The following is a 144179-nucleotide window of genomic DNA, read 5'->3' as shown; positions in this document are numbered from 1 at the left end:
TACATAGTTCTATTCCTTTCTCATTATGTTCCTTTATATACATATACACATATGTACATGCCTGTATTTGGCTCTCTATAAATGCCCTTGACTTCCTGGTTTTTTCCTCTATTTTCTTTTTACTTCTCCCTCTTGTCTCACCAACATGTTCAGTCTTAATTCGGGTTTAGTAATTCCTCGCTACAACATTGCCCTTGATTAAAACCCACTAGGCATTCTATGACCTTCCTTCCATTGATTTTAGTTCACTTGTTGTTTTCTTGTCCTTGGGTTGTTCCCCCCTCCCTTTCCTTTCTCTCACCTCCCCTTCTCCCACACCCCCATAGAATCTTTGGTCCCTTTCTTTTCATCTCCGAATTATTTATGACGCCTATCTTATCTAGATACACATGCAGATACATTAAAAAGTGCAAAAACTAGGCAATGCCAAATAAACCAACAAAGGAAATCAAAACTAACAAAACAATAGCAACAACAGCAAAATAACAAAAACAAAAAGACAGCCACTGACCGAAATAGAAAAGCCTATAAATTGTTCAAGGTCTGTTTATTGACCTTTATGAGTGTTTTCCAGTCAAGTCTAATGGGGTGCCACACTCTGACTCCAAAGCTTGTTATCGGTATTCCCTGGGGGTTTCATCAGTCTGGTCCATCTGCTGCTCTGCTACATGCCCTCAGTGCCTTACCCAGCATGATGGGACCAGACCGTGAATTATTCCTGCACTGTCTCCACCATAGGGTCAGCACTACGGTCCTTCCCAAGTGCACTGTCTGATCTGAGCAGGAACATCATCCTTGGGACTTGGTGGGCCAGGATGTGCTCTCCTACCTCTCCATCCCTTTCACATGCCTAATCCGAGGTTCTCCTCTCCCCAAGCTGTAGCCCCAGTGCTGTCCTCTGAGCTGCATTTTTCTGAGGGTGAGGGGGTTGTCCAAATAGTTGGGATTGGAACCAGCCCAGCAGACCTCTCTGTTGGTTCCCTGGTATATGCTGGTATGTTATATTCACATCTTGATGCATCAGGTTGAAGCCTGGTCTCTCCCTCTCCTGTGGAGATATAAACATACCCTTCCCTTGGATTAGTGTGCTGTTCCCCAGCTACCTATGGCTTTAAAAAAAAGTATTTCTTTCCCCTTCTTATTTAGTTGGCTGTCATGTGTATCCCTGGATTGGGTTTGGTCCCTGTCATAATAGCTGGACCTCACCCCAGGGATGTAGCTTTCCCCCTATGCCCCGTTTTTGTTTCTGTTTTTAAACTTACCTCAGTGGACTCATGTTGTACTTGTCCTTTTGTGATAGACTTATTTCACTTAGCATGATTTCCTGAAGTTCTTCCCACGTGGCAATATGCTTCATTCATTGCTGAATTTTTGGGACATATAGTACTCCATTTGATATAGCTAAAGTTTTTTGTGCCAACCTGGCAGATAAACACACATGGGGTTATTTGAAGGGCGGAAGGATAAATGGCTTCGTGAACCTCACCTTTCTACTTCTCAGGTCTCTTGCTTTCTGATGGTCAGACCAGGGTGCAGTTGCCTTAGCCAGTTCCTTGCTTCAGCTGGCAAGGTTCACTTACTTGAAGACATCCCTGAGGAGAAGCCACATGGACCTACCCTGATGGCGTCCTGGGTGCTAGAGCAGCCGTGTGGAGACCCCTGCCAGCACTGAGATGTTTACACATTCACTGACTTGGCTTTCCTCCTACAGTTGGCATCATTGTTTCTGCTTTGTGAGATGGAGGAGGACTTTGTGGATTGGTGTCAGACATATGGGTTAATGTTGGACTTGTGGGCTTGAGCAGCACTAGGTTGGAATATTTTATTGAATGCGCACGTAACCTTTATATAAAACTCTCTCTTATATATGAATTTCTGTGGATTTTTTCCTCTAAAGTACCCACACTAACACACCATTGTATGTCTGTACCACAGTTTTTTGATCCATTCGTCTGTTGATGGAAATTGGTTTATTTCCAACTCCTTGCAATTGTGAACTGTGCCGCGATGAACTTTGGAGCACAGATGTCTGGTCGTGGTTTGTTTCTTGCCTCTTCTAGGTATATATATGCCCAGTAGGGGGATTGCTGGGTCGTATGGTAGCTCAATATCCATCTGATTTAGATATTGTCAAATCAATTTCCATAATGACTGTACATATTTATAGGTCCACCAGCACTGGATGAGACTTCCTACTCACCAAAGGCCCTCCAACACTTGCTTTCTGGTTTTTTGAACTGGGCTATCTTTAAGAGTGTTAGGTGGTATCTCATAGTAGTTTTAATTTATATATATCTTATCACTAATGATCAGGAACATTTAAGCTGTAGTGGTGTGTCTCACAATGCTTGAAGTGCCTCAGGTGGTGTGTGGTGTTTCAGTCTGCAACTGGAGTGCCGCTAGGGTGTGTGGATGTACCCTCCTTGGTGTACAACACCATAGATGGCAGGCGGAATTACCCTAGTTGGAGAGATTGCTGTGGAGGTTTGGCAGATGTTTCTGCAGCAGCTTTGAGCACCACAGATGGTGGTCTGGAGTTTTCATAGTCACTTGCAGAGCCTTGGGGTATAGGCTGGACTTCTGCCAGTTGTTTGGGGTATGGTGGAAATGGTAATGATTTTCCCAGATGTGTGTAAAGCCAAAAGGTGTGGGCAGGAGCTCCCCAAACTGGGCCATCAGAGTTTCCCTAGGTGGAGGGGAGTGGCCTGGAGGCCAGTAGTGGCTTGTGAAGGGAAAGAGCGGGGGAAAAGAAGAAATAGAAAGGAGAAAACAAAGCCAAAAGCAAAAATAAAAAGCAAACTAACACATGCACACACACAAAATGCAAAGACAAAACAAAAGTAAAAACCGTCAAAAAAAGAAAACAACAAAAAATGAAAACTGAATCTGCTGAGACTGCAGTGGGAGAGAGGGCAGACATAGAAGAAGGTAAAAAGAGAAGAAAGCAAAAGAAGAAAAGAAGGAAAGAAAAGAGAAGAAAAATAGATAAAAAGATAGCTGAGCCCCGTACCATGCCATGTGTAATACTGCCTCATGAAGTGAGCAGCACTGTCACAGGAAAGGCTGGAGCTCTCCCCACTGGGTGGGCGGAGTTACCCTAGACAGAGGGTAGGGAGCTGGAAACCAGCATTGGCATGTGGAAGGAAAGAGAGGGAGAGGAGAGAAACAGGAAAAAAAAGAAAGAAGAGAAAAATGAGAAGACAGAAAGAGAAAGAAAGGAAAAATCACAACTGTGGTTGCTAAGATTGGCTTTGGTGGGAAAGAGAGAAGAAAGATATAAATAAAAAATAAAGGAATAGCTGATCCCTGATCACCTGAATGTTGGGCTGGAGGGGTTCAAACCCTGCCCCAAGGTGTCAGGTTGGTGTACAGGGTCCCTACGGTGCTGGGCAGAATTGTCCTAGTTGGCAAGATAACCATAGAGGCCAGACTGCAGTTTCTCAGCAGCTTGGAGCTCTGCAGAGGGCTGGCACACTGCCTTGTGTGGTGTGCAGCGCTCCCACAGAGGGCAGGCTCGAATTGCTCCTGCTATTTGGGTTGAGTTGCCCTAGCTGTAGGGTCGTGTCCTGGAAACCAGTGTATGAAAGGAAAGAGAGGGACAGAAGAGGAAAAAGAGAAAAACAAAACAGGGCAAAATGAGACTTCGTGTGGTGGGAAAGATAGAAGGGAGACAGCATAAAGAGAGAAGAAAAAGAGCAATAAGTAAGGAGATAACTGAGACGTGGCTGCCTGACCGCTGGGCTGGAGGAGTTCCAACCCTGCCGCAAGGTAGCAGGGTGGTGTGCCTGCTTGGTTGGGCTCCCTCAGATGCTGGACAGAATTACCCTCGAAGGCAAGATCACAGCAGAGGCCAGGCAACAGATCCTGCAGAGGTGCTGAGCGCTAGAGTTCACTGGTATGACTGCCCTGTGCGTGTGTAGTACTACAGCAGCGGGGAGGGAGGGTGATCTCTCAGCCCTGTGTGGGGTCCCCGGACAGGAAAGACCTCCCCAGATGTGTGTAGGATCACTGAAAGTGCACAATAGCTCCCACCACTGGGCTTGTTGTCCTACCTTGTCCAGGACAGCTGATGCCCTAATAGGTCAAAGGTTTGTTGTTTTTTATTTTATCTCCCCTGGCCTGCTGGAATTGAATTAAGTTATTCTGAACCTGAGGCTTGCTCCAAGGGGTCTTTGCTATGCTGATAACCTCTGGGCTCTGTAGCTAACCTCTGGCATTCCTTCCACAGACTCCCTTATTATGCTAAAGTATGTTAAAGGACTCGGTCTACCTGTTGTCTAGGAGTTAAATAATGAGGCCCGGATTTGCAGTTTTTACTGAGAAAATATTTTTTCTCCCTTTTTTATATTGGGTTTATGGGTGTCCTGATTTGGGGGCTGTCACGCTGACCTCCAGAAGGGAGAGATCCAGCTTATCAGAGAGGTTGGTTTCTTCTTGGCCAACTGGAACTGAATTCACCCCCTGAACTGAGATTCTCTGCTTATTTTTCTGCCACACTGCAACCTGACTCAGGTAAATGACTCAGTGGCTCCAGATCTATGAGTACCCACTGACCTGATCCCTAGGCTATGAGCTTAAGGCAGCTAACAGGACAGGGAGCTCTGGTGTGGGGTTCTGTCACTAGCTTTCAAAGGTTCTCGTGTCTGGGATTATGTCCCCTTTGGAGCATCAGCCTGAGGAAATAGCTACTCACTTCCAAACTATGGCGCTGGTAATTGCTCAGCCGGAGACCATGAACCCAGCACACCAAACTTTGAGTGATTTAGTGTGTTCTTGGTTTGCTTCGTGAGTGGGAATGATAAAAAAGCTGGGTTCAGGACAGACCCTAGTCCCCTGATTCAAATTTCAGGACTCTGCTTCCCGGTGTCCTTCACCTTAACTCCCAATTTTGTGGTCTGGCAGCAGGAGCTCTGCGCAAGTAAATCTAATTAGATGCCATCTTCTTTCGTCTTGAGCCATTTTATTTTTTTAAAATATGTTTGAAAAGCTTTTATTTAAAACAAGAGTAGAGAGAGATAAAGGAAAATTGTTCTGAGCACTTTGCCTAGGGACTATAAACATCATAGTGTCCCTTAGGATATAGATAATGTGTTGAAATATAAAATTGTTTAAAACACATAATATAATACATATTTATTTATATAATAACAAAGAGTATAACATCTTTATTTTAATGTAGCCACTCCTCTCAATAACACCAAACAAGGCAGCCATTAGTTAATAAAGTGTCAACAAATAAAAGAAAGATCTTCAAGAAGATGGATTGGGGCCTGCATCAATAGGCTCAGGTCCATTCTGTTACTTAATGTCATTATGATGGGAGTCAGCGCGGCTGCACCTGAAAACATCAAAAGCAGGTTAGTTAAATAAAAGTACATATTTTAATCATGATCTAAAATGAAAAGCAAATTAATTTAAACAGCTAAGAAACTAAAACACCTCTTAGCAACAATTCACCAAGAATTCTTATTTAGCACTCATAAAAGTCTTCAAATCTCTATATAAAAGACTTACTTTCTTTTAAATACCTTACACTTGTCTGCATTCTAATGCCAATAAAGATTATTTACTTTATGAAAATAAAGATTTGGTGTTTTCATTTTCACACCAATTTTTTTTCACTAGTGGAAAAGAAAGGGTTTGTTTGGAATTATTGAAAATAATTATTGGAAAAATAAGATGATCAGAATCATTTCCTAATAACATTATCTTTGGTTCCTGAAAAACTCACTAATAGAAGTAGTACATCAAAAAGGAAGACAATTCATATTTAAATTATAAAGCCTTCCTGGATTTCTATTAGAAAAATCAATAATTTTAAAGGTGACCTGCTGTAAAATAGACTATAATTTTATGTGTTTTAGTGAGGAGTAATAGAGACAGAATCATTAAAGCGAAACATGAAGCATTTGATCTGACACTGGAGGGAATGGAATTTCCTTTACCTTAATGCATATAAAACTATCTGCATATTTCTTTTCTTAAAATTATTTGTTACTGTATTCAGGAACTTTTGCTTTGGGAATTTATAGGAAAAAAAGTTTTAATTATATGAAGTAGTGGGTCTTTTGATCAATGAATAAATTGAATTAAGGCCTGGGGCATCTAAGTAGAAAAACACATTTCTTAAGTGATTTAACATTTTTATTGTTGTTGTTGTAGTTGCTAACATCTTGTTAAGGAATATTACAAATTCGAGCTCTGTAGATAATTTCTTATTGAGTTTGTCAAATTGAGTTTGTCCTCCAATGGCTTCTCAGTTACTATAATTGGCCTTCTGTGTAGTTCCAGAATACTGACTCATCAGGACTATGCAATACAGACTATGGTGATGAGAAAATTCCCTGACAGTCATAATATAGAATTCATTATCACTCACAAGAGTATATAAAGTCATAACTGTAACACCATGAAATAGTGAACCATTGCAACCAGCAGTATCTCAAATAACAGTCTCTCTGGTCCCCTATATGGAATATGTATCTTGGCTCCAAGTGGTAAAATGCAAAAACAAACAAATAAAAAACTCTAAGCATATTTAATAGATGAATACTTTACTACTAACTTCCATATGTAATATACACATTTGGAGGTATTATAACAAATACTAATTCAGGTGCATCAAATATTAAAAACTGCCAACCATATTTATTTTTCTACAGAAATATAATCTAGTGGAAATTGCTGATTTTTCTTCTTTTAAACTATGGAATGATTTCTTTCCCAATTCCCCAGGGTTAAATACAATCATCAAGTAGGTGAGCATCAATACTCCCCTATGCTCTTGTTCATGGATAATTTAAATAAATCCACATTACATCCTCCTTATTGATCTATGTAATTATTTATTAAATCAGCATAATCATTTTTCAAGAAGAGAGGTAGAGAAAAATGACAACAACATTTCCGATTGTAAACTGAGAAAATGCTATCTTAACTTTCTAGGATTTTAAAGTAGCTTCTTGTCTCTATTTGCTGGGTAATTGCCAGCTTGCTCCTTGACCCCTCCTACCCCCCACCACCACCCTTTGATTTGTATTGGCTTCCCCTATAATTATTGAAGAGAAATGCTCCTAGAACTGATGATTAATGGGGTTATGTATGCAATACTAAGGCATATGCTATTGATGCGAATCTATAGTTGTCACCAGGTTTACAAGTTTAGACAGGACTATTGCTAACCAATCATCCATGTATTCATCCGCACAGAAAATCTTTTTGAAACATTGACTAATATAAATGCATAGAAAAATAAGATCTTTAAGATATATTCTTCTCTCATAGTGCAGAAACTGGGTATGTTATTTTGGTGATGAAGATGGGAAAAGTACTGAACAGAGAGATCTCCATTCAAAAGTCATTGCCAAGGAGTCTATTCTGATGCCGAGAGTCTTTAGGAGAGTCTCATCTTCCTCCTGAAGAGAGACTGGTGATTTCAAACTACTAACCTTATGGTTAGCAGCCCCACTCATAACCCACTACACCAACAGGGCTCCTACTGCTGACATTGCCTTCTCTTCAGGATGTTCCCAGAGTCAAGGATTGTACTTTGGTGAGAACAATAGCTCCCTAATAGGCAGCTGTTTTATTTTATTCTTCTTTAGCCAGTAAAGAGCTTCTAGTTAAAAATCCAGTTCTAAATTTGATTTAGTTAAGCATCAAAGTAATAATTATCTAGGAAGTTAATATTAAAAGTTTTAAAATCATGTAAGTTGAATTGGTTTTGAAAATACTACTTTTTAAAATTAAGGCATAAAAATATTATATTAAAGTTCTATTTTCTCCCTTTCCTAAATCTGTTAAACCACAAAGAACAAAATCCACAGCCATCAAATAGATCTTGATTCATAAAGTTTCTGAGTAATCCTTTATAATGTTTCTGAGACTAAATCTCATGGAGAAACTGGTAGGTTTGACTCACTGATCTTGGGGTTAGTAGTTTAAACACTACTAGTGCTCCTTTCAGTTAGAAAGATTAGAATTTCTACACACACACAATTTATTAAAAGGCCTATCCATGCTGTGAGTTAAGCACTGGGCTGCTAACTGATAGCTGGCAACTTGAAACTACCAGGTCCAACAGGAGAAAGATAAGACAGTTTATAAGGACTTATAAACTTGAAAATTAATAAAGCAGTTCTACCCTGCCCTGTAGTTGGAATAAACTCAATGGCAGTGGGTTGGGTTTGGTTTTAGTTCCAAGCAATAGGAAAGGAAAGTTTTTTCAATTGCACAATGCTATCACCAACTTGCTTAAAATAAAAGCAGTGTGCACAAATGTGCACAAAAGTACAATTTGTTGTTTTTTTCTTTAAATTTAGACCACTTCTTCTTAAGTAATGCATTTCATTAAAGTTTTTACTAAAGACTTTTTAGAAAGATGACCTGTTATATGTCAAATCACTCCAAAAGTAGACCTTAAGCACAGCCATAAATGTTGGAATTCAAAATATATCAAAAAATGAAAGACTTGTTAAAATGACCACATTAACTAATATACTGCACAGAGGCTGCTGATCAATTTATAAATAGTGAATAAAAGTACTTTTTCCCTAATTAAAAATGAAAAATATATATAATTAAATGTAAAGTGTTGAAGGGAAGCTATTACATTTCATTTATAGGAAGGAGCTTAAAACAACTGGTGAAAAATGGAATAAAAATAATTGAATTTATCCACATAATTGTTGAAGTACTCTCATAGTAGAGATCCTCTGGTATGTGTGAAAAACAATGACCTGTGGCTCTGATTTTCATTTCCCTAAAGCTTAGGGATATGGAGTATCTTTCATGTGCTTACTACGAAACAGCCGAGTCCTTTGGTCAGGGCTTCACCCAACAGATATCTTGGTTTCCTTCTGATGCATGAGATCTTCTTCCAAGCTCTTTCCATTGTTGACAGTACCATTTGTTGAATTTAGTATTTAGATCCTCAGCTGATAAACACTACCCTTTGTCATAAATTGTTTACAACATGCTTTATTGTCTTTCTAAAGACCAGCAAAATGATGATTACTCATTTTTATCTCATTAAGAGCTGACCACAGAAGACTAGTCCCACTCACTGAAGGTAATATCTCTTTTCATTAAGTCATAATCAGCTGATAAAAGAACAATATTGCCTCCTCCCTGGGGGACAGAGGACGGAGAAGTGGGTGAAGGGAGATGGTGGACGGTGTAAGATATGACGAAGTAATAATAATTTATAAATTATCAAGAGTTCATGGGGGAGGGGGAGCAGGGAGGGAGGGAGAAAATGAGGAGCGGATACCAGGAGCTCAATTAGAAAACACATGTTTTGAGAATAATGAGAGAAACAAGTGTACAAATGTGATTGGCATATGTGTGGATTGTGATAAGAGGTGTATGAGCCCCCAATAAAATGATTTAATAAAAAAGAACTTTATTGAATATGCGAAGTCATTTTTTATATAAAATAACATGGTCTTGGGGCTCCCAATAGAATGATTTTTTAAAAGAATAATAAAGCAAAACAGAGGAAAAGAACTTCAGTTGAAAAGAAACCAGAAAATATTAGAAGTTAGGACAAAATTAAATGTATCATAAGGGAGACTGAATGATCGAATGCTAAATTTGAACAAAACTGTATCTGCAAAAATCCATTTTCTAATGCATTCTACATGTTAGCAAGGCTGTTTTTATCCCTAATCCACGGTCAGGTGAGATTCCACTAACACCCACAGCCTTCTACCAGTCAGGTGTCCACAGTTTCAGTTCTGATGCCATCACTGCTTTATCCGTGGATCACACAGGCTGGCGTGCTTCTTCCTTGTGGACTTGGTTGACTCCTGACTTAGATTGCTGCTTGTTGGAAAACAAGCCTGTAAGATCCAGATGCTCTGCCTTCTGATAGGCAGGCGCCATCTAGTTTCTTCACCACACTTTGCTGTATACAGCACTCGTAGACTCTTCATGAGGGCTAGCATCAAATAGGGCCATTTCATAAGAACTAATTGTTCTTAGATTGGGCTAGAATTGAGAACAGCTCCAAATCTGTTTATGCCTCTATGGTTTAGATATGTGTCTGGTTCACCTTAGGGACATCAATATCATTTTGTTAGCATTATCAATCACCCCTCTGGGGCGTCACTTCCATTTCCACCAAGTCAATCCTGACTCACAGTGACCCCAGAAGACAGGGTAGAACTGCCCCTGTGAGCCTTCAAGCCTGCAAATCTTCGCACAATATTTGCCTCTTCTACCCCCTGCAGAATTGACCAGTGGTTTCAAACTTCTGACCTTGAGGTAACAGCCCAATTCATAACCACTACAGATTGATAGTGTTATTAATTTAGCCAGTGGTATCAAATTTACAACACTGTTGAGAAAAGGAAATTATACAAGTATAGGCCAACTATGAACTGAAATACATAAATTGTTGACATGTACAGGTTACACTAAATGAGTGGACACTATTTACGCAAACAACAGGGGTTGGTGATAGGACCACTCGTCCAATAATACTCATTCACAGTAGAAGAGCCAGGCCTATCAGATTAACACATATAAATAATGAAGCAAGTGAGGTATTGAATTCAAACCAAAGTCAGAAATCTGCCAGTTTTATGCCCTTGGGCTTGCAGTCATCAGCTTCTTCCACACTAGGAAATTTCAGCCTGAAGTCCGAAGGCTACAGATGAGTTCAAAGTAAAGCTCCGTTCACTTAGTGAACTTTTCACACCAAATCCTTCTGAGGTGTGCCTCCAAATAATAGAGCTGTCTCATCTATGTTAATTTGATGTTATATTTGAATGGCTGATTTTTCTTATTATGTTCTATTTTCTCCCCTCCTTCCACTCTGTTATGTGCCCTTGAGTCAGTTCCAGCTCCTGGGACCATATGTGCAGCAGAACGAAACACTTCCTAGTCCTGCATGCTCCTCACAGTGTTGTTATGTTTGAGCCACTGTGGCAAACCATCCTGGTGGGAATTTCACCGTTTTTCACAGCTCCTCTACTTTATCAAGTGTGATGTCCTTCCACACTAGTAACTATTAGTTGGGCATCTACCATTGTAAACTTTATCTTATTAGTGTCTGAATATATTTGCATCCCTATAAACATTCCTCATCGTTGCTCTTGGACATAGACACAATAATTTTCTATGAGAAAACTGTCATAGCAGCCAGCTGAGTAGTCATAGGATTCACCTCACTTATTTCTTTATCTCTCAGGAATCATTGTCTTGATTGACACAACATCTTAAGGAATTTGATTTCATGCATCTTGTGTGTGATTTTTTTATTTATTTCAGGCAGGACAGTAAATCCAGTTCTAAATCTTTGACCTTTCCAGCATGGAAGTTTTACATTTTCCTTTTTCTTTAACTTCTGAGATAAACTTTCTAAAGTTTTACATTTTAGGTGTAAAATTATTAAGACAAAACGTTATTTTGAAATATATTGAATCATTGCCTTCCCTTTCTCCATTGTATTACTGAAGAGGTAATTAAATTACTGAGTTAATTTTTATTTTTCTACTTGTGAGCATTCAACTGTGACTAAGCTTTCAATGAGTAAAGATATAGGAAGATATATATTTTCCATGGGTATGCTGGGATTATATCATTTTCTTGAATGTAACTTTAATATAGAAAATTACATAGATGTTTTGGTATGTTCTACATAACCATAATGATAGTTTTATATAGTTTATCACTTCTTTAAAGTAATCATATTCTATTAAATGAAGTAATTTTTTATTTGGATTTGTTTGGAAAAATCATGTATGAAGAACGCATTTTGTTAGGTGACCTTTTGTCAATGTACATTAGCATTAGAACAATTGTTAGAATTCAAATGGGAGTAAATATACTTTAATATAACAAAATTAGCCCATATAGTAAAGGTACTAACAATAATGTTATTATAGTATAATACTTTATCAAAATATATTAATTCATTTAGTATAATAAAATAGTATAATAAAATAATACAAGCTTTTATTTCCTTGATACTTTTAAAAATCACACACAAATGAATCACATTGATTATTTTTATAATTTATACTGGTTTAGTAACTGTTGCAACTTACTGAATATATGGTTGTCCTTTTATAGGACATAAAGGTATTTTTTGGAAACGAAAAGAAGAGCAAAGGAATAGTGAAACAACATTTTTCTCCCCTGAGGCTTTGTTGTTTTGTTGCAGCTGTTTTGGTTTTAAGGGTTTCTGAAGGCACTGTCAGGTAAGTGTTAGACTGCTCCACAGATCAATGCTTCAAATCCACCAGCCGCATCCTGGGATAAAGATGAGGCTTTCAGATCCTGCAAGATTTACAACTTTGGAAACTCTACAGAGTTCTTATGAGCTGGAACTGACTCAATGGTAATAGGTCTCTTGCATTTGGTTTTTGCTTTACTAAATGCATCCTTTCATTAATAATAATAAGCACAACATTGGTTCTTATTGGAAGGAGATTAAGTGTGTTTCAGATATCCAAAATCTCCCAGCTGCTCTGCCACTCCATGGTCTCTGACATACATCACTATTCCTCCCTCAGTTCTCGACTTTTGCCTGTTTGAATCCCTAATTTACTGCAATGTCTTATAGAACTGTCCTTACAGTTAATATTATTTATTAGGAAATTGATGAGTTACAAATTAGGATCAAGATCCACTGGAAAGTAGCAGCAACAGGATCAACTTGGAATAGGTTAAAAATTCAGGATTAGTGTTAGGATACACCCAGACAAGGTTTTGATCTTCAAACCAACAATCACGGCCATGGATTCTATTATGACTTACAGTGACCCTATGCAGGGTCTCTGAGACTACAAATCTGTATGGAAGCCAAATGTTTGGTTATCAGACCAACATATAACAGTGTCACTAGGACTCCCCCAAGGTGAAAGCACATCCAATTCTTCCAGGGGTAAAATAACTCTCAGTTTCTCTTGACTTTGGATGCCTCTTAGGCCGTACTTGATACTGTTCTTTTAGACAGGCCATCTCTCAGCAACGTTAGGGCATATATTTCTAGGACGTCCCCCCCCCCCCTTATAAAAGGTCTCTTCTTGACTGTACTCATCCCCTATCAGCGATACACTCCTCTTATTTGTGTGTGTGCTTCCTCTCCAGGATTCTCAGGCCTCCTCTTGGTCAAATACTCCCTCTGCTCTCTCCCTGCCCCCTTTCCTTTCTTCCTCATCCCTTCTCTGTGTCTGACTTCTAACTCTCTTCAATGATACAACTCTTGATCGGCATAATTAGCTCCACTGGCAAGCCTTCTCAAAGTCATTCAGCTTGCTCTCTCTCTTGTTTCTATTTTCTTTTTCCATCATTGCCTCTTCTCCTTACTTCTGACCATCACTATAGAGTTGGCTCTTTAAATACACAAGAGGCTCAATCTAATTGGGCAGATTTTCAAGCCACAATTTGCATGATTGACCAATCACCTTAACTAGACTAAACTGATCAATCTCAATGGACTGAAAATGGCTCCATCCTCTTGCATAATGACCGACATTTTCGACAGGCAGGGCCTGACTTCTAACCTAGATAAAAATAGCCAACCTCTGTAGAGATCTAGGGCAACTCGAACAGTCCCTCAAGGATTCAAGGGAAAATCTCTCAAGCTATTTTTTGTTTCAGAAAACCAAAGCAAAAACTCCCAAAGAAATTTATTTTTACCAGTTTTTTTGTTGTTTTTTTTAAAACATTTTATTAGGGGCTCATACAACTCTTATCACAATCCATACATATACATACATCAATTGTATAAAGCACATCTGCACATTTCCTGCCCCAATCATTCTCAAAGCATTTGCTCTCCACTTAAGCCCTTTGCATCAGGTCCTCTTTTTTTTCCCCCTCCCTCCCCGCTCCCCCCTCCCTCATGAGCCCTTGATAATCCACAGATTGTTATTGTGTCATATCTTGCTCTATCCGGAGTTTCCCTCCCCCCACCCCTTCTCTGCCGTCCATCTCCCAGGGAGGAGGTCACATGTGGATCCTTGTAATCAGCTCCCCCTTTCTAACCCACTGACCCTCCACTCTCCCAGCATCGCCCCTCACCCCCCTGGTCCTGAAGGTATCATCCACCCTGGATTCCCTGTGCCTCCAGCTCCCATATGCACCCGTGTACAACCTCTGCCCTATCCAGCCCTGCAAGGTAGAATTCGGATCATGGTAGTTGGGGGGAGGAAGCACCCAGTTTTTAAACTCTATTGTTTACCAGACGATTCAGTCAAATAGCAGATTCAACTAAAATATAAAGAGTGTGAACATATTCAACTCTACTATGAGAATAAAGATTTCACTGAACATTAAACTTCCATTTCCCTTTTATAAAGATCATTACGTCAAGTGGGTGACTGGTGAAATCAGTCAGATTCAAAGCGCTTTCTTAAGACTAGTAGATTTTATATGCTCAAAGAGTATCATTTTCCAATGCACAGTAACTATATTATAATTGTGTTTTATAACTTAGAACAGCATGGGTCTACTTAGCAAGTTTATTGTAGCTTATGAATTTACTATCTTTCTAAATCTCAGCTGAGCATCAACATAAACAAGTTAACAGAATGTTTTCTCCCTTCCTTTCTTCATTAAATTCCAAATAAAAGAGTAAAATCAAATTTCTGCCAAAAAAAATCACAAAATACCTTTCATAAGCTACTGTGATGGTTAAGGTTTTGTTTCAACTTGATTGAACAAAGATTCTCAGTGGTTTGGTGGGTGAGACATAGTAATTCCCCATGATGAAATCTAATATAATCAACTGCAAGATGATATCCATGCAAACTAAGTTTCCTCAAAGGTATGGTCTGCTTTCCTCAAAGGTATGGTGGGCCTTCTGGAAAAGTGTGCTTGCTTTCTGCTGCATCTGCCTTGTCATCTGACCTCTGGTTTAGTTCTTTCGACTTTAACCAGTGACCTGCCATATTGCCAACTGATCTTAAGATCAACAACCTGGCACCTTATCTGCTGTCTTTTCATTCATTCACCTTTGTAGCAAGAAGGCTGTTATCTGACCTTCTTATATTGGATTCATCAACTCTACAGATGAATGAATAGAAACTTCTAGCCTGAAATCTAAGCCTGCCTCTACAACAGTGAGTAATTCCTGTGATATAAATCTTTCTGTTTAGATACAAATATGAGCTTCACAGGTTTTGCTTTTCTTGAGAACTTAGCCAAAGACTGATAGTAACACAATAAAAGAACTAACTATATTCAAAACAATGCATTAAAAGCCATACAAACTGGAAATGTATGTAGACAAATTTATCTTGGAATGTGGAAGTTAGATTTTATTCCAAATAGAATTTGTATGAAAATATAGAAGTGGAATCCACCTGTCAATCAAGATAGGCTGATGACGATGATGCCTTCTTGGCTATGTGGCCTTTTTATAATAAAGAAACTGGAATCTGCCCCCCCCCTCACCCCTCTCTTTTTCTCCCTCTCTCCCACTTTGCATTTGTCCTCCCTGGGACTTCACTGGGACTCTGTATCTGGTTCCAGGAGCAGACCCATGTGGGCCACCTGATTCTGACAGCTGCCTGTGTATGCCCTGGAAACATTTTTACCAACTTTGGATCCATGTGACTGTGCACCCTCAGGCCTGTGATCTCCCTGCATCCCACTTCACCTTTCTGCATCTTCAGTCTGCAGCTTAATGAGTTTAAAGAACACCCCATCAAACTTACCGACTCCAGTTGAACAGACCTGGGATGCTTCTTCTAGATGAATTTACTTCTTGATATAAAGTTCTTTCTTATACATAGATGAGTATAAGTCATTTTATTTTCTAGACAACCCTTTCTAGCACAGAATATATATCACCTAAATTATGTCCTGGTCAAGCACTTCACTAGTACTTCTTTTGGATACCAAGTCCTCTCGTGTTATAAAAAAAATAACTCAATTGACTACTTTGAAGTTGCAAGAATATTCCTTAGATGTAAGGGTGGCTAGACTTAATTTCATGTACTTTGGATATGTCATCAGGAGAGACCATTCTCTGGAGAAGGTAAAGTACAGGGACAGCAAAATGAGAAAGAACCTTGGCAAGATGGCCTGACACAGTGACTGCAACAGTGGACTCAAAGAAAAATTATGAGGATGGCAAAGAAGCAGGTGGTCTATATGGTTCTGCTGTACATAGCGTCACTATGGATCGGAACCCACTCGGTGGCCTGTAACCACAAGAATGCATGACTATGTATTGGTTAATGATATAGGAATGCTTTCTCTTTCACTTTAAGTCTATTTGTTTTCTCACACAGGGATTATTAACATATCAACTATTATCTTAAATGATGTGATATCACATTTCAATATTCCTTATTGATTTTTATCCAATAGTTTATTTATTGCTATAATTCACATTTTGCTTGTGATAAAACTGAGGCACCAGCAGTTTCAATCACTTACATTAAGTCCTGTGACTCATTATGGTGGAGCAGGTTTCAAATCCAAATATCAAGTACCCACCAATGGCACATTGATCCCCTTTAATGTCATAAATGTGTGTGAACTGTAGTGCCAACTCATGTGACTAAGAAAGTGAGGACTGAGGAGCTAGATGAAGCATTCCCCTGCAAAGACATTATCAACTCACCAATCTTACCTGATTCCTCTTTGTAAAATCACTTCCTTAGCAACTTATACTTACCTCTAGTAGAAATGTTATGTATTTTAACAGCAAGAGTAGTTTAAATCATTGACTATTTTTATTGGAACAGTTTAAACTTTACGTGTCCTGTGTTGTCACAAATGAGAAGGATATTTACCCTAATTTTCAAGTGTGAGAAATGCATCTAAATTGGAAGACAACCCAGCAAGTCATTTCAAAATCAATTGGTCATAAGAGCCCACTTGAGCTGACTCTAAAAAGTCAAGATTACATTATTGGAATAATTTTACCTCTGTTTTCATAGTAATAATTCTGTGCACAGGATAATGCCATAGATAACCACAAGTGTTTATTTTTGTTGCGTAGGGTAGCAGTGCTGTGCTGAGCAAATCATTTGTCTGAAGGAGTCGAGCTGTTGCATAAAGTTCAAAGTACCATCATGTTTCATCACATTCATAATTCTCTTCTATGCAAAATGATAGGCTATTATTTGACATAAATAAAAAACACATCTATGCATAGGAAACTAACATGCAAGGAGAGTGCACAGTTTGAAAACTAATGCATAAAATGTCAAAATATTGTAGTTACTCAATTTTTTCCTTCATATTGCTTTATCTGAGATGTAATAAGCATTGTGAGTGAAGCATCAGTTTATGGAAATGGACATAAAACCTAGGAGAATTATGAAACTATGATACAGATACATGGATAAATTGGAATATCTCAGAAATAATAGCTTGTTGAAAAGAAAGAAAATAAAAGTTTGTTGTAGACAAGTTCAATGTAAAAATAAAACTTATACCTCACCCATTATGTTGCTTTCAACTGAAGTATTCCATCCTAAACAAAGGAAAGGAAATTCCTTTTGGATTTTGTTTTATGGAACATTTGCTTTTGTGCCTAATAAACAAAGAAACATATTCTATTATTTATATTTTGGGTAGAAATTTTTACCCAAAGAGGAAAAATACCGTCACATGCTCTGATTCTTAATTCCCTTTTTATAAACACTTTACTAGAGGCTTTCTATAAAAAAATTATGACTTGGATTATTAAGCAATTTTTATAAATGAGAAAACTGTGCCTCAGATAGACTGGGGGAAATAAATAACTTTCCCAAGGCCCCACAGCATGTAATTTTGGGAACTGAGTCTACTACTTGGGCTATGTTTCATTTTTTACACTGGATTTTCTCTAAAGATTCTGAATAATGTTATATGGTTGATGTAGTCTAGAGGAAAATACCCAAATCTCTTCAAGTCTAGAGGAAAATACGCAAATCTTTAGGATTGCTTTCGTTTTTAAAAAAACTTCCCCTTACTGTTGTATTGTTAGGTGCTGTCAAGTTCCAATTCATAACAATCTTATGAACAACAGAAGAAAACACTTCCTAGTCCTGTGCCATCCTCAAGACCACTGCACAATTACATGTGAGCCAATCATCAATGTGAATGCAGTGTGAAACAGGGTTCTCTAGAGAAACAAAACCATGACACTTGTAATTATATATATATATATATATACATATATATATATATAATTTTATATATAGAGATACAGATATAGAGATAGATATAGATATATTAGCTGCATATGTATATACATATGCAGCTAATTAATCCACGAAGCAGTACCAATGACTCAGTTCAACTCACTTCCATGAGACAGTATTAAACTGGCAGGCCTTCAACTCACAAGGGCTGCTGGGTGCAAGTCAAGGAAGCAGACAGCTGAGTCTTCTGTAGAGCAATATAGGCAGGCCAACCACAGGCAGTAAACAGTAGGGCAGGTCACCAACAGCCAGCCAGATGACAGGGTCCAACAGTGTGCAGCTCAAGTGATGTATACACCAGCTGTGTGCTGAAGGAAGTTGAGAAAGTTAAGGTTTATTGTGCCAACCTGGCCGATAAACACCTGTGGGATTACCTGAAGGGCAGAGAGATAAATGGCTCAGTGAGGCTTGCCTTTTTATTTCTCGGGTCTCTTGCTCTCTGATGGTCAGACCAAGGCTCACTTCCTGCAAGACATCTGGAGGAAAAGTCTCATGGACCTACCCCAATGTAGCCCTGGTTGCTAGAGCAGCCATGTGGAGAGCCCTGCCAGCACTGAGATGCTTACATGTTCACTGATTTGGCTTTTCTCCGGCAGTCAGCATCATTGTGTGTGTTTTTGAGATTGAGGAGAACTTTGTAGATTGGTGTTGGACATATGGGCTAATGTTGGACTTATGATCTTGGACAGCATTGGGTTGGGATGCTTTCCTAATATACACTTACCCTTTATATAAACTCTTTCTTATATACATATGATTTTCTGTGGATTTGTTTTTCTAATGTACCCAGACTAACACACAGGTCTTGAAGGAAACTCAAACAATAGTGACAGAGTCCACGGGTTGGGTGTCCCACAGGTAGTGTAGCTCACAAGTTGAGGCAGAGAACTTGCTAAGGGAGCCACACACTGGCCCAGGTATCGGAGAGCAAGAGACAGAAAGGTAAGGCGCACCGACAGGCATTTATCTCTTTGTCCTTCAATTAAACTGCAACCTTATTAACCCCACATGTGTTTAATGGCTAGGTTGGCACAATAATCCTATCACAAGAACCTCCCGCCTTTTCTGTGATCATCTGCTTTACTAAGCACAATGTCCTACAGGGATTGATTTCTTCCAATACATGTCCAAAGTAAGTGAGAAAGTCTTGTCATCCTTACTTCTAACTGTACTTCTAGCAAAACAGAAGAGATGGTTCTGGAAGTCCATGGTATACTCAATATTCATCACCAAAACCATTAAAAAACTGATGTGTCACATCCCACCCCTTCCAGCTCCCAAGGCTGATTGCTACAGGAAGGACTCAGACATACCTCCACCCTGCTGTGTTGTCTTATTCTAATGGTCCCATAGAACTCACTGATGATACTCATGATTACGGGACTTATTAAGGAAATTAACAGGTTTTAATTCAGGTAAGAAATGCCCAAGATACAGTTGTCTCTTCTGTACTGTGCCCACAAGTAGACCTCTCTCCTCTCAGCCTGCTCTGGCAATGCTGCAAAGCTCGTTGAGTGATGCCACTGCGGTGTAAGCCTCGGTCCATAGGCACCCAGCTCCAGCTCCACGAGTCTGCAGACTCAGCTGCCTTATATAAGTGCCCTGCCTTACATGAGTGTCCAGAAGCATCACAGTCCATAACCAGTCTCCTGCCCTAAAGCGCTCAGTTCTTCTTGCTCTATGGTCTCGCTCTGTGCTCTCTGTCTCATGCTGATTCCTGGCTTTGCTGTTGCTGCTCTTCTGCTGCTTTTCCGGTGTCAAACTATTTGCTGGATCAAGGCAGGTCTATGACCAGGGATCTCAGGGGCCAAACCACATGCTCCACTCCTGGCTTTTCTCTTGTTGATAATAGAATCCACTCTTCCTGCTTTTGAAATGGCTCATTTATACCCAGGAGGATGACAACCACTTTCAACCCTGTTATCACTCAATATATTCCCCACCATCTAACTTAAACTCATCTGCAAAACTTAGGTCATTTGGTGGGAAGAATAAAGATTATAACTAGAAAAGCTATATTGCATATTTAAGTGCATACACTATACTCAACTACATTAATTCTTCAGTCTTCCTTACTCATTATCTAGCTTTAACATGCACATGATTGTAGTTTGAAAATATATGCCAAGGGTAAAATTATTAACCATCTTTTCATTTTTCTATGATGTACCAGTTTTGAATTTTTAGGAATAACTAGGTAAAGAGATCAATGAAGTTAATTTACTACTTTTTGCCTTTATGATACATTCTGTGTTTGATTTTCTCATTCATGTTTAATATTGATTTTACAAACAGTCTCTATCAGGTTATAATTATGTATTGCTAGTAGTTAATAAAATTAATTCATATTTATATTTAATATATTTCTTCTTTAAACAAAAGCCTTCTCCATAAAATACATTACCTTTTCATATCTAGATTATAAAAACCTGCAATTATTCATTTATCTGCTCCAATTTAGGCTTTGCAATTTAAGTGTATGTATTGCTTTCCTTATGTGAGACATTATATAGTCAATAAACTACTAAAACAAGTAAACAAAAATCCCATATTCAATATAACACACAGCCATGTTTATCTTTCAAGGTCCTTAATTAATTGTTACACGCAACATAGTGTATGTGAAATTAAAAGATGATAAAATCAAAACTATTTGTTGAAAAAGAGACGGAACTGGCTTTAGGTCATATTGATTTCCCCCATGGCTCTTGTTGATTAATTAATATGATCAATTTTAATTGGCTGCATCTTTGTAAAAGAGTGGCATGGGATTTAAAAAATTGGATTTTAACCATCGGCCTTTTTGAAAAATTCTGAAGTCTGTGATTTATAGTGATCTCATGTCGATAATCTAACAATTCCTTTTATTCACCATAATAAGACATAGATACATGAATATATTGATAAAGCCATTTACTATAGGAACTCTGGATAGATCTCGTTTAATTGTCTTGAAACAGCTGGACTAAACATAAACTGATAGGACTGCTGGGCTGTGGCAACAGAATATGTATGTATTTTGATTTTGCTTCTGACATGAAAAGCGGCTGGAGAATCGGTAGGCACCCTAACAGCATGCCTGTACTAGTAGTACTCATTCTGAGCACTCGCATGGTCTCCATAAGGGATATTTCAAAGCACCAAGGTACTTCATGTTCCAGAATGTAGTACATATGACTATAAAATAAAGCATGCATGACAGATATCCTACCTGTCATATAAATTAAATCAAGCTGCACTTTATCTTTAAGCAGGTGAATGCATAATATCCATAATTAAAACTGTGAATTCACTAGGCTGTGTTATGTAAATGAAAATTCATATATCACTTTTTAGCTATCACAGGATCCTGCTTAGATCTAATCCTGAGTTGAAAATAAAGCTCCCAATTTTGCTTCAAAAAGAAAAAAAAGACATTAAATTTAAATTTATCTTTTTCACCTCAAAAGGAATATAATAGTCATCAAAGATAGGTTCATTGGAGCCATTATAATGTATATAGTTAGGTTAGTATGTGATTTAATTAATGTGACTCCACAGCTAATGGTGAGACAATATGTTATAATTACCCAAACAAGCTATACTATCAATATATTTTAGGAAAATTATTTCCTGATTGTTTTGTTATGTTCACATGTAAATTATGCCACATGTGTGTGACACATTGAGAACCATAACTACGGGGGCACAATTCTAGGATTGTTCCCATCATCTCTTCGGCTGAGTGAATACTGTCATTGTGCTACATTACATGCAAAGGGGATTTTTCACATCAAATTAAGGTTCTCAATCAGTTGGTCTTAAGAAGATTATCTGGGTATATTTCACCAAATCCTGCGTGCCATTTAAAAACTATCAGAAAGATAGAAATCAGTTTTTTCAGGCTGATCAAAGAACAAAAATTAAAGAAATTCAATACATGATAGGAATTTGAAGTGAGGGAGATTCTTTGTTGTTCAGACAGAGCAGCTGCAGGGAAGTGTTTGAGAGCAGCCTCTAGAAGTTGAGCAGGGGGTTTTAGTTTAAATTATGCAAAAACCAAAATAAAACCTTAAAAATTCACTGCTATGGAGTTGATTCTGACTACAGGACAGAGTAGTACTGTCCCTATCTGTTTCCAAAACTTAACTTTTATTTTTTTATTAAAATATCATTTTATTGGAGTCTCCTACAGCTCTTATAACAATCCATACATCAATTATATCAAGCATATTTGTACATATGTGTGGGAAACAGAAAAATTTCTCCCAAGTTGTCTCCCCCAAATATGCCAAACTTAGCTGCTTGCTACACGTGGCAAATGACTATACACTTGGAAGTCAATAAAAATAGGTCAGGGGTTATTCTCCCTAAGGGTTGCCAGCCATCTAGAGCCATCAAACTGCATAATTTGTCCCACCCTAAGTAAGGCCCACTCCCTTCTGATAAGGATTGTGTAGATTGTTTCCCTGAAGGAGAGCCCAGGGAGGCCAAGCCCACTCAAGTGTGACCAAGGTTAGGCTGCCATCATGAATCTAGGGTCTGCCCATCTTGTCACATGTATACCCCTAGCGCCTCCCCTTCCTATCAGGGTACACCCCTACCTCATCCCCTTCCCGTATGTTACACTTAGAGCCATTGTATATCCTTGTCCTATTGCTTGTATTGCCTATGGTACAACCCCTCCCTGTGACGTATGTCTTTACCTGTAATTAGGAGGTATGCACACCCCAAAGATATATAAGCTTGGTTAGCAATAAATCTCTCTCCTGCTCTCTCTTCCCTGCCCTTTCGGCCTGTGCTGTGCGCAGACCTGGCTGTTGAGATCATGGCCATCCAGGAGGTGAGCATGCTACCATGAAATGTGTCTGACTTCATTATTTCAATCTCTCTTCTATCGCTCTCATTCTCTATGACTTTATTATAACCTTTATATAGCCCAACCATACAATTGTACTTACTGAACCCGTGATTATTACAATCTTTATAAATCTCAACCATACAGTTGTACTTACTGAACCTATATAATTGCACTTACTGAACATATGGGGGGCTAGCATCCCCCCACATATGTTGGCATCATTATTTTCTAAGCATTTACTTCTATTGAGCTCTTGTTATCAGCTTCTCTCTCACCCACCCCCACCTGACCCCTTGATAAATTATAAATTATTATTTTTTTCATATGTAACACCGACCGCTGTCTCCCTTTCCCCATAGTGTCAGTTGGAAGGTGGGTGGGTGGAATGTGTTGATCATTATGATCAATTCCCCCTTCCTTCCCTTCTCTCTCCACCTTCTCCCTACCTTCTTGGTATCACTACTCTCATTCCTGTTCTTGGATTCCAAGTGTCATGAACTCTTACCTCTTAGCTGTCCCTGTGCACATGCTTTGGTCTAGCCCACAGTGAAAGGCAGTGTGAGGGTCATGATGCTGGGGGGGAGGAAGCCTCAAGGAAGGACTGTGACTTTCAAGAGAGTAGAAAGCCTCAGCCTTCTCCCGAAGAGCTGCTGGTGGCTCTTTGAGCTGTAGATCTTGCAGTTAGCAGTCCAGCGCATAGCTGGTGCAAAATAAAATAAATAAAATCATGCAACTTCAGCCTTATGAGGAGCCAAATTTTGTCAACCACCACCTATCTGTAAATTTGTCAGTCTGGTGGTTCTGTGTGGCTGTGATTCTGGAAAGCTAGTGCCCTACAGGTTTCAGAACTGACAAGGAAGAAAGACTGGCTCCCCACTTCGGGAGACACCACTGAAAACCTGATGCTGAGCTTTGAAACCATGTCAGGTACTGAGAGCCTAATGGCTGGAAACGGAACATTGACAGAGACAGTATCAGAGAATAAACTCTCAGATTGAAGGTCACTCCAAATGTGATGGAGGAGGAGCTACTTTCCCCGAGTGGAGTAGACCATGTTGGTGTGAGTGGGGTGAAGTCTGTGGCAGTGATGCCTATGAGATCTTCATTTGCTGATGGGGCACGACTCAAGGTGAGGAAGGAGAGCTGCCATGGGAAGCTGTCAAACATGGAATGGAATGGATAAAGATCACTATCTTAGGATCAGTGAATTGATATGCACTGGTCCTGGAGGGGCAGTGAAAAAGAGGAAGTGGAGGACAGTAAAATAAAGGAAATCTCTCAAGGAGTTTGATTGTTATGGTGACTGAATAATGGGCTCAGGCGTAGGAACAATTGGGAGCATGGCACAGGACCACACAGTGTTTTCTTCTGTTGTGCACAGGGTCACTATGGGTCAGAACTGACTCAATGGCACCTAACAACAACGGCAACATTTTGCCAACAACTTAGATGAAATCAGAAAATAAATCTTCCAGAAATTCCAGATATGAGCCCAGTGAAGTCAACACCTAGATTTTGGCCTTGTAATCGATTTGATTTCACACCAGGCCAATTATTCCATGCCAATTATTTTACCTTCCACGCTATAATAAATAGATATTGCTTTTTTCTACTATCTGCATGATAATTTGTTATTCAGTAACAGAAAATTAAAATAGTTTCAATGTTAGAGTTCCATTCAATTCCAATTTTAAAATATCACAATAAAAATTAGTTAACTATTTGGTTGTCTGGAAAGATTTGGAGAGAATTAGAGAATTTTATTGATTAATATAGATTTCATATATACTTGGTTTACACTATTTTCACATTATTCATATTTATTCGGTTTACAGTATTCACAGAAAATGAAAATGATCTTTCTCTTGTAACTCTAAGATTCTTATACTTTGTTGTAGCCACCAAACATATGAAAATATGCTGAGCGTCATTAATGTTGTTGCCTGCCATCTAGTCAGCTCCGCCCCACAGCAACCACATGCACAACAGAACTCAGCACTGCGCGGTTCTGGGTCATCCTCACGATGTTCCTATGCCTGAGCCCATTGATTCAATCACTGTGTCAATCTGTCTCACTGAGGGCCTTCCCCTTTTCACTGCTCCTTCATGAATTCCTTCTCCAGGGATTAGACTCGTGATAATATGTCAAAGTATGGAAGTCAAAGTCTTGGCGTCCTTGTCTCTAAGAAGCACTCTGAGCTTACTTCACCCGGATCAGTCGTCCTTACTCAATGCCCAACTTTCATATGCAGATAATGGAATGGAGAATAAATACCATTACTTGGATCAGGCACACCTTAGTCCTCAAAGGAACATCTTTGCTTTTTAGTACTCTAAAGAAGTCTTGTGAGGCAGATTCACTTAATGCAATGTGTCTTTTGGTCTTTTAAGTGCTGTTTTCATGTGCATTGATTGTGAATCCAAGCCCAACAAAGTCCTTGACATCTTAAACTTTTTCTCCATTTGTCATGATGTTACCTATAGGTCCTGTTGTCAGGAGTTTGGTCTTCTTAACATTGAGTCATAATCCATATGGAAGGCTGCAATCCTTGATCTTCATCAGCAAGTGCTTCAAACCCTCCTCAATTTCAGCAAGCAAGGTTGTGTTATCTGCATATCTCAAGTTGTTAATAAGCCTTTCTCAGATCCTGATGCCACATTCTTTTTCATATCATCCAGCTTCTTTGATTATTTGCTCAACGTAGAGATTGAACAAGCATGGTGAAAAAATACAACCCTGGCACACACCTTCCTGTCTTGATGTTAAACCATGTAGTATTCCCTTGTTCTGTTTGCACAACTACCTATTAATCCATGTACAAATTCTACACGAGTACAATGAAGTATGCTGGAATTGCATTCTTCTCAAAGTTGAATTAAATGTGATGAGGTGTAGGAGGAAGATCAGTCTAATAATGCTATCTGTTTTGTTTCGGTTTTGTCTGTGCATCAGGATCTTTGATGAACACATCGTGTATACTGTTGTTAATCCTCACTATATAGCTGAGAGATGAGGTTTGAGCATCCGTATTTGAAGGAGCTGGTATCACATGAGTGAAGGACTCAGCTCCTAACCAAAAGGCTGTCTATTTGAACCCAACTGCTGCTCCTGGGTGTCAGTCTGCTTCCACCAAATTTACCATGTCTCAAAAGAAAATAGGACCTTTAATATCATTTTTGATATGCACTCTATTTATTAATAAGATAAGGTAGCTTTCCAAGTTAGATATGGGATTCATTCTATGTGTTTAATCTGTGTCCCATACTTTCCATTCATCTCCTAATTGGACCCTAATTATTTCTTGCCTACTTTTTCCAGTAAAATTTAACTCTATTTTTACAGTCTATTGCTTCTTAATTCCGATTAATTATAGTATTTTATAAGTGTCTCTAATCCCCTTCATGTAACATTTACATGTTAATCATGGTTTTCAGAATAAGATTTACATGTTGCCGTTCACAATTTAATTCTTCAAATATCCGTAGACTCACCTTCAATTCTTTCTTCAAACATATTGCTTTCTCTAGTTGTGTCTTCAAAACTTGTTATTGTATGGGGTTGTAGGTGAGGAATTATGTTGTTTCATGACTGTGTTTCTTGGTTCAGCTGAATTGCTCATTTATAGTGTGTACTATAGCCCTTACTCTTTTAGACTGTAAACATCTGTATTCTAATTTCTCTGTTAAAAGACACTGAGTTCCTTAATAATAATTACCACTTAGGAAGGAAGGAAGACAAGTCAGTATTTATATAGCACAGCATGAAGACAAGTGTGAGAAGAAAATAAAGAAAATATATATAATTGTGCCTGTACTCCTGGAGCCTACACTTAATTTGGGAATACTTTGTGTTTGTCTGAACAGGGCATGTTCCAGTTCCACATTCTTATTTTAGAGGTGAAAACAAAGAATTCCATATGGAAGGGGTGGTAAAATATCTGAGTGAACTAATTGCTAAAGGCTGGAGAGCTAGACACTAAGCAACCAGCACATTGTCACCTCCTGGCAGCCTCACAATTACTGTTAACTCCTGGCAGGTCACTCCATCTGCAATAGATTAACACACACACACACACACACACACTCACAGACACACACACGCTAGCAAATACATACATACACTTTCTATTATCACGCAGTCCATTCTTGAATTATTAAAAAATTGAAATAATTCAAGGAAAACAAAATTGAAGTGTCTTCTGTATCACATAACCTCGTGCTATTGTCTTCCAATAAAACTTATCTGGAGCAGCTGGGTATGATGGCAGATCGTCTTTCAGAGCTAAATTTCACCAGCACCATCTGGGCACTATGAGAAATGGTAGATATTTATGTAGCATTTAGTTAGAATTCAGTAAAAATACATCTTCTTTTTAAAAGTTTCCCTCTCAGGCTTGGAAGCCCAGTAGTGAATGGAGTCTGATTGGATCTGTTTGAGTAGCTGGCTGTTACAAAGATTTGTGAACTAAGTTAACTCATCGTCATCCTCTGGCTCTTCAACTCATTTGCACTCAACAGCTGTGAAGGGGAGGTTTTACAATTAGCAATAAGAAACAGGCATCTGGACACCAGATTTCTTGTAGATTTTACAGGTACCGATTACATCCCTTTAGATAGGGGAATGAATGATAATTTAGTTGTAACATTATTTCAAAATATTTAGTATAAATTATTTCATTTACATGTATGCTTATATATGTGTTTGGCTTAAGATTACTACATAATCTTTCATTGGTCCTGGAGAACAGTCTTAGATTTATTTTTTAAATGAATGGAACAGGGAATGCAGAGATAGGTATATATGAATGGTTATTTGAAAGTTCATTCAATTTACTGTAGATCTCTCATTCTGGAATTAATTCTTAAGCAGTTGTACATTTTCCATATAATTGAAGATGAATCTATAATGTTAACGAAAGTCACTTTAACTTTTTCTTCAATGAAAAATACATTATGTCCTAGTATCATTATACTATTTGTTACCACTGTGGTATATAGTTATCATATATAATTCAATATAATTTACCTTAACACGTTTTTCTAAGCATAACAGTATGACTTAGCACTGATCATTTTCAATTGGCTACTAACAAAAGTGTTAATCACTCTAACTTGTTCAGCAGAACAACAGAAAACTCAATGATCTGTTTCCTAAAAATTATGATAACAAAGGGATAATCATGAGTCAGTATCAACTCAAATCAAATAGGGTTGGTTGGCTGTTGTGTTTCTTTGTTTTTTTCAGTTTAACACCAAGTTGGGGATTTGGCTCAGACTGAACACATTGCTTGATTCTGGCCCTCTTTTACCACACTGACCTTATTTATATTTTGTGTTTCAGACAAATGCCCAAAAATTACTTAATATTGAACTTCAAACTTACTCTTAAATAAGCAATTTACAAATGTTAAATATATATACTTTATATATAAAGAAAAAATTTTTCCTTTAGATTGAGGTTACCAGGAGATAGCCTTGAAATAATTGTATTGTTACTCCAAATATATCGCAGACCTACACTTTTCAAACTGGACTCCATTTGTGGAAACAAGCAACCAAAGAGCGTAGTGTTCTAAATAGGAGGTAAATCGAAAGGATTGCTACAAAATCCTAGACACCTTTATTAAGCAGATACATTAAAATATGAAGTTATTGTTTATCAACATTCTACAACTAGTTTGTACACTTCTAAAGGTTGGTTTCTCCCATCCCTCAACTGCTTCTTGGAAAGATTGTTTGCTCTTCATATTATACGCCATAAAAACAACAGTTTCTGCCTCCTCAAGGGATCCAACTTGTATTCTTCCTGCAGGTTCTTTTTTTTAGTTTGGCAAACACAGTAGTTTTTCTAGGCCATATCAAAGGGCTCTTATTTGGAAATGTTTCTAAGTAATCCAAACCTAGCCTTAAGCATATCTATAGCAGATTAAAAGAACCCATGCAGGTGTAAACCAGAATTCTAGCAGCAATACTTTTTTTATTTCCCCACATATATCTGTAAAGAATACACATACTGAAATCAAATCCACAAAAGGTCATCAAAAGGTGTACCAACTCTAGGGACCCACTGCTGCTGGGTCGGTTCTGACTCACAGCACCCCTCAAGGCAAGGGGACTTCCCAGTGGGGTTTCCAAGTCTGTAATCTACAGAAGCACACTGAGACATTGTTCTCTCCTGCAGCATCTAGTGGGTTTGAACTGCTCGACTTTTAGTTAGTAACAGAGTGTTTTCATCATTGTGCCTCCAGGAGTTCCTAATAGGGGAGTATGTTAGTTAATTTATGGTAAGATCAAACAATATTTTAAAGCAGCCAGAGAAGTAAAAATACTAAATGTGAGGCTTCATCAACCAACAATTACCAAATGTTTTTTTAAGTACAGTAATTAAATATGCTTAATGTAGTTTTTAATACAATGGATTTTAGAGTTAGATAAATGTGAACTTAAAATCTGGTTTCAATATCCACTGGCTGGATAATAATTGATATATTAATTAACCTCTCTAATTCTCAGTTCCCTAATGTACAATGGAGATATATTGTAATTTCAATATAAAGTATTTAGGAGAGAGTCTGATGCATCATCAACAATCATAGCACTTCAATATCTGCTAGCTGGTTTGATTATACAAATTTTGATAATTTCTGTGGAAAATTTTGAAGTGTTGTAGTGATATGCACTGAACTTGAAAATCATACGGACATTTTTTTCAATTTTTAATGAGAGATACAACTTAGCATATGTTTAGAAATAGTATGCAGACAATGAAGAGGGAATTGACAGCCTCCTTTGGAGGAAGTAGCTAATAAAAACCTCATGTATAGCTTCAAAACATCGTTAGATCCTGCAGGCCTGATGAATGGAATCAGAACCTTGCTGGAGACAGGGCCAGATGATGGCCTCTTAGTTGGGAAGGTGCTCAACTGTGACTGAGGAGGAGCTGCTTTCTCAATGGCGAGAGTCAACCCAGGTGACATGAGTGTGGTCAAGGCTGGGAAAGAACTCAAGATACTCATTTGTTAATGAGTCAAACCTCAAGGTAAGAAGAAGCCACTGCAAAGATCTCATAACTGAAACTTAAAATGTGAGCAGAAGAATGTGGCATCAGGATTGGAAGAAGGTTTATTAACAACCTGCAGCATGTACACAATACTTGCTTGCTGAAACTGAGGAGGACTGGAAGCACTTGCTGATGAAAATCAGGGATTACAGCCTTCAGTATAGATTAAAATGCAATGTGAAGAAGGCCAAACCCCTCACCATTGGACCAACAGGTGACATCATGAAAAATGGAGAAAAGGTTGAAGTTGTCAAGGACTTTGTCTTACTTGGATCTACAATGAATGCTCATGGAAACAGCAGTCCAGAGATCAAAAATCTCATTGCATTCGGTAAATCTGCCTCATAAGACCTCTTTAGAGTATGTTGCCTTGAGGATAAACTGTGCGTGGCCCAAACCATGGTATTTTCACTTGCCTCATATGCCTCTGAAAGTTGGACATTGAATGGAGAAAACCAAAGAAGAGCTCATACATTTGAATTATGGTGCTGGAGAGGAATATGGAAAGGACCAGGGACTGCTAAAATGGCAAACCAATGTGTCTTGGAGGAAATAATGGCCAGAGTGCTCCTGAGAGACAAGGATGGTGAGATTTTGTATTACATACTTTGGCCATGTTCTGAAGGGAGACCGGTCCCTAGAGAAGGACATCACTTTTGGTAGAGTAGAGGAGGAGTGAAAAAGAGGAAGGCCCTCCAGCACAGCACTGAGACAGTAGCTGCAACCATGGGCTTAAGCACACGAATAACTGTAAGAACAGGCAGGACTGGGCAGTGTCTTGTTCTCTTGTGCATATGGTCTCTATGGGCAAAGGCTGGGAACTGTCTAGATGGCACCTAACAATAACAACAACAGTGAGTTGGAAACCACATCTGCCTCACATCTCTTCCCAGCTTACTTTTGTGGGTAGCTGGATCCTAGTCCATATACATGCTGAAATCTTCAGCACCCATGCAGCTTATGAACTTTTCACCAAGAGTCAGGCATGACTTTGTTTACCTTAATGCTACCTGCATAACTTCCATCACACAAACAAAGTATCTTATATATGAAGCCTTTATTTTCTTCATATCCACATAAATTGTATTGAAATGTATTACCCAGACCTAAATTGCAATGCTTGACACATATTAAATGGACAAAATATGGCATTTATAATATGTTTTTGTCATTATTATTACACATGAATGAGAAGCCCTTGTGTGTTAAACATTGGGCTGGGAAAAAATGAAGTTTGGTGGTTCAAACCCATCAGCTTCTCCACTGTAGAAAAATCCGACACTCTGCCTCCTTAAAGATTTAGAGCCTCAGAAGCCCACTGCAACATTGTTACTCTGAGTTCTAGTGGTATAGTGATTTCCTATTGGGCTGCTAACTGCAAGGTCAGCAGTTGGAAATCACCAGCCATTTCTTGGCAGAAAGGTAATGCTTTCTACTCCAGGAAAAAATTACAGTCTTCAAAACTCACAGGGGAAGTTCTAGCCTGTTCTTAAGAGTCTGTCTGAGGTGGCATCCACTCGATAGTAGTGAGTTTGTTTTTCGTATGAGGTTACTATTGGTTACAACTGGACTGCAGTGCGTTTGGATTTTTCTGTGTGCATGAATGAGGCAGTAGGTCAGTGGTAGACTATTCACTTTCCAAGCAGGAGACCTGGGTTCAATTTTGAGTCAGTACACCTCAGGTGTATCCGCTAACCCTCAGCCAATGAAGGGGTGCATGTTGAAACGTTACTGAACATGTTTCAGCATAATTTCCAAACAGAACCACACCTGATGATCAATTTCTGAAAACCATCCGATAAGTCACAATTGTCTGACCACAGCTAATCATAGGGCTAATGAGGCTGAGCATCATTTTGTTCTATGGTGCCTGAAGTTACTATGAGCTGAAGATTAACAACGATGACACATGAATGGAGGCTCGCGTAGCCCTATGTCAAGTTCGGGTCCCACATAGCACTTTTGTGTTTGAACCAAATCTGCCATAGAGGAAAATCCCATAATTTCCAGAGGGACAAATTCAGCATTTCATAATATTCCCTATTCCTTTTTCTACTTGCATCTATTTCCTTTATATTCTTACTCATACATATGGAAAATATTGAGAAAATCTAATATTTTAGTTTGTCTTAAGAAAGCAATGCACTTTGAACATTCGGAACTGCTCTAGAATTCTGATGGAACAATAGTAACATATTGCATGGTGTCTCTCCACAGGGAAACTTTCTGAAATTAGTATTCTTTAAAATAACTGTAAAAAAAATAAAAATAAATAAAATAACTGTAAACGGTAACTTAAATCACCTACTGCAAATCAACTTCTTTTTAAGTTTACATTCTATGAAGGACTGGAATATTCCACCCACCCATGCAGTTCTAATATATTCATCTTCATGCATTCTAAAATTTTCTTTTCTTTTGTAGCTTATTGATCTCGGTCCCTATGGTCTTGAGGGAAGATTCATTATGAGAAAATACAGAGAAGCAGCAATAGTCAACTCTATGCACAGTTCTTTGATTGGGCTTATGAAGAAACAACTCATTTTTCCCATGTGCATTGATCAAGTGCGCTGATAATTTGCCGTCAGGTGTTTTCCCTAATGAAGGATACAGTAGCATAGAAGCATGTGGATCAGTTCTGAAAGCAGTTCTTCCATTGCTCTCTGGGGATATGTTTTTAGAGCTACATTTTTGTCTTTCTAATTGTGTTATGAGCTTAGGATTGTGTGTACAAAATGGAATAGAAGTAAAATTTCAGTCCAGATAGGTCTAAAGTAACAACGATTTGATTATTCCATATTTTCAGGTCATCTGTTCAGCGCTACATGCACCAAGACTGCTATGTACCACATGAGTGTGATGTGAAGAAGAAAGTTAATGAATCATATGTCACTCGGTAATGAAGACCATGCGAATGTTAAGGATAACATTTCCCACTATAGAGGCATATAATACTGCGATACACTGGCTTCAAAATTTTGTGATGCGATGATACCACGTCCATTTTTAGTGAGCTATTTTCTCAGCATAGTTGTATTGTATGCTAATTCAAGTACTTTAATTTTATAGAATATGATATTACTATTAATGCAATGTTAACTAAAACAAAAATAGTCATATCTTTTTATCTTAGATTGCCTTTTATGATCTCAAATCATATATTTAGAGAGAACCAGGCTAAGTGAGTTGTAACCTCCATTTATACTGTTGTTACATAGCTTACATAATTCAAATTAGGCTACAAAAGAACCTCTATGCATTATCAAAATAATTCTAAACTATTATCATGGTTTAATTGATATGAAAATTTCAGAATACCTCTTTATGTGAACTATTTCAATCCTATACATTTAGGGAAATTAGGAGATTTATAAAAGTGTAGGAGAAAGCTGTATATCAAGAAGTAATTGTATATCAACAAAACATCCAAACCCAGTCCATATCAAGTCCATAAGTCTGAGACTAGTCCATTCGGCCCTCTTCAGACTCATGCAGCCACACGCAGTGATGCTGAAAGCAGGAAGATCACAGACCGGTGGGTGCAGAACCTTCTGTATGCAATTGTGGTGAAACATCACAAGGCTTATGCAGGTCTCCACATGCCATCAACAGGAAAGTAAAGCAGAGAGAAAGGGGAGGTTCCCAGGACCCCTTTTATGAGGAGGTCACACTCACAAGGAGGCTCCATCATGCTGTGACCTGATTGACAGACTAGACTCCACCCCTACAGTTCAAGTTGACACAAAATTATGCAACTACCACATATATGCCTCTACTTTATCAAACATTATATCCTTTGTTGGTAACTGGTCTCTTTATAATGCACGCGTCCAAATTATGAGACAAAAAGTATCACCATCCTTGGTTCTAAGGAGAAATGCATCAAATTTCCACTGGTCCTTATTCAATATCCAACTTCGTATGCCTATGAGGGAATTAAAAACACTATGGGTTTGGTCAGATGCAGCTTAGTCTTCAAAGTGACATCATTATTCTCCAACATGTTAGAGATCCTGCGCAGCAGATTTTCCCAATGCAATGTGTGGCTTGACCTCTTGACTGATCCTTTGATGAGTGGTGATTGTGAATCCCTGGAAGATGAAATCCATGACAACTTCAGTCTATCCTCCATTCATTAGGATGCTTCCTATTGGTTCAGATGTGAAGACTTTTATCGCCTTGAACTTGAATTGTCATCCTTACCAAAAACTGCAATTTCTGATCTTCATCAGTGTGTAGCAAGTCCTCCGCACTTTCAGCCGACAAGATTGTGTCATCTGCATATTAAAGGTTGTTAATAAACCTCCCTCCATTATAATCCAGATTCTCAGATTATTTCCTCAGTACATGGGTTGAATAAGTATGGCAAAAGGATACAACCCTGACCTACACCGCGTGTGTGGCAGGGTCCACTAGAAAACCAAATCCAGAGACACTCATACATTAGTCCCATGTCTTATTTTTTGATGCTGCCTCCGTTAGTGTTGATTGTGTTTAAAAAAAAAAACACCAAACTTCTGAGATATGCCCTGATATGAACAAATAAGGAATTGATTTTGGAAGCAATGGTAAAATTCTGCTTCACACGATCGAACGCTACAAAGATATGACTTTTGGGTTAATTTCTAAGGAAGAATAAATTGAAAGACCAAAAACAAACAGACCCAGGAATGGTTTGTGGGCTCGCACTAAATACTAACTCCAACTTGAGAACAAATTGTTCATACATCATGGCCCTGCTCAATTCTCGCCTCCAGGAAGGGAACATGGGAGATAAGGATGCTATAGACAAATGTGGTGAAGAAATTAGATAGTGCCCGGCTATCAGATAAAATAGCGTCTTGGGTCTTAAAGGCTTGTCTCCAAACAAGCAGCTATGTAAGCGAGCTTTCAACTAAGTCCGCATGAAAGAAGCACACTCTCATCAGTCACCTAAGAATTGAAAAGCATATAATCTTGAAGGAGGGATTAATGTCACAGCTTAAGGTCTGAGAAATTGGTTGGCAGAAGTCTAAGGATGACACTGGAAGCCAAGATTCATTGGTGGAACTATAAAGGAAATCAACCTCCAGCGAACTATGCACAGTTGAGGGACAGGAGGAAAGTGTTCACTAAATGGGGTGCATCAGTGAGTGGAGTACAGAAGGTCAAAGGCATGAGCCTGACTTGAAGAGTTAGAACTTGTCAGCAGATTCCCCCTATGATGCATGCTGGACCTCAAACCTTATGTATTTGGGAGCTGTATTATTTTTATTGTACATATCAGCGGCTATCCAGGAGCAGTATGTCATTGGGGGTCACCCTCTTTAAGTTGCGGTATATGTTTTCTCATTTTTTTGGTGTATGAAACCAAGACAGCTGAACCTAAAGAGTCAGCAAGTGGAAAAAGGGTTTGTGGGGAAGCGGGCACAGAGTCGGTGGTGGGGTGAAAGGGTGATGATGTCAAGGGGTCCATATAGAAAAAGAATGCTTAGAAACTGATTGTGGTAGCAAATGTACAATTCTGTTGGACATGACTGAACTATGGAATGATTTCATATATGTATTAATTCCAATTAATACAAAATATTTTAAAACCGTACTGCCTTTGAGTCAATGCCAACTCATAGCTATCCTGCAGGACAGAACAGAACTGTCCCCAAAGGTTTTCAAGAATGCATGTGACTCTTGACTGGAATCAAAAACCTCAGTCTTTTGCACGTGGAGCATTTGGTGGTTTCTAACTTAACTGGAGATCTCATTTGCAGCCCGACGTGTAACCACTCTACCAGCTGGCTTCCTTGGGTATCCAAGTAAAATGCATTGCCTGGCAGCTTCTATATTTTCTCCATTTATGATGATGTTACTTATTAGCTTAGTTATGAGACTTTTTGTTTTCTTTATGTTGAGAGTTAACCCATACTGAATGCCTAGTCATTAATCTTGATCAAGTAGCTACTATTACTTAAAATATATATAATTAAACCTGGCCCAAAACTTAGAGTAAGGATAAATTGTTAAGTGCAGTGTATGGCACATACTCAGGAGTTACTTCTAACAAATAAGTCTTCTTGGTATCATTAAAGTTGAGTCCTAGGCAAAGCCTGAACACAATTGGTAGAGAAATAATTTTGTTGTTCTCTAATCCCTGATCTGCCCTGGAGGTGTAGTAGTTACACCTGGGACTGTCATCCTCAAGGTCAAAACCACTAGCCTGCTTCACAGAGGAAAGACAGAGTGTTCTGTTTCCATGAACAGTTACAGTCACCAAGTCTCACACGAGCAGTTCTGTCCTTTAGAGTCAGAATTAACTCATTATCAGTGAGTTTGGTTTGGTGTCACTGGTCCAAATGAGAATCAATGTCATGGTTGAATTTTTTTAAAGTAGCAACTTGTCAGAGGATATGTTAAATAGCGGATCAAGGAGATAGTCTGATGGAGGAATGAAGCAAATAGGTAGCTCTAAGACAGATGGCTATGTAAGATCTCTCTCTCCGGGCTAGAGTTACACCTCAGTCCTTGGCTGCACATGAGATAGAATTCACGCCAAAGCCTGACTCGTGATCCAAGTGAGTTTAATGAGAGTTAAAAGGAGTTTCAGGTTTTACGCGGCACCCATAGGATTCCTCCCGACCATGCAGCCTGGCAGAGACTGCTCGACGTCATGCAAAGATCTCTCTCCCAAGTTCTCCTCCCCCCAAAAGACCTTTCTCAAGTTCTTTCCCCAGTTCCTGCTCTCTTCCCCTGGCTCCTGTCTTTTCAAGGATTCTAGCGGGAGGCGTGGTGGACAACCCCAGATCGACCCCATTGGCTGGAATGAATTGCAATCACCTGGCCCAGGTGGGCTGATCCAGGTCTAACGCCCACCCATGCCCAACGTGGGAAAACCTAGGCCTTTGTTCTCATGCTTAGCTCTCTTGGGCATGTGTCAATAGACATCCCATCCCTGCCTATCTGCCTAACAGCTATTCTTCGAAGAAAATGGCATATTAAATAGAATGTGTTTAATGAAAAAAGTGGAATTATGGAACTATAAATCTTCTAGTAAAGATAATTGTATAAAAGGGAAATAGATATAAGAAGATACAAAGAAATCTGAGTAGAATTTAAAGTGTGTCTCAAGGCGGGTATACATAAATGCTAGATTTTACATAAATAAAATTAATATGGCTATTCTTGATTTCTTAAAGAAAAAAGAGTGTGAGGGAAAGGCCAGCCCCCACAACTAATTGTGGGTTCGATAGGAACAATTGTATGGTTAAAATGTATATAAAGATTATAATAAAGTCATAGAGGGCATGGGAGATAAAAGAGAGATTGAAATAATGGAGTCAGACATGTTTCATAGAAGCATGCTCACCTCAGGCCCACTTGGTGGTCTGCATGGATGAGAGATGGGAGGGCAGGAGAGAGGGGGAGGGAAAGGGAACAGGGGAGAGAACAGAGGAGAGGAGAGGGAGCTGATGAGAGGCCAAGGGGGATCTTCATTGCTAACCCAGGCTTATAGACCTTTGGAGGAGCATGCAAGCCCCCTAATTACAGGGAAAGACATATATTACAGAATGGAGTTGCACTATAGGTTATACAGCAATGAGAGGGGGACAATCTAGGGATATAAATGCAATAGGAAGAGGAGGAATTGGGGGTACACATGTGACAAAATGGGTGGATCCTAGATTCAGGATGGCAGCCTAACTTTGAGTCACTGAGCAGGTTTGACCTGTTCTCTGGAGCTTCATAGAAACCATTATCAGTAGGGTGTAAACCTCATCTACAGGGACCAGACTGATGACCACAAGTATTTAGGGAGAAGTAGTCCATTGTCCTTAACAGCAGGGAGTGGGTCCTACTTGTGGTTTGGACCAGACAGTAGTCTGGCAACTGACTGCCTTCAGGGAGGTAACTTGACAATCATTTACCATTAGCTGCAAGCTATTTCCTAAGTCTAACATAAATTTGGGGGAGACATCTTGGGGGAAACCTTTCTGTTTCCCACAGAAGAGAATGAAATCAAGCTTAAGCAATTATACATGCAGATAAGCTACTAGGAAAAGTGAAAGGAATAGAGAAAATTGTAATTCTGAATAGGAGAATATGGGACAATTAGTTGATTTTGAAAATGAAAATGGAATTGGTTTTATATTGAGTATATTTGGAAATAATTTAATAACCTAAATAACTGTTAGGTAGCTTAGCCTAGGGAATTGAGAAGTCCATTTACGCATGCCCAGGAGAGCCAGCAAAGGACAAAAGCTGGATTTTCCCTCCGGTGGCCCCAGATGGGCGTTACACCTGGAGCAGCCCACCTGGGCCAGGTGACTGCAATTCAGCCAATGGGATCAACCTGGGGGTTGTTCACCACGCCTCCCCCGGGAACCCTTGAAGAGGCAGGGACCCGAAGGGAGAGGGTCTTGGCTTGCTTGGGTGGTCTGGTGGTCTTCGTGGGAGGGGAGAGATCCTTGCGTGTCCCGGAGCAGTCTCTGCCAGGCCGCATGGTCAAAGGAATCCTATGGGTGCCGTGTAAAACCTGATGCTTCTTTGAACTTTCATTAAATTCACTTGGATCACGAGCCCTGCATCGGCGTGAAATCTTTCTTGCGCAGAGCCAAGGACCGAGGCTGAAATCTAGTCCCAGAGAGAGACCTAACATAACTTTACTTTCATTTTAAATAGAAATATGCTGAGAATGTTCAGTTATTTTAATCATGTGTCATGGTTGTTGATGAAACAAACATTATATAATAGTTTACAATAGCAGCTATCCGAGCCAAAAATGTTGGATACATCTCCAGAGTAAACGAATATTAAATTCTTGAGGTATTAAAAAAAGTTCCACTGTAATTATCATCAAATACAAGAGACCTTCTTGCCCTCTCTCATTTATAACACAATTGCAACTTTAATATTTACTCCAACTATTTTATAGTAAAAAATATTGCTAGATGCTAATGTGATCTTGATTGTGTTTGTCTTTCTTCTTTCTGAATGCTGCAAAATTCTGAATAAACTCAAATAACAGAATGGACTTTGTTAAAAATATCATTTAAAAATATAAACACTTATGCCTTACCTCAATATTGTGATATGAACAAAGGGCTTGGATAATCAAATAAATGACTCATAGTGTTTGAATTTAGTAAATTAAATGAAATATAATTGAAGCAAATGGAATCCAGGCAAATGGTATTTCCTCTTCCAAATAATAGAAAATCTGCATATTTATAACAAAGGCACATATTGCAAATCTGAACTCAAAACGACAACAACAAAGAGTTCAAATAACATTAATGACATCAAGGTACAGACACTGTCTGGGTAGTTTATGTCCAAGTCCAATTTTTATTGTTGTTTGGAAACTCCAACTAGTAAACTGCTTGTTTCTTGAGAAATGGTTTTGTTTCCAATACCAGAAATTTAAAAGAAGGATTAATCCTACAAGTTTCCATTAGGTATGGGCCTTGAAATTCTGATAAAACTTATATTTTCCAGTTAGGATATATTCCATTTAATGATATGAATAGTTTCTGTATACATAATTTTATTAAATAATTACCCGATTTTAATTTTCAAAATTACTTGCATTCTTAAATGATGTAATGGTTAATGTAATCACCTGCTAACCAGAAGTTAGTTATTTCAAATCCACTTCAAGTTAAACAAAGCAGACTGTCACAAAATCTATTCTGACTCGTAGTGACCCTATATAACATTTCTGAGGCTTTGAAAATCTTTATGGTTAGAACATAGCTTCCTCTTTATCCCAGGGAGCAGCTGGTGTGCTTGAACCATCAAGCTTGCTGTTGCCAGTCTAATGTTGATAGGCCTGCAACATGAGGTCCATCTACCCAAAACCAAACTCACTGCCACCAAATCGATTCCTACTCATAGTGCCTAAATAGGACCATATAGGCCCCTTTGGGTTTTCTGAAACTTTAATTCATTATGGTAACAGATAGACTCATCTCTTTCCCAAAGAGAAACTGTTGAATTTGAACTGCTATTTTCGTGGCTAGCATCTCAATGAGGAACCCAGTAAACCATCAGGGTTTCTTCCAGGTCCACCTACACACCAAAACCAAACCCACAGCCTATAAATGTATGCACAAAGATCTATTTCCCTATTATCATATATAAATATATTTACATATGTACATGCCTGTATTTAGACATCTATAAATGCCCTTTATCTCCTAGTTCTTTTTTCCCCCTCTATTTCTTTTTACTTTCCTCTTGTCCCTTTATCATGTTTGGCTTTCATTCAGGTTTCAGTAATTCCTCTCAGTTACATTGCCCTTGATCAAGCCCTACCAGGAATCCTACACCCTCCTTGCCATCAATTATAGATCACTTGTTGTTCTCTTGTCCCTGGGTTTGTTAACATCCACTTCCTTTCCCCCGCCCCACCTTCTCCTGTGTGCCCCTGAACTGTTCATCCAGATTGATTATCCTGCCTATCTTATCTAGATAGACATGCAGAGACAATAATAAACACAAAAATAAGACAGAGCAAAACAAAACAACAACAACAAAGCAAATGGGCAGGGGCGCAGGGAGGGGGGAAGTCTATAAATAATTCTAGGTCTGTTTGTTGACCTTTAGGAGGGTTTTCTAGTGGCATGTGATGAGGTGCCTCACCCTGGCCACAAAGTCTTGCCCTGGCCACAAAATCTACTTTTGGTATTCCCAGGGACTCCGTTGCTTTGCTGTTCTGTTGCATGTCCTTAGCTTTCCACCCCGGTGTGGTGGGATCAGATCAGGTACAATTCCCGCATTGTTCCTCCAGTATTGTCCCATGTAGAGCTATGGGTCAGTGAGGGACATTGTGTCTCATGGTGGGGCCGACCCTATGATCCTTTCTGTGCATTGACTGCTCTGAGCAGGAATATTATCCTTGGGGCTTGGTGGGGCAGGATGTGCTCCACTCTCTCTCCTTCCCTCTTCATTTGCTCCTGTGTGCTGTGATCAGATTCATCCTCTCCCTGAGTTGTAGCTTCAGTGCTGTTCTCTGAAGTCAATTCTTCTGGGGGGAGGCGGGTAATGTACACGTGGGTTTTTCCTTTTGGGGGAAACACTTTTCGAAGGACAAGACCCTCCTTATAAGACACCAAGTTATGTAAAATGAGATCTTGTCATCTTCACTTTTAAGGAGCTTTCTGGCTGTATTTCGTCCATGACATGTTTGTTCTCCTGGAAGCTTGTCATAGTTTCGAAATCCCTCTCCAGCACTGGAATTCAAATGTGTCGATTCTCCTCTCTTCTTCCTTATCCATTGTCCAACATATACATGAGATGACTGAAAACATCATGGTTTGGGTCAGGCACACCTCAATCCTCTGAGGGGCATCTTGCAGCAGATTTGCCAGTGCTTGATTTCTTGACTGGGCATCCATGAGCACTGATTTTGAATAGAAGTAAATTAAAACCTTTGACAAATTCAGTCTTCCTTCCATTTCACTTGATGTTCTCTACTGGTCCAGTTGTGAGAATGTTTGTTCTCTTTATGTTGTAATGCTTACTATTTTGATCAGCATCAGCATATGCCTCAGCTCATCTGCTTACCTCAACCCAAAATGGCAGTTTGGGCATCCTCAGGAGACTCAAATTGTGTTACTTTGAGTACTTTGAGTTTACGTTTGCTGGACACCGAGAAGTCGTAAGGGCAAGCTCAGAACTATCAAGTGGGTGGGGTCGGATTTCTCAATGAAATGATCATAAGTCTGTTCTTGCTGCCCTCAACGAGTCAGCAGATGCAGCAGTGTCGGGAGGGAGAGAAATACTTTGGTACAACTTTGCTGGATGGACTGTGTCTCCCAAAGCAGTTTTCAACTTTCCCAACACTTCTTCCAAATAAGCCTCTGTGATGGTCTTGTTTCCCTGAGAAAATCTATCAGTTGTATCCCTTTGGAATCCCATGCCTTGAGCTTAGCCTGTCCAGGGTATCGCCTCAGAAGCTACTGTTTTGATTAGATCTTTATTTGTGAAGGCACCCCAAGGAGACAGGACGGGTGCATTATTGCAAGAACGTGTCTACAGCTACCCACTACCAAACAGACATATTTAAACAGACATATTGAAATAGACCCATGAATGTGTGGACTGGAACTGAAACTCAAGTAGAAATATTTTTTATTTACTCTCATATTTTTATAATGACGCTTCACACCCCATGTCAATTTCTTTCTCCACTCACTGTGATCCAGGCAATTCAGACTCATAGCAACCTTATAGGTCAGAGTAGAACTGCCCCTGTGGGTTTCTGGTATGGTAACTCTTTAAAGGAGAAGAAAGCCTCATGGTTCTCTGCCAGAGAGGCTGGTGGTTTCAGACTGCTGACCTTAAGGTAACCAGTGTAACTCATTAACCACTACGTGACTAGGGTTCTTTTTCCGTTCCACGCTACCTTGCTATCATAGCACTTCCGTCATTATTTTTTCATTTAAAAGCCTGTTTCTATATATTCTCACACTGAAATATTCCAGAAAAATCCTGGTGGAAAAGGAGATATGAAATGTTGAATAGAAAGACCAATTCTGGAATTTGGGTCAATAAAATTGGGGAATAAGTAGATGATATAAGACAAGAAACAGGCTGCAGGACACAGATGAAAACAAAAACAACAGACAAGCCATTGTGGCTTAGTGGTCACTTTTTATAGTTATATATTATATTATAATAAAATAGCTAGTATTAAATGGAACCTAAGCTCTCATGTTGTTGGATACAGCTAAGTTGATTTCAGCTCATAGCAACGCCATGTGACAGTGTAATTGCCCCACTGGGTTTTCTGGGCTGTAATGTTTACAGAAGCAGGTTGTCAGGTCTTTGCTCACCAAATGGATGTGTAGATTTAAACGCACATCTGTTAGCTTAGTGGATAATCACTTAACAGCCAGGGGTCTCTAAAATATAATACTGTGCTACGTTAATGCTTACACTACTGTTTTTCCCCTCCAAAGTTCCGTCTATTTTGTAGTATATCTTTAAGCAAATGGAAGTTGGGAGAATGCTTCCTGGCACAGTAAGAAAAGATAAAAGTGTGTGTGTGGGGGGGTGGGGTGGGGGAGCCATGCCGCCATTAAATATCATCTAGCAACATTACCAACTCTGGAAGTAACATTTCATATGAATTATTTTTATAAATTGCTACTGGGAAAAAGCTATCTGCAAGTGTTCATGTGATTGGCAAGCAAGCACATCCCTAGATACTGTACACATGAGCAGAGTCAAATATCAAACAGTTTGTGCGGCCAAGGTGCCATCAGTTATACTCAACTGAGGAGGCTCTGGCAGCACCAGCTGATCCATCACTTGGCTGGGACGCCTTGCATTCCACCACACCTGGCTTATGATTATGAGAATAAGCCAGCTTCTCCTTAGCAGGGTGATGGTTTGCAAATCAGCTGGAAATGAAATTGTCTAGTAGATGGATTTATCTTTGGGAGATTGACCCGCACAACAGTGCATTGTGCTCCTTCACTCTTCCTTGAAATCACTACCCTCACACCCCCTTCCTGAATGAAGCCCACCTGCGAAGAGGATCATCTTTCTGAAGTATGAGACAGCAAACTCTGCCTACATTGGTGTTTTTCCTTGTAAGTTTTGAAAGAGAAAATATTAAATCCTGCTTCTAAAATGCTAAGTATCAATGTGCAAGTTGTGGAGCACATGGTACCAGAGTGGAAGTAACTTTTTTTCCCTTTAGAGCTAGGCGGGGACACTGCCAGATATCATTGTCTTACACCGGAGGCAGAAAGTCCACACCTCTGGAACAACCACAACCTATGACAGAGAGAAAATTTGCACTATCCATTAGAACCTTCCCTTTCTTGCCACTCAGTTGGAGCAACACTGAAGCATGTTTTGAAATATTACTTAAAGATGACAGTGTTTCTGAGCCTCCAAGGCCCACAGCAGTAGCATGTGCGTCAACACATCACATGTGAATTGGCTTTCTCCTTTTTTCTCACTAACTTCGCCACTCAGATCCAAACCTTCCTGGACTTACTTGGCAAATAAAACACTTGCACTCAGAGATTGACTAGTTTGGCATTTTCCAACTATAAGTTAGGATGTTCCTTTGTTAAATTAAACTAGAAATTTAATAGACAACACACTCAACCTAAAGAATAAATTGCACAGAGAAATATTATGGGTTAGCAATCTGGCAGTAAATGGGCTACTTCGTCTGTTTAAGGAGCTCTGGTAGTGCAGTGGTTATGCATTGGGCTCTGATCCGTGTGGTCAGCAGTTCAAAACCACCAGAGGCTACTCGGGAGAAACACTAGGCTTTCCACCATCGCTAGCAGTTGCAGTCTCAGAAACCCACAGGGGTTACTATGAATCAGCATTGACTAGATCACAGTGAGTTAAGGTTCGCATTTTTTAAATCTATTAGTAGAAAGCTTTTCTATGAGTAGAAAGCTTCTGGTTTTCACCGGAGCAGTGTGAAAATAGATCGTGTAATCCAGACTTCAAAGTCAACATGGACCCCCAAAAAGAAAAACAACGGAGAAGAATTTGAAAGTGTTTCCCTCCAAAGTTTAATGCCAAAGTAGACCAAGGCAAGTCATAAATCTTAAGCTATGCTAAACTGGACCATGTTTCAAAGGATGAAACAAAGCAGAACCACTTTCTTGGAGAGTCTGAAAATGCTGGGAGCCCAGCATGACAGCACTGTGCATTTCCCAGTAGCAGGTGATCATTCCGTGTGTAACAGGGACTTCAGAAAGGCCATGGGAACATTTCGTTATCTTCTCAGCGCATTTCCACCAAGCTTTGGAAGCTTCCCGATGTGAAAAAGTTGAGAGACGAAGCTAAAAATTTAATTTACTTGGACATATTATACCATAGTGTAAATATCTGACTATATTTGTTTAAATTTGTGCTACCCAACTACCTCAAATTATCCAGCCAATCAAACCTTCTGAGTTCTTAAAGCCCAGGATTATTTTCAATATGCAATCAAAATAAACTCAAAACCAAACCCACCGTAATCCAGTCAATTCCAATGCGGTTGTAGTTACATACATAATCTGTTGTCAATTTGAGACTTAAGAGTGAAGGGGTGGAGATCAGCCTGTCAATTAGGCCACAGCTTGATGACCTCATTTGGAGGCACTAAGGAGATAAATAGCTTGCTGGAGGAGGAACACAGACTCACTCCACACAGACTCACTCCCTGGAAGACATTGCAGCTGACAAGACACAGTGAGCTACGCTTGTGCCCTCCAGTGGACGAGCCCACTTGATGACCCCCACAAGCCCTAAGATGCTTATAACGCCACTGGATCCACAAGACTTCCCATCCACTGGCCTGTGATCTTCTTGCATTCAGCGTCATTGCATGTGTTTCATGAATCTGAAGAGGACTTTAGAGATTAGTATCAGACATATGGGATAATATCAGACTTATGGACTTGATAAGGCCTGGGCTGAGATGTTTTCTTAAGGTGCGATTATTCCTTGTATAAAGCACTTTATGAATTTGCTTCTCTAGTCTACCCAGACTAACACAAACTCATATCATCCTTACACAGGGTTTCCAAGGCTGTATATGTTGAATGGGAGTAGACAACCTCACTTTTCTCTCTCAGAGCTGCATGTGGATTTGAACTATGGACCTTGCTTTAGCAGTCTATTGCTTATCAAGAGTGCAACCTAATAGATGCTTGTGAGCCCTGGCGGAACAGTTGGTCAAGTTCGTTCAGTGCTAACTAAAGACTGGCCACTCAAACCCAACAGCTGATGTGGCAGTTGTTACCTTCCACAAAAATGCGCCATCCTGGACTCCCTTTGAGAGAGCTCTACTCTGGTCTTTAAGGTTGTTATAGCCTCATGTAAAGTATTTTATCGAAAGTATCTTTTCACAAGTAAACGAATGTGGTTCCAATCTTTACCAAGAGAGGCAGGTGAGCTATTTGTTTCTCTGGACCCTCTGGGGGAGAAAAGAGTAAATTTACTGAACTATGCTTAATCCCATACTTTCCACAAAGGTTTTACTCCAGTCAGTTAATGGTAGAGGCCAAATTATAGTGGCACGTTCTGTCCTATTTGGTCATTTGTATTTTGCCTGCATCCACTTGGCCAAATATTCCTTGTTTTTATACATGTATTTGAACTGCCCTTTATAAAACTTTGACACACAATTTATAAATTTTGAACTCTTCTTAAGTTATTTTATTTATGCTTTGAGAGCTATTTCAGCTTTTTCCCCCCACTCTTTTCTCTCTTTTTTTTTCTCTATTATTACTGATATTTGTGAGAAGAAAAAGTGACATAAATTAAATGCACCATATGTGCAAAAACACAAACTGGAGAAATATCTAAAACAATGGTTTTCAATACTGGAATAGCACATAGAAATATCAAATAAATAGCCATGCAAATTAGACATTTGCAAAATGACAGAATCTTCAGTTGTGGATAAAGTATAACTAGATAGAAAATAATAAATCATATTTCTTAAAACAAAGAAGAAGCTATATATCTAACCCCCTCTAACTTCCTGGGGGGGGGGGGGAGAGAAAATCACCATTATCATTAACCCAAAGTGTATTCCCGAGACAGAGAGCCGAGATGTCATGTTGAGGCAAAGCTCTGATCTAGTGGCTTGTTAGCTAAGTGAGACCAGAATACAAAGCAAGGAGGCCGAGTCCAGACGATCAAGGCCCCAAATGTGAACAAAATGCCCATTTTATAGCTGTTCTCTTCCTGACAGAATGCACAGAAGGCTAACGCTTGCACTGAATCATCCCGTGATGAGCAACAATCCGATGTCAGCTAACAACTACTATCACGGAAAACCCTCACGAAAGCACGCTAGCTCGGGCTCAGGTCGCCCTCTTGGCAACTCCAGCCCTGGGGCCAACCTTGACATGGCCAACCTTGACATGGCCAACCTTGACATGGTCAAGCTGCTGCGTTTGCCTTTTTCCTTCCCCACCTCTCTCACCACAGTGTGTGAGACGTGAAAGAAAGGAAGGCCAGGCACACCTCTTCTCTGTGTTTTAGCAGCTCTGTCACTCTTTACTTATCTTTGGGTTGATAATTCCGTCTAACAGCCACAAGAACTCCTATAGAATCCTCATGATTTGTACCTTATCTAAAGTCTACGGGTTTTGTTTGTTTGTTTTTGAGATATCCAGAGATTAGAGTGAAAACTGAGCCACTTATAAAACTACTAGCGTATACCTATACTATATTGCTGTCATTGATTTATGCAGGATAACTACTAAGGAATTTAATCTTGATATTTCTTTGTATCCCTACAGTGGCAAATCAACACCTTCAATTTATTTATCATACTTCCAACTTCAGTTGCTCACGATGTCTTACTTCACACAATTTTAAATAACGATATTAGAAAAGATTTTCCACAGGTAAATAGAATCTTCAAGCCTATTTTGATCTGAGGGAAAAACAATCAAAATGGAGAAATGACAACCATCTCTGAACCTTCCTACTGGGGACTGAACTCACTCCTGTGTGTGTGTGCTTGCGTGGGGATGGATGAACTGGGTTGGGAGAATTACAGAATAAACACTAACATGTGAAAATGACAGGTGACTTCTGAATGTTAGAAAGGAAAATAAAATTGTAGGCCTTTCTTCACCCTACCTCTAAATTGCATTGTGGCATGATATCTTCAAATTGAGGAGCCGAAATAACAGCATGGACCTATAATAGTTAAGATAGTTGTGTTAGTCAGGGTAAATTAGGGAAACAAATCCACAGAAATTCATATGCATGAGAGAATTTTACATAAAGGGTAAGAGTACATTAAGAAAGCATCCCAACCCAGTGCTGTCCAACCCAATCAGGTCCAACATCAGTCCATATGTCTGACACCAATGTACAAAGTCCTCCTCCATCTCACAAAACACACGCAATGACCCTGACTGCAGGAGGAAAGCTGAATCAGTGAATGTGTAAGCATCTCAGCGCTGGCAGGGGTTTCCATGTGGCTGCTCTAGCACCCAGGGCTGCATCAGGGTAGGTCCATGTGGCTTCTCCTCAAGGATGTCTCACAGGAAGTGAGCCTTGATAGCTGAAGCAGAGAACCGGCTAAGGCAGATGCAACCTGGCTGGAACCCTCAGAAAACAAGAGACCCGCGAACTAGAGAGGCAAGGCTCACGGAGTCATTTCTCTCCCCACCCTTCAGTTAATTCCACATGTGTTTTTCAGCCAGGTTGGCACAATAAACCTTAACTCTCAATACTTCACACCAATTGAGGACCATTTGTGATAGACGTTAATCTTCTCCTATGGAAGTGTATTTATCTTTGGTTTGCAGTAACGGAGAACTGAAATATAGGTAAGGAAGGGATAAAGGAGTGGACATGGTGTGAGAAGTAAAGAGGCACACAAACAGGACATGAATGTAAAATGCATAGTAAAATGGCTCACAGCTGATTCAATCTAGAACTCAAATCGAGGAAAGATATTTTCCAACAAGCCTAGAAAAACAAAACATTTTGTAATGACAAATAACTGTACTAAATCAGTTTCTTTGACTTGCAGGTGGAAGCCGGGCATATGATAAATTTACCAAACAAAACACTTGTTCCTTCTTTAGATGAAGGGCCAGAACAGAGGGAATTCTTCAGTTACACCGCAACTTAAGAGTGCTTGTTCTTAGAAAAGGATGCATTTCAATAGTGCTTATAAAATTTGGACATGCCTGTAAGTGTGAGGCAATATATTTCAAAAGATTCTATGTCCTTAAAAATCCAGGAACATTTTATTATAACATAGTATATAGTTTAAGCTATAAATAGTCCAATTGTTTCTTCAAACCTGATAGGTCTCAAGGTTTAAGCTCAGAATGAGAGAAAAAGAAGGAAGAAATAGTGTATGAATCACTGTATAGCCATACATTTCAGCATCTTTCGTGATAAAAATGGAAGATGTTGCGGTGCCAGGTAGAGCTGCCTTAACTAAAATCACAGTTGAAGCCTACAAAAATGTTTTACTTGAGATAGAGGCACCTTTGAGAAGTGGTTATTCTCAGTGAAACAAATACGTTGCTACTGTCACTAACAATTAAAGGAGATTTTCATGGGTTATTTGCCTGGAGAACCTAGAATTAGGTTCGGGAACTTTATGCCATCTTTATTATTATTATTGTAAATTAAATGGAGTTTATATTTCAGATCAACTTGGAATCCATGAGTTTAAACCACTTATTAAACTTGAAGTAATGTAGTTTACCCCTCACCTGTTCCCACATGTTGACCTTCTCCTTCTTGTGGACCACTGTTTTCCATGTCATGAAAGTTAATCCATATACCTCACCATATAACCCATTGCGTTACATCCCCCCCTTGTCCTCCCTCCTCTCCGCCAACTTCAATGTCTGCTACCTTTGGTATGGAGGTGCTGGATTTTTTGTTTCTGCTTTCACCGTGATCTCATACAATATTTTTACTTCTGCGACTGATTGATTTTACACAGCAGAAGGTTCTCCAGGTGCGTCCTTGCCATGAGGTGCCATGAGGTTTCTTGACTGTTATATAATGACTCATCATATGTCATTGTGTGTGTGAACCAACATTTCTTTAACAGTTCTACTGATGAGAATTTAGAATGTTTCAATCCCCTTGCTACTGTGTGCAGTATCGCAATGCACATGGCTGTTCATATGTCTTATATAAGCGTTCTTATGTTTCAGTTCCACGTAGTCAAATGTGTGGACTACAGCAGAGTATGGCTAGCTGTGAGTAGAATGGGAATTCCAGAACACGTCATTGTGCTTATGAGTGACCTGGACATGGGCCAAGAGGCAGCTTTGAACAGAATAAGCGAATACTGTATGGCTTACAATTAAGGTGTGCATCAGAGTTGTATCCTCTCACCATACTTATTAAATCTGGATGCTGAGCAAATAATTAGATAAATGGATAATATGAAGAAGAATGCAGCATCAGGATTGGAGGAAGGCTTATGAACAAACTTCGGTATGCAGAGGACACAACTCTGCTTGTTGAAAGTGAGGAAGACATGATTCACTTGCTGATAGAGATACAGGATTGCAGCCTTCAGCACTGATTACAACTCATTGTAAAAAAAATCCTCACAGCTAGATCAGGAGACAACATGATAAGTGGAGAAAAGATGAAAGGAGTCAAGGATTTAATCTTGCTTAGATACACAATACATGCTCATGGAAACAGCAGTCAACAGATGAAATGGCACACTGCAGTGAGTAAATCTGCTGCCCAAGCCCTCTTTCAAGTGTTGAAAATGAAGGGTGCTACTTTGAGGACGAAGGCGCTCCTAACCCAAGCCATGATATTTTTCAATCACCTCCTTCTTGTGCTTGTGAAGTTGGATTTTGAATAAGAAAGATCAAAGAAGGATCAATGACTTTGAGTTTGGGTGCTGATGAGGAATTTTAAAAGGACCATGGACATAGAGAAGAACAAACAAATCCCTGTTGGAGGAAGTACAGTGAGAATGATCCTTGAAAGCAAAAAAGAGGAGGCTTCATCTCAAGTACTTTGGACGTGTTATGAGGAAACACTAGTCCCTAGAAAAAATGGCGCCATGCTTGGTTGATGAAAAAGAGGAAAGCAGTTGGCAAGATGGATTGACCCAGTGGCTGTAACAATGGGTCTAAACATATGAACAGTTATGTTGCTGGCACAGTACCCACAGAGAAGCGTTTTGTTCTGTTGTACACAGGATTGCAGTGAACTGACTTGATAGCGTCTAACGACAACATATTTCATTTGCTGTTGTTAGATGCCCTCCAATCAGTTCAGAGAGTGACCCCATATACAACCCAGGAAAGATGATCCGTCCTGTGCTAGGCTCACAGCTGTCATTCTATTGAGCTCATTGCTGCAGCTACTATGTCCATCTGTCTCCGTAAAGGTCTTTCTCTTTTTTACTTATGCCACGATTTATCAAAGATAGTATCCTTTTCCAAGGTCAACTCAGATAGTCTTTCTAAGGACTGTAACTCTTTCGGGGAATAGAAAACCTTACTTTTCCCCTGAGGTGGGTTTGAACTGCTGCCCTTGTGGTTGGCAGTTAACATGGAATATACTGTGGCAGTGAGTTTCTTTTTGGAGGCTGTTTTGGGTTCAGTTTTGAAGTGTTTAGGTTTGGAGGCTGTGCATCTTTATGGGAGCGGATAGCCTCTCCTTTCTCCAGAGGACTTCCGGTGGATTTGACTGCTGACCTTGTGATTAGCAGTCTAATACTTACCTGACAGTGTCTGCAAACAGCATGGGAGGTGGGGCCATATCTGACCACCCTGGCTTCCCTATTGGCATGAGGCAGGGATCAGATGATCAGACACGTCTTCACCCTCCATTCTTCTTTACCTGTTCTGACACAAACAATTCATCCTATGGCACTCTACTTCTATGCTGGATTCGATACTCCATTGCAATGGCCACGCAGAACTCACAGACAATATTCACAATTATGGGGACCTATTAGAGGATTTGAGAAGGCCTGGTGGTGTAGCGGTTATGCATTGGGCTGCAATCTCCATGGTTGGCGGTTCAAAACCACCAGCAGCTCCACAGGAGAAAGACTAGGCTTCCTACTCCTATAAACAGAGTTTCAGAAACTTACAGGGATAACTAAGAGTCAGCATTGACTCAATAGCAGTGAGCTTTCTGTTTTTTTAAATAAGGGAAGTTAACAGCAAGTCAGGATCAGGGCGCTGTCCTTAATTCACAGCAACACCTCTCCTCAGCTTCTCAGCCACATGCTCAGGGGGCTTCTGTCTCCATGGGCCAGGAAGCCTGCCCTTCACTCTTCCTCCCAGTTCTAATGCCTTCGCACTTTTTTCCTCTTCTGTTCCATGGCTTCCTTGCCTTGGCTCTGGTCTTGGCCTGGCTCCTTTGCTCTGTCCCATAGTTCTTGGTGTGTCTGCTCTCTGCCTCTGCTACTTCAGACCAAAATCTGAAATATGCTCTTCTTCAGTGGTCCTGGCAGTTCTCTCCTCCCTGCTGAGAGACTTATCCTTATAGTTAGAGTAATGGAAACAAAAACTGACCAATCCTCTCTGTTAGTGTAACACACACCCTATTTGCATGGTTTCACCCAATCCTTTGGTGGGAGTTACAAAGAGGAGAGAAGAGCCCAATTAAAGAAAACATATGCCAATACAAAGAACCACATGATTTTCCTTATATCTTCACGTGCATATGAAGTCATTGACAATGCCATAACATGGGGCCTGTGTATCTCAGTCCTCAACGTTACAGCTTTGTTCTTTAACACTTTCACAATATTTCAGAATGGACTCAATGGCAGTGGGTCTGATATTTTGGTTTTATCTTCTTATAGTACAGAATGTTTTATCCTCACTCACGTAGTGGTCCAAGACAAGTGCACAGGCTACAAACAAGGACCCAGGATCCCTCAATGTTGTGGCTTTACCTTTCACATTGTCCTCTCCTTCAGTCAATCAACGGGCAAAGAGGATGGATGATGCTGTCTAGGAAAGTTTCATGATGTAGGATTGGAAGTGATATATATCATTTTTAGCCATGTTCTATTCGCTCCTCAGTTTTTTATTAATCTCTTCATCCTTGCCTCCAAGCAGCATTCTGGCTGTACTACCTCCAACATAGATTTGTTTGTTCTTTTGGAAGACCACAGTACTTTCAATATTGCTTACCAGCACCTGAATTCAAATGCATCAATCCTTCTTTGGTTTACTTTATCCAATGTCCAGCTTTCACACATATGGGAGGCAATTGAAAATCATGGCTTGGCTCAGGTGCAACTTAATCCCCAAGTTAGCATCCTTCCTGGAAAGAGGTCTCTTTCAATCTCTTGACTGCTGCTTCCATGACCATTGATTGTGGATTCAAGCAAGACAAAATCCTTGACCACTTCAATCTTTTCTCCATTTAATTTGGTGTTGCCGATCAGTCCAGTTGTGTGGATTTTTGGGTTTTTTTATGATGAGTTGTAATCAGTACTGAAGGCTACAATCCTTGACCTTTATCAGCAAATGCTTCAAGTCCTCCTCAATGGTTGTTAATAAAACTTCTTCCAATCCTGATTCCTCATTCTTCCTCATATAACCCATATTCTTTGATTATTTGCTCAGTATATAGATTGAATAACTATGGAAAAAGGATACAGAAAATATTGCTAATTATGACAACAAATCTACTTAATTCCATATGCGATCCAGGTGTGTGTGTGTGTGTGTGTGTGTGTGTACATACAGACACACATATGAATTTAAGTGTGTTAGGCCAGGTTGACTGTGTAAGAAAAAAGCTCTATATTAAGAAGTAGTTACATCTCAGGAAAACATCCCAGCCCATCCAACTCAAGTCAATGAGTCCCATACCACTTCATAAGTCCTTCTTCAGACACATGCAGCCACACGCAATGATGCAGAATACAGAAATACTCCATGCCAGTTGGTACAAAGTCGTGTGGGTCCAGTGGTGCTGTACACATCTCCAGGGCTCTCATAGGGCTCAGAGTGGCTTGCCAGCAGGAAGGGGAAGGCAGAGAGAGAGGGGTAGGTTCCCTGGGCCCCTTTGAGAAGGCCTTGCTCGCAGGGAGGTAGTATCATGCTGTGACCTGATTGATGGGCTAGACTCCACCCCTACACTTTTATATATCAAGTTGACATGAAATTATGTTAGTACCATCTTAAGTAAAAACAATACTTTGCCAATACTCTGAAGCAAAATGTGCCTTTACAAAATTACCATGGTTGTTTCAATATCCTCTTGCTGCTTCAGGCAGGAGTATCCTTTGACTTCAGACTGCCAGGAAATGGAACTCTGCTCTCAGGAGTGTGATAGCACAACAATTAAGCAAAAGATTGGCAAATTAACCTCCAAACAGCCTCTACAGAGGATGCTTCTGTAACAAATTGCTTCTGTAAAGATTACAGCTTTGGAAACTCTAGGGGGCAGTTAATCTCCCCCTCTAGGGTCACCATAAGTCAGCATGACTAGTGCGATGACTTTTGATTTTGCTTTACCATTAAATCCAGCCAAATTCTCCCTAGTGGATCAGCTCGAGAAACTCCTTTCTGCATATCCAACTCTTATCAAAATGTACACGTTGAGCATTTCGCAGCTTTGAGGACTAGCTAACCAACTGAGAAACATATGCATGCTAATGTCCTAATAGAAAATGATAAGCTAGTGCAGTTTCCTAACAAGATGACATCTAAATCCTCTGCACCAAAATCACCAGAGGTGCTTGTTAAAGTTTCAAAATCCAAAAGTAAAGCTGTGAATCAGAATTTCTCAGAAGAGTGTCTAAGATCTGTATGTATATAACAAAGAGCAAAACACTCATCTGACTCGATTGTACATCAATTCGTAAGTACTAGAGAAAGTAGCATTGAATTTCCAGGAAATATATAAATACACGAGGGTAAGTAAAAAGAGTATTACTCCTGGGGTTTTAGTCCATACATACCATACACAGGTTTATGGAAAACATGTCTCCAGAATCATTAGATGGTTGAAGACAAGTTCTTTAAGCAAACAACGTGTCCAATCCACGGGGGGGGGCTTCGGGGACTGTCTGCTGGAACAGTAGCATTCAAGGCAGGGAAGTCAACTCGGAAGGCTGTAGTTTTGGCTGGTTCCAGAAGAGAGACTGCGATAGACTTACTCAAAAGACAGCAGAAAATCACAGAGTGTTACAAAGAACTTTTCAGGAAGTTGAACATTTAATTGTTAAGAAAAAAGCCAAGAAAGGTCCAACATGGAAATTTTCCCCACGTGACCTGTGGGTTTGTTTCTAATCTCTGACCTTTTCCACAAGTCTACATATTTTAAGCATATGCAATGTTGATTTCAACAGACTATTAGCAGATTCAGCAAAATTTTTGTTTCACCTGAAAATTGCCTCTTAGTATGATACACTGTGAATGAAGTGGTCGAAGTAAGTCACATAAGATGTCATTAGAAGAGGCAGGATTGAAGGCTGATGTCTGCTATGGGAGCTGAGAATGGTCATCAATGGAAAATATTGTATAGACCAATTTATAGCTGTATGGATCAAAGCTACTAAGAATTGGGTACATCACATCATATCTGCTGATATTGAGCCAATGTAAACTCACAGGGATTCTATATTGGATTCCTGAAACTCTAAATCTTTAAGGAAGCAGACAGCCTCATCTATCTCCTGAGAAGTGGCTTGAGGATTTGAACTGCCAGCCTTGACATTCACAGCAAACCCACAGTACGCTTTTCATTGGCTTCTAATTCTAAATATCATTTGCATACATTTTCAAAAATGTTTGTGATCAAAAGCTACTTGAATGTTGTTATGATCATATCATAAGTGGTTATCTTGCATCAATTTAACTTTTATTGTACTATTCCGGACATTTCAAATGATTTTTGAAGAATAATTTCGTGAAGGCCATGGTTGCCTTAAAAGAACCATCCATGAAATAAATATACTTAGAATGACAGAGGTTAAATAAGTAATATTCAGTAAATTTAGTTTTCATTTACTCTTCTAAGACATGGCCAGATTCTGTATATTATATCAATAAAGCAGCAAGCAACCAGTGCTTGATAATATATGGTAAATACAAGGACTATGGTTCCTTATTCATAACACCAAAGAGTAGTGTCTTCCAGTAAAATAAGCGAACCACTTGACCAGTTCAAGTAACATATTATGTTATTAATAATTAAAATAAGAGTTTTTAAAAATGGCATATCTAAGGGTGAGGACTAAAGTATGATATGACATAACACTTTGAGTTATTCCAACAATATGTGTTGACTACGTCCCTGCTATCAGTGAATGGCTGCATAGTCTCTCACTAGCACTGGTTTGAATCTCATTAGTCGAAATTCCAAAATCAACTGGCAATGAGTCAATTCAGGCTCATAGCGACCCCATAGGACAGAGTAGAAGCATCCCCTTGGATTTCTGAAATCACATGAGTGACTCTTCCTAGAAATATCAAGCCTTATCTCCCTCCTTAAAATGGCTATTGGTTTCAAACTGCTGACCTTGCAGTTAGCAGCCCAACATGTAAGCAATATGCCACCAGGGCTCCTTTGGGTGCCTTAAAAAGAAAAGATAGATAGATAGATAGATATTGGACTCCTAAGAGTTCTGATGGCTAGTTCAATGCCAAGTAGAGAAACCAGCTTAGAAAGTTACAACAACAGATTTTGGTGATTCCAAAACTGTAATCTTGACAGATTTTCCTCTAAAGACAGAAGACAATCACGGGTACTAATACATTTTTAAAAAATTGATTTAAAAATATATTGTTGCATACAAAAAGAATTTATTTTAGAAACCTTAATAAGGGTCCAGGTGGCATTGTGATAGCATGTTGGGCTAAGAACCACAGGTCAGCAGTTTGAAACCACCAGGAGCTTCTTGAGAGAAAGACAGGGCACAGTTAAAGCCTTGGAAAGTCACAGGAAAGATCTCCTCTGTCTTAGAGAGTTCCTGTAAGTCAGCATGGACTCGGTGGCAGTGAATTTGGAGTACTAAGTAAGTGGATGTGGTAGTTATATAATTATCAATTTGAGAAGATTATGAGTGAAGGGGTGGAGTCAAGTCTGTCAATCAGATCATAGCCAACAAGGCTTCTGTGTGGGCATGGCCTTCTGAGAATTTTGGGAAATCTGGATTTCCTCCTTAGAGGCAGGAGACTCTCTGCTCACATCCTGGGAACCAGCAGCTGACAAGACATGGACCCATCTTGATGTAGAGGCCCCTGCCAGCGCTGAGATGTTTCCAATGACACTCGGTCCAAAGACTTTCTACCCACTGGCCTGTGATCTTCTACGTTCGGTGTCATTGCATGTGTTTCGTGAGTCTGAAGAGGACTTTATAGATTGGTATAGGTCATACAGGCTAATATCAGACTTGTGGACTTGATCTGGACTGGGATGCTTTCTCAATGTTCAATTGCTCTTATATATAAACATCTTTCTTATATACAAATGTGTGTCCATGGATTTGTTTCTCCACTCTACCCAGACTAACAAAGTGGACATCAGATATGTTCTAAATGTTCAACTTTGCCAAAATGTGATACTACTCCAATATCCCTGATATGCAGTGAGTTTGGATTTTTAATTCTTCCCCTTAGTACATACCCTCAGGCCCCACAGTCTTGCAGTTCATTACTATGTCTCTGCAAACTCGGGAACCAATAAGAAAATGAGTGAAGTGGTTGTGGGGTGCTGGCAAATTCCACATGTCAAGTTGAGATGGCCATCCGGAGGATCGGCCTCATCCAGAAGGCTGTGGAAATGAGTGAAATCGGCCAGCTGACAAGCCACAAGTCAAGTCTCAAAAACCAGAGGTCCGGCATGGCACAGGCAAGCCAGCTGCGGAAACCAGAGGGGGGAAGCAAAAGAGAAAGCAAACCTCGGCCTCCGCATGCTCAGTTGGGAAGGGAGGTCACAAGGGTGGCTTTGGTGGGGATGTGGCTTCTGCCTTCTGCATTCTCCCAAGTACACAAAGGGAAGGGACTGTGTCACACTTTTCAATAAGGTGGGGACCCCAAGATACTCAACTTAACCCCGTCTAATTTTCATAACAGAGAACTCCCTCCATAATGAGATATAACTACAAGTGCTTTCAGAGGCGGTTGAGTAGGTTCCTACTCAGAGCGACACTACGTGGAACAGAATGAGGCGTTGGTATTGAATGTCAGGTTCAGAGGCTGTTTTCTAATACCTCAAAAAAAGGGAGAGGCAAGTCTAGAAGGGCCATATGAAGTAATCAACTACATCACAGTGAGCAAAGTGCCAGAAAAATTGCAATAAAGTGGCGAGCGGTTACCTGTTGGCCTGTGGCCTCAGGTCAGCAGTTTGAATTGCCAGCTGCTCCAGGGGAGAAGGAGCAGGCTTTGCGCTCTTAGAGAGCTAGTCTCAGAAACTCCCGGCTAGAGGGTAGCTATGAGTCCGCATCAACTTGAGTGCAGGAAATTTGGTGTTTGGTTTATGACAATGGAAGTGTTCGTTTTTTAGGGTAGTAAAGACTGCCCTGTGAGATTTTAATTAAGAAATCTTAGATTTGAGTTCTTTGTGGATGTCAAACTATCATTTTAAGTATTACAAATTAAAGCATACAGTATTCTTTGGGGAAGAGTTAGAGATGGAAATACCAGTCTTCAGAAGTGTATAGACTTAGATGGGCCTAAACATCCATCAAGAAGCAATAGCTTCTCATTTTGATACTTTTCTTTAATAAACATAGCTATGATTTTATAGCTACATTTAACTTATCATCTTACATCATGTAATTATGTATGTAAGTAGCCATGTATGAATTATTAGACAAGCTTCCCCAAACTTTAACTGATATGACATTAACAAGTTCATCCTCCTCCTCAAAAACCTTTCGCACTTGACAAACTAAGACAACTATTCAAAAAAATAAAATATATTTTAAATTCTAAAACACACTAAGGGTGAAAGTGCCTCCTATTATAACATTTTAAAATAAGCCAATTTGTCATTTAACAAAAAATAAACAAACAGGATTTTCAGATAAAAATTAGCCAACTGTTAAATTTGCTAAAATCAGTACTCTAACAAAGTTAGATGCATTTCCTGTAGCTTTCAGCTATCTTCATGGTTAAAATAAGTGTCTTTAAAAAATAAAGTAAAATAATTTAAATTATAAAAAGGGGAGGATGTCTAATTCTATGTTTAGAATATATGCAACACTATAAATCAGAGTAAAGCATTTAATGTTTTATATGAAGAGATTTCAGAGTTCTAAATTCTTTTAATTCCATTATTCAATAATCCTAGAGGTAACATGATTTTCATTTTTCTCTTATATAATACATGTAAAATATAATAATTATTAGAATTTATTAGCCCATCTTTTGTTGTGAAGTTAACTTTTATACTCAGTAATTAGTTCTAACCTCACTATCTCCACCGTCTCAATGGAATTTAACTAGTGATGTTGTTTCTGAAAATTCCTGGGATGGTGACAGATATAAGGAAGGAAGAGGTTAATCAATGTAAAAGGTCTTTATTATGCTAGTAAATTTTTTGAAAATCAAGTAAGAATTTTCTTGCTCCTGTATCAAAAGGATTAGTATATCCTGTTGCTAAGTGCCAAGGGGCCCACAGCCAAAAGACAGACAAACAAAAAAATCAGTGCCATTGAGTCAATTCCAATTTAGGGTTTTCAAGGCTACAATCTTCATGGAAGCAGACTGTCATTTCTTCATGGAGCAGTTGGTGGGTTAGAACTAATAACCTTTCAATGAAAAGTCATGGGCTTTAAGCAATTCACAAGAAAAGCTCAAGAAAACCTTCTTCACAGGTACCTGAACTATAGCTTCTTTTATCATAACATTCCAGTAATCTCCGAAACATTTTCAATATTGAATAAAGTTTATTATGAAATTAAAAAATTTGTTGTTTAAAGTTATGGTAGCCATAGGATGTTTAAAAACCACGGCTGTTTTACTAACTGATGTGAAATCACTATGGTTTATTACTGTAATTGTGTGGCAATTAGATGATATAATGGCAACTTGAAGATCTATGGAAGTGTGAAGGTAGATTCCAGCCTGTCAGTCAGGTCACAGCCTGATGATGGCTCCTTTGGGAGTGGCCATCTTATAAGGCATGGGGTGAGGGGCTGGGAAAGTCCTTTCTGCATGCCGGGACTCTGCTGCCATCCCTGAGACCTGTCAACTCCTTGCCCCACGGACTTTCTGCCTGTGATTCTGCACCCACCCATGATCCGTATGCTTCTGAGTTCCCCTTGGTGTGTCACCAGCATGCTGCTGTGTGCGTCTGAAGAGGGACTGATGGACTTATGAAGATCATCAGGCTTTGGGACTTGAGTTGGTATGGGCTGAGATGCCTTGATATGTACTATTGCTGGACACACAGTTCGTTCTTACACATGAGTGTCACTGCATTTGTTTCTCTAGACAACCCAGCCTGACACAAGTTGTTTTGCAATATGGACTTTTTTCTGTGCTATTTTGAATGCTTCTTCCTGAAATGCTAAGAAGTAACATTTTAGAAATATTGCATGAGGTTGCATTGCTGGAAATGCTTTCCAATATCCTCAGAGAATCAATTCGTGAGTCCATGGGAACTAATATGCCAAACAGTAGCACTAATCTGTGGAATTGGTTTCCAATTAGCTTCCAGCTGATGTCTACTTGTTTTCATTGGTAACTGTCACTGTCCAAATACTGGTGTCATTGTGCTGCTGTGATTGTTTTGCTGGATATAATATGCAGCCTTTCATAATTACAAGCACTGCAATCTACTTATATTTTACGTAGTGACACTAAATAAAACAGGAGGCCTGGTGGTACTGCTGGGCAAGTGCTGGACTGCTACCGACAGGTGGGTGGTTCACCAGTCTTGCTAAAAGATGAGGCTTTCTGCTCCGAGATTTATAGCTTCGGAAACCCAATATAGAGTGTTAAGTGTTAGAATAGATTCCACAGCCTTCCAAAGTAGAGGCGCCAATTTGCTATCACTTCCTTGTAGCTTTGTTATCTAATTGATTAAATGTATTTCAGCTCTTCAGCAATGATGGAGACATGTTTATTTCTGAAAAAAAAGGGGGCGCATTAATGAATGAATGGATTCCAAATCCAAGCACTAGTTTACTGAGCCCAAGATTCAAACCTGGATTGGGAATAATTCTAAGGATGGCATGGCAGCAGTATCTGACCTCCAAGCAGGAAGAAGTATCATCAGTTCAGCTCAGGGCTGATTCCCATGGCAGTATCTACAAAATCTTCATATACTTCCTCCTACCCAACATGTTTACCACTTCGAACACAAGCGTTTCTGTGCCTCCCTGCCATCTCCACTCCTCTGTTGGGTTTGGAAATTCCTTGCCGTGACCACATAGAACCCACAATGTTCAAGGATGGGGGATTTCTGATGCAGAGTGGGTAATAGGCTCAAGGTGCTGACCTTATAATGAACAGCCCACGGTTACCATCAGGCTCCCATCAGGCCTCCAGAATCAGAAATGGCTCGTCTTTTGGTCAGCAGTTCCTTCTCAGCTCTGCTCGCAGGCCAACTTCACTCGGGTTTTTCACTCATCTGGTCTCTGGGCCTGCCCTGCTCAGGCAAGTGTTACAAAGAGCTTTAAAAGGATGTGTTGATCATAGAAAGGTCCTTTTTAAAAAATAATTTTATTAGGGGCTCATACAACTCATCACAATCCATACATACATCCATTGTGTAAAGCACACTTATACATTCATTGCCCTCATCATTCTCAAAATATTTGCTCTCCACTTAAGCCCATGGCATCAGCTCATTTTCCCCCTCCCTCCCCACTTCCCCCTTCCTCATGAACTCTTGATAACTCAAAAATCGTTATTTTGTCACATCTTGCACCGTCCGAGGTCTCCGATCACCCACTTTTCTGCTGTCCATCCACCAGGAAGGTTATATGTAGATCCTTGCAATTGGTTCCCCCTTTCCACCCCACTCTCCCGGTATCACCACTCACACCACTGGTCCTGAAGGGATCATTTGCCATGGATTCACTTACCAGTGTACACCATCTGGCAGAATTGGGATAATGATACTGGTGGGGGACGAGGGGGCGGGGAAGGAAGCATTTAGGAACTAGACAAGGAAAGTTTTTTCATCAGTTACACTGCACCCTGACTGGCTCATCTCTTCCCCGCAACCCTTCTGTAAGGGGATGTACATACAGTAGGCCCACAGATGGGCTTTGGACCTCACTCTGTATTCCCCCTCATTCACAATATGATTTTTTTGTTCTTTGATGCCTGATAACTGATCCCTTCGACACCTCATGATTGCACAGGCTGGTGTGCTTCTTCCAGGTGGGCTTTGTTGCTCACAGAAAGGTTCTTAAAGTGGGGGAAATTAGCATTTTGTGAAACTATTTCATTATTCCATTTTCAAAGTTAGCAGAAATTTCTCAGATGTTATGACTTACAGTCTTATTTTTTGTAGTTGTTTTGTGCTATAGAATAAGTTCACATAAATAATACAATAAAAGATACAACCTCAAGTTCATGACTATTCACTGCTGGCATAGGAAAGAAGAGTGGTTGAGTTTCAGTTGATTCAAGGCCTTCACTTTTGTCAGTGGTGCAAAATGTATAAGTTTATCACAACAGAAATAAAATGGCAGAATATAGCCTTTTTTCGTATAGCAAGATAGGACAGAATGAAACTTCTGTTATATAAACTTTAAAAATATGAAAAGAAATTAGCTCTGGTAAAACTATTCAGGCTAACGTAAACATTTGCTTGCCAAAGATAAAGTACATAAATGTTTAAAAAAAAATCTTGGTGAGAACTTAGTCAATTAATGTCCTCACCATTACTTCCTGTGCGATGTTACACTGCTGGATTCTAAGCTATGACTTGGAGTCCAGGTGGTGCAGTGGTTACACATTGGGTTGATATCCAATCAATTAAAAACCAGTCATGAGCTTTCCACTCATTGATCTCAGAAACCTGCAGCGGCAGTTCTACATTGATAGTGGTTATTAGTCAGCATTTACTGGATGGCCATGAGCTCGGTTTTGGCATGTTGTGACTATAATCCAATTTTAGAGGGTGTCCTGTATTATACTAATCAACAGGACTGGAGTGGCATGAGCACCTAGCTTTAGTTGAGGGTGTGGGCTGAGTCACACTTTTATCTTTGGATGTATTTTGATACTACTTTAGTAGTGGGTGACTTGAATCAGCCTCCGTGATTTCCCTGGGGGTACAGTCTGCTCTCATGCACTGTCAGTTGATGCTGCCGCACATCTTATAGGGTCAAACTGCCCCTGTGAATTTCCAAGACTGTTAATTCGTTATAGTGGTAAAAAACCCATCTTTCTCCCAGTGAGCAGCTGGTTGTTTTCAACTGCTAATCTTTGGATAGAAGCCCGCACATAACCACTACGTCACCAGGCTTCCCAAGACAAAGTCACACCTCCGTCAAGCCATGCCTCGAGGTCTTGACCGAGTTTTGATAGAAGACCTGCTGACTTTCAGACGTTTCTGGTGTCTAGCTCTGGACCTTTCATTGGGCTCACCTGTCTGACCTACAGAATTGGGACTGAGCAGCACCCACAGCCATGTGCGACACTTCCATGATGTTGTGAATTTCTGGGGGACATCGCAGCAGGGAAGTGAAGAACCCAGTAAAAGGAAGGGAGACGTGGCAGTAAATGGAACACAGTAACACCTCAGCAGAGTTGGAAAATTTGGAGCATCCTTAATCTCTATTTCCTTGGAAGTAGTCTGCTATCAATACTTTTCTAGCTCTCTGCGCTTTTTTGTTTTGTTTTCTCAGTCATACCAAGTAGTTGAAAGGAGAAGATTGATGGCAAAGTGTTACATTTTAATATTCAGAATTTAGGCATAAAATAATCCTAAATTTTAAAAATCATGGAGAAATGGAGTTAAAAGATAACGGAATTTGCCAAACTTTTGAAACTCCCTTATATATTAATAAACTTTTCCACAAGCTTTTTGAAGTCTCCTATTTTGGAAGAGATGGATTAGAACAGAAGTCCCATTCATAAATGTCATTATGAGCATTAACTATCTAAAATCTCATAGAAGTTTCTAAGACACACTTAAAAGTCTGGGATACCATATTTGTGATTTTAAATATACAGGTTCATTTTCATCTTTTCAACTACTTAAATTTGTATCAAGTATTTATTGATCTTTCGTAGGGACCTTTCTTGACAATTACGTAAAATGATATAGTCCCTTCCTTCTCAATAGTATGTCTCCACACAGTTGTGAGCAAACATATATAAATTTTAAAATGTAACTGGTTTCAAAGTTTCTGATACAAATGAAAATATAAAAGACAGAAAAACAAATAAATCCATAAGGCAAGAAGGGAACAAATGATAAGGAAATAAAATAGAAAAAAATGAGAGAAAATCTTAAAACAAGGATTATGAATTTGGACTTCCTATACATATATACAAATGATAAGCACAAGGATAAAGACCGAAGAAAATTGTCAGGCCAAGGCTAACCTAAAGAAAGCTGGTTACCTTATAAGGGAGATTCAAAAATTACATGGGAAAATGGAAATTAAAAAAATGGAATTTTCCCACAAACTTTTTGAAGCTTTTATTAATAAATAATAAAATGAGATTTCAAGGATACAAACACTACAATAAAGGTTCAAAACCACCAAACCAAATTCATTGCTATGTCATAAATTCTGACAAATAGCAATCCTATAGCTGTTTTAAAGATATAATATAAATTTTAATGTACCTTACTATGACATTTGCAAAGAATGTGAAGCATAATTATAAAGAGAAATTATAGTTGGACCGGCCCCTCCTCACCCATTCCTGGCTGCACCTTCCCTTCCCACCAGTGGCAGATCTTGCCACGTTGTTTGCATCTGAGTATCTACAGTTCTTTCCCTTTGCCCATGAGATGACCAGAGACTCAGCATTTTTAATCGACAAAATAAAGACCGTGTTCCTATCTGGGTCACACTCAGAAGTTAATGCTGCCATCAAGTTCATAAGTTGTGTGGTATAGCTTCCAATTTGTCCCCTATCCACCTGTCTTCTCTGTCATTCCCCTGAGAGGGTCACCCCATCTCCTCCCCGGCTGACCCCATGGTTTTGCTCCTTGGGCCAAGTCAGTTCCTGAGGTTTATCTTCAGAAATATCACGGTGGACAGACAACTTCTGAGGTGGCTGCCGCTCTGCCTCTGCCTCGGGGAGCATTTTATCCTGCAGGTTGTACAGAAGCTGGAGGAAGGTCTGATGTCTGGGAAGAAGAGGTAAATGTGAGGGGAGGGATCCCCAACTGGTCCAGTCCAGCCTTCAGTATAGACTCTTAACCTCACCTGTGCAGCTTATCCCGTTCCTGCTCGGCCCGACTCATCAAGCTTCCGAGTTCCTGATCCAGCCGTTCCACATCCTGCTGAGTTTCTTTCTGCCGAGCTCTAATCTCTGCCACGTGCTGCACGTGCTTCTCCTGCCAGGAGCAAAGGTGCCGAGAACACCGAGTAGGAGCCAATATCTTAGCGCCTCAGCCACCCACAAATCCTTCCCTCCAACTCCTGACTCAAACCCACCAGGGAAGAGCTTCGGAAGGAAGCAGCGCACAGGTGATAACATTTATTCAGCTTGGTCTACACCACGTACAAGTCAGAGCATGTTCTAGAAGGACAGTGACTTCATACTCCAAACAACACTATGTAGTAGGTTTTATCACTGGCCCAATTCATCAGTGAAGCAGATACTCCGAAAACTAGGTGATCTACCTCATGTAGTTCTAAGTGGTGGCGCTTAAGATGCAATTCCACATTGTGAATACCCTACACAGACTTCACACAGATTTAATACAGAGGACACCGTCCATGTAATGGCATGTTGGTAGAAGGGAGGCTCTCATGGGGAGATAGGCTCACCTGCTGCAGTTGCCACTGCTGCTGGGCTGCCCTTTGCTTCTCCACGGCCACTTGCTTCTGTGGGAAACACAGTGAGAGACAGGAGATGATAGAGAGGTGTGTCCATTATTCTGGCTGAATTTGGGGTTAGAAATGAGTCTGACATTTAAAAATTTTTATTCAACCTTTCTTCCCTCCAGTCTCCCCCCTTTTCCACCCCCCTGCATAGACCTTGGCCTGGAGCTGCTCAAGGGCCTCCTGGAGCTGGACCTGCTTCAGCCGGGCCTCCTCCATCATAGGCAGGGCCTGCTTCAGACCACTTGTGATGGCCTCCACGTGCTCCTGATAGGTGGCCTTAAGCTCTTTCCACTGCTCCTTGGCTTCTGTTGCCATTTTCCCTAAAGTTAATCAACAGAAATGAGGGCATGGGTGAGCCTGACCTGGTTGCCTTCCTATAATACTGGGGCCACCAGCTAATCAAATCACATGGCACCCATTTTCCTCCCTCCTGAGGCCAGATCTTCCCCAACCTTGTGCCTACTCACGGCTTGCATCTTCAGAAGCTAGATCCTGGGCAGTGTCCTCATTCACCATGAAGCTCTGTAGGAAGTCCACTACCTGCAGCTGGCTACACAGAAGCTTGTCCTTCTTCCGAGAGTCCTGTTCAGAAGGATAGACAGACAGCATCTTTCCCTCCTGGCAGTATAATGCAACAAAGCACCACAGGAGGACCAAGGGCAGTCTCAGGCTTCCTATCTTGTACGTACCATCACAAACTCAGCCAACATCTGTGCAGGCAGCTCTGCCTCTTCCTGCAAGCCTGCAGGCTCCAGAATGGTATTCAATTTGGCCAAGGCCCTGGAAAATTAAGAGAACAGGGATAACTTCAGGCTTCTAGAGTGTTAGTTCTGAACATATAGGTACATGTAAATATGGAAGTGTGTGTTAATGAGGAGTCTCTCTCCTCTGACCAGGGCGTGCACAGGGACCTGAGGGACCCACTGCTGAGGAACATGGATGATATGTGCATGGATGGCAAAAGAGGAGGTACAAAATAGCAGAGCAAGGAACCCCAGTAGGACAAAGGATTCAGTGGATCTTAAGGTAGAAAAGAGACCCCAAGTTTCAAATAAAATTTAAGGCGAATATTTATTATGCCTTAAACAAGAAAAAGACAAAACCATAGCATTGGGATGTGGGAGATCACTAGCATGAGGCCATATTGCTCTTCAAGGATGCATAACCACACAGCCACTTCAATAGGACATGGAAAATAAAAGAAATTGTAACAAAATTTGGAGAAAAACTGGGTTTTCTGCTCCAGGAGATTTAGTCTCAGAAACTCACAGGAGCAGTTCTACCCTGTCCTACAGGGTTGCTATTACTGGATGGCAGTCAGCTGGTTTCCCCTCCCACAAAGTCATGATTGGTGGTAGATCATACACCAGTTACAGGTGAGGGTACAGAAGCAGGCAGAGAACCATGTCTGGGAAACACACATTAGGATGTTTACAAGCTTAAGCTTGGTCCAGGGCTTGCTGAAGTTCACCCAGGACACACCCAGACAAGACCCTATAGGAACAGGGAGGGGGAGAGAGGAAGCGGGTAGAGAGAGAGAGAGGGAGAGAAAGAAGAGAAGAGAAGAGAAGAGAAGAGAAGAGAAGAGAAGAGAGAGAGAAGGGAGGAGGGTGAGAGAATTAAACGGCCCGTTCAGGATGTCCTCTGGGCTTGAAAGGGCCACTAGCGACAGGTGGTGGAGGCCTGCTAAGTGCGGGAGTGTGTTTGGGTGGGGAGTGACAGCGGTCTTCTTATTCTGGGAGGGGGTGGGGGCTAGGGTGGGGAGTGACAGCGGTCTTCTTATTCTGGGAGGGGGTGGGGGCTAGGGTGGGGAGTGACAGCGGTCTTCTTATTCTGGGAGGGGGTGGGGGCTAGGGCACCTGAACAAACAAAAACGAGGATCACTTTCCCTCGGAGTCGAGCCAACACAGTCTTACGAGCGAGGAGGGAGCCCCTATAGTACGCGGGGGCACGCATGGTCCTTCCCGTTCCATCCCCGCGACCCCAGGAGGCACTCACTTTAGGACCTCCGCCTCCATTTCGGTCGCAGCCGCCTCCATTCTTCCCAGGTTCTAGCTTCCACACACGTCCCTACAGCAGGCAACTTCTCAGGACATTTTGAATCCACCGCGGATGGAGCGTCCGGGCAGCCGATTGGCTCCTGGGTAAATAGGCGGGAAGAAAGGCCATCGTGCGCTCTGATTGGCGGGCGTGGTTTACGCGTTGGCCTGCCCCTTTGGTCGGCGCAGGCGTATTTGTGTTTGCAGATTCTGCGCCTGCGCGCTGGCTAGTAGGCGGTGCCGACGGAGGGGAGAGGAGCAGGAAAAACCTGCGCGTACTGGGCTTTCTGCCTTTCTGCCCTGTGCACATTTAGCCGAGTTCCCAGGGTAGATCCCAGAATTCCGTTTATTTGTGTGTTGTTTTTTTTTAACTGCAGTAGAAGAAAAGTGAAACTGCTTTCCAGGACAGTGGCTACGCCACGAAACGAAGAACAGTAAACTTGTCGTCACGGGAACAATTGACCTGCGCTCCATGGTCTTCCTGTTACTGGCTTTAGAGATGTTCTAGGAAATGGTGCCGGGATAGGGGTCGCAAACAGCGCCGCGCACGTCCGGAGTGGATACGAGGGACCTAAAAATCCCAGGAGTCCAAAGGATGGTCTCTACAGGCTGTACGGGAGAGGAAATTACTGCTCAGACAGAACGCCCAACATCTGCAGAAAGCAGCCCAGTACTACTGAGCGCGCGTGAGGAAGCTAGGGAGAGAATTGCTCGCTTCAGGGCAAGGGGATCAAACTGGGGCAAGAATAATGTTTCTATCAGATGGGTAAGTTCATAATCCCTGAGTCACTGAGTGGAGTAAATAAATCTGGTTTAAAGAATAGGGAAATCACTTTTGGCCCTAGACAGATCACTACTCCATTGCGACCTACCAAATCTCAAAAATAAAACCCAAATACATCTAATGTTTAGAAGACCCTAACTGTATGACGAAATTCAATAATAGAGGAATAGAAAAATATCCAGCAATCAATAGAGTGGAAGTTACCATATCTGGCATTCCAATAAAAATTCGCCGGCTTGCATAAAGAAAGGAAAATGAAACAGTGAGAAAAACATTGGCTGGCTGGGACAGAAACATGTCACAATCAACAGAAAAGGACATTGAAACTTATCATTGTATTTCATATGATCAAATAGACATTGGCAAGTGGTAGTAAGGATATGGAGAAAGTGAAACTCATTCATTGCTGGTTGAAAATGAATGCATCTGCCTTGAGGAAATTTAGCAGACATAAGTAGATACAAGTTTTAAATAAGGAAAAATATATCATGGGTAGTAATAACTAAATGCCCCATGATGTTAAATTTAGAGTTACAATATTGACAATTATACTAATAGGAATGGGCCCAAAAGAAATGAAAAGACATGTTCATGCAAACAAAGTGTTCACAAGTGTTTTTAGCAGCATTTTTCATAATAGTCAAAAAACTGATACCATCTGGTGAATGGAAACACAAAATGTAGAATAACCATTCATTGAGATATTGTTTTGTGATGAAATAAAGCACTAATGCATACAGCATGGATGAACCTTCAAAACATTGAGTAAAAGAAATAAATCATAAGAGATGGTTTATTTTATGAATCCATTTATATCAAATGACTACATTAGGCAAATCTATGAAGATAGGATAGAGATTAGGTGTTGCCTAGGGTTGAGGGTAAGAATGGTGGGAAGGAATGGTCAGTAACTGCGAATGGGCATAGAATTTCTTCTGAGTGGATGTTGAAATGTTCTAAAATGAGCTTAAAGTGGTTGCACAACTCTGAATATGGCAGTTAATTATAGGAAGAAGAACCAAAATGTAACCTGTGAGTTAGTAGGAAGGTGGGCCACAAGGAAATGAACTGTGGCAACACTAGGTTTAGAGGCATCATCTGTTTTCTAATTAAGCCTCCAGAAAATAATACAGCCTAATCAATACCTTGATTGTGATGTTAAGACCAGAGTAGAACCTAAAATCCTACTCCTTGGAAACTATCTGAAGCCTTGATTCATGAAAACTATGAGTTAATGAAATTTGAAACTATGAGTAATAATTTGTGGCCTTTTATGTTTTTAAATATATGGTAATTTGTTAAGTAGCCATTAAAAAAGATGTATGGGAACTGATTGTGGTAGCAATTGTACAACACTGCTTGATGTGATTGAACTGTGGATTATTATATCGGTAAGAGCTCCCAGTAAAATGTTTACAATATTTTTTAAAGCAACCTATTATCTAGAAGCAATTCCTAAAATTACAAAATAGGAAGTTATAGCTACTTGGCCAAAAAAGTTGATGAATTGGAATCATCAATATCATTCAATTAATTTAAAAGAATTCAGAAAAAGAAAAGAACAATTAAGAGATGAAAGGTATTGAAAACATAGTAAAATGATAGGAATAATCAGAGATAATCATAATAAGTTTACAGAATTAAAAGGCAGAGATTATCAGATTGGATATAAAATGGAGACTCAACTAGATAAAAATGCACACAAATACACTATTACCAAGGACAAGAAGATGATTCAAATATATATAAATATATGTATTTAAAAAAACATAAACTATTACCAAGGACAAGGAGGTGACTTAATGTTAAAGTGATGGGTGCTTCATTTATTAAGTAAATTCAAAGGTAATTGCTATGTCCCTAAGAAGAGATCTTCAAGATGCACGAAATCGAAAACTGATTAACTTCAAGGAGAAAGAAATCTGTTGTTAGAATCGGCTGTACAAGCCCTTTTACACATTCTAAACAAAGATTTCGCATTGAGGTCTAAGATGAGAACCTAAGCTAGGGTATTTTAAATTTTCTCATATGAATGTGAAAGATGGCAGCAAAAAAGGAACGTGGGGAAAGAACTGATGCATTTGAATTATGGTGTTAAGATGATTGAAAGTACCATAGAGGAGCAAACAAATCTGTCTTAGGACATACAGCCAAACTGCTCCAGAGTCACAAGACCCATGGGACTTTCTTGTGTTTTGGCAGGCCTTGGAAAAAGATACCTTGCTTCCTGGAGGATGAGATACTCCTGCGAAGTGGATCATTTTGTTAGCGCTTATTTATACACATGCATGCATCCCTTAAAGTCTGTTGAGGCGTTTTCTCCTGTGAAAGAAAGCACCTCTCATTTGTTTATTGTTTCTACTCAGCCTCCTGGAGTGAAAGAGCTGCAGGGCTCTGAGGCTCATCCCAAGCCCTGCAAAGCTTCCCCCTTCTCCCCTTTCCACTTCTGCCTTTATTCATCCTCCTTGTCAGCAGCCTGTTACTTCTGGCACAGGGTAGCACTGCCTATGGCTGATCTGCTCCCACAGCTGGTGCTTTTGGTGCCAACTGGTCTCCAAACTCCTGGCCACAGCAATAAACCCAAACCAACCTCATGGCCATCAAGTCCATGTTAATTCATAGTGACCCTATAGGACAGGGTAGAACTTCCCCCTGTGATTCCCAGACTGTAACTCTTCATGGTAGTAGAAAAGTTATTCTCCCCAGGTTTTTCCACCTCTGACCTTGTGGTTAGCAGCCCAGCGAGTCACAATAGCGAAATATAATCAGGAAGTAACTGCAGCAACAAGGGCAGTGGCATCGCCACTAGCTATATACTCGCGGCCCCCACCACCGCCTCCCTGCCTGGCGCCTGCAGTCACTTCCATGAAGTGACCCAGCACAACCCTCACCCCACACTTGAATGTGTGCAAGTCCGCACCTTGCAAGATAGCCTCCTGTATACAGTGTGCATAAAGTTCTAGGACTCCTTACGAGTCTTTGTGGGAATCTAAGAATTGCATACAACTGCATGTATACACTAAGAGTTCCCATAATGCCCAATTCAGGGACTGTCCTGTTTTCCAGAACTTAACATTTACATCAGATACCTGTACTCTGACAAGCCATAGAGTTCATTCTGATTTATAGCAAACAAATAAGACTTGATAAAACTGCCTGATTTGGTTTCTGAGACTAAATTTTTATAGAAATAGATATCTCCATCTTTCCTTCACTGGTTTTGAACTACCAACCTTTAAGACTTCTCTCACATGAAGCATGTCACTACCACTCCACAGGGCTTCTCTCCCTTTGATCTATTTATCTCAGTTTCTCTTGGAATATTGTCTTTTATATAAGTTATTTTCAAATATGTTCAAGGATCTCACAATTGACATCTCAATTCGATATCACTAGGATAAATCAAAGACTAACCCATAAAGGTGTCAAGCAACAAATAGCAATCAAAATGGCATTCTATGAAGTAATCTGGAATGGTAGGATTTCTGACATCACAAATTTGTGAAATGTTCAGCCCTAGACTTGCCAATACTTGCAGCCTTGGCAGGGTATGGAAATCACTATAGATCAATTTTAAAAGTCTAAGTTTCTTTCTTCTTGCTGTTCAAATGGTTGCCTCTAGCTATATGTGGCTATTTACGTTTAACTTTAAGCTGAATGAAAGGTAACATTTTATTAGCGACATTAGCTGCATAGCCGTATTCAATAGGCACATGGGCCAGGTGTAATAGGTTTTGTGTCAGCTTGGCTGCATTAAGGTTCTCTGGTGGTTTGGCAGTTTTCACCTAGGAATTCCCCATGGCCTAACAACACAATGCAACCGCAGCCAATTAGCTGTCAGCTACCATAATTAGGTAATAGTAGAGCGGAATGCAACATCCTTGTTTAGATCACAGCCACGATGTAATCAATTGACATTGAAAGAGAGGAAGCTCCTCAGAGACAGTGGCGGCAACAGTGGGCTCCCACGTAACAATCACGGTCCGGAGGGCCCAGGAGCAGGTGGTGTTGCATTCTGTTGTACATAAGGTTGCTAAGTGTTGAATGGTACTTGAAGCCGCCTAACAACCACATATATGTGTAACTATATTATATATAGGTATAATGTTAATATATATGCAATTGGTTTTGTTTCTCGGAGGAATTCATTATAAGACACCTAATGATTACAGAACTAAAAAGTACAGACTATAAACACTTCCACCACGAGAAGTTTCACTGTATTCCACTGGTTCAAATGATCTTTTAGTTACAATAGGAATGTATATCCCATATCTTATTTGAAACAAAAATTACATTTTAGTCATCTAGACATAACCAAAACGATGAAAAAGATCCAAAGGTTAAGAAGTCACACTTGTCATAAAAATTATGATGTTTACATTATATACATTTTTAAAAATAAAGAGTACTTCCTTGCAGTTCATCCAACTCTAATGGCTACAAATTATACCTGGAAAAGGTCTATTGCCCAACCTCTTTACCACTGTTACAGAAAATAATAACACAACCAGCAGGGGAATAAATCCTTTTAAGTACACAATTGATATGAGTATTATGTTTTCGTTATTAAGAAGAAAACATCTACTCAGACTCATTGAACAAATGAAAAGTCAAAACATAAAGCATGTTTTTTTAAATAGAAAATTTCCTCACTCATTTTGAAATTTTTATTGTGTAGCTCGCGTGAAATGGCTCTGAAAACACTGCTCCCATCACCACTTAGCAGAACATCAACCCTTCTATGGGAGTGCATGAAGTGGCCAAGGAGCAAATTCATCAGAGATTTAGCATTAGGTAAACAAAAACACTTAAATAAGGTATGTCTTTGCAATTTTCTAAATAAAAATGTTTTTCTTGCTTTATGAAATACTCCAACACAACATGCATCATATCTTGGTGACAAATGTTCGACAGTACAGAAATGTTTGTTTGTTATGTCTAGTGCTTACAGCATTGTTTCAGGATTTGAAGCTATGCTTTGATATCTTCTGTGTCCTATGTCAAGTCTATAAAAATGAGGCACAGGAAATTCAATGAGTGAAACTTTATAATTAAGTAGCACATGTATGTATTTGTGTCTATCTGTCATTATAAACTTTAATTAACAAGTAATATTTTAAAATTCATTTCTTTTTTTCTCAGGATCTGTCATTTAAAAAATTCGATTAAATATTTATTTATGTATGTTAAAATTATTGAGGGCTCATACAACTCTTATCAGAATCCATCCATCCATCCATCCATTGTGTCAAGCACTTTTGTACAATCGTTTCCCTCGTCATTCTCAAAACATATGCTTTCTACTTGGTATCAGCTCCTCATTTTTCCCCTCCCTCCCCACTCCCTTCTCCTCCATGAACCCTTGATAATTTATAAATTATTATTATTTTGTTATATCTTACACTGTCTGACGTCTCCCTTCACCCACTTTTCCTCTGTCAGTCCCCCAGGGAGGAGATTATGTGTAGATTCTTGTAATCGGTTCCCCCTTTCGACCCCACCCTCCCTCCACCCTCCCCGGTATCACCACTCTCACCACTAGCCCTAAAGCTTTCATCTGTTCTGGATTCCCTGTATTTCTAGTTCCTATCTGTTCCAGTGTATCATGTGTCATTTTAAGATTGATTTTTTTTTCTCTACATAGTTACTGATATTTTGTTTGTTTTTGTCAAAATTCCTTTCAAATATAATTGAATTATGATTTTTATTAAAATATAGATTAAAGGTTAATTGATTTAAGTAGATAAAGCACATGTTCCTAGATGTTTTTCAAGAACTGTCTAAAAAATGAATTCAAATCTATTTCTGTGTGTGATACAAATCCAGGAGGATTAGAAGTTGTCAAAACTAATTGAATGCTAGAAAATCGATATCTTCAATTAGTGAGTTGAAAAGGGCTTGTACTGGTCATTTTGAATTGGAAAATCATATGATCTATCCTATAATTAACATATCGAAGAGGAATGGCATCACATTCTTAATCAAAAAGATTATATTGAGCTTTAATCTGAAATATAAAGCTGTCACAAATAGGATAATACCCATACTAGGAAGGCTAGTCAATCTCTTTTTCAAATTTACACACTCCCACTAATACCAAAGATGGAAAAACTGGAAGCTTTTATCAACTTTGAGAGTCTGAAATTAATCAAGCAATCAAGATGCATTTATAATTACAGATAATTTGGATATGGAAGTCGGAAACCAATAAGGAGGATCGACAGAAGATATGGTTTTGATGATAGAGAAAGCAGGGGAGATCGCATGATCGATTTTTTGCACAACCCAGAACTGGGCTGGAGAAGCAGTGCATGTACCCAGACGTGGTCATTTGAACAGACAAAGGCATTCTACAGAAGCTAGACTTAGCAAGGACATGTGTTCGGGCTGTATTCTTTCACCATGCTCATTTTATCTGTATGCTGAGCAAATACGGTAAGAAGCTGGACTATGTGAAAGGAGGAAACCCTGCTATGAGGAATGGAGGAAGACCTACTACCCACCTTCGATATGCAAGGAGCACAACCTTGCATGCAGAGAGTGATGAGGACTTGATTCACTTGCTAATGAAAATCGCAGCAAAGTGTAAAAGAAAACAAAGATTCTCCCAACAAATACTTCAAATGAATTATTTTTTCTTGGTTTTTCTTATCTAGATTAAATACACGTTTCGGGGTGCTTCAAAAAGTTAATAGTAAAAAGATACATTGTCCTTTAATTCCATTTTTCCAGAAAGCTTTTGAAGCCCGTCCATATGGTCTCGGGGAAGAAGCATGTACTATGGACTGCCAGAAGAATAAACAAGTCTGTTTTGGAATAAGTACAACTGAAATGCTCCAACGGCGTAAGGATGGCCAAACTTGACGCACATACTTTGGGCATGTTATCAGGTGACCCGTCCTTGCAAAAGGACATTGAGCTTGATAAAGTAGGGAATCATTGAAAAAGAGGAAGAGCCACAATGAAATGACTCGATAAAATAGCTACAACCCCTGGACTCAAATATATCAATTGTGAGGATCATGCAGGAGGCATGGGGTTTCTTCTGTGAGCCATAGGATAACTATAAATCAGAGATGACATGGTGGCACCCCACGATGATTGTATGAACAATGAATTTGCAGTTTGGCATTGACAAAAAGGATTAGCTCTACCATAGATGGCCAGAAGAATGAACCAGTTTGTCTTGAACGAAGTACAGCCAGAAGCCCCTAGGAAGTGCCATTGGAGAGGATTCGTCACACTGATTTTGGACATGTAGCCAAGGGGAACGAGTTTCTGCAAGAGAACATAATAGTTCATAAATCAGAGGGTCAGCACAAAAGAGACTGTTCCTCAGTAGCATTGTGAGGATCCCACAGGACCTGGCAGCATTTTAGGTTAGCTTACACAGCGCATGACCGCAACAACAGTAGGCGACAGCTACCTAGAGTATAGGTTAGAAACCATGCCTAACACCAAATATCTTTCTCTTACATTCTCACATATGAAGCTACTGTTGTTTATGTAACTTTACCCTATTGATGGAGCTCTATATTTCTTAGACATTCTTGAAAGATGGCTTTAGAACTTAAATAACGTATCCTGCTGAACATTCATTTTCAGATTTGGGAATGGTGTTAGTCCGAGTAGACTAGAGAAACAAACCCATGGACACTCATGTGTATAAGACAGGGGTTTATATACAAGGGCAGTTTAATATTGAGAAAACACCCCAGCCCAGTCCAGAGCAAGTCCATAAATCCAATGTTAGCTCATGTGTCTGATACTGATTTATAAAATCTTCTTCAAACTCACGAAACACGTACAGCGATGCCGAATGCAGGATGATCACAGGCCAGTGGGTAGAAAGTCTTTGGATCTAGTGGTGGTGTAAACATCTCAGCATTGTCAGGGGTCTCCATGTGGCTTCTGCAGCACCCAGGGTTGCATCAGGGTAAGTCCATGTGGCTTCTCCTCAGGGATGTCTCGCAGGAAGTGAGCCTTCTCAAGAGAAAGTCTCCAAGGGTTAAAAGAGAAGTGTCTTCCACCTGGAAGGAGAAAATACTGGAATTTCCAGAATCCTTAGGGGAAGGCCCTGCCCACACAGAAGCTTCATTGGCTATGACCCGATAGGCAGAGTAGACTCCGCCTCTTCTCTGTTGATGCTCTCAAGTCCCAAATTGACACCAGATTATGTAACTACTACAGGTATAGTAACTCTTGTCTCCATTTCAAGAGCATAACAAAATATGATGAAAATTTGATTAAAAGCAGCAAGATTGATAAATTTTTACTCCTTTGGTGTAGGTGTTTAAACACATTGAGGTAAATTTTGGACCAAATGGAACTGATCATGTGGCGAAAATAACAATTAAAAAGGAGGCTAAACTCTAGATATGGAAGAAAGTTTATTCTGGGTTTAGAATGTATATGTTCGTGGACTTGTGTGTGTTCGCTTTTTTTCCTTGGAGTAAGGCATCCCCACTTAAAATTTTTATTTTAAAAATAACCAAGAGCCTTATTGAAATATATGTTATATAAAATAATATCTACCAAGACTGACTGCATAATTAAAAATGATATTTTTATTAAACTTGTAGAGTTGTCTAACCATCAGCACAATCCAGTTTCAATCACTCCTAAACTATTTAGTTGTACCTATTGTCTAATGAATCTCAGGGCCTATCTTGAGACTAAGCCACATCATTTTCTGTCTTTAGAAACCCCAAAATAAAAAACCTAAAATGCAGACTGACATTGAGTTAGTGTTGACTAATAGCGAGCTTATAGATCAGAGTAGAGCTACTCCATGGGGCAAACTCTTCTCTTCTGTTGAGGGGCCCAAAACCTTTTGATCAGTAATCCAATATTTAACCCACTGTGCCACCAGGTTTATAGACATATGCCTGCATTTACATTCCACAAGTTTCTGAAGACTGTGCTGTAGCACGTGTTAGCAATTACTTGCTTTCATTGATGAATAAAGTCCACCAATATGCAACACTTCAGCTTATATATTCACAAACGGATGGACATTGGGTTGCTTCCAGCTTTTGGATTTTCTGAATAATATTGCCATGAAAACCTTCACAAGGTTTTGTGTCTGCAGGTGTTTATATTTCTCTATGTAGACAGATGCCACTGAGGGACATTGCCGAGTCATATGGTAAGTGTATGTTTCATTTTTAAAGGAATTGTCAAGGTTCTTTCTAAGGAGGTTCTGTTATTTTGCGTTCTCACCAACAATAGATGAGAGTTCCGACTTTATTCATTTCCTCATATGCTCTGCTTGCTTGTTTTGATTATAATCATTCTAATTGGTGTGAAGTGTTAGCTCATTATAGTATTAATTTTTATTTTCCACCAGTGACTAATGATGATGGGCACCTTTTCATATATTTATTGTCCCATTTGTATAACTCCAGGATGAAATGTTTCTTTAAATATTTGTCTATTTAAAATTTTTTTAATCTTATTTTGTAATATTTAATTTAACCACTTATTTATTTACTAGATGTCTTTTTAGCATAGATGTGATTTGCAAACATGTCATCCCAGTCTCTGTGTTGTCTTTTTACCTCAACCACATTCTTGAACATTTTCTCTGTGTTTTATTGTTTTAATCTTTACATTTGTTTATGATCCTATTTGTGTTTATTATTAAGTATGGTATGAAGGGCAGAGGGTATAAATTCCTATTTCTGCACATGAACATCCAATTATTCCAGCACCATTCCTTGAAAAGGTTATCCTTTCCTCATTTAATTTCAATGGCATCCTTGTGTCAAAAACCAACTGATTATATTGTTCTACTTTTAGTTTTTTACTGAACTCTGAATGCTCTTTCATTGAGCGGCATTTTTATTCTAACAGTTGTACTACATGGTTTTGACTTTTGCAGTTTTCTGGTTTAGAAATTGAGAAGAGGAAAATGGAACATTTTTCAACTTTTTTTTTTAGCAAAAATGGCTCATTTATTCCTGGTTGTTTGCATTTCCATATACATTGGTCCCAAACCAAACATCTACTGTCAACATAATTCCACTAGGTAAGAGAGGCCTGTTTCATCGGAGAAAATGAGCTTTTCTCTCGTCGTACAGATAATCAAGGATCCCTGGCGGCGTCGTGGTTATGCATTGGCCTGCGAGCCACAAGGTCTGCAGTGGAAACCAGATCTTGGCGCTCTGTGGGAGGAAGATGATGCTTTCTACTCCCCTCAACATTTACAGTTTCAGAAACCCACAGGGAAGACCTACTCTGTGCTATGGGATCGCTGTGAATCAGTATCCATGGCAGTAAGCTTTGTTTGTTTGGGGAGAGTATGGGTAGTCAGGGTTTGAATAGCATAATTTGTGCAAAATCTAAAGGACATTGCTTTTGGAAAAAGATAGATCCAGGTTCCACCTCAGTTCATTGAGAAGAACGTTGATCATCTTGGGTCATTTACTTAATTAATAACTTAATTTTCTCATTTATTAAATAGATATAATAATGATAAAGAAGAGTCCCAGGGTGGTACAAAGAGTTAGATGCTCCACTAGTAGTCATAAGGTTGGAAGGTGGAACCCACTCAGAGTGTCCTGGAGTTGTTCTACGTAGCACACAGGAAGTCTTCCTGAGAGGATACTGACTGAGCAGCAACCATTAACCATGGTAAGCACTCTCTGTAACAAGCTAAACAAAATTACTTTTGAAAAAAATCCTGGCTTATGTTTGGTACCTACCCACCTACATGTGACTATTTATGAGTTGCTGTGCCCAGGAACCCCTTTTGAAAATCATGTTTAAATGCAGCCAGAAGATGAGTGACTGCAGAAATTACCTACAAAGTCTATAAGAACTCAGACAATGCTTAAAAACATGCAACATCGATTACATTAACCTAGTTGACTCATTGCCATCGAGTCAAGGCTGACGCCTAGTGAGTCCATGGGCTAGGCAACTGCCCCTGTGGGTTTCAAGATGGTAACTGTTTTACTGGAGTAGAAAGCCCAGTCTTTGTCCCCGAAGAGCGGCTGCTGGTTTCAACCGCAGGCCATGGGGATCGCAGCCCAACTCAGAACCACTATACTGCATGGCTCTTCATCTTAGATTAAACTATTCCTTTTCCAGGGGTGTTCATATTTAGTATAATTTACAGTCTTTACCTTTCAATTTCCTCTCGTTCATTTTTCACTATCTCCTTGATCAACAAAGATAAAACTCTAATTTTGGGTTTCCTTAAAACAATTACGAAATGCCATTCTAGAGTCTTAACATTTAGCCTAGAGAGCTGTTTCTATTCTTCCGTGAACTATGATTCGGGGAGATGGTATTAGTCTCATGTTAGCTACAGCTGTGCTTTGCTAGAATTCTCAGACCAAGTTGTTGCACCTTGTTTTAAAAGAGCTCTCCATGTTTAGCATCTAAATTGCAGCTCACAAGGCAATCTTGCCTCAGCTTACTAGTTCCATTTGGATAGATTCTGATTTACAAACTATTCCGTTTCCTATTTTAGTCTGTCTTTCCTCCAACAATGCTCAGCATCCGTGCAATTTGGACACAGACCATCTGAACTAAATTGTAAGACCCACATGAGAAAGGATGTCTTGCTAGGAGCAAATGCCCGTGAAAACCTTTTGAGTCTTTTCTAATCATGATGTACCCCTCCAGCTCCTTGTTCTTTGTTTTCTGACAGTAATGAACCAAAACACCATGATGAAAGGCTGACAGCTAAAAGGGTTATTTTAAAATCTCTCACTCATTTTTATGGATTGCTTGCATTTACAATGATGTTTAGATCATTTCCATTGCTTCTGTATCATTTACAAGGGAGGCTCGTTTATATAAATCTTTCCCTTTCAGTTCAAGATGGGCCATCTGTTACCCTTCATCGCTCCGGCTAAACTCTAAGTTGATTTTGTTTTTGCCCCTACGGCTTTTAGATTCACCTAAGGAGAGTTAGTGTCTTTTAGGTGCACAAATTGTGTAGGGCTTAGAAAACCAAGGATAAAAACCAAGAACAGAATCTGGGGATTTTCCCATGTCATTCATGTCCATTTCTTTTATGGCTTGCCTATGTTGTTGTTATTTGGGGCTGTTGAATAGAGCTGCGGCTCACAGCAACCCCTATGACAAGCTATACTGTCCCATAGAGCTTTCCTGGGAATGCTCTTTCCAGGAGTTGATTGCCAGATCTTTCTCCTGTAGAGTGGTTCTGTGGGTCCCACGTGTCGATACTTTGATTTGAAGTGGAGTGCTTAACTGTTGTATCACCTGGGCTCCCGAAATATTCCTGTGAAACCAGCAAACACACAGACTCAGAGCCGTCATATTGTGTCTCCAAGGCTGTACATCCTAATGGGAGCAGATCTCTTCAACTTCGTCTTGCAGAGCGACTGGTCCATTTGAACCACCAACCTTGTGATTGGCAGTGCAATACTTACCTGATAGCTATAGATATTACTAGTCCATTTGAATTTTTAAGATGATTTATGGAAAAAGGAATAATCTTGTTCTCAGGTAACTATATTTTCATTACTAAAGTGTGTTAAATAATAAAAAATCAACGAATGGTGTTGGTCTTTTTCTCTATAAACTTCTCATATACAGAATCCTGCATCCAAAAGAATTTAATTTGGGCAGTTAATTTCATTTTCCAGGTAATTAAAACTTTTTTTTAAAGTGGTAATTAGAACATTGTTTCACTATTCTGCTACAATATACTTTGCAATTTTAAAAGTTATGACTGGTATTCTCATCTTTTACTTTGGCACTTTATCCTTCATGTGAACATATTTTTGTAGAGATAGTTAATCTCTGTATCAAATTTTTAAAAATAAAGATGTATTCAAAGTACCCCACTGGTTCAGATTTTTCCAAATTATTGCAATGACCTTTTCCTAGGCATCTAATGTGAGATTAACCATCTTTTTGCAACTTCACTGATCACTAGTGTTTTCATAAACACTTAGAAGCTCTGTTTAATATTAGCTCTTCCAGTGAGTTATTCTGACATAGAAATTTAGGACATTCAAAATAACTGAAGAGACATATGAGAGAAAATTTAAGGCTGTAAAGATAATACATGTTAACAGGCCTCTGTTTGAAAGAAAGATGAGGTTTTCTGGTCCAGTAAGGGTTTACAGCCAAAGGGCACCTCTACTCTTTCTTATAGGGCTGCTATGAATTGAAAATGATTTGATGACAGTAGGTTTGAATTTTGGTTTAGTTTTTAACTCCTTCATCGAGAACCAGACTACTTAGCTCCTTTTACTACCTTAACTTTTAATCCTCTGTGTGGCTGGATGGGAAAATTAACTTCTATAAAATCAAAGTTTGTTTCATGATAACTATTACACTCATGCAATCAAAAGGCAAACTTTAGTAATGTAACAAAATTATTATATCATTAATATGGAAGAACAGAGAGCAAGAAGCAAGAAATATTTGACTAAGAATTACAGTAAGGTAGAGGAATTCAATAGAAATAAAAACATTTTGAAGCTTAAAAATTAAAATATGGTACTTTCTAGTTTTTGATATTATAAAATTAAGTCACAATGATTATTTTAAATGAGTCTGTATATATGTATCTTTTAATTTTCTAGTGAAAAAAATTGCTGGATCATTAAAGCATATATTTGTTTTTTATAAGATACTAAAAAATATTTTATAAAGTTGCTGCACATAAAAAAGTATGGACTCCTCCATTGCTACCTCTTCACAAGACTTGATATTGCCAGGCCTTGCGCTTCTTTTGTTTTGAATTTCAGTTATTTAAATGGGTATGTAGTTGTATCTCATTGTAATATTACAGTACATTTTCTAACTGACTAGTGATTTTTGAATATTTTCTGACATAATCATTGGTAATCAGTAGAATTTACTTGTAAAGTGCTTGATCAAACCCTTTGTGCATTTTAAAAAATGATCCTTGATTTTTGTTGAGCTGTGTAAGTGTTCTGTATATAGTCTTGACTCTAGACATTGGAGTTTTGAAAATACCATCTTCACATGTATGGCCAACATTTTCAATTTTTACATACTTTTTAAAGAACAAACTTAAAAAAATTAATTGCTGTCCAAACTATCAATGTGTTCTTTCAGGATATTTTCAATTTCATCTAAGAAATATTTACCTAATCCAAACTCACAAGGAATTTTCTGAAATGTTTCTGCTAGAGGTTTATATTTATATTGGTGATCCATTGCAAATCAATGTTTGTACATATAGTCCAATAATAATGTTGCAGTTCATGTTTCCACATTGAGATGCTTCAGCAACCGTGGTGCTGTAAATTACTTGACATGGCTCTTCCAGTCTTTGTAACTCTAGCCAAATGAGTGTTTAGGCTTGTGCCAGTATGACCTGCGCATGGCCACAAAGGAACCTACATAGGTTGCTAATAATATAAGTACATTATCTGGCATTCTGGTTGGGAGTGAGAGCATGAAAATTGGGTGTGTGGAATCCTACTATTCTGACATCTTTCTAAACTTAAAAGTAGCCACGGCAGAGACAGGAGGGAGAGGACTTCAATAGCATCAAGAAAGAAGAGCCAGGAGTGAACTGTCTACTTTGGACCCATGATCCTTGTCCTGCAAACCATTGATTCAGGAGAGAGAACTGTGTAAACACAGAGTGTGACAGTAAGAATCAGCAGTAGAAATCCAGCTTTTTAAGAGGCTGTACAACCAGGAGACAGGCAAGAGATAGTATGGTGGGTTTTCAGGCCACACAGTGAAGAGTACCTTTGGGTAGTAGGTTTGCTGGCAAAGTAGGATGCCTTTGGGAAATTAATCAGCAAAACTAAAAGAGCTTCGTAATACTTGCCAGAACAAAACAAAAGCCTGGTCATGGGTCCAAGGGTAGAGGAAGGTGTGACTGGGGTATGGATGAGAAGCAACTATCCTGATGGAAGTCCTTTCTTTCTCTCTCTCTCTCTCTCTCTCTCTCTCTCTCTCTCTCTCTCTCTCTCTCTCTCTCTCTCTCTCTCTCTCTTCTTTCCTTTCTTTCTTGTGTGTGTCTTGGCCATTCCTGATCCAGAATTGTAACCTGTTACTTCTATAATAAAACCCATAATGTCATTATTATCTGTGTACCCTGAGTTCACGACCACTGAAATGAATGATCAAATCCAACATAGAAAATAGTGCAACTGAAGGGATAGATGGTTTCAGAATTGGTAAAAGGTTGGAGAGTGAAGGCAGGTCTGACCTATGCCTCATAGAAATCATCCTTGGACTGTTGGCTTTTATTACTTGGCCTTGTGAAGTGATTGGAATTCAAACTCTATTCCCTGAACATTTTGTGTGCAGTGCCATTTGTTGAAAAGAATATAATTCACCAGTAAAGTACTTTGGAGCCCAGTGTTTTAATTGATGACATCAACAATTCTTCACTTATGTGTAGTTTTTCTTTTTGCTGATAATCTGTCCTTTAATCTTTTTTTATTTTTTAGCCTCTTTAACTTAAAAAAATCACTAATATGGTAAAGCTTAGTCCTACCAGAATATTTTTTATTTGTTCATTTTGTTTCTTCTTTTGGTGTTGCTCTTCTTGGTTCTCCATGGATTACTTAAACATTTTTCAATGGTACATTTTGAGTTATTTACAGTGTTCTTTGTGATAGCAAGCTGTATAACATTTTTAGTAGCTGCTCCTACACACATATAATGCATCACATTTTCTGGATATCCTTGTCTTTGGACTTAAGTAAAGTATTGAAAATTTACTCCTCTTCAGGTTCTTTTATCCTTCCCACATTTTACATATAATTAATTTAACTATTTGCTCAACATATATTCAGCATCACATTCGATATCCATAACTTTGTTTCAACCAAAAACACATTTAATAGAATTTAGAAGATGAAGGATAATTTATGTTCAGATCTCTATTTACTTTTTTATTTATTATTTTATTGTTACATTTGTTTTAGCTATTCTCTCAGTAGGTTTTCTAACAACAAATCATTTTAATATTCTTTCATCTGAGAATGCCTTTATTTTCTTCCTTATTCATGATGGTTAACAAAATATGTATTGTTATTGGTTTGATTCTGACTCATAGAGGCATTATAAAAAGTACAACCACACTCTAGGGTTTCCAAATCCCCAGAGGATTTCTGAAGTCTTTAGAGAAGAAAAGGGCCACACCTTTCGGGTGTGGACTAGCCTGTGTGTTTGGAAGGACTGACTGGTCCAACAGCTCAGTGTTTGCCCACTGTACCTCCACACTTCTCCCCATGGAGCTTCATCAAATGCATCCTTTGGATCTATCAGTGCTTTCCTTTCTGCCCTAGGCCAATATGCTCATTTCTTCTGGCCCCCACTTTGGAGATGGGCAATCTCCTGTTATTCAAATCGATGCTTTTCTGTAACTACAACTTTAAGTTCTAGTGTTTCTTTCTGGCTGTTTTAATGAGTATGTCTTCTTTAATTTTCACATGTTTAATGACTATATAGTGTAGATAACTGTGGATTTATCCTATTTGGAATTTGAATTTTAAAAAAATTAGATAGGGATTTTGTCACAAGTGGGAACTTTTCTACTATTATTCTTCCAAGTACTGTATAAGCACCATGATAACTCTTCTCTCATTCTGGTATTCTGATGACATAACTTTTAGATCTTTTACTTTTTCCCATACTGTAGATCATATAGGCTTTGCTAATACAGTTTGCATTCAATGCTTTTTATGATGAGCAGATTGAATATATCAATCTGTCATCAAATTCACTGGAACTATTGTTGTCATTGACATTTTATTGTTCAGTTAATTCTGTGAGGGTATTTGTTTTAATTTCAGTTATTGTAGCTTTCAGCTTGTCTATAATCTCTATTCCTTTTTGGACATTTACTTCATGCTTATATTTTGTTTCATTTTAAAAATATGTTTTAACAAAATTTATTTTGAGTCAGTGTATTTTTGTGGCAGTTGTTCTAAAATTCTTGTCAAACAAATCCAATATCAGATTTATCTCAACATTATAATTTATTGATTGTCTTCTTTATTAAATTGTTATTTTCCTGGGTCTTTGATTTTTTATTATGTCTGGGATAATTTGGTTATTAAGATACTCCTCTTGTTTCCACCTTGTCTTCCAATTTTCAGATAGGCAACTTGTTTTGGTTAAGTGTATAAGTTTCAGCCTACTCTTCTGACCTTCTTTTAGTGATGGTGTAGTTTCTGAACCCGTACAATGTTATTCTGATCTCCTTTTTCCTTCAGATCCTGCTGGAGCTCCTGCTCAATCCCAGATGGTCTCATTTGTAGGGTTAGTGGGAAATCTTTTGGGATGAACAGGAAGAGTCCCTGGGTTTTAGTCTCCTATGCCCTTTAGTGGGGAGCAAAAAGGCTGAGGTAAACTCTTGCTGGAGCCGTAAGCAGAGGGTATCGCTTGTTGGCTCTGGTTCTGAAATGGGGAACAGGACATTCAGAACTGTAACACAGAATAGTTAGAAAATCAAACCCAAACCTGACTTGGGTTGTGGACCAAACAAAAACAAACAAACACACTGTCATTGAGTTGATTCCAATAGGATTTCTGAGGCTTTAAATTTTCACAGAAGTAAGCAGCCTCATTTTTATCCCATCGAGTTTAAACTGTCCTCCTTGTGGATAACACTCTGATGGCTAAGCCAGAGCACCACGGAGAGCCCTTGTGTGCATGTGGGCCAGAGTCTGCGATACCTGAGCCTGTGCTGTTGCCTGAGCCGTGAGTAAACTGGATCAGTACCAGGGGCCCAATTGCAGAGCTGTGTTTGGAATGGCCTATTAGGTTTCTGCGGTGATTCCCACTGTCCACTCCTTTATCCAGAGAGAGAAACATTTCCTTTCTTGTTTCCTTTGGCTGTCTTAATCTACACCTTTTGCTGGTAGTCCATCATTGCGTGGCAGACCTACCTCTTCGTTAACCAAGCTGGAGTTAGGACAATCAGAGCACCTACGCTCTTCACCATATTGCCATTGCTTAAGTCACAGCCAGTCTCTTCTCTTCAGCAAGCAGAATTATGTCACCACTTAAAATACTACTACTAATAATGTCCAGGATAGTTGATTAAATTTAGAAAGGAAAACGGGTGGGGTGGGGAGGAGAGTCTGTGCGATCTAGTTCTCAAACACTGAGCTATTATTTTTATAGCTCTGATTATAACTTGTATTTATATATACTAAGAAATGTACAGTGTTCCTGGACAATGTTAGGTATCTAACAAGAACAAAAAAATTGCGAGTGAAATACAACAAGCGGTTGCATATATCAAGGAATAGAAGCAAAGAAAGGTTGAAAACCAAAAGGAAAGAAAATAAACATTGTTGCTATTGAGAGACTCTTCTAGCAAAACATTATATGTTGGAAAGTACACTAGTGCAAGTTGCGTTACCAATGTAGAATTTGTAGCAATTTATTTTCACTGTATGAATGTATGTTCTCTCATTTATAAAATAAAAGGCTTTGCTTAAATTGTTACGTTCCTTGCGGCCATCTATGCTATGGCTTTCAATTGTTTTGAAAGTCAAAATTGATGCTCTGCTTAAAGCATGTGCTATTAAGCGTATAGTTGGAGCCCCGAAGGCAGTTTGCATGGCCTTTGACACAGCTGTAGAGTAGTGGGAACAACAGGAACCAGATTGAATTGGTATAAAACAACAGGGGATTCCGCGCATCTTCTCAAGCAACGGCATATGTGAGGCATAAGTCAAAGGTTGGGCTGCCAAAAATGAAAGGCTCAACAGAGCTTTCACCTATGAGCATCTGGTCATATGCTCTTATTTTCCAAATATGGCTATTTTCTCTGAATATCAAGGACAAACATGGATTGACTAATGCCCGTCCAACTGTTACAACAGCCTGTGCCTTTGTTGAAACTTCCGTCCTAGACTAATAGATATTTCATTTAACTGATGTACTCTGCCTTGTTGATATACCATTAGCACCTGAAATTTTTATGTGTTACTAGGAACGTGCTGAGGGTACATCTTTACTCTCTTAGGCTCAAGTTACTAATGACCTTATATAAGATTGTTAAACAAAGAAACCTTAGAACTGAGAACAAAACTGTCAGAGAATAATATAGATGTGGATCATTAAACTACCACTAACTAGCTAAAGACAAGATGTTACATACACTTCTGCACACAGTTAACTATAGTTTTAGGTATGGGCACTAGTTTTGACAGGTGCATAGGATGCTTCTTCATGTAGCTATATGCTCTTATCTCCATCAGTGTGCTTTTCAGTAAAAGCAATGAACAGCATTTGTGTTATGATACACTATTATAATCTGGTAGAATTTTCTTTCTGAAATGGAAATCTGATGGAATATTTCCATTGCCTTTTGAAATATTTCAATACACATTTGTTGCATATCTAAAATATACCGCTATTTAGATACTGTGAGGACTGTAATATATGATGTGAATAAAACAAATATGAAGTTAGATTCCCTCAGGAGAATGCTACTTCAAGAAATTCTTGAAGTCCCTCTATGATTTGTTCTGTGCTTTAGATGTTTAAAACTGTTTCCGTCCCCCCCTTGAAGAAAACGTCAACATTTAGATGCAGATGAGGTGATTAAAAGTACTGTGGCTTCAGTTGTGCATATCTTAGTCTTCAAGTAGCGTCCGCACTCTTCCTCACCTTTAAGAGATCTTGTGCAGAAGATTTGCCGGGTGTGATACATGGTTTGAGTTCTTGAATACTTGTTCTATAAGCATTGGTTGTGGAACCAGGTAAGATGAAATCCTTGACAACTTCAATCTTTTTTCCACTGATCATGATGTATCTATGGCTCCAATTTTGAAGACGTGAGTTTTTATTACATTGAATTGCAATCCATATTGAAGGTTGCAGTCCTTGATCTACATTAGAGAGTACAAGTCTTCCTTTCTTAGACCAAGCAAGCTTGTGTTGCTAGATAATGCCGGTTGTTAATTAGCCTTTCTCCACCCCTGAGGCTGGATTCTTCGTCATATAGTCTAGGTTCTCATATTATTTGTTCAGGACACAGATTGAAAAACCATGGTGAAAGGAAACAATCATTATGTACACCTTTCCTTATTTAATCCATGCAGTATTCTCTTGCTCTGTGGTGGTGTGTTAGTTGTGCATCCAGCTGCTAACCGCAAGCTCAGCAGCCTGAAACCACAGCTGTTCCGTGGGAGAAAGACAAGGCTTTCTATTACCCACATGGGCATTTCAATCCTAGCTTATAAGCTTGCTATGAATCAGAATGGACTCAATGAGTTTGGCTTTCTAGTTTTGCCTCTCATAACTGGTCCATGAACATGTTTCACAATGATGTGTTCTAAAAATCTAAATTTATCTCAATGCTGTCTATAGTTTGCAGTCATCTACATAGTCAAATGCCTTTGCACAAACAGCAGAGTACAAGTAAACATCGTTTTGGTATTCTCTGGTCAAATGCATCTCATGTGAGAGATGATATCCCTTGATCCGTGTCCTCTTATGAATCCAATTTGAATTTCTTGTCGCTCTCAATTTGACCATTGTTGAAATATCTGCAGCAAAAATTTTGCTTGTATTGATATTCATTATATTATTCAATGGTTTCTGAATTCTGTTGCGACAACTTTCTTTGGAATGTGTTTAGATATAATCCTATTTCAATGTGTTTAACTGGTAGTTTTCTTCCAAATATTTTGGCAGAGATGAGTGAGTGCTTTCATGACCTCATTAATTATAGAAACATTTCTAGTGCTATTCCATCGATTTCTGGAGTCTTGAGTTTGTTTGTTTTTATAATACCTCAGTAAACTGTTAGATACCTTAATAAATCCTTCAATCGAGTATTGTCTGTGAGTTCTGTGCGACCATTGCAATGAACTTTCAGCATAATAGAGAGATCGAGTGTAGTGAGAGGAATAATTGGTGTCAAAAGATAGAAAGAATGGTGGGTAAGGGTTGCCTCATCTCTGCCTTTGGCAATTAGCCTTGAGCTGGTGTGGAATTGGATGGTCTTTCTCTTTTGTTTCACCAGAGGAAGTCAGATGTGGCTTCCATGCCATTTCCTCAGAGGGCATTATTAAAGTTTTAAATTTGGAAAGATAAACAGCAAATTTGACTCTGTAGCTTCTACTTGGCTTTGCTTATTGAGAATGAACTTGCTCATGGGTTTTTCTCCTACGTGCCATATGGTTGGTTTATGGCTCTGAGTTATGCTCTGATGAATGTGGAAAGCCTTTAGGTGTAGGGAATGAGATCACATTGGTGGAAGCAGCACATGTGGAGTGCTTGGATTTTAGTGGACAAACCAGGGCATTGCTGTATTCATGTTTCTTGTGTCACACTATATGAAGTGAATGTGTTATGAACTGCTGGACCCGAGAACGATCATTTGAATTACAATAGACTTTGACATGTGCGTAGGCTGTACAACTAGGGTCTTGATCATCAAATATGTGTCATGGGCTTCACCAAAGCTTAGCAGCTGACTAAACTCTAATAGGTATGGTGAGCATAAGATGGAATGCTGGAAAAGGTATTTAATTTATCTAACGATTATTTTTTATGTAAATTACTGAAAATTATACTATGTAGCTTATAAACCTCTTAGGAAGTTTACATCAAATACTGAATTGAAATTAATTAGCAGAGTACTCAATATTAGATAATAATGTTCTGAGCTATACATCAATAATATCATTAGAATGACTGAGGTTCTTCATCTTATTTTCTTCATATTAGTTAGAATACCATAGCTATTGTAGGGAGAAAATATATGGATACAATCTGTTAAAATAAGTAGAAGAATAGACAGTAGCATATATATGTACAAAAATTATGGAGCCCAAAGAGAGTTTGAATTACTGCTACCATGGAATATAGTATTTTATAATGACTTTAAAAATTTAAAAAATAATTTCCTAGCTTTGAACTAGTCACAGTTACTTAACAATAACCTTGGAGGTCACATTTTAAAACTATTTAATATTGATTGCATAATTTTTCTCTTTCTGCAACAACTTTAATGCCATGCTTTGTTTGTTCTTGGAGAATGGAATTGAATTTCCTATTATATGTAATTGAACTGCTTTTATCTTATGGCCCGTCTAAAAACATGAATCACTGAAGGACATTAAAATGAAATAATAATATAAGCAATAGATATTTTTCATATTAAAGCTGAGGGCTATAAATTTCATTAACAACTTTCCTCTAGTTAATCACTGCTTCGTTTTATTAAAATAAATATAAATGTACAACTAGATACAAACACATACACACTCAATAGGCAAGAAGGAGCAATAGTGTGTTGTATATGTATATATAAAGTATTTACTGAAACAAAATGAAAATTACAAAGAAGAACAGGTTTTAATATTAAACGTAATTAGTTATTAGAAAATGCTACAATGTTTCATAAAATATGTACTTAGGTGTTAAAAAATGAATGTAATAAGCCCTAAGTGAATAAAGATGTAATGTGAGGAGTGTATATCAGTATCTCTCATGGAACAAATTTTAAACTGAAGTTCAAATTATACCTATTCATTAAATCTTTCCTTAATGAAATTATATGCAAAATGTGAAACTAATGCTATCACCACACACAGACATGTATCTATGTAGAAATATGCATACAAAAGTGAAAAGATATATTCTAAAAATATATGCAAGTATGTAAATGAGTCATATTTAGACAACTATTGGACATCTATCTATTGTGTGGTGATATCAATTTTGGTATCTTAGTTTATGAGGAAGAATTCATTTTTTCTTTTACCTAAGATAATTCATATTTCAGAAAGCTGCTATATTTTAAAACTTTCTCCTCAAAGCTTTTATCTGGTTTATGTATCAACATAGATCTAAAAGTATACAAGGGCATGGAGTTAAAATAAAGACTAGAATATAAGATTACGAATAGGGATGAGTGAACCTGGGAGGGCTCAAGTGGCTACCAGACAAACTATGACTTAAAGGTGCGGTTTATCTTACATATTAAGATTCTGGTAAAGATATCAAAAGAGACAATCCAACTGACGTTATAAAATCCATGGCCCATATTGATCTATCTTGCATTTTCTTGTGAGGACTCACATGCTACACTGGCATAGTTCCAGGTGCCTAGACATCTGGGAACACACTATTAATAGGAATTGGGTGGGGGGAGAGGGAAGTCAAGGCAAAGAATCCCTGATTTCAAACAACAGAGCATGAGTCTTTTGCTTTTGAACCAAGCTATATTTTATTTCAAGGAACAGGGAAGGAGATACAGTAGTTTTAGTGATTTGCTTGATGATCTTCTAAGTCTTGAATAAGATTTGACCTTAAAGCTAGTCACAAGGAGGACCTCACCCTATAGAGAAAGTATTGGCTGGGTAATCACGGAACTAGTCCCTAATCATGGTCTGCCAACAGCCTGCTGCAAGATTTGGGTGAGCTGCTTCACCACCACAGGCTGAAGCGTCTTCAAGGGCAAAATGAAGGAAACATGCTCCATGAAGGCCTTAACTATTGATTATGCTAGTATTCTTAGTTTTTCTTTTATTTTGATCGTATTTTCTCTTGAATATTTCAGAATGAAACCTACTGAATGTAATGAGGTATCCCATCCTGAAACGCCACTGAAGTTATCGGAGTACTTAAAACAGACAGCAGCAAATTATCAGCTCAAAAATGTATTCCTTCGCAATGAAACCCAAAATACACTTTTGGTGAGTTCATTATTCACCTTTGTACAAAATAACTTTTATTATTTGTAATTCAAATAAGTTATGTCTAATATTTCAATCCAAGCAAATATCAGAGAAAAGCAGTAATTCACTAGTCAGTTAGCGATGTTATTATAAGTCATTTGTAAAAACTAGAGTCACCAGCATCAAGGAATGGGATAATGATTTAACTCTGCAAAGACATTTCTAAATGCGCTGGACGCTTTCAACGTATTAACACTCATGGAGGATAACATTTCACTATTTCTCGCTTTAGGCAGGCATCATAGTGGCTCCAATCTTTCCTGAAAGAAAATAGAAATAGGAACAGAACGTCTGCTTTTAAAAACCTCTCACCCTGCATGCAATTAATGCCAATAATTCCCTCTAAGGATCTAAGGAAGTGCAGTGGTTATGGATCAGGCTGCAAGCCACGAGGTCAGCAGTTAGAAACCACCAGTCACGCCTCTGGAGAAAGAAAAGGTTTTCTACTCCTATAAAACATTACAGTCTCAGCAACTTAGCAATTAAATTTGATTTTCTTCATAATTATAAAGACTTTTATTCCCCTGAATTATCCCAACTACTGGCAGAAACTACTGGATTTTTATTAATTTCTCCTTTCTTTGTTAAAAAATATCTGGGTACATTTTCCTCATGCTAAAGGGATTCATTTCAAAACATCCAACTCTTTAAGTGCTGACAACTAAATACTGACCACGGAGTTGTAGATGGACATTGTCTATAATATAAGAAGAACGTGTCTTTAAAAGGGAAAAAGAGCCAATCTTGTTACACAAACAAACAAAGACCCAGACTCACTACCGACTAGTTGATCCTGGCGCCTAGTGGCCCTTAGGACAGAGGAGCAAGGAACTGAGCATGCTCTGTGGGAGTTCATATCAGAGTCACATAATTTAACTTGGGAACTCAGGGAATACTCAGGTGATAGCATCTAGTTTAAAAAGATAAGACGTACCGCTGAGGTGAGTAAGAGGGGGGCGTGTATTTGAGGACCCTAGAATAGGATGTGTGAGGCCTTTGACCCAGAAATTATTTCAGAAACACCCAACAGCAGTAGAATTCCAATGTGGTCAGAATATGAGAACAGTAGAGTAAGTAAACATGACTGCACCCTGAAGAGTCTTGCAAGGCATGCAGATGTGTTGAATTTGATCTTGTACAGGGCAACTAGAAGTTACTACTAAAGGGCTTCAGTCACGGGAATGACATATTTCCTTTTAAGATTTAAAATTGTCTCTGATTAATATGTGGAGAATAAAGGTACCAAAAAAGAAAACTATTTAGAGACCTCCTGAATAATACAAAGTGGCTTCAAAAAGTTAGTGGGAAAATGGAATTATAAACAAATGGAACTTTTCTATTAACATTTTGAAACTCTTATGTAGTTGAAAGGCATGCAGCTTTCAAACAAACAAATGAAACACCACACACAAAATTAGCAATGCTGGAGAGGACCTGAGAGATTTGAGATGAAAGTTTAAGTATGGAATACTTGATTATGGTTTGGATGTGATCTCAATCATTAAGGAAGACGTTGTTGAAAATAACTCCTGCATTTATGTCCTGAGAAAATGCATGAATGCAAAACAAAAAAGATGAGAGAGCGTGGGTTTAGGAAAAAATGTCAAACTGGTACTCAGAAAGTCAAATATAGGTTTGGGTCAGAAATAAGTACTGATAAGTTATCACATCTTGATACGATTTAGTACATTTTGTATAAAACATCTCTGTAATTTTCCCATAATTTTTCCCTAGTAATGTTTTACTGAAAATAACAACTAGAGAACAAGGGTTGATTTTTTAGTAATGTATTTTTATTATAATATGATAATTACTACTATGGTATAGTAATTTACACACTTATAAAAGAGTGCTCATTTGATCACTGATAAATGTGATTTTATTGACATTTGAATTCCCATTTCATGAGCTCTATTTTCTTAAACCTATGTCTTTTGGTCTGAATCATTATGAACTGCAAAAGCAGAAAAGCACGCAATGGCACAATTATTTCACCTCCGTAAAATATTGCACATATCTTACTTCATCTTTCTTACGAAGCACTGGAAAGGGATCTGCATTGTAAAGAGAAAGTAAATCAAAAATTGAGTGCACAAAATATGGATTCCAGTAAAAGAGCTGTTTGATGAGCGTGGGTGGATATAGAGATTTCTATCAGAAGCTGTCGCCTCTGGGGTCTCTGAGGCTTGAAGGTAAACAAGCGGCCACCTAGCTCAGAAGCAACAAAACCTGCATGGAAGAAGCTCACCAGCCTGTGCGATCATGAGGTGTCGAAGGGATCAGGTATAAGGCATCACCAGAACAAAAAAAAAATGTAACCATAGTAAATGAGGGGGGAGGGAATGCAGAGTGGAGACCCAAAGCCCATTTGTCAGCCACTGGAGATCCCCTTGCAGAGGGGTTGGAGAGGAGATGAGCCTGTCAGGGTGCGATGTTGCAACGATGAAAAATACAACTTTCCTCTAGTTCCTAAATATCTCCCCCCACCCATATCTCCCACTATCATGATCGAACTCTACCTTGCAAGTCTGGCTAGATCAGAGGATGTACACTGGTACAGATAGGAACTGGAAACACGGAATCCAGGGCGGAAGATCCCTTCAGGACTAGTGGTGTGAGTGGCGATACTGGGAACGTAGAGGGCGAGTGGGTTGGAAAGAGGGAACCGATTACAAGGATCTACATGTGACCTGGGTGACGGACAACAGAAAAGTGGGTGAAGGGAGACGTCGGCAAGGCAAGATATGACAAAATAATAATTTATAAATTATCAAGGGGTCATGAGGGAGTGGGGAGCAGGGAGGGAGGGGAAAAATGAGGACTTGATGCCAGGGGTTTAAGTGGAGAGCAAATGTTTTGAGAATGATAGGGGCAATGAATGTACAGATGTGCTTTACACAATTGATGTATGTATGGATTGTGATAAAGGTTGTATGAGCCCCTAATAAAACGATTAAAAAAAGACAACTCACTATAAGGCACAAGGACAGTTTTAAAATGCTGTTTCTCAGTGCAAACTAAAAACAAGAAAGTGGTTACATGTTCAACAATATAGCTTGAAGTTGTGTTATATGCTTTTCTGTTTTTTCAGTATATAAAACCCAGTATTGATTAACTTAATGGTACAGCCAGCAGAATAAGGGTTTTCGGGGGGAGTGGGGTACAGTGTTGGTGGTGGGGTAAAAGGGAGATGATGTCAAGGGGTCCATGTAGAAAAAGAGTGGTTGGAAACTGATTGTAGTAGCAATTGTACAATTCTACCTGTTGTGACTGAAATGTGGAATGTATTAAATGTATTAAAGCCAAACTAATGAAAACAAACAACACAACAGGAGTTCTGAGGGCATCCACTCAAACGCACTGCCATGGATTGAGTTGCTCATACCCACCCTCTTGGGATGAACTACTACCCCTGTGGGTTTCTGAGACAAATCCTTTATGGGAGTGGAAAGCCTTCTCTTTCTCTGGGCCAGTTAAATTCCAGGCAGAGAGATCAGCTCAGAGTGTTATGGTGACTATTTCTTTTTTTGTTTATCTCAAAGAGGTAATCGTGATATAGTTTCCTCAAAAATACACAAGATAATCACATTGGATTATTAGTTAAAAACTAAGAAAATAGAAAACGGCACTGGTGAGAAAAGGCCAGGAGCATGGTGTGTTTTAGGGTAGCAAAGGCTACCCTATGAGAATTTCTTTAGGGAACCTTGCCCCATATACCGTGCAGCCTTGATCTTGACACATCAGACTTTTTTTAAAAGAACATATAGCATGCCCCAAACTTCACTTTGATGCAGTGTAAATCAAAGAGCATAGAATTCTTAAGGGAAAGGTTGCAGAGATGGAAATACCATGCTGAGAAATATATAGACCTAAATAAATGACATATTGAGAATTAATCATTTCACATTTTAATATTTTTGTTTACTAAATGTTTTTATAATTTTGTAGCAATACTTTTGATTTATTCTTGCATGTGTAGACAGAGAGTTGATAGATGACAGAATGTATACCCACATAGAGAGAATGTACTGAGACAAATTTCTAAGCTAAGAGGCAACCCATAACCCAGATTTTGTGCAGTAGAAATGTCTTTTAATAATTGTAGCATTTATCTATTTAGCATTTTCCTATTCCAAGCCACCAGCTGCTCTGCTAGAGAAAGATGAGGCTTTCTAGTCCTGTGAAGAGTCAGCCTCAGAAATCCAAAAGAGCAGGTATGTCCTGTCCCGTAGGGTCACTATGAGTTGGAATTGACTGGAGGGCAGTGTGTGAGTTCTAAGTGTTCACAATAATCCTCCTGGGACAGAGAACATGTTGGGCATTTAGCCTGGAATTAATTAAATCCCTTTTCAGTTGCCAGGCTCGAGGGGCTATATACGACCTGGCTCTGATACAACTAAGAGTTAGAATGATTTGTCCCATCTTTTTAGAGCCCTGGTGGCCCAGTGGGTTAGCTGAAAGGTAACTGGTTCCACCACACCAGCGCCTCCGAGGAAGGACAAGGAGCCTGTTTCTGCAAAGATCTGTAAGCCCAGAGCAGTTCTCCTCGGTCCCCATGTATCCGAAAGGACGAGATGGCAGTGCGTTTGTTTGATTTTGTACCATAATTTAATATCACGGAATTAATTTCCCTCAGGTTCACCATACTGGGGTTTCAAGTCCCCAACCCATTCTCAGTAATAAATCAAATGCTGCTGTGCTTTTAATTCTATGATGTCGCGTTAGATGCCTTTGGCGTGTAAGTCCTTTGGAAGAACATAAACATTTTAGTAATTTCCTGTGTGCTTCCTTATACTTAACTTCCTCTGAAATCAAGCACCTGTGGGGATGTTGATTATCTGAATAGCATGAGAATAAGACCCTTTTTGGGGGTAGTGGTTCTTTTCGTTCTTCCATTTACACCAGTTTTGTACAAAATACTTTCATGTTTTCTCTCAAGGAAAAATCTACTAGGGAAAGAAATAAGCTTTTTAGCTTCAAAGCACTTATATGTGTTTCCAGTTATTTTATGAAAAGTCTATTTGTTTCCCCTAATGCAAAATGCAACTTTAATGGGAAAAACACAAGGAGAAAGTACAACATCTCCAAAAACCCCACAGCTCTATCACCTTTTGTTTGTTGGTTGGTTTGCTTTTGAAATGTAATAGGTTTTTATTTTCAAACATCTTAAAAATAAAATAATACATCAAATTATGGATCAATTACAAAGCTAGTTATATATAAACCTGACCAACACTTCAATACCACGGGTAGATTCCTTTATTGTTCCCAAGTTACAAATATTCAACCATGAGGGGCACAGATTCATCATCTCTGGCCACTCCACGCTGAGAATTGATAGGGTCTGATGCTCATGTGCTGCACAGCACAGGGGTGCAGGAGGCTTCTAGACAATTCATCATGAGTTGTTGTTCATTAGGTTCATCTTGTTAGAAGATAATTGGACTTTCCAAGCTTATGTCTTTTTTAAATTATAGTAAAATCTGTCACAAATGTCTGTTGTTCAAGGAGAGCTAATTAGATATTGCACCCCTTTGAGATTTCGATGAATGCTTTGTTTAGTTTGTCAAGATGAAATTTTGCTGTTGACCAAACCTTGAATATAGAATGTACATAGCTTAAATAAACCAGTATGCGATAATTTCTATAAACACCATTAAAATCTTATGCATGTATTTCCTTTGGTACACTTCTTATGGTTCTGTACCTCACTATTTCTTTCTTTTTAAAAAATCATTTTTTGATTATTACAATCCATACATCCATCCATTGTATCCTGCCCACTTGTAGATATGTTGCCAACATCATTTTCAAAACATTTTCTTTATGCTTGAGCCCTTTGTGTTGGCTCTTTCCCTTTCCTCCATTCCTGCACTCATGATACAATAATTTATAAATTATTATTTTTTCAACATCTTACACCGACCGCTCTCTCCCTTCACCCACTTTCCTGTTGTTCACCCCCCTAGGAAGGGGCTATGTATCGATCATGGTGATTGGTTCTCCCTTTCTCACCACCCTTTCCCCTTCTCCTCCTGGTATTGCTACTCTTCATTATTGGTTCTGAGGGGTTTATCTGTCCTGGGTTCCCTGTGTTGCAAGCTCTTCTCTGTACTGTACATGCTCTGGTCTAGCTGTATTTGTAAGATAAAATTGGGGTCATGATAGTGGGGGGTGGGGAGGATTGAAGAACTAGTGGAAAGTTGTATGTTTCATTGGTGGTATACTGCACCCTAACTGGCTTGTCTCTTCCTTGAAAACCTTCTGTGAGGGGATGTCCAAATGTCTACAGATGGGCTTTGGGTCTCCACTCCACACTCCCCTTCATTCACATTGATGTAATTTTTTTGTTCTGGGTCTTTGATGCTTGATACTTGACACCTCATGATCACACAGGATGGTGTATTTTTTCCATGTGGGCTTCATTGCTTCTGAACTAGATGGCTTCTTGTTTATTTTTAAGCCTTTCAGACCCCCAGACACTATATCTTTTGATAGCCGGGCACCATCATCTTTCTTCGCCATATTTGCTTGTGCACCCATTTTGTCTTCAGCAATCCTGTCGGGAAGGTGAGCATCACAGAGTGCCCTGTTATTAGAACAAAGTGTTTTGTGTTGAGGCAGTACTTGAGTAGAGGCCTGATGTCTGTCTGCTAACTTAGTACTTAACATATAATTATATGTACATAGACCTATTTCCCTATAGTTACTTATAAATATATTTACATATGTACATGCCTGTATTTAGATGTCTATAAATGTTCTTTGCCTCCTAGTTCATTCCTCTATTTCCTTTTACTTTCCTCTTCTCCACTGTTATATTCTATCTTCATGCGGGATTTCAGTAATTCCTCTCGGCTACACTGCACTTGATCAAGCCCCAACAAACATCCTACACCCTCCTCACCATCGATTTTAGATCACTTATTGTTCCCATGTCCCTGGGTTTGTAGGCAGCCCCCTTCCTTTCTTCTGCACCCCCCTCTCCTATAGCCCTTCGGAACCATGGTTCTCTTTGTTTTCACCTCTGGATTGCTTATCCTGCCTATCTTATCTAGTATCTTATCTAAATAAACATGCAAAAGCAATAATAAGCACAAAAAACAAAACAAAAAAACAATAACAGAAAAGAAAAATCTATAAATAGTTCCAGGTCTTCTTGTTGACTTTTAGGAGGGTTTTCCAGTTGGATGTGATGGAGTGTCATACCCTAGCCCCAAAGTCTATTTTTGGTATACCTCAGGGACCTCATTGCTTTGTTTCCCTTACTGCTCTGTTGCATGCCCTTAATGTTTCACCCCGGTGTGGTGGGGTCAGATACTGCCCAATTCCCACACTGTGTCTCAAGTGTTGTCCTCCATAGCATTATAGGTCAGTGAGGAATGTCATGACTCGTGGTGGGGCCGTCTGTATGGTCCTGTGTATTGGGTGCTGGGTGGGCCAGGAGGTGCTCCACTCTCTCTTCTTCCCCCTTTTGTTGGTCCTCTGTGCTCTGACAGGCCACTCTCCCTGAGCTATAGATTCAGTGATGTCATCTGTAGTGCATTCTTCTGGGCTTGGGGGGTGTTTCACATAGCCAAGATTGAGGCTGGCCCTGCAGACCTCTCTGTTGGTTCACTACTTCATGCTAGTATGTTGCCTTCACATCTTGGCTCAACAGGTTGCAGTCTGGTCCCTCTCTCTTTCTACTGTGGAGGTATAAACAATACTCTCACCTTCAGTGGGTTAGTGCCATATTCCCCCGCTATCCATGTCTTTTTCTTTTCTTTCTTTCTTTTCCATTCCTCTTTAGTTGGCTGCCATATGTATCCCTGGATTGGATCTGGCCCCTGCCATAGTACCTGGACCTCACCCCAGTAATATATGCATGTAATAGCCTTTCCCCTATGCCTTTTTTGTGCTTGATTTACTTTGATTAGCATACTCAGGGATTTATTGCTGCTTTTTAGGGATGTATAGTACTCCATTGTATGTATGTATGTACCAGTTTTTTTTAATCCATTTGTCCAATGATGGAAATTTGGGTTGTTTCCAACTCCTTGAGATTGTGAACTGCGCTACAATTAACATTGGACACAGATGTCTGGCTGCGGTTTGTTTTTTGCCTCGTCTTAGTATATGCCCAGTAGGGGGATTGCTGGGTCGTATGGTAGCTCCAGATCCATTTGTTTGAGATATTGCCAAATCGATTTCCATAATGGCTGTACACACCTACAGGTTCACCAGAGTTCCTATCTCACTACAGCTCCTCCACCACTGATTACTTTCTGATTTTCTGAATTGGGCTATCTTTGAGGGTGTTAGTTGCATTTCTCTTATAGCTAATGATCAAGAGCCTTTTCTCATATGTTTATTGACCACTCAGATTTCTGCCCTTGTGAAGCTTCTGTTCAGTTCCTTTGCCCACCTCCTCAGTGGGAAATATATATTTTTTCTTATTGTAAGCTAGCAGAGTATTTCTGGGTTTTCAGTTCTTTTCCCTTAATCTAAGTATCTGTGATGATATCACTACCACACTTTTTTGACCACTGTGACTGTGTAATAGGTGCTAAAGTAGGGTGAATCAAGCCCTACAACCTCGCCCTTTGTTTTGAGGAGTTCTCTGCTAATTCTGGGCTTCTTACTTCTCCATATGAAGTTGGTGTGTTAGTCTGAGTAGACTAGAGAAACAAATTCATAGACACACATTTGTGTATAAGAAAAAGCTTTATATACAAGAAAAATTAAATATTGAGAAAACAACCCAGCCCAGTCCAGATCTAGTCCATATGTCCAATACCAATTTGTAAATTCCTCTTTAGATTAACAAAACACATGCAATGATGCTGAATGCAGAAAAGTCACAGGGCGGTGGGTGAAAAGTCTTGTGGATCTAGGGGTGGTGGCAGCATCTCAGCACTGGCAGGGGTCTCCATATGGCTCCTACAGCTCCAGGGCTCTAGCGTAACTCCATGTGTCTTGTCGACAGAAATGACTCACAGGTAGTGTGTAAGTGTCCTGTCTCCAATGAGCTATTTATCTCCTTAGCACCTCAAAATCAGATCAAGTTGTGACCTGATTGACAGGCTAAACTCGGCCCCTTCACTCTTAAGTCTCAAATTAACACCAGATTATGTAGCTACCACAGTTGGTAATAAGTTTTTCCAATTCTTAAAGAAAGGTGATGGCATTAGTATTGGGATAACATTTAACTTATATCGTGCCTTGGGAAAAACAGACATCTTTACTATATTGATTCTTCTAATCCACGAGCATGGATATTTTTCCATTTGTTGAGTTCACTCTTGATTTCTTTCATAGGGCTCTGTAGTTTTCCTCATACAAATCTTTTGTTTTTTTACCCTGCTATAACCTTATGTATTTCAATTTGTACTTGGCTATTGTGAAGGGTACTACTTTTTTAATCCCCTTTTCCATGGTCTTGTCTGATGTGTATAACTTTCCAATAGACTTCTGTTTATTGATCTTGTATCCTGCTATTCTACCAGCACTGCTATTGCTTCCAGCACTTCCCTTGTGGAGCTTTTGGGATTTCTATATGTAATATCATATCATCTGTGAATACTGATAGTGTTACACCTTCCTTCCCCAGAAGAATACTTTTGATGTCTTTTCTTTGCCTTATGTTGTTAGCTAGGACCTCCAGAATGATGGTATTTGGTATTTGGGATTGGGGACAGGGACATCCTTTTCTGGTCCCCCTTTTCAGTGGTATTGTTTTCTCCTTTTCTCCATTGACTACCATGTTGGTTGTTTTTATTTCATATATAACTTGTATTATGTTGAGTACATTTCCTTCCATTCCTATCTTCTTGATTGTCTTAAACAAGAATAGTGTTGGGTGTTGTCGAATGCTTTTTCCACATGTATCATTATTATCATGTGCTTCTTATAACTTTTCATGTCCATGTGATGAATAATACTGATCAATTTTCATATGTTGAACCATCCCTGCATTTCTGGTATGAATTCCACTTGGTCATAGTGAATTATTTGTTTTATTTATTTTTGTATTCTATTGGCCAGTATTTTGTTAAGGATTTTTTTTCATCAATGCTCATTAAGGATATTGCTGTGTAGTTCTTGATTCTTGTGGGATCCCTGCACACATAGAAAGTTATACTACCTTTATAGAAAGAGTTCGAGAGTTTGCCATCTCTTTCTATGCTCTGGAAGAGTTTGTGTAGAATTGGTGTCAGTTGTTCCCTATATGCTTGGTAAAATTCTCCTGTGAAGACTTCTAGCCTGGGAGATTTTTTGTTGTTGTTGGCAACCCCTTGATAACCTTGCCTATTTCTTCTATAGCTATGGGTCTGTTGAGATTCTTGACATCCACCTAGGATAGTCTAGGCAGGGATTGTTTTTGCAATCAAATCCATAAGTATTTGTCAATGTCTTCAAAATTGTTGAATTCATTGACGTACAGGCCTTTGCAGTACTGTGCAATTATCCTTTTGATTTCATTAGGGTCTGTTGTAATGTCCCTTGTTTCATCGCTCATCCTTGCTAATGAAATTTGTTCCTTCCTTTCTCTGGTTGGGTTGGCTAATGGTCTGGTGATTATGTTAATCCTTTCAAAGAAGCAACTTGTAGCTGCATTAATCTTTTGTCTTAGCTTTCTCATTTTCCCTCTCATGTATCTCAGCCCTGATATTTATTATTTCTTTTCTTTTGCTATTAGTAGAATTGTCCTGTTTGCTCTAATTGCTGTAAGCTTTGTGCCAGCATATCAGTCATAAGTCTCTCTTTCTTTTTAATCTGTACATATATTTCTATCAATCTTCCTCTGATAACTGTCTTTTCGGTGTCCCAAAGATTTTGGTATGACATATTCTCATTCACGTTGGTTTCTAGGAACTTTCTAATTTCATTTCTGATCTGGGTCAGTACCCACTGCTTTTGCTGTAGAGAGTTATTCATCCTCTAATTGTTTGCCCTTATTTTCTTAATTATTCTTTTGTTGATTTCAAGCCTTATGACAGTATTTCAAGAGGGAAGTCTGTATGATCTCTGTGTGCTGGAATTTACACATATTTGACTTGTGTCCCAGCATGTGATCTGAATGGTTAACTGATTCTCATTCATTAAGCTATGGAAGTTTTCTTCCAGGAATTCACTCTCTATTTTTGCAATTTGCTTCTTCTTCTGATAATCCAATTACTCATGTATTCATCCTTTTTATGGCATCAGATATTGTTCTTAGGTTTCCTTAAGCTTCTTTGATTAACTTGTTTTACAGTCTTTTCTGTGTGTTGGAATCTGCCCGGCTGTCCTAGCAGTCACTGGTATGATTGTCTGCTTCTTCTAGTCTGTTAGTGATGACTATTAACTTTTTATTTGCTTTTGTTACCTCTTCCCTTATCTCTTGTATTTCCCTCTGGCACTGTCCCTTAACTCTTGTATTTCCCTTTGGTGCATGACCTTTTTCTCCTTTATCATTTCATCTTTTTTTCTGTATTGCTTCCCTCATATCCTGTATGACTCCGAGCAGTATTCGGAAGATTTCTTTCTGTAGTAGAGCAACATCTGCTTCTTCTATGCATATCGTTAGGTTCAGGATTTCTTCTGACATTTCCTTTTGTTTCTCCTGTTTTTTTTTCTTTGAGGTTGTTGCGGCTGGTTGTTGTTTGTGTGTCATTTCAGTGGAACATGGTGTCATTTTCTAGAGTCAAAGAGCACTGGGCACTCTCCTTGGGAGACTCATAAGAATTTTTATTAAAACTGCTTGCAGCTAACTGTTCTGGGGCAGTCAGGCTATTGCTATATCCTCCTGTGGTTTCGCTCTTTCCCTAGCCAACCAGTATCCTGTTATTTATAGGGCAAGTTGGATGGCCCTTTCGGGTTGGATGGTTACGAGCCCACAAGGATAGCACTGTGCTGGATGATCTCACAGATAGCCATGGTCATGTTACTCATGGTTGCTTGGGACACTTTGGAAGGAGTGGGTGATGCCTGATCAATGGGAGTCCCGAGGAGGGCAAGTGAGAGAGCACTACGGATGATATGCAGAATTGACTTGGTTAGGAAGATTGCCATGGAGGTCAGGAAGAAGATTCTTGCAGCAATATGGAGTGCTGGGGATGACTGGAGAGGGTGCTTTAGGCCATTTGAAGCACTAAAGAAAGGGGGAGGAAGTTCCCTTAGTCACATGTATGCTTACAGAGGGCAGGCAGGGGATCTCCCATCCACGTGTAGCATCGTTGAAGGGTGGCAGAAATTCCCCCAGCCTAGTGGAGCACTTCAAAGGGTGGGCATGATTTTAGCAGCCTCTTGGAGGGTTGAGGAAGGCTGTCTGGAGTTCCCCCAGCCATTTGGGGGGTGGCCGAAGTTCCACAGCTGCTTGGAGGGTGTCAGAGGACGCAAGTGGGAGCTCCCCCAGCTGGATGGAGGTTGGACGAAATTTCCCTAGGCCTAGGGGAGTGCTCTGGAGGCCAGCAGTGACATGTGAAAGGAAAGAGAGGGTGTAAAAAAAAAACTGAAAAAAATTGATCCAGCCGCAACTGTGATAGGAAAGAGAGAAGAGAGGCAAAAAAAGTAAAGAAAAAAAAAAGTAGATGAACTCAACAGCCTGACTGTGGGGTTGGAAGGGTTTGAAGCCTGTCCAAAGGCAGTGGCAAGTGTGGCTGTGCTGGAGTAAAGTCCTTGGGGCAGCCAAAGTAGCTCAACACTGGTAGCAACTCTGGTGGGACTAAAGCCTAGGCCCAGCTGATCTCCGCAGTGGTAATCCAGAAGCCTTCGGCTCTTCAAAATCTGGTGGATCTGAGTCTACTTATCTTTATGATACTCCTCCTGTGACTGGCAGAGTGGGCCTTCCATCTCAACGTCTCTCCAGCGCTGATTTCTCTGGAGCCCCTCTGCTGTGTGTTACTCAGTTGCCAACTTGCTGGAACTTCTCCACTATTGCTTTCTTGCTAATGCCAAAATGATCACAGCTTGACCAGTGGGAACATCTTTAACTGTCTCATTTATTCTTTTTAAAATCATTTTATTGGGAGTTCTGACAGGTGTCATAACAATCCATAATTCGATGACACCAAGCATAATTTTACAATTACTGCAACCATAAGTTAAAAACATTTTCTTTCTTCTTGAACTCTTTGATATTGGCTCCCCTTTATCCCTTCCCTCTCCCTTTCTACCCACCAGGAACCCTTATTATAATATTATTATTATTTTCTATATCTTACACCAGCCAATATATTCATTCACTTACAGTTCTTTTATTTATTCCCCTTGAGTGTGGTTATATAGTCATCATTGTTACCTGCTCCACCTTCTACCCCTTTCCCCACCCTTCCCAGGCCCTCAGGGAATTATTGCCATTTCTGAAGGGTTTATCTATCTTCAATTTCATGCATTGAACAATCTTAATTATATAAATGTACATACACTGGTCTAACAAGATTAATAAGGTAAAACTATGACCATAAAGAATTCACCAGTTGCCACATTTAACGAGATGCAATTGAGCACCCATACATTAAAAAATATCTTAATTATTTGATATCTGCCTCTTCACCCTTGGTAGTGAGATCCAGTAAAAGTCATGCACAAGAGCCACCAGACGTTTCCTGGGACAAACATTTCCTGATCGTGGACCCAAAGTATTAATATTGATCACTTTCTCCCATTGTATAGTCACATCAAAAGCATCACAGTGAGCATAACTGGAAAATCAAGCACTGAGGGATTGAGACTTATGATAAATGGTAGAAGACAATAAAAACGCACACCTCTACCTGTGCATCTCTTACCACATACCTACACAAAAATACATAGTTATAGGAAGTTGCTGTTGATTCCACTTCTATTCATAAAGAATGGAATGACAATGCATGCTCCTTTGAAATCTTTATGATTGCTGGCATATTTGAGTCCTTTATTTTAGCAACACTGATAATCTATCTTGTTGAGAATTTCTCATTTTTCGCTGACCTTTACCAACTGTGGTACCATTTTCTTCACATTGGTCATTCTTTCCATGTCCAATGTAAGGGAGACAAAGTGTTTGCATTACTTCTCCAGGGCATCCTATGTCTTTACGACTGATTAGTTCGGTCTTCTACCAATAGTGCTGGACTGTCCTAAAACAATAGTAGGTGAAAAGACTTTAAATATGATATTCTCTCTCCATGGAACACTCTCCTTCATGTGCTCACCCGCGTGTTTCCAGTTTCTATAGGTTTTTAGAAATCATTTCATTTGTTACTTTTATATACTTATTCATGATCCTTTTCTCAAATTACCATGCTATTTACTTCTCATACTTATTTTGTCCATGTCATGAGAATGTGAAATAAAGAGCACAAAGTATAATGCTCTTATGAATTAAATTTTGCACCCCACCCCCAAATATAGGTTGTAAACCATAACCCAAAGTAAGTAAGGTAAGTCTCACTTTTTAAAAAACATTTTATTAGGGGCTCATACAACTCTTATCACAATCTATAAATATACATACATCAATTGTATAAAGCACATCTGTACATTCTTTGCCCTAATCATTTTTTTCCTCCTCTTTTCTTTTATAACATTTTATTAGGGGCTCATACAACTCTTATCACAATCCATACATATACATACATCTATTGTATAAAGCACATCTGCACATTCCCTACCCCAATCATTCTCAAAGCATTTACTCTCCACTTAAGCCCTTTGCATCAGGTCCTCTTTTTTTTCCCCTCCCTTCCCGCCCCCCCCCCCTCATGTGCCCTTGGTAATTTATACATTGTTATTTTGTCATATCTTGCCCTATCCGGAGTCTCCCTTCCCCCCCTTCTCTGCCGTCCATCTCCCAGGGAGGAGGTCACATGTGGATCCTTGTAGTCAGTTCCCTCTTTCCAACCCACTCACCCTCCACTCTCCCAGCATCGCCCCTCACACCCATGATCCTGAAGGTATCATCCACCCTGGATTCCCTGTGCCTCCAGCCCCCATATGTACCAGTGTACAACCTCTGCCCTATACATCCCTGTAAGGTAGAATTCAGATCATGGTAGTTAGGGGGAGGAAGCATCCAGGATCTGGGGGAAAGCTGTGTACTTCATCGGTACTACCTCGCACCCTGACTGACCCATCTCCTCTCCTAAACCTCTCTATGAGGGGATCTCCATTGGCCGACACTTGGGCCTTGGGTCTCCACTCTGCACTTCCCCCTTCATTCAGTATGGTATACACACACACACACACACACATATATACATATACGTATCTATTTTTTTTGCATGATGCCTTATACCTGGTCCCTTTGGCACCTCGTGATCGCACAGGCTGGTGTGCTTCTTCCATGTGGGCTTTTTTGCTTCTGAGCTAGATGGCCGCTTGTTCACCTTCAAGCCTTTAAGACCCCAGACACTATCTCTTTTGATAGCCGGGCACCATCAGCTTTCTTCACCACATTTGCTTATGCAAGGTAAGTCTCACTTTTAAGGAACATTCTGGTTGTATTACTTCTAAGACTGATTTGCTTGCTTTTTGTTTATAGACCCATTTAGGAATAAGGTTTTCCTTGATATGTAAGGAAAGTTATTAGTGTAGGGTGTATTTTAAATTAATTTCTTTTAATATATAAAAGGGCAGATTAAGGAAGCAAGCACAAATAGAGGTGAAGATTATTCCAAAAGGTCAAAGAATTTAGAAAAAGAAGGTGAAGAGAGACAACGATCTGCCACTAGAGCAAATATCCACAGTCTCTTTCTAGAGCCCTGGATTTGGACTTTCTCCTACTCTGTGAGAAAATAAATTGCAATCCCTTAAAGTCACTTCAATACTGGAGAGGTAGATATCTTGTTGGGTTTGCTTATTGGAGTAGGAGGGAGCCTAGAAAAGTTGGAAAAATGCTATAATGTTTTCATTCAATTTTTCAACACGCTTTTTGAAACACTGCTTGTACACTTAGCATCTAATCCATTGCTGAAACATAAGCAGTACTTAATATATTTGTGATAATTAAATAAATGAGTTAAAAAATAAATATGGTCCTTCTATTATTGGACTAATTGTGTGAACTTTGATATTAGTGTCCTCAATCGATGAAAACGAGATGTAGACATATATAAAGTAGGTTTATCTGAGGACCAACTCTAAAGAAAGTTCTTTAAACCTCTACATCCCATGGAATACCAGGGACTTTCGTGTCTGGTTATATTTTGTTGCTGTTGTTAGGTGTCTTCCACCAGCCCAACTCACAGCAACCGTAACCATGAAGCACGCCTCTTACTATGCCACCCTCAAAGCTGGGGTTGGTTCAGCTGTTGCAGCCTCTGTGTCCTCACCTGCGAGAAAATAAATGTCAGTTCATTAAAGGCCTATCAGTTCATTAAAGCCCAACTGTTTCAGCAATGGCTTCCCTTTTTCTTACCCTCTGTGTTAGCAAGTATGATGTGTTTTTTAAGGTCTTCCCTAACAGCACATCCAATGGATGAGACACGTTCCACTATTTCCACTTATATGGAGCATTATGACTCTACTTATTCCAACACAGATTTATTTGTTTGTTTGGCACTCCATGGTTCTTTCAATATTCTTTGTCAGCATCATGATTCAAATGCTTGAAATCTTCTCTTGTCTTCCTTATTACTTGTCCAGCTTTGACATGAATACATGAGTATGAGGTGATTAAAAATATTATGACTTGGATCAGGCATATCCTCAACACTTAATTCTTAGCACTTTGGAGAGATCCTGTGCAGCAGATTTGTCCAAGGTAACAGATCCTTTAATTTCTTGACTGTTGCCCCCATGGGTGCTAATTGTGGATACAAGTAAACTGAAATCCTTGGCTATTTCAAATCTTTCTCCACTTCTTTTGATGTCATCTCTTGGCCCAGATGTGAAATATTGGGGTTTCTTTACATTGAATTGCAATATATACTGAAAGTTTCAGTCATTGATTTTTATCAGCTAGTTCTTCTAATCCACTTGTTTTCAGCAAGCAAGATTGTGTCATCCATGTATCACAGGTTATTAACAAGTTTTCCATGAATCCTGGTAGCAAGTTCTTCTTCCTGTAGTCCAACTGCTTCGATTATTTGTGCAATATACAGGTTGAATAAGTATGGAGAAAGGATCCAACCCTAACACACCCCTTTCCTGTTTTTAATCTCAGCTTTATTCCTTTGTTTGTTTGAATGACCCCTCACACCACCTTTTGGTTCATGCAAAGATTCTGTATGAATATGATTAATTGTTCTGGACTTTTCGGTCTTCATAACGGTGTCTGTAGGTTTATGATCCACACAGAGGAATGGCTTTGCATTGTCAGTAAAATGCAAGTAAATATATATCTGGTATTATTTGCATAAAGCAATAATATGCTTCTTTTTGTGTCCTTCTCTCAATCTGGCTTGAATTTCTGACAGCTCTTTGTCATTATGTTCCATTTCTTAATTTCTTCAGCGAAATTTTACTTTTATGTGATATGAATGATATCGGTTGATAATTTCTGCATTTAGATGGGTCAGCTTTCTTTGGAATGAACATAAACATCTTTTCTAGTTAATTGGTAGTCTTCAAAATGTCTTGGCTTAGACTAGTGTTTCCTATACTCCATCAGCTTGTTGTACCATTTCATTGGTACTCTATCATATCCTGGAGCCTGTTTTTCACTAATTCTTTCAACTTGTACTTCTTCCTTACATACCATTCGTTCTGAACCATGTGCTGCCTCATGAAATTGTTGAACACAGATAAATTTGCTTTCAATACAGTAAAAACAGAATGTAGAATAAGACTGTACTTTTCCCATCCTTTTTCCTGCATTGTTAAATATTTTATCCATAGAATATTTCAAGATTTCAACTTGAGGCTTAACGTTTCATTTTTTTGCTTTCACCTAGATATATGCTGGATATGTTCTTCCCTTTAGTTTTTGTAATTCTAGATCTTTGCTTTTTAAAAATAATTCTTTATTTTGTTCTTTGGAGAGTGCCCTTGGGAAGTTTGCTTTATCATTTCTTCCATTTATTTCAGTTATTCTACATTCAAGGACTACATTCAAGTTCAGAGACTGTTGGCATCCATTTGAGTCTTTTCTTTCTTACCTGTCTTCTTAATGACTCTGCTTTGTTAAGGTAGATGTCCTTGTTGTCCTCATGAAATGAAGCTCTACGAATTTCATTTTACAGGTAAGGAAACTGAAGCTCAAAGAAGTGGATTTTTCCAACTTAAAAATAAAACAAACCATTTAGGAAGTGCCAGAACTTGGATCAGATAATAGTGTGATTTCAGAGACCCTCAATGTTTCTGCGTACTAGCTCTCATTAATTACCTATGCTTTTTATTCTATTTTTATTATCATTTGTACATAATTAAGTTTCTCATTGCCCAATTTTAATTTACAATAGTAGAAGCAGTAAATAAAAATTTTAGTTTGTTCCCTCCTCCCTCTAACATTATGTTTATATGTGCATGCACCAAAGAGATTCTGGGAAAATCTTATGAGTAGAGCAAGATAAAAAACCTTCCTCTTTTTGAATGTTGCTCTTTCAAAGTGAACTTCTGTAATAGAGGTTTTATTTTATCTTCGTAATAGCCTTCCCTTTGCAGATAATAATAACTTCAGTACACTTTTAACAACTACATTGTGAGGCTCAGCAATTCTTTAAAACATGTGGCATAAAGGAGACATCAAATATATGCTAATTATCTTAGTTATAGCTATTAATGTTTGATTTTGCTGAGGAAATCGGTTTTAGGTCTCCATTTTCAAGTACTTCCTATTACACAAAATATTAAAAACATTTTTTCTTTTTGAGCTACCATCTGCTAAGAATAAATCAGTTAAAGTTATATTGACTAAAAAAGTAAATGTATTTTTAAAATAAATGAATAAGTAAATAAGCAATTCTTGGCTAAAAGCAATGTAAAAACACTTTTACTTTTTCATGCAAGGTATAAAATCCTATCATCCAAAGGTCAAATCACACATTTGGAAAGTCTGCACACCAAGAACAAGGCTGGGCAGTTGAAAATTAAAGCCCCATGCAATGCCCAGTATGACATTTTAGATGTTAAATGGAATACAACTCATTTCCGTTTAGATGGTCATTGTCAATCCAGATCACTGTTTGATCTGCAATTTATATCGAGCGGAAGCGGAATGAAATTGTATGCTTCAGCTTCTTGGCTTTTCACACAAAATTTCACAGGTGTCTGATTTTTGTGATAATGTAACTTTCCCTAAACAAAGACTTGAAAACGGATCCTCAGAACAGAAGTTGTTTTTCAAAGGAGAATAATCCCCAATGATATACCCAAAATAACCTCTATGTATTTTTCCCCGTTAAGAAATGCCGAAACATATCACATGTAGCCATTCAGGAATAGCACAAAGTGCACATGGTGACTGCCTGGAGGTGCTCACGGAGAGCTTGCAGTTTCAATGCAGCCAGAGGAGTTGGGAAGAAAGTCTGGGCAATCTACTTCGGGAAAACAACAGCATAAACAAAATAAAAATGAAACAGCCAATGGAAACCTTATGGAGCACAGATATGTGCTGATCCACACACACTTGCCAAACGGTGGGAACTGCATAGCAACTGGCTTAGGCAGCTACTAGAGGCAGGATATGGTAAAGTTGTCATTCTTTTTTCAGTTCATTTTCTTGGAAAACTGCTTAGTCCTTTGGGAAATGTATGCAATCATCATGACGCTCACCTTTTCCTCATGTCTCATTCGCCACACTATTTTTTGCCACACGTGTTTGCATTTTTTGTCATTATTTTCTGTTCAGTCTAATTGATCTGCACTTTAAATTGTTCTAAGCTATTGTTTTCAAAACAGGTTGTAGGCTGAAAAGTTCTACCCAAGTTTGCCTGGTCAGCTTCACGGACACCTTCCATACCTTCTTCATTGTAGATGGCAAAAGTGATGGCTCTCGGAAGCTGGGCACTGGTGTCGTATTACCCTGACGGCATTTTAGCACTTGAACCTGCTGCTCACATGAGATAGTTTTGTGTGGATTTTTAGTTTATCTTGAAAACTTTAGTGAACTTTTATTTTTGGTAATGATATATGAGGGGGTACCAAAACAACCACAGCCACAAAAAGAAAACCAGCTTTCGTTTCCAAAGCTTTGTATTTATTTATTTTTTTTACAAACAACTTCATGACTTTCAAAGTACGCTCCGTTACAAGTAATAACTTTGTCAAATCTGTGATTCCATTCTTGGAAACGTTTTTCAAACTGATCTGTTTGGATGACTGACAGCATCTCCCTCATTTTTTCCTTCACCTCTTCTATGTCATCAAATTGCTGTCTTTTCATGTCCCTCTCCTTTTATGTAAACCAAAAGAAGTCGCATAGAGTGAGTGAGGTTAGGTGATTAAGGTGAGTGGGGCCAATCATTGGCATGCTGAGACAGCTGCATGAGCAGGTGCATTGTCATAGTGGCAAAACCTGTCCCTCTTCTGCCCTGCATAAATCAGGCCTTTTTTGTCAGACACTGTTACCCAATCTTTGAAGAACCTGCAATAAAAGCTTGATTAACAGTCTGATCTGGTGGAAGGAACTCCAAAGTTACTATCCTCCTCACATCAAAAACCAAGTGAGCACCCCCTTGATTATTGATTTCACTTGATGATCTTTTTTTCACCTGAGGTAATGATGGTGGCACTGGCTTGATTGATTTTATCTCAGGGTCATAAGAATAGTACCATGTCTAGTCACAAGTAATGACCTTGGAAAAATGTCTGGCTCACCTCATAGCTGTTCTTTTAAAGCATGGCATGTTTCTACTCTATGTTTTAGGGTTTTTTTCTCCTCAGTCAGAACCCGAGGCATCAATTTCACTGTGACCCTTCTTATTCCCAAATCTTCCATTAAAATTCGCTGAACTGAGCTCCAAGATAATCCAGACAACTTCCCCATCTCTTTAATGATCCTTCATAGGTCTGTGAGCAGAAGTGCACAAAGTTTGTCAACATTTTCATCCATTCAGGAGTTGATGGAAGTCCAGATGAGGTTTGCCCTCAATCAACAGTTCCCCTTTTGTGAAACAAGAAAACTACTCATACACTTAAGGTTTTCCCACAGTGCTGTCTTTTGCTGTAAGCTGTGTTCAACACAATAATAGTGTCTGTGACACAATTCCTGAGCAGGAACCAAAATTTCACAATCGTACTCTGAGGTAGTTAGTTTATTGTACCAACCTGGCCAAAAAGCACATGTAGGGTAAATTGAAGGGCAGAGGGAAAAATGGCTCAGTGAGCCTCGCCTTCCTCGGGGTCTTTTGCTTTCTGATAGTCGGACCAGGGTGCAGCTGCCTTAGCCTGTTCCCTGCTTCAGCTGGCAAGGCTTATTTCCTGCAAGACATCCCTGAGGAAAAGCCACATGGACCTACCCCGATGCAGCCCTGGGTGCTGGAGCACCTGTGTGGAGACCTCTGACAGCGCTGAGATGCTTACATGTTCACTGACTTAGCTTTCATTGTGCCCGTTTTGTGAGATGGAGGAGAACTGTGGGGATTGATGTTGGGCATTATGGGTTAATGGGTTAATATTGGACTTGTGGGCTTGGGCAGCCCTGGGTTGGGATGTTTTCTTGATGTGCACTTAACTTTTATATAAAACTCTCTCTTACACATGAGTTTCTGTGGATTTGTTTCTCTAAAGTACCCAGACTAATACACACACTGTTCTATTAAATTGGCCATCACAAGATTTGATCAAAATAGCTTTCATGAAGAAATTTACTGTGACCAGAGAGAACTTTCCCAAGTGACACCACTGGGTGCACTAACTCAAAGTGAGCTGCTTGATGCTTGCCTAACTGGAAAAGAATCTGTGTTTTTTTTTTGGGGGGGGTGGATACCCCCTCAAATTTGAAACACTTTTGTTACTGCCTTTGAACTGTGATTAAACTATTTATTCATCCCTTAACATGAAATTCACTGCCATTGATTCCATTCTCACCAATAACAAGCCTGGAGAGCAGGGTAGAGCTGCTCCTGTGGGTCTCTGAGACTGTTACTCTTTATGAGAGGAGAAAAACCTTCTTCTCAGAGAAACTGGTTGTGTGGAACTGTGTGGTTATTAACCTAACTCATAACCCACTAAACCAGAGAAGGTCCCCCTGGACAAGGTTCTAATGTACTGCAGAAGTTGCAAGTTTCCATGCAAGTTGTACCAGTATTTAAATATCATATGATAAAGCTTATCCTAGCCTCTTGCTACATGTATTATTATTATTTTATTTTTATCCTAGTTTCTTACTATAGTCTGTTATTATTATTTTGTTAAATTAGTTACCAAACAGAATTCATTGGAGAGAAGAATATAGGAGATCAAAATGCTAAACCTGTCTTGTCTTGAATGACTACAACCTTGTATGTTGGTCCCCCTCTGAGACATGTTGGGCGTGATCTGGTTTCAGCATTTTCTCTGTGGTTATTCCTTCCCCTACTCATACTGGGGTGTATCTCTTTAGTATATGTGCTGCCGAAGCGAGCACAACTGGGGTGTATCTCTTATGTATTTTGTTATTAGGAGTAGCTCTCTTGAATTTTTAAAATGTTTTTCTCTTTTCAAGAATATGAATCTCAAGGATGCTGAACCTGACAGAGTCAGCAAGTAGAATAAGGATTTCTGGGGTGGGGACAGTTGGGTGTAAAGGGAGCTGATATCAAGGTGTTCAAGAAGGAAGAGAATGTGGTGACACTGATTGTGGTAGCAATTGGACAATAGTGCTTGATTCAATTGAGCTGTGGAATGCTATGGTATCTGTATTAGAGCCCAATAGAAAGGTTTTGAAAATAGATAAATGACAATTTAAAAAATAGAAAATATACACATCAAAATACACCATTTTAGTAATTTCTACATGTATAACCCGCTAGCATTATGACAAACTTCAACTTGTATAACCATTCTTACACTACTTTTCAAATTGTTCCCCCGCCAGTAACATAGGTCATTACCCTGTCCCCTAGAACATCCTCTCTATCCTTTTACGTTACTACTGTCAACCTGGTCCTGTGCAATCAGTTCTTTAAAAGAGTACAATGCTCACGACAGACATTCTTTACTAATAAAGCTATGAGTCAGAATTGATTCAGCAGCATTGGTTTTTCTTTGAATTATTTAAATAGACTTGAGGGGATATATTTGGATTGAGGTTTAAGAATTATCTCAGGGCAATAGTTTGGAGAGTGCATCCAACCTTTATGGCTCCAAAAATTCTAGTTTCCAGGAGAATCAAAAGTTCTGTTTATCATTTCCCCCCATTGAACATGATTCTTGTACATACAAAAACTTTGGTCAAAATGTTCAGTAATGGTGCGTAAGCACTGTTCATTACTTCTGCTCTCATGGCAAAGGGAACAGTTATTCATGGAGGCAATTGACCATGCATTCCATGTTAGGTTCCTAGTCCCAAACTTCTTCTACTTGTGGCAAATTGTTGTTGTTATGCTGCGGTGTGCCATCCAGTCTGTTCCACCTCACAGTGATCCCGAGGAACACCCGGATGAAGCACTGCCCACTCCTTCAGCATCCCCACCCTCACTGCTCTGTGTGAGATCATTGTTGTTCCCACCGGGTCACTTCATCTATTTGAGTAGCTTCCTCTGCTTTTGTAGACACTCTACTGTACCAGGAATTCCCTGTGACAATAAAGAGAAACTCGGTTCTTGATAAGCGATACATCTCTCTTTGTCTCTTATCTCCCATCCCTAGTAAACACTATTAAACTTCAGTCCTCCTGTGTGTGTGCCTCCTTTTGTCTTATTATGTAAGTGAGGTCATGCAATGTGTTTCCTATGCAACTGACCTATTTCAATCATCACAATGTCTCGACGTTCTGCACTTGATATTTGTGTGCCTTGCTATTTGTTGTAGGTGCTGTTCTTTAGTGATGGTGAATTGGATCTGACTGAGAGCGTTCCAATATACGCTGCTGCCGGTGCTGTGGCATCTCACAATTGTTCTTATGGATGAGCTCTTTGTCGCAGCCATTGTGTCAATACATCCTGTAGAGGCCCTTCCTAGTTTCACTGTCCCTCTGCTTTACCAAGCATAATGTCCTTTTGCAGGGACTGGCCTTTCCCGATACCATGGACAAAGTATGTGAGATGAGGTTTCACCATCCTTCCTTCAGGTGGATGTATTCAAAGTTCAATTTTGGATCTTCTAAATTTTCTTCAGCTTCAATCTGCACTATATATGACCAATTGATTGTTGGCACCTGTATTAGTCTGGGTTGACTAGAGAAACAAATCCAGGGAGACTTATACGTGTGTAAGAGAGAACTTTATATCAAGTCCATGACTCTGATATTATCCCATATGTCAAATACTAGTCTGTAAACTCCTCTTTAGACTCATGCAACACATGCATTGACACTGAGTGCGGGATGATTACAAGCCAGGGGGTGGAAAGTCCTGCGGCTCCAGTGGTAGTGGAAGCATCTTAGCACTCGCATGGGTCTCCATGTGGCTTCTCCAGCTCCAAGGCTCTGGCTGCCAGCAGCATAGCTCCATGTGGCTTGTCAACAGAAATGTTTCACAGGGCAAGTCTGTGTGTCCCTCCTGCAGTGAGCTCTTTATCTCCATGATGCCTCTACATGAGGTCATCAAGCTGAGACCTGATTGACAGGCTAAACTCCACCCCTTTACTGTTAATAATCTCAAGTTGACACCAGATTATGTAATTGCCAAAGCCTCTGTCCTGGTTTCAGCTGCTGATATTGTACTTCTATCTTCTTTTCACACAGATTTATTTATATTTCATCTTGAGAAGCCCATGTGTATAGCCACTGTTTGCATTGTTGAAAAAGTTATTTGTGAGGAAGAAGTCATTGGTCTTGCAAAACTCTTTAATGTGAATTCCAGCATAGTTTCTATCACATGGCCATGTTTTCTAACTTGTGTCCCTTCTTGTTTTGTTTCCAATTTTTGCATTTCAATCACCAATAATGATAAATTCACCTTGAGCGCAGGTTTAATTGGACTAAAAAGTTGATAAATTCTTCAATTTCTTTGTTACTAGCTTGAGTGGTTGGTGCTTAAATTGGAAGAATAATTTTGTTGACTGGATTTCTTTGTTTCACAATTAATATTATCCTATCACAGACAGCATTGTCTTTCAAGATAGATCTTGAAATGCCTTAAAATAATTAATTTGATACCATTCTCTGGGAACTTGTCATTCCCAGCATAGTAAACCATATGACAAATACCAGTCCACTACAGCTTGCTAAAGACTAGGATATTGCTCTTTATGCATTCCATTTCATTTTTGATAATTTCTAATTTTCCTAGACTCTTACTTTGTTCATTCAAGTTCTGATTATTCATAGATGTTTACAGTTGTTTCTTCTCATTTGCAGTTAGGTCCCATCAGTAAATGAAAGCCCCACAGGCTTTAGTCCATCTATAGCATTGGCTGACTCTACTTTGAGAAAGCAACTTGGCACTGGCATATTTTGAATGACTTCTGATCTGAGAAGCTTTTCTTCTGAGGCTGTACCCAATACGTTTCTGCTGCCATTCAGGAGGTTTTCCTGTTTCTGACGATGTTCTGTTGCTCTTCATAAGGTTTTTGTGGCTTAGTCCTCAGAAAAGGACAACTTGTTACTGCTTTGAAGTCTGTTCTTACTCTGGAAGCTCTTTTTCCTGATCACTTTGGGTGACCATGCTGGTGTTGAAACTCCAGTGAGGTAGCATTCACCATCACAGCAACAGACAGACCACTGCAGGACCACGGCAGACAGGATTGTCCATTGTATGGGTAATTTCCTTTCACTAACCCCAATGTTGGTTATTTTCAAGTCTCTTTATTTCCTCCCTGATACATATTATCTCAGAGAAGGGTTTGCACTTTCTACAGAGGTACCTTCTTTTGATTTTTACATTTTTTGAGTTTCAAGTGTAAAACTCAAAAACAAACTGCACCCTCCCCACCCCGCAAATTAGTGCCACATGTTCATTTCCCCAACGCCAGCTCTTCCCAAATCACTCCTCTTAGAACCCAGTCCCTACCTCCGTTCCTGGAGTCACTTGACTCAGCGACAATTCTCTCATCATTTCTCCTTTATTTTGAACCAACTGCCTCATATAACAGAGCACATGCCTTCCTGACTATTCATGGACTTCAGGCTCCTTCCTTCTATGTGGTGTCTTAATGCGACACATCCCTGTTGCTTTCCTAGCTGAAGAGTTTTGAACCACCAGATGTCACATCTCTGTTTTCATAAACCCAACCCTTACTTATGCTGTCTACCATCAATTTTATTTTAAGACTTTAAGATATAGGCTTCATACTTCAAAGGGTGGTCAGAGCCCTTCTGCTTATTTATCACAAATTCTCTTAACCAACTTGTGTGCAGTTTATTTAAATATATAAGTGGAAATATTTTTTCAATAACTTTTTATTATGTCTCTCACCTAACCAAGATATCTTTATGCTTTCATTTAAGCATCAATTTTCCTTAATGTTCTATACCAAATTGTCATTATTTTTCTCTCACAGATTGATGAAATACAATAGTTTCTAATTAACATTCATCCAGTCTCTAACACTTCATCTCTATACTTAGAGTTGTTTTAAGTAATAACTAGATTTTCACTGTGATTTGCTTTCCAATTATTTCACCTCCATTTCCTTAATGTTATCTGTGTTTCACATTATTTCTCTTTGATCTCCTTCATTAAAAAACAAAAAAAATAATGCGACAGATATTATGAGTATAATTTTTTCTTTTTCGTATTTTTAAAATTCTCAGGTGTATTTAGCATTCTTGCTCTCCCCTAAGATTTTCAAATTTTAAATCAATTCTGTCTTTTAGCATGCAATACCGTAAACTACCTAGCCATTGACTGTGTTATTTCCACCAAATGGATATTTTACTAAAGGGTCTGAGTAAGAGGGGTTGTAAAAAAAACCCTCATTCTCGTGAGTATCATCTTTGAATCCTGTGTGAGCCTTACAATGAACTGTAAAGGCCAGCCAGAGAACTAGAGTCCCAGGTCTGATGTGTGTCAGAAGCGGGTAAAGGAAGGCAAGGTGGAAATTGTCTGACTTACGCCTGTGGAAATTGTCTTGGGGGATCAAATGTAACCTCAATGCTGTTTGTCTTCAACATGAAATTTTAATCAAGATCTATTAGGTTTAATCACCATTTAAATGTCAAACCAAAACAAGCCCAGCACCATCTTGTCAATTCTGAATCTTAAAAGCCATATATAAAGTTTCTCAGACAAATCTTTATGAAAAAAAAGACCATCTCATTTTTCTCTCAAGAAGTGGCTGTGGGTTTGAACTTCAGACCTGTGGTTTACTGTACAATGTCTGTCTGAAAGTTTAATGAAAAAAATTATTGCAGATGGTATTAATTACTGTATAATAATCAAAACACTTTTAAACTCAACACAATGTATAGAATTGTGCCACAGGCTGTGAATACAGACCGAGAACTTAGACATACTTTAAAGAGCTTGAAGTACAGGATGAGGTATAGGAAAGTAAACAGGAGTTTACCTCGGGTTGGTGGGATGGGGGGGGGGCGGGCATGAGGCAAATATCTGGCTAATCAGATAGTTCATAGAGGACACAGACTGCTTTCTTGATTGCTCTTTCTCCTGTCCCATTACTTTCTGTGCACATTGGAGGTACTTGAGATGAATTCAGGGGCAGGTTGTGAATTGGACACTTTAACAATAGGTCAGCAGTTCAAACACATCAGCTGTTCCAAGGAAGAAAGATGAGGCTGTCTGATCTCATAAAATTGTACGGTCTTTCTTGGAAACTCAAGGGAGCTGGTCTACCCTGTCCTATAGTTTCTTTTTGAATCACAATCTATTCAGTGGCAGTCAGACAGTGAAGGGAATAAATGAAGGGATGTGTAGAGTTTCAAGCATATTTAGAATATATTTAGAAATCAGATATAGAAAATACTCTGGACATTGAGAACCCTAGCAAATTTGGCATGGTGGGTTTGTAGGCATATGTAGTTCATCAAAATGAATTTGAAATACATAAACGACCAGGTGTCAGTGATTGATTTTAAATAGTAATGGCTTATGATCATATTTTTAATTAAGAATGTAATCCCCACCTGCAATGTGGAAAATGTACTTGATCGTCCAAGCCTGTGAAAAGGAGGGTGCAAGGAAGACCTTGAGGTGGTCCAAATAAGAAGACTGGCGAATCAAATGAACTGGAGTCAGTAGAAGTCAGTGTCCCTCTCATCCCGATGGGCAGTGGGTTAACGGAAAGGAAAAGGCACTTCTAGAGTTGCTGCTCTTCCAAATGACGAGAGAAAATATCAGATGGATACTGCTTTCCTCTCTTCATATTTCACTTTCCACAGGACGGAAGTTCAAGGTAAAGGAGTTAGAGTATACAAGGCTAAGGGTCCTCTCCCTCAGGTGTTGCTTCGTACTTTCAACTTAGATAAAAGCTGGAATTTCATCTCCAAATTACCAAGCATTTTCCTTGGCATTTCTCCATTTCCTTTCATCATCCTCAGCGGATTTTTATTGGTGGTTTTCATTATATTCTAATGACTATCAAACATAACTATTCATATCATAAATATAATTCTCATCAACATAGACTGCTAATTCAAAAGGAGATGGATTATCAAATATTTACCACTGGAATTTAAATTCAGATAGGTATTCACTTAGTTGTTAACAGATATCAACTAAACTCATACATTAATTGTCCTCCGGTCTTTTCAAATATTTTACTGGAGAAAGACTAGACTATTGTGGTTGTTGTTTAATGGAGTGAGTTTCTGACAGGTATTATGTTGCTGTTAGGGGCCATCAAGTTGATTGCAATTCTAAGCAGACCCTGTGACAGACTAGAGCTGCCTCCTGGTGCTCCAGACTGCAATCCTCATAGGAGCATGCCTGCAGGCATTTCTCTGAGGAGTCATTAAGTCAGTTCAGAAAGCCAGCATTTCAGTTAGTAACCCTCCAGGCCAACCCATAGCCATCCTCTAGTCAGGTTAGATCTGCCTCTATGAGTTTCTGTAACTTTTTAAAAAGTTACTGTAACTCTTAAAAAAGAAACATATCATACAATCCAGTAGTTTAATCATATGAGATTATAACCACAGAAGAGTAGTTTGAACTACTGACTGCAGTTAACCATCCACTGAGTAACCAGTATGGCACTAGCACTCCTGGTAGGGATCCTTATAGCTACTAAATGTTAGTCTAATTCTTCCTCTCGTTTAACAGGCTCACTTACTGACTCTTTAAAATATTGCCAAATGAGTGGAATATCCATCAATGAGGGAATGCACAGATGAATATAATATTTTCTGCTAGTATATTGGTGTTTGAACAATATTCAAGCAGACAGTAGGAATTCACTATTAATATGTCAAGAAAATGCTATTGACTGAATAATACATTAATAGAAGAAAGGAAAATCAATTTCATCAGCCAGAATATATTTGGATAGAAGATCAATGCATAATGTTGAATGAGTCATTTCTTACTCTGTCTCCAGAGAAGCTGAAACTAAAATTATTCACATTAACGGTAAACACAAGACAATAGACCCTGCTTGAGATTGTTAGTGGGAGGACGGTGACAAATTCAGATATTTGGAAATATAAATACTTGCTTTTATCTTCTTATAGAAATTCCCGGTGTGTTCTTTTCCAGCTCTTTTTAAATAAAGGAAACATGCAACCAATTTATTTTGATTTCTCCTCCCAGTGCTTTTTCTCTGCTGTTGAAAACACACAAACATAGTTAAATAGGAAATACACATATTTTCTAATAAAAAAAGCAAGAAGGTTGCAAGTGCCCACGCTCGCCAATTCTGACTGGTTGTTTTGATGCTGTGAGATACAGACATGTGGCGAAAACACAAGACACTAAGCAGGAGATAAGCTACTCAGTTACAAGTGTGTTTTAGATTGAGATGCCGCTCAGAATAGTTCTCAACATACCACAAGCATTCTGAAGCACAGGACAAACATAACACAAAGAAGAGGCCGTTGTTTCCTTTGTGCTGGGCAGTTTTGGTTTAAGGATTGTGTCTTAAATGTCCCTCTTCCCTATTTTGCTACCAGGTATGGTCAGTGTAGATAATATTTCATCACCCTCACATGCTGTGTAGAGTCCTTGGCGGCACACAGGTTAACATAGGCAGTTGCTAATGGAAAGCTTGGGATTTCAAGTTCACCCAGAAAGTCCTCTTGATCTACTTCCCAAATTTATTGTCTGTTGACAAGCCAATGGAACAAAATTCTACTCCAAGCACACGGGTCTTCACGAACCACAGGACGTTCCATCCGCAAATACTTAAAAAATTAAAAATAATGGAAATGACCTATTTCTCTAAGTACCCTTATTTAGATTGAGTATATGGCAGCTACTTTAAACATTAGTAGGTGGTAGTCCATGAGCTCTACATTTCTATCCAGCATAGAGATAAACTAAAGATCATATTCACTTGTTTTAACAGAACTCCCACATTGACATAACCAAAAGAAATCTTTAATTTTTATTGGGGTTTGTTTGTCTGGAGGAGTATTTTCTACCCTAGGAAAGCCCATTTACTCAGACTTTATAGAAAGATATGGAAAACGTGCAAAAACAGTTTCTGCCTACAGGATTACATCACAAAGGTGCACTTAAACTCAGCCAATAAGGTCAGCCAATACCCTCAACCATGCCTCCTCAGTTAGTGCTAGGGGAGGGGGATAAACATGGGGCCCAAGTGGGTGGTCGCCCTCCTGAGCTTCTGCTCTCTTGGGATTTCCTGCTCTGCCTTCAGCATGCTTGGCTCTGTACTCCTGTTCCAGTATTCCAGCCACATGTTTTCATCAGCCGAGAACTCTGGCTCGGTCTCTGTGCAGCCTTGCACTTTTTCCAGAGATAGCATGTACTTTTGAGACTGTAATGCCCGAAACTTCCCTTTTCCTCATAAAACTTACTTGCATTACAAAGGTTTTTCTGCCGTGTGAATTCTTTCACATGTGAAGCAAGAAGCGAAGTAAACCACCCAGAAACCTAACAGTATTATTTCAAATATCTTAACAATTAGAGAATAGGAGCTCATCCTCCAGGACAGGAGTCCTTGTAGCATAGTGGTTACATGGCGGGCAGCAGTTCCAAACCACCAGCAATTCCACAGAAGAAAGACTGGACTTTCTACTCTCCTGAACAGTTGCAATCTCAGAAACCCACTGGGGGGCGCTGTGAGTCAGCACTGACTGCAAGACAGTGAGGGTTAACCACAGTCTTCATATTGTCTAATGGTAAGTCCTGGGAAGGCTGCTAAAGCCTGGTAAGGAATTCGTTAATTATCAAAGAGCAAATGTCTGCATATTTACATTTTAAAAGTTTTAGTATAGAATTTTTCATACTGTTAACATTTTCCTAATATAGATAGAGAGTTATCCAGTGCAGATTTTCTCTAATTAATTTAACACAGAATTTTTTATCACAAATTATCTTGCAGAAATTAGGTCCTAAATTATAATGTAAGAGCAATAGAATTGTCATCAAGCAATGTGTTTTGAAACAATCTTTCTAAATTACAGGGTTTTCTAAACACTCATGTTATTGGGGTACAGGGGTCCCCAACATTTGAGTGGGTCCTTTGTAGGAGCTCTGTGACAGAGACAGGCAGACAGCGGGGCACAGGGCTTCTCGTCTCTATGTCAGGACAGAGAGAATGAATGTATTTTCCAATGGGTATTTATAATGGGGCTTACACTTCTTTCAAAGGCACGTGCATCATACACCTAACATGTTACACAGTCAATGGGTAATCTCACAAGCAGGTCACATAATACACAGGCAATGCTGTGAATCATCATCTTGCTGAGCCCTCCCCTGGGGTTTGCTACATTTTATGGTGGTTTGGCTATTGAACCTGATTGTTCCTATCTACAGATAACCTGGAGGCACAGAGACTAACCAGAAGCAAGCATGAGACATCTTTTTTGGTAGCTCCTTTGTGTCAGTTCCTTTATGGGGGGCGGTGATTGGAGGCACTCTGTCCAGACATGAGCCTGTGTATTAAGATTTCCTTATATCTCATAACCGTGAGGGTCTCCTTCACTGGAGACGGCTTTGAAGACTGTGATTATGAGTCTGGGGGTTTAGTTGCATTGCATTCTCATCCAGCCCCTCAGTTATCACACCATGTGTTGTTTTTTTTAACCAGTTTCTTACATATCTCAGATTATTTAAAATTCAGAGAATTTATTCACAATAAATTAAAAAATAAAATGTTATCATCATTATATCTACAGATATAGTCAAAAGCATTTGATGCTCATTGCCTACAAGTTGACCCCCATGCAGAATAATAACCTTTAGCACAGCATAGAGAGAAACAGTATTGTACCATTTTCATGAACCTTGGTATATTTGAGTCCAACGATGTTACTATTGTGCCATGTACTTTTTCATCCTGACTTAATGGGTCTTGATTACTGATCCAAGTAGAATGATATCACTGACAACTTAAATTTCTTCATTTGTCTTGATGCTGTTGGTTGGTGCAGTTATTAGCACCTTTGTTCTCTTTATGCTTAGGTGTAATTCATACTGGAAGCTGTTGTCATTTAAATGGAATATATTTCAAGTCTTCCATTTCAGCAAGTAAGGTATTGTTATCTACCTATCACAAGTTATTACTGAATCATCTTCCAATCATGATGCAGAGGTCTTCTTCATATCATCCAGGTCTTCTTTGTTCAGAATAGATTGAATAAATAAAGTAAAATGATAGAACTCTACTGCACACCTCTTCCAATTCTGAACCATGCATCTCCCCCTTGTCATATTTCAACGACAGTGTTTAGATTCATGTATAGCTTCTGCATGTGCACAACTGAGTATTCTAGAACTTCCATTTTTCATATGCTGAGGAAAAACTTTAAAATTATTACAAACATATTTTCCGGTGCATTGTTTGATAACAAGGAAAATCAAGTGCATGCATTTTCTCTCATTTTAATGTTTTCCACATTCAAGAGGACGATATTACTAAAAATAATATTAACATTTAATCAGAGACCCAAAAGACAAATCCACTTACATCGATTGGATTCCAATTTATATAAGCCACACAATTAGAGTAGAACTGCTCTTTATGGTTTCTAAGACTAAATCTGTGAGGCCAAGAGCTTAAGCCTTTTCCTGTTATGTGGCTCGTTGGTTTGAACCCCAGACCTTGTGACTATTAACCCATTGCTTAACCCACTGAGACACCAAGGCTCCTTCACCATAGAACAACAGCAGCACAAACAATTGTGACATCATTAGCAGTGCTGAACATACTGAGTCCTAGAAAGAAGAGGGTGCAGTCCTGTTCAATTATGATCACTTTGAGCTGTTTGTAGAATGTTTAGCACAAATCAAGTGTGAAAATATGTAACAAATTCTCAATTTACTTTACTCTAAAGTAATGTGGGTTTGACTGTATTGTGCCCTAAGTATTTAGGATGATTAGTATTTCTTCAGTTCAATATAATACCCATGGGAGGAATGATGATAAATTATATATTACTTAAAATTTTCTAATGTCTAGTATTTTGCATGGCACAATGGGTATAATGAGACTAATATTTTTAATTTAGTATTTTAATTTAATTTTTTTAATGAGACTAAATGCATATTTACTACTTTGTGCACACTATGAGCAAACTTACTAGACTATCATGGAAATTATGGAAAGTTATTTGATTCTTCCACAATTGAATAAAGCCACCAGAAATAATATAGAAGTTATACAGTCAGAGTGTTGCCCACACTGACTGCTGGTGACATATCATAAGTGTCAGAAAATATGCAAAAAGGAATCAGAGATGCCATTTTTCTTGAGGAGCTACCTTCAAGTATTGTGTTAGTCTGGGTTGACTACATAAGTTCATAGACACTCATGTGTATAAGAAAGAGCTTTATATAAAGAGTAATTATATACCAAGCAAACATCCCAGCCCTGTCCAGATCAAGTCCATAAGTCCAATATTAGTCCATATGTCCGATATCAGTTTGTAAATTCCTCTTCAGACTCACTCACACAACACATGCAATGACACTGTATTCAGGAAGATCACAGGCCAGTGGGTGGAAATTCATGTGGGTCCAGTGGTGGTAGAAGCATCTCAGCACTGGCCTGGGTCTTCACGTGGCCCCTCAATCTCCAAGGTTCTGGGACCATTAGCATAGCTCTATGTGGCTTGTCAGCAGGAAGACAAAGCAGAAAAAAGTGTGTCCTACCTCCAGGGAGTAAGAGAAGTCCCAGAATCCTCATGAGAAGGCCACACTGCTGTCTAAAGGTGGTCATAATTCCAGGCTTATCAAAGCCTCCCACAACTAGCTACAAGAATAACACCTGAGTTCCCCTCTGCTGTCCAGCCCGCTCCTGCATTCTGGGGCTTTGCATCTCCCCTCCCCAGCCAGGAATGGAGTGATTACATCAGCCATCCCCTTTCCAGCTCTGGGCCTTTGAGCATGGGTAATGATAGATAAGTAGTCACTAATTTGCAGCAATTGAAGAACATCTGGGATAGTTACCTGTGACATAGCTGTGCAGGAGAGATCCAGGAGTGACAAAGGAGTGCATCCAGTGGAGAACTCAGATCCAGTTGGCCCCAAATCCACTCTGATAATCTGGTCCCCTTCCCTTGGGGGAAGCACAGCACAGCCCTGATACCTGGGCACCCCACAAATCCATTATGGAAAGAAAAAATATTGAAATGCTTAAAATTCTAGGCTGTGTTCCTTTGTGTAACTTTTAATGTAAGCCACCAGAATCTGATCCTGGTATATCAGCATAGCATTAACATAATGAGATTAGCAGAACTTTAATCCCCAGAGCAAAATTTAGGATTTTTACATAACAAAACAGGAAAAGCCAAGGGCTGAAAGTCATAGCCCAAACCAAAATATTAGTTCCACCAGTTTTGAGCTCCAATGAGAATCTTTGAAAGACTGCAGATTGTGGCCAGACAGTCCAGACCAAGTTAATTCCCATGCTGCTGATACCCCCCCCCCCAACCTGGCCCAGTCACAGGCCTAAACCTGGTCTATAGTCCCAGGCCTAAACACACACTCTGAGGCCCCCCATTGCCTCAGTTAATTTAGTCACTTTAGCATCTCATTTACATAATAGCCTAACCCACAACCATAGTAGGCTACAGGTAGTCCCTGAAACTACTCTTAGGAGTCACACACAGAGAAAGAGCTCAGGGTCCTTCGGTCTCCTGGGAATATGTTGCCCAGTTCTTCCAAAAGGACACACAGACAGCATCATATTTCAAGAAGAAAATAAGAAAAGCAAAATGCAACAGTGGACGAAGTCCTAAACCTAAGAACACTCATAGAAGAAACACATTGATCTGCAACAAAAAGAAGTCTTCAGAATGCTGCTTGAAGGAATATAGGATATGAGGGAAGCAACCCAGAATAAGCACACAATGACAGAGGAGATTAAATCCGCGACAGAGGGGATGAAGTGCACCATAGAGGGAATGAAGTCCACACACCAACGGGAAATACAAGCACTAATGGATGAGGTAACAGAAGGAAAACACAAGTTAATGGGGCTCAAGAACAGACTAGAAGAAGTGGAGAATTGAACAAGTGATCCTGAGACCAATGAGGCAGTCTTCAATAACCGGATAAAACAGTTAAACAAGATACTCAAAGAGGAGGAAGAAAACCTGAAACTAATGACAGATGCTATGAAGAGGAAAAATATTTGAATAATTGGTCTTCCAGAACAATACACAACGGAGAAATCAATAGCTAAATTATGCAGGGATAATTTCCCCACCTTACTAAATGAGAATCAGACATTCTTACAGAAGGCTAAGAGGACACCAGTATTACTAAACCCCAGGATGAACTCACTGATGTTCATAATAGTTAAATTATCCAACTTTGAGGAAAAAGAGAAAAATTTAAGAACAAAAGAAAAAAAGGCTGTCACATACAATGGTGCTCAGATAAGAATATGCTCACACTTACAAGCAGATACCATAAAGAAGAGGAGGCAAAGGAAAGGAGCAGTGAGCAAACAACGCCATACACAGGGGAACAACTAGGGAATTTAAAACAACAACTAGGAGGACTTAGAGATCCGGGTGGTGTTGGAGCAACAGCAATCACATGAAAGGAATTACTAAGAGGAAGAAGAAGGCCGAATGTGATGGTGGGCCAGGAGGAAGGTAAAAGGAAACAGGAAAGATCTAGAAAGCAAAGCTAGGGATAGAGGTATAAACATAGGTGTGCACTTATGTAAATATATTAATTCATAACTATAGAGGTATTGGCCTAAGTACGTAGATTTATATGGCAAGACCACAAACAAACAAACAAACAAAACATGTTGTTGAGAATGAGGAGGGTTGGAGCAGAGACCCCAAACCCATCTATGGACAATTGGACATACCTCACAGAAGTGTCACAAGGAAGGGATGTGTCAACTAGGGATTAGTATAGCACCGATAAAGCACACAATAATCCTCTGGTTCTTTGAGGCTTCCTCACGACCCACTATCATGACCCCAGTCCTGCCTTTCAGTTCTGGTTAGCCTGGAGCTTGTACACTGCTACAGATAAGAGCACAAGACTCATGGAATCCAGGTCAGATAAACCTCTCAGGACAGAAATGGGAGCAGCGATACCAGGAGGGTGTGAGGAAGGAGGGAGGAAGAGGGGATGAAGGGAGAACTGATGGAAATAATCTATGTATTACACCTCTTTGTACACCCTTCCCACATCCCCACAGGGAGATGAACAACAGAAACATGTGTAAGGGAGACAAAGGTCAGTGTAAGATAAGCAAATAATGATAGTTTATAATTTACCAAGGATAAAAAGAGTGGGAGGGGGAGAAAAAGAGGAGCTGATACCAAGGTCTCAGATAGAAAGTAAATGTTTAGAAAATGATGATGGCAACATATGTACAAATATGTTTGATACAATCGATGTAGGAAATATTATAAGAGCTGTCAGAGCCCCCAATGTAATGATTTTTTTAAATGTTGAAAGGGGAAAAAGTATTCAATATGACATATTTTCAGTAAATGCTCTTCTAAAATGAGGATATAATTAAAAGTAATAAAGTTGATAAAGGTTTAGAGAATTTGATGCAAACAGGATTTCCAAGATAATGTGGTCCAAGGAAAACTCTAAGCATTTACACTGAAGGAAAATAATTTCATGTTAAATATATGGCAACATAGAGTCTTTAACTCAATGTTCTCCTTTTTTTTTTTTTTTTAAGAAAATTGACTTTTCACTCATGGAAAGGTAATCATAGTGAACTTGGGGGTGGCTCAGTCATTAAGCCATCAGCTGCTAAGATTTTGGATCCAACCACCAGGCTTTGTGAGGTATCACGTTGTGGCAATCTGTTTCTATCAAGCTTCAGAAGTCCTATGGGACCGTTCTATTTTATAGGATTGCAATGAGCATGACTAGATACGACAGCAACGGGGTTTGGTGGGCTTATAATGTATGTGAACTGAAATGTAAAGTAAAATAGTGCCGAGATGAACTCTCAGAACTGTTTCAGGGAATAGAAGTCCCGTCTTCCTCCTGTGGTGCGGCAGGAGGTTTCAAACTGCTGATCTTGCAGGGAGGAGCCCAAGGAGTAAACATGACATCATCAGGAATCCCTAGAGCAGAGAATGGGAGAAAACAATTATTAAAGGCTATAAAGCCAATGTTATAATATATTTAATAGTAGCTCTGACATATCAGAAAGATATACAACTTTGGAAACTCTAAATAACGCTGAGTCAAAATCGACTGGGTGGCAAGTGGATTTTGCTGGCTTGGTGATACGTTAAGGAATCCTGTTGTCATACTGGTTTAGGGCTTGACTATGAACAAAGGGTTGATGGTTCAGAGCCACTAGTTTCTCTGTGGGAAAAGGATATGGCAGTCTGCTTCTGGAAAGATTTACAGCCTTGAAAATGCTATGAATTTTGCCAAGCTTGTAAATTAAAAAAGAAAAAGCTTCTTTAAAAATTGCTATGGTGTTATATTTACACTGTCCTACAAATTGCTAAGTCAGAATTGACTTGAAGACAGCAGGTTTGATATTTGGTGATAACTTTGCAGAGCCATATCAATTGTTACCTCTTTATTGTGGTCTGTGGTATTTGATGAAGTGGTGATGAAGTCTTTAGTGAGAAATAAACAGTTTAATATTATTTGAAATTGAAGACACTTGTTATAAAGTGGCATGAAGGTTAACTATTACTTTAAATTTCTTAACCAAGTCTTAAAAACAAAAAAGCTTACTGTCATTGAGTCAGTTCTGACTCATAGTGTTTCTATAATGAATAGCATAACTCTTTCTGTAAAACTTTAAATCTTTACTGGAGTAGAAAGCTGGTCATTCAGAACTGCTTACCTTTTGGTTAGCAGCCCACCTTGTAACCCACTACACTGACAGTTGAGAATGTGAGAGGAAAGCAATAAAATAAAAGGAAGTGTGTTAGTTTGGGTTGACTAGAGAAACAAATCCAGAGACACTCATGCATGTATAAGAAAGAGCTTTATATCAAAGAGTAATTTTCTATTAATAAAAATCTCACCCCAGTCCAGATCAAGTCCGTATGTCTGATATTAGCCCATACTCTGATACCAGTCCATAAATTCCTTTATAGACACACGCAACACACTCAGTCATGTTGAATACAGGAAGATCACAGTGTAGTGGGTAGAAAATCTTGTGAATCCGGTGGCAGTGGAAGTATCTCAATGCTGGTGCGGGTCTTCATGTGTGTCCTCCAGCTCTCTGAATGTCTGAACAGCAGGAAAGAGAAAGCAGAGGGAAAGTCTGGATCTGGCATCCAGTGAGCTATTTATCTCCATTGTACCTCCAAATGAGGTCATCAAGCTGTGACCTGATTGACAGGCTAGACTCCACCCTTCGCTCAAGTTGACAGATTATGTAACTGCCACAGGATGCATTGTGAAAAATGAAGGAGGAGGATTCCTGACTTTAAACGTTCTCATCCTTTCTGTATAGTAAATCCATCAAACCAAACCCACTGTCTTTGACTTGATTCTGACTCAGTGATCCTACATCGGCCTTCTGAATCTTTAAATCGTTAGAGAAGCAGAGAGTCTCATCTTTCTGCTATGAAGAAGCTGATGAACTTGAACTACCAAACTGGTGGTTACCAGACAGCACCACTAGGGATCCTCTAGATAATAACCCAAACCAAATCCACTGTCATCAAATCAATTCTGACTCATATCTATTGTACATAGGACTTCTAACACTGTGAACCTTGACAAGAGAAGATAGCCTCATCTGTCTCCCTCTTAGCTGGTAAACTATAAGCTCACAGATTTCAAATCAGTTTGACTCATAGTGGCTTGCAGGGCAGAGTAGAACTGCCCTTTTGGGTTTCTGAAACTGTAAATCTTTACAGGAGCAGAAAACCTCATCTTTCTCCTGCAGAGCAGCTAATGGGTTCAAACTATTGACCTTGCAGTTAGCAGCCCAATTCATAATCCTGTAGGCCACCAAGGCCCTACCTAGATGGTAAAGAATGTTAAAATCAATAAATAGCTATGAGAAAATTTCAAACCAAGGATACCACCAGAAAAGTACTGTCCATAGGAAAAAAACCTAACATATAACTGCATCACTTAGATTTTAGAAGCTCCAATGGCGATATTTCAAAATCCTATTTATTTCAAACAAAGGGTTCTGTGAATGTCCAAGTTCTAGTGTGTGTAAATAAATTAACTCTAACATTAGAGCCTTTAGTAAGTCTAAGGGCATTGTCAACAGTAGCACAAGACAGAGAAGAGCATATCGCTTATCTGTAACCAGTTAGTGGATGCCACTTGTATCTAATAGAATTAAATTCCAATAAGTTTTATAGTGTAGCTCCAACATGTCATAGATGCAGAAACATATACTACTTAGATGGAAAGAAACAAACCCACGTCTATTCTGCCTCATAGTAAACCTATAGGACAGCGTATAACTGCTCCTTAGAGGTTCCAAGGTTGTAAATCTTTATTTATGGCAACAGCTTCATTTTTCCTCTGTAGAGTGACAGATGAATTTTAGCCACTGACCTTGTGATAAGCAGCCCAACACATAATCAGCCATGCCCTTGAAAGAGATATACAGTCCCATGAAAAAGGAAATTTTGGATCCCATGCTTTCTTAAATCGAACAGCGTGCTGAGTGAACTCTTCAGACTTAACCTGTACTGTTTTTCAAGAAAAAGAGGCATAACTTAGAGGATACAATCAAAATTCCAAAGGATAAAACCTGGAGTCAGTGAAAACCACCTGTGGGCAGAACAAGGTTTAAGCATTAATCTAGGGAATTGTAACATTAATTGACTGTATTTCAGAACTCCTGGACCAGTGAGTTTGCTAGGCCTCCCATCCATGGTTTGAATTATAGATCCTGGTTATCCAAAGGCTTTCCAACCATTGCATGATGAGACTACTAGAGAGAGCATTGATCTTGTGTTTAACAGCTTGATTTAGATCTGATTTAATTGACAATATCCTAAACTTCTAACTGACATAATGTTTTGAGGAACAAGAAGGGAATTAATATATCTCAAATATTAGGGAGATATTACAATACTGAGTAATTCGATGGTTAATCACTGAACAACACAGGAAGCAGCAAAAGAAAGCCTCACAGCATGTGACAGTTGAATATTGAATAAGGAATTCTTTTCAAGAGTCTATGTATTTTATTTATTTATTTTAATGATTTTTATTGGCGGCTCTTACAGCTCTTATAACAATCCATACATCCATTATGTAAACAGCATTTGTACATCTGTTGCCATCATCATTTTCAAAACATTTTCTTTCTACTTGAGCCCTTGGTATCAGCTCATCTTTTACCTCCCTCCCACACCCTCCACCGTCATGACCCCTTGACAAATTTTAAATAATTATTACTTGCATATCTCACAGCATTTCTGTCTCCCTTCACCAATGTTTCTGTTGTTCGTCACCCTAGTGGTGATGGTGGTAGTTGGTTTCTACATTGATCATTGCGACCATTTCCCCCTTTCTCCCCCACCTTCCCCTTACCCACATGGTATCGTTACTCTATTATTGTTCATCAGGGGTTTATCAGTCCTGGATACCGAGAGTCAAGAGCTCTTATCTGTACGAGTGTATATACTCTGATCTAGCCGGATTTGTAAGGTAGAACTGGGGTCATAATAGTGGAGGACAGGAAGCATTAAAAAACTAGAGGAATGTTGTATATTTTGTCAATGCTATACTGCTGGATTTGTAAGGTAGAACTGGGGTCATAATAGTGGAGGGCAGGCAGCATTAAAAAACTAGAGGAATGTTGTATATTTTGTCAATGCTATACTGCACCCTGACTGATTTGCTCCTTCCTTGTGACCTTTCTGTGAGGGGATGTCCTATTGTCTACAGATGGGATTTGGGTCTCCACTCTGCCCACTGCCCACTCCATTCACATTGATATGATTATTAGTTTTGGGTTTTCTGATGCTGTCGACACCTTATGATCACACAGACTGTTGTGCTTCTTCCATATGTTTCCCAGCTAGATGGCCACTTGCTTGTCTTCAAGCCTTTAAGACCCCGGATGCTATATTTTTTAATAGCCGGGCACCATCAGCTCTTTTTACCATCTTTTCTTATGCATCTATTTTGTCTTCATAGACCATGTTGAGAAAACGGGCATCACAGAATGCCATGTTGTTAGAACAAAGTGTTCTTTCCTTGAGGGAGTACTTGAATAGAGGCCCAATATCCATCTACTGCCTTAATACTCACATATAACTTGATGGATGACACTTAATGATAACAACATCATTTATACAACATATAAACAAGTTTTGCTTAAAAGGTAATTTTTATATGATTTCTGAAGTTCATTGCAGGAAGGAGCTTGGTGGCATAATTGTTAATTATTGGGCTGATAACCATAAAGTCAGCAGTTTGAAACTACCAGTCCCTTTAAGGGAGAAAGGTTAGACTTTCAACTCCCGTAGTTCTACCCTGATTTATAGAGTTGATATGAATCAGAATCAATTTGATGACAGTGAATTTGATTTTTATAAGTACAGTGTCAGGGACTTGACTGAAATCCAAGCTAGATTCAGAAGATGAGATGATCAGGGAAACCATAGCTGATATCATATGGTTATCTTAAAACATAGTACCAGAATTATATTAGTCAAAAGAATTTGACCCTTTGGATCATAATAAATTATGAGTAACATTCTAAAGACTGGGAATTTCAAAACACTTAATTGTGCTCTATGAAACGCACGCATAGACTAAGAGGTGGTCTTCAAACCTAATAAAGGGACACTAAACGGCTTAAAAGAAAGAAAGATATGTCAGGCATTTAAGCTTTTTTTTTTTTCTTTTTTACCCTACTGTTCAAACTGTATGCTATGCAAATAATGAAGATGAACTCTATGGAGAAGAACGAGGTCTCAGAGTTGGAGGAAGGCTCATTAGCAACCTACAATATGGAGATGGCACGACCTTGCTTGCTGGAGGCAAAGCGCACACGGAGCATGTACTGGTGAAGTTTGAAGACTCCAGTCTTCAGTATGTATTACAATTCAAAATCAAGAAAACAAAAATCCTCCTCATAACTGGACCAGTAAGCAATATCTTGATAAATGGAGACAGCGTTGAAACTGTCAAGGATTTCACTTAACTTGAATCCATAATTGATGTCCATATGAGTAGAAGTCAATATATCAAGTGAGATATTGCATTGGGTAAATCTACAAACACCTCTTTAAAACATTCAAAAATAAAGATGTAACTTTGAGGACCAAGATGCATTCAATCTAACATATGGTCTTTTATTGCCTCATCTGTGTGAAAATATTGGACATTGAATAAGGAAGATTGCTATAGAATTGATTTCTTTGAATTATGGTATCAGCAAAGAATATTGAGCATACCACAGACTACTAGATGAGCCAAATCTATCTTTGAAGAAATACAGAATGCTCCTTAGAAGAAAGACTTCATTATACATATTTTGCACATGTTACATGGAGAGAACAATTCCTAGAGAAGGATACCATTGTTGGTAAAGTAGAGGATCATCCCAGCAGAGGAATACCTCAGTAAGAAGGACTGACACACTGACTACAGCAGGGGGTTCAAGTAGCAATATTGTATAAATGATAATGATCCTGGCACTATTTTAATCCATTGTATTTAAGGTTACGCTGACAGAAAACTGACTGGAAGGCATCAGACTACAGCAGTGATTCACTGGAGATTCTCTGGATGATTAAGACTTTTAACATGCTTAGCTACTAACTGAACGTTTGCACATTTGAATCGATCTTGTGTTTACTAGGAAGAAAATATAGGCTATCTATTTCTTCAAAACCAGTCATGGAAGAGCCTTTGGTGCATAGTTCTGCTATGATATACATGAATCACATGAGTTGGAATCAACTCCATGCTGACTCTTATTAGTATACATAATTAGAGGTTACTGAGTTGATGGTGGTGTTTGGCCTCTAAGATGACTTTAAACGATGACCACCTCCTGATATTCATGCACATGCAGTACCTCTCGTAATATCCTGGGGTTAAGTCACTGTGTGACTAGCAGCAAATGGCAGAACGCTAACAGCATATGGATGTCACCTCAGAGATGCAATTACAGGAAACTAAAAAGTTAGCTTTTTTCAAAATTTAGGGATTAGGATTTAGAAATTTAGAACACAAGATAACTTTCCACTTGGTAGCTACATGTTCTCATTACTGCTTATCTCTATATGCATGCAATTTGTTTTTTTAGTAATAGTTGTCTTCTTTGTATAACTTTATTTTCTATTCTATTGTCACAAGTGTTCCTGGTCTTTGTAGAAGTGAACAATCTAGCCATCTGTCTGCTTGTCTATTTACTTACATATACACAAAGAGCTCCAACACAATTGCTTCCCTGCCCTGATGACTGTCTTGGTATAGAACAATGATATACTGAAAGACAGTTAATTATTTAATATAGTCAATACTTAAATAATAACAGTAAAAGAATTACATGAAACTCGATTAAGTTATAAGAAATTTTTGAAATATTAATAAAATATAATACCTGACAAAAATACAATTTTTATTTAAGTACTTCCATGTTGCTTCTTGATTGGCAGCCTCGCTTGCACTACTGTTGCTCTTACCCTAGAATCATTTAACTTTAGCCAGTTTTTCCCTGTAGGAGTAGGATCCCATTCCTTCAGAAGTAGGCCGATGAGACAACAGTCATTGTGTTTGGTATATTAGAAAAAGGTGACTGCTCTTCTCTGAACTTTTATGTTTATCTTTGAAAAATACTTTTCTGCTTCTGCTGAACTTACAGCAATTATTCTGACAATATTTTTAGCTCTTTGAATACTTTCAGGAATTCATAATATCTCATGGGAATTTGGGGTATAACACAAAGCTGAAATGAATGACGGTGTGTCATCTTCTGGTTGTAGGGCACTTTTTCTCTTATGTTACAAGTTTGATTGCTGAAGTAATGAACAAAAGGGAATACAAATGTAGCATGTCATCAAAAGGATAACAGTCCCATGGAATGAATAAACCAATCTTATAAGCATAGGTCTAAGTACTCATACCCATGGGCAAAGTAAATGTTACAGCAAGTGCTTAGAATACTCTGCTGCACAGATGAGACTAGAGAATAAGGAAAGCAAAATTGTGGTTTCCACCTTAGGCAGCTGCCCATCTGCTCACCTTAGAGAGAACCCTGATTACAAGAACCATTCGAACAACCAAACTCAATAAAAAACAGGCATGATCTGCTGAGTCATTTTGAGCTGGCTGAATCACTACTGCAAGGGACCTTCAAGATGTTTGTGCACAAATTCCATTATCTTTGAATTCTATTTTCCATGAATTATTTATAGCAACTTTCTGTATGTTCCTGGTCATAAGATTAATTACAGAGCTTCCATATATAAAATTTTCATTACTCAGGAGTTAAAGAATTTACATTTGGATTATTTTCATCCTCTACTTACTTCTATGAAAAGATCTGAAATATGTATTATAGATTGAATTAAAAATACACGTTGAAGTCCAACCCCTTTACCTGTGGATATAATCCTGTTTGAATTAGGATTTTTATTTGTTATGTTAAGGCATAATGATGTAGGCCAAAATCTAATCCTTTATGAGTAATTTTTAAGGGGACTAACAAAAAAAGATAGCAAATGGCTAAAAAACACCAACCATTGCTGACAGTCATTAGAATCTAAGGGAGAGCCCCATAGAAAGAATTGACATGACCAGGTCCGTATTTTAACTCTCAGCACCCAGAACTATGAGAAAATAAAGTATTATTTAATGCCATTTTATGCTGGTTTATCATGATCTAGCCAACTAAGTTACTCAATTAAGTCCTGCTGACTGTTAAATCAAAGTGATAGTTGATTTACGTAGATTTGTCATTGTGGTGGTTTTTTTTATTGTGCCAACCTGGCCGATGAACACATGTGGGATTAATTGAAGGGCAGAGAGATAAATGGCTCCATGAGCCTCACCTGTCTTGTCTTTTTCTCTATGGTGGTCAGAACAATGTGCAGCTGCCTTAGCCAGTTCTCTGCCTCAGCTGGAAAGGCTCACTTTTTTCAAGATATACCTGAGGAGAAGCCACATGGACCTACCCTGATGCATCCCTGGATGCTGGAGAAGCTGCATGGAGACCCTTGCCAATGCTGAGATGCTTACACATTCACTGACTCGGCTTTCCTCCTGCAGTCAGTGTCATTGGGTGTGTTTTGTGAGATTGAGGAGGACATTGCAGATCAGTGTTGCACATGTGGGCTAATGTCGGACTTTGGGGCTTGGACAGCACCGGGTAGGGATGATTTCTTAATGTACACTTAACCTTTATATAAAACTCTCTCTTTTAAAATATGAGTGTCCATGAATTATGTTTCTCTAGTATGCCCAGACTAACACAGTCATTTTGTACTCTTTGTTTTGTCTTTTATGTATTTACTTAAATAGTAACTTAGTTAGCTTATATGACTTCTTTAGAATTCCATACACCTGGAATACATTGCAGGAGTACATAATAAATGCATATCTAAAGGTGGTCTCTTTTGTCAGTCAATAGAGTTAGATACCCTTAAGTTCTGTACAATATATGCTGCTAATAGATAAATCAAATAAAATTTCACCAAAAATACTGTTCTGGCATTTATTTCATAATACTTTTCTTAGTTCTTACATGATTCTTCTATATCACAGTTATTACACTGGACTTAGGAGTCAGAAAACATCATACTTCTTTGTTGATAGAAGATCTTTTTAGATTACAGTGTATTAGAGGTTTTCTTGGGAGATTAAACTCTTTGACAATGGTACCCATATGTCAGTTAATTTTCTTATTCAATTAATGGTGCTTTTCTTATCAATAAGTGTTTAACGAATTGAACTAAATGCTTTTATACTCTCATTTGAAGCAACTTTCTGCTTCTAACTTCTAAAGCAGTGTGCCCAAACGAAAATATTTTCTATCACCCAAATGCGGCTCATTCACACTGATACAATTACCCCTGTCAATATTCTTGCCACCAAGTCTTCCAGCTCTGTCATCTTTATACAAAGTCTTGCTACTAAACAAGGTAAGAAGGTGAAGAAAAGCGATAGTTATGCAAAATAATCTTAAAAGGTTATATGGCTCTTACTTCTACACTCTTCAATTTCACCAAGCTGAATCGGCAGTGCTTCCTTTTAGTTTAATGAGTTTTTCTGTTGGAGTGTCTTTGAAGACGTCTTTAATCCTATTAAAGCAGTATTTCTTATTTTAATAGCATAAACATGCCTCTCGGATAACACCTGGAGAAAAGTGAGAGTGTGATTCATCATAAATATAAGCACTTAGAATATCCTTAAGTAGTATCCTATTTTTAAGTGGTCTACAGAATGTACCTAAGAGTTTCCGCTTGTCCCTTTCCTTTCTTAGGAATATGTATGTAAAATCCTCTGCATAAGAATGGTAAGGATTGCTATAGTCATCAGTGAAAATCCAGTTTTGAGATTTCTATTCAAGGTCCCTTAAGTATTTATAGTCCCCTCTGGAAAAGGATTCATCAACTTAAAGGATAAGATTACCATCATCATGGTCAACCAGATAGGATGTGACTGAGACCTGTCCCCCTCTTTTCTACTTTTTAAAATAATCATTCTTATTGAAAGATTGGGAGAAATGGGCCACTTGGTAGACATTGTCCACATCCATTTGTAATTCTGAATACTTACAACTTCACAAACCAAATAAATGAATAAAAGGCTACTTGTTGGGATCTATTATTATTTTGCTATTGAAGCAAGAAGTGGGGGCATGCTATTTCTACTAGGAATGGGTAGAGTTGAGACTAACAGGAAAGTGTGATGACTTAAAGAGAATAAATAATTTAAAGCCACCTGGCTAATGTCAAAAACCAATCACAAAAACTGAGTCCTTTAATTGGAGACTACTGCATGCCTCGTCCCTGCCCACACAACAAAACAAACCTTTTTCTGAAGCAACATTCTACAAGGAAATATTTAAATTCCCCTCTGCTGTTCTCCCATGAAAAGGAATAAACACTTTGTGCCATTTTAACCTTGTTGTAACCGATGCTACATGAACTCAAGGGGAACTTTGGCCTGCCTTGAGACTGAATGTATTCCATTTTCCCATCCATTGCTGCTGCAACAGACGCTTAGAACGAGACAGAAGGGAGAGGCAGGGAAGAGGCAAGAGTTCAGCAGTGTGGGGAAATCAGACACAATGAGGGAGGAAACAATAATCGCCTCTACTGTCTTTGAAAGAACAGAAACTGAAGGCACACAGAGTCCTATTGAAGTGGTGATACTGTGGAAATTGATTTATTAGAAACATAGTTTAGACTAGGTGACCTGTACCATGTATGCCTTTTATTTCCTTCTTTGCCTCAAACTTGGCAAAGCTTTTGCCCAATTTCCCTATGCAGAGGAATTCCTGCTAGAGTACTTAGTTTGGGCATATATTTTCCAAGCAGTAATAGAATATTTCAATATACCTTAAATATAGTTTAAGTATATGGTTTGCAAGTCATTTAGAAGCTTCTATCAATGCCCACTCTTGATGTAGTAATGTATTTCCAAGTCTGAAAAATCAAAATGCTCTGAATGTATATATAAACAGGAAAAGACAGGTGTTGTATGTTCAAGAAGAAGCCTTGTCAGTGTGATGGTTAAGTGTTCAGCTACTAACTGATTAGTTATCAGTGTGAACGCACCAGCTGTTCCATGGGGGAGCTAAGGGGTAGTCTATCTGCCTCTGAAACAATATAGGGTAGCTTTACTCTGTCCGATGTAGTCACTATGAGTCTGAATCACTCAAGTGCAATGGGTGTGGTCTTGGTATTAACAAATTGATGTGTGAGGGCTTCTGCTTTGTATATATACATATATATATATAATTTTATTCGGGGGTTCTTACAGCTCTTATAACAATCCACATATCAATTTATCAAGCACATTTGTACATATGTTGGAGAGCTTCTGTTTTTAAAAAGGAAAAAGTGTAACTTTTGACTAGCTCTGTGTCATATCAGTATTTGATAAAAGAAAAGTATGTTGTTGTACCAAGATAAAACAGCACAATGGTAGTCAAACTTTAAAGGACCCCTGGTGTATAAAGGTTAATCACTCTGGACAGAGGAGAGGGGTTGAGGAATGTGACTGACAGCCAAGAAGCATGGACAGACCTTAGCAAATACCAGAGTGGTCCCAACAAAAGGTAATTCCGTGCTCCCAAGGAGCCAACAATGGTGGCAGCAGTTCATTGGCAGGGAGCTGCCAGAGGTTCAGGCCAGGTTCAGAGAGGACGTGACCAAGGGACAGCAATGTGGATGCTGGATAGCTCTTGCCTTCAAGCACGGCATTCCAGAAAAATGCTTCCTCGTGTTTTACTCACGATGCCAAGGCATCGAAATCTATGGATAAACTAGGAAGAATGGGAATTCCAGAACTCTTCATTGTGCTCATGCAGAACTTGTACATGGATTAAAAGACGCCTGTATAAAAGGAACAACGGAATACTTACTCCCTGGTTTAAAATCAGGACAGGTGTGTGTGAGGGTTGTATCTTTTTTTTTTTTTACTAATAAATCATTTTATTGGGGGCTCTTATAGCTCTTATAACAATCCATACATCAATTGTATCAAACACATTTGTACATATGTTGCCATCATCATTTAAAAAACATTTTCTTTCTCATTGAGTCTCTTTTTTCCCTTCCTCCTCCACCCTCCCACCCTCGTGGACCCCAGATAAATGATAAATTATCATAATTTTCATGTCCTACACCATCCACTGTCTCTCTGTCCACATTTCTGGTCCCGCAGGGGTGCAGGGTGGGGTGGGGGTGGGACGTGGGTTAAAAGTCAATCAGTTTGTTCAATTAGCAGTCTATGATACTTTCAACACTCTTCGTCAGCACCACAATTCAAATATAATGGTCATTTATTGGTCTTCCTAAGTGAATGTCAAACGTTCACATGGATATGAGAAAATGGAAAATACCATGGCCTGGACCAGGCGCACTTTACTCCTCTAAGCCACTTCCTTGCTTTTCAGTACTCTAAAGAGGTCTTGTTTAGCAGATTTTTCTAATGCAACTTGCCTTTTTAGCTCTTGAGTGCTGCTTCCATGAGCATTGATTATAGATCTAAATAAGGCAAAATGCGTGACAACTTCAGCTTGTTCCCGTGTATCATAATGTTACCTATTGGTCCCATTGTAAGAACTTAAGTGGCCATCTTTACATTTAGTCAGAATCCATACTGAATGCTGCAAGACTTGAGCATCATCAGCAAGTACTTCAAATCCTCCTCACTTTCAGCAAGTAAGGTTGTGTCATCTGCCTACCTCAGGTTGTGAATTAGCCTTCCTTCAATCCTTATGCTACGTTCTTCACATAAGCAAGCTTTGCTAAATATTTGCTCAGCATATAGATTGAACGTTTATGAACTGAAAAGATACAACCCATTATGTTCCAGCTACATTGACCCTTGACTCCCACACCAGAGAGGACAGAGCCAACTAAGAGGGCTAGGGAGAGAGAGAGAAAGAGAGAGAGAGAGAGAGAGAGAGAGAGAGAGAGAGAGAGAGAGAGAGAGAGAGAGAGAGAGAGAAACTCTCACATCCTGACCCAATAAGCCTCAAGGACAACATTCCTGCTCAGAGCAGCCAATGCACAGAGAGGACCATGGGGCTGGCCCCACCTTGAAGCGCGACACCCCCTCACTGCCTCACAGTGCTAAGAATCATGCCTGGTCTGATACCCCACAGCAAAGCTAAACCTGAAGGAAGTGCAACGGAGCCGCAAGGGAGCAAAGCAATAAAGTCCTGAAAATAGACTTCGGAAAGGTAGGCAGGGGGTAGCACTTCACCAGATCTCATTGAAAACCATTCAGAAGGGTCAGCAGACAAACCTGAAACTATGTATAGACTCCCCCCCACCCCCATGTCTATCCATATAAGTCCAAATCCCCAAACCTTTAGTGTTTATAACATGGATGCTACCGTAAAGTGTGGTGAAGAAAACAGATGGTGCCTGGTTATCATTTGAAATAGTGTCTGGGATCTTAAAGGTTTGTATTCAAACAAGCAGCCATCTGAGTGAGGAGTCTACTAAGTCCACCTAGAAGAAGCACGCCAGTCGGTGTGTCCAAAGATGATGATAACAACATCCAAATATGGTGAAGGGAAAAGTATCAGCTTAAATTGTGACCATCCAATTTGTAGAAGCTTCTTGAGGATGGTGGGAAGCCCAAACCCATCTGCAGAGCATCTCATCAAATGAAGCACCTCCCCTCTAGCACAGGCGAAGAACTTGACCGGCTTAACATCAGAGAGAGAGAGAGATGCTTGTGAACTTCATTATGGTGGATCTAGTGTAGGTATAAGGTGATGCTTGGTCAGTTGACCTCTCTCTTGACTCAACTTGAATTGGCTCTAGGCTGAAATTTTTTTGCTCTGCCACAACAGATAGTTCTTCTCTGTCTTATCACCTTATCATTCGACCTCCCTTTTTACCTACTTTAAAATTTCAGTTTTTAATATTGTCTGCTTTTTTGTGATTGGCTCTTAAATATTTGTCCTTTTCCTCTTAATTTGATAAGAATGAATCCTGTGATTAGAATTATCATGATCTTACAACCACCAGGGGGAAGTAAGAGTCTATATGCAGAGTTTGGATTTAGATACCAGTGAAATGTGAGTTTATTCTGATCAAATCCTCACAACAGCTTGAAATTGATTTTTAACTTTGATATACTTAGAGGGAGCTTTAGTGGCATATTGGTTACCAGTTCGGCTGCTAACCACAAACTAAGCGATCAAAACCACAAACTGCTCCAAAGGAGCAAGATGAAGCCCTCTATGCGCATAGAGTTACCGTCTCAGCAACCCACAGGCTCCATTCTACCATGTCCGAGAGAGTTGCCATGAGTTGGAATCAACTCACTGACAGTAAGATTTTCATTGTTGTTGTTTTAGATATAGGACATTTTTCATTTATTTTTCCAGGAGATTGCACCTCATCATATGGAAGATGGCCACTTTTCATCTTTTGCCATTGACATTATTATGGTTTCATTGTTGTTCTCCAGGATAATAGGCTCCCTCACTTCACTCCATTGCCAAGATAGCGATCAGGATTTATCTAGCAGCCCCCCATCCTAATGATAATTTTTATTCAATCCTTAAAATTTCAGGTCTTTATTATTATCATTCCCTTCGCAACACAGTTAGAATACACAAAGTCTACTGAATAAAATTGTTGGATTTCTCATTTAGCTTATGTATCCTCAGTATCAGGGGAAGTAAGCAGACAAGATTATTGAAGTTATTTTAAAAATTAAAAGTCATAGTGGAAATAAACTACAAAACTAAGAAATTTGAGTCACTATATTACCTAGGAAATATTCATAGAACCTGATAAAGTACACTATCTTTTTATAGATGAACCTCACAGATATTCAGAGCAGGTCTTCAAATTCTCACTAAGGTAGCAGTGTCAGCCACCTCTGCAGTGACCACAGAGTGCTCTGCCACCCTTTGCACCTTCTTAAGTCAAGCTTGTTTGGGCTTGCAGAAAGTGTGTCTGACATCAAACATCAGAGAACACGCAAGTGCATTCATCTAGAAGCCAGTGGTGAGACCTTCTTTGAAAAACTTCATAATA

At 39.1% G+C, this 144179-nt stretch overlaps 1 protein-coding gene and 1 long non-coding RNA gene across 2 annotated transcripts; one reads left to right on the top strand and one right to left on the bottom strand.

Moving 5' to 3' along the window:
* Window positions 1-64096: 64096 nt before the first annotated feature.
* ZWINT (ZW10 interacting kinetochore protein) lies at window positions 64097-67580 on the bottom strand. The gene is made up of 7 exons (XM_075534490.1): window positions 67473-67580; window positions 66164-66254; window positions 65942-66056; window positions 65628-65794; window positions 65418-65474; window positions 64851-64981; window positions 64097-64771 (listed from the first exon to the last, which is right to left on the bottom strand). The coding sequence occupies exons 1-7, from the start codon at window positions 67511-67513 to the stop codon at window positions 64573-64575; spliced, it is 801 nt and encodes a 266-aa protein (XP_075390605.1). The 5' UTR covers window positions 67514-67580; the 3' UTR covers window positions 64097-64572.
* A 181-nt stretch (window positions 67581-67761) lies between these two features.
* On the top strand, window positions 67762-137987 carry LOC142429429 (uncharacterized). The gene is made up of 5 exons (XR_012780426.1): window positions 67762-68279; window positions 72979-73117; window positions 78766-78935; window positions 91813-91948; window positions 134382-137987. It is a non-coding gene; the product is annotated as an uncharacterized LOC142429429 (long non-coding RNA).
* Window positions 137988-144179: the final 6192 nt, after the last annotated feature.

Source organism: Tenrec ecaudatus, chromosome 16, assembly GCF_050624435.1.
Source record: "Tenrec ecaudatus isolate mTenEca1 chromosome 16, mTenEca1.hap1, whole genome shotgun sequence".
Lineage (NCBI taxonomy): Eukaryota > Metazoa > Chordata > Mammalia > Afrosoricida > Tenrecidae > Tenrec > Tenrec ecaudatus.
The sequence above is the reverse complement of the archived record's forward strand: the minus strand, read 5'-3'. Positions and strand labels throughout refer to the sequence as shown.

What these genes read in the sequence shown, in the direction of transcription:
- ZWINT (XM_075534490.1), bottom strand. Translation starts at nt 67,513, where the DNA reads ATGGAGGCGGCTGCGACCGAAATGGAGGCGGAGGTCCTAAA. An exon ending in TGTTGGCTGAGTTTGTGATG is followed by an intron (nt 66,057 to 66,163) that starts GTACGTACAAGA and finishes CCTTCTGAACAG; the next exon opens with GACTCTCGGAAGAAGGACAA. An exon ending in GAACGGGATAAGCTGCACAG is followed by an intron (nt 64,772 to 64,850) that starts GTGAGGTTAAGA and finishes TCTTCTTCCCAG; the next exon opens with ACATCAGACCTTCCTCCAGC.